Raw genomic sequence first — 144,179 nt, forward strand, 5'->3', positions numbered from 1 at the left:
ACATAGTCAGTAAATAGCAGAAGCAGGATTTGAACATAGGTCCTTTGGCTTCTAATTCAGTGGTCTTTCTACCACTTCATTCATAACTCTGGATTCCTGGAGGCTAAGTCAGTATACTGAGCTGTCGGGTCAGATCGAGATGCAGGGATTTCAAGAACAGATAGTATCTCTGTTGTTGAAGTTTGTCATCAGAAGGCTGACTGCAGAGAATAACCGTGGTCACTGCAATTTATCAATCTGTCCTCTAAGGCACAGTGTGATCTGCATTGATGGAAGGAGCTAGCCACCACAGGGGAAGTTCTATTCTCAGCTCTTACCACAATGCCTGGCACTTAACACAGGTATCCTTTCCACATCATGATTTTCCCCAATACTGTTTTGATAAATGGTGGGGTCAGCATAAGAAATTAAATGGGAATTTAGAGGCAATTTTGCAGAAGCCACAGATGACACAGAGAGAGTTTAGAAACTCAGAAATGCATAAAATATACATATAAATAGAATTATGTAATTTCAACATATTTCATTTTTAATACCATAAATATGCATAATTTCTTTTACTGTAAACATTCCATAAAAGGAAAAGAAAAAAATTCAAGTTTCTTCTCTGATATGAAGAGAGGGCTAAATAATTTTATGCAGATTTTCCAGATTGCTGGTGTTCTGTGCTCCTAACCCCCTCTGTGTGGAGAGGATACATGTAATCACCTAGTAAATACTTTTGTTCAGTTGTTTCAGCTGTGTCTGACTCTCTAGAACCCCATTTGGAATTTTCCTGTCAAAGATACTGGAGTGGTTTGCCATTTCCTTCTTCAGCTCATTTTAAAGATGGGGAAACTGAGGCAAACAGGTTAAGTGACTTGCCCAGGATCACAGAGCTAGGGAAGGTCTGAGACAAGATTTGAACCCAAGAAGATGAGTATTCCTGATTCCAGGCCAGTCTATCTTCTGTGCTACTCAGCTGCTGATGTTTGTTGATTGATCCTTAAAGTAGTTATTGTATTACATGATATATAATTAGTATCAAAAATATTGACAAGTAAGGTTATAAATGAGATTGGGGAATGATAGTGACTTTTAAAATTTTTATGTTGTTCCTGGAAAGAACACTTGATCTGTGATCAGAAAATCAGTATTCCATTCTTAGCTCTGCCAACAGTGTCTATGTGATTGTGGATAAGTCACTGAATTTCTGGGACTCAAATTTCCTTATTTGTAAAATAAAGGGTGTTGGAACTAAATGGACTTTGAGATCTTTTTCGATTCTAAACCAATTTTAAGTCAACAAATATTGAAAGTCTCTACAATCCTGGGTAGATTAGATAATATTCCTAGATGCAAAGCACTGTGAAAGAATATGGGTTTGCAAAGATGAAACATAGCATAATATCTTCTATTAAGGAATTCACAATGAAGTTAGGAGATTAGACAAACCCATAAGTAACTATCTTACAGATCTGGACACAGGATAGATTACATCTAGTTTGGAGAATCAGGGAAGACTTGATGGAAGAGGCATCTAATCTGGGCCTTTAAGGAAGGCAAGGATATCAAAAGGGAAAGATGAGCAGGGATTAAGAATGGGTAGCAACCTTTTAAAGTACTGGACAAAGTGCCCATCAGAGAATGAAAGAAGGGGCAATAGGGTTACTTCTGGAAGAAACTTGGAGTGAATGACTTTCATGCAGAGAAAGTGAACAGCTATATTATACCTTACTTTCACTGAGTACCATTCTAACCTTTGGGGGGGGGGGGGTAGACCCTAGATATGAACTAAAGTAAGCTTTATTTTTTTTAAACCTTTACCTCTGTCTTAGAATCAGTACTGTGTATTTTTTCCAAAGCAAGGGCTAGGCAATGGGGGTTAAGTGACTTGCCCAAGGCCACACAACTAGTAAATGTCTAAGGACAGATATAAACCTAGATATAAATATAGATATAAATCTATAAAATCTTCGACTTCCAGGCCTGGCTCTCAATTCACTAAGCCAACTCATTGACACCCCAAATCTAAGCTTTAAAGATGATTTTCCTAAGAACTCCAGGGTGAGTTATAGAGAATCAGAGAATGTGAGAAAAAGAACGCTCTCTTCAGGTGGCAGACTCCCTAGGACTAAATCTAGCTCTTGGACGAACCTAGACCTATAGGACCTTTTAGAGGGAGTAGATGAAGTCTCTATGATGCAACCAGGTAGCTTATACATAAAACCCTGAACCCCAAGTCAAGAAGTCCTGAATTCAAATGTGGTCTTAAGACATTTATTAACGGTGTGGCCTTTGGCAAGTCATTTAACCTCTGCCTCAGTTTTCTCAACTGTAAAATGGGGATCATAACAGCATCTACTTCACAGAGTTTTTGTGAGGTTCAAGTGAGATAATAATTGTAAATCACTTAGCACTTTGCCTGGAACATAGTAGGTGCTTAATAAATCCTTGTTTCTTGTCTCCCTGTCCTCAATGATGCCTCCTCTGGAAATTCTATTCCATTTCTATTCACTGTTTCCTTATCTAGGTTAGCAGCTTAATAGTCAACTAAACTTTTGTTAAGGCTACTTCTACCCACAGATATAGTTTAGCTTATTTATTTCTTGTCTTAACTATCACATAACTTACTTTTGACCTATATGGCTGGTAATGGTGGCTACCCTTGGGTCAGCCAAGAGATTATATTGTTCCTCTTTGACCCACTCAAGAGTCACTCACAGAATATTTTGTGTTGCTGGTAGAATGTTCTAGTCTAGACAGTCCATACACAGGTCCCAATAATGACAAGACAGAAGTAGGTGGAGGATCAAGTAAGACCAGAGGATTGATTTTCACTAGAAATCAAGTGAGTAGAAGAGATACATTTTGGAGCTTTGGATCTACATGTTCAAGTGATGGTACCTACAGAATGCAGGGATGGGTTTATTGGCAGTTTTGTATCCCTAGCACTCAGCACAGATTGGTAGATAGCTGGTATTAAATAAATGCTTTTTCATTGACTGATCTAAAGGGGGAAATGTGCAGGTATGGTCTAGTAGTCATTGTAGAGGTGCTGGCATCCAAAGGTGAAAGAGAAAAGCATTATATGAAGTCAAGTAAGAGTCCAAGGATTTGGGTATTCAAATAGCTTAGATACTGAATTTCCCAGTTTAAAACTCACTTGATGTAAAAGCTATCTTTCTTTCCTTCAGAGCCCTAGCACTGGGAGTCTACCTTGACCCTCTGGATCTTCTATGTGGCCCTCATTTTTTTTGTTTTTTTTTTAAAGATACAATCCCTTTAATTCACTTTTAGATATATGCACCAAAGACATTTATAAAAACTAATGGGAAGCACTTGGGATTAGTCCAGCCCAGGGTCTATAGGAATGGTGAAGATGGGAAATGATGGGGCTACAACTGGCCCTACCTCAGGAGAGGTCATCTGCTTCTCAGCAGAGGCCTAACCTCAATTAAACTCAAGACTGACACAGCCAATAAATCAACTGAGACATGAGAGTTGAGGAGAAGAATACAGGAAGAGGTATAGCTTGGGTATAGAAAGGCCCCGGGCTCCTTTAAAAGACCAAGAGAAGTATGATCATCTTCATTATTCTCTTTCCATTCTCCTCTTGGTTCCCAGGAGACTGGAGAACCTTCCTAAGTAGTGGGGTAAAACCAAACATCAATGGAGCATGAAAGATAAGAGGATCTCAGCAAGTGTGAGAAGACACAAATAATCTCCTTTCTGAAGGGCCCCTTGATCAATCCTTGGACTTCTCTTCTTCCAAGGCTCTAATATTTATCCATTTTCAAAATCCTAGACCTGCTGCTGGAGTTTACTGCATTGGAAACAACTGTGCTCAGTTGGTAGAAGGTAACCAGTGTAGGAAGTGGACCAGCTTTCTATTTCTATTTCAGATTTAGTGTCCCTTTTGTATACTTCAGCAAGTGTCTGTTTCTGGGCTTTTCTCTACTGAGACCAGACTTAGAAAAACTATAATGATAAGTGTGGATACATTCTGGGCTTATCATTATGCCTTTCTCCACTTTAAAAAATTGATTCCAGATATTCTCTTAGATAGAAGCATCTAGATAGTGATGTGGGGAGAGAGAGGCAGGAAGATGAGTTCAAATCTCTCTTTAGACACTTAATAATTGTGTGATCATGGGTAAGTCACTTAACCTCTGGCTGCCTGTTTCCTTATCACTAAAATAAGGATAATAATAACACCTACCTTTCTGGGATGTATTGATGATAAAATGAGATATTTGTAAAGCACTTATCACAGTGCCCAGTATAGAGTACTATAGTCGCTTAATTAAGACTTGTTGAAATTAAAAATAAATTTATCTGCAAGGATTTTGTGCTCAGAATAGTTCATGATTCTACTTTATAATTTTAAATATTGTGTGTACATAAAATGTACTCTAACAATATAGTTTGGCAAGGTAGAATTGGGGAAAGAGCATTGTTTTATCCTGGGGTCAGAAAGCTCCAGTTCAAGTCCTGGCTTCAATATTTCCTAGTTATGTGAACTTGGATGAATCATTTAATCCTACTGATCTTCTTTAAATGAAATATTAAATGAAATATAATTTAATAATTAAATGTATTAAAAGGATCATACAATCAAGGGAAATAATGAAAAAAATGTAAAGGAAGGTAGCCTAGCAGTACCAGATCTTAAACTCTACCATAAAGAAGTGATCATCAAAACAATATGATACTGACTAAGAGACAGAAGGGAGTATCAGTGGAATAGACTTGAGGCAAGTGACCTCAGCAAGACAGTCTATGATAGGCCCAAAGATCCCAGCTTTGGGGACAAAAATCTACTATTTCACAAAAACTGCTGGGAAAATTGGAAAACAGTATGGGAGGAATTAGGTCTAGATCAACATCTCACACCCTACACCAAGATAAACTCAGAATGGGTGAATGACCTGAATATAAAGAAGGAAACTATAAGCAAATTAGGTGAACACAGAATAGTATACATGTCAGATCTTTGGGAAAGGAAAGACTTTAAAATCAAGCAAGAGCTAGAAAAAAATCACAAAATGTAAAATCAATAATTTTGATTACATCAAATTAAAAAGGGTTTGTACAAAGAAAACCAATGCAATCAAAATTAGAAGGGAAGCAACAAATTGGGAAACAATCTTCAAAACAAAAACCTCTGACAAAGTTCTAATCACTCAAATTTATAAGGAACTAAATCAATTTTACAAAATCAAGCCATTCCCCAAATTGATAAATGAGAAAGGGACATGAACAGGCAATTTTCAGATAAAGAAATCAAAACTATTAATAAACACAAGGAAAAGTGTTCTAAATCTCTTATAATCAGAGAGATGCAAATCAAAGCAATTCTGAGGTACCACCTCATACCTAGCAGATTGACTAACATGACAGCAAAGGAAAATGATCAATGTTGGAGGGGATGTGGCAAAATTGGGACATTGATGCATTGTTGGTGAAGTTGTGAATTGATCCAACCATTCTGGAGAGCAATTTGGAACTATGCCCAAAGGGAGCTAAAAGACTGTTTGCCCTTTGACCCAGCCATAGCACTACTGGGTTTGTACCCCAGAGAAAATAAGGAAAAAGACATGTACAAAAATAGTCTGAGAGGAGAGAGCTCCTGGAGAGAGAGCTCCTGGAGAGGTCTGAGAGGAGGGCTTGCTCTGAAGGAGGCTGGAAGTGGAGGCCCCTGAGACTGTTTCTCCATTTTGGTCACCTGAGTGATAGGGACTGATCTCTTTTCTTTGCCTCAGCTATCTAAGGGCTTGGGCCTTTTGGCCCAGCCTAAACAGAGGGAGTATTTAAGCCCTATTCCCTTCTCTCCTTTTTGTTTGTACAAAAACTTTTTAATTTGATGTATTCCAGATTATTTATTTTGCATTTTGTGACTCTTTCTAAGTCTTGCTTGGTTTTAAAGCTTCTCCCTTCCCAAAGGTCTGACATGTATACTATTCTGTGTTCACCTAATTTACTTATAGTTTCCTTCTTTATGTTCAAGTCATTCACCCATTCTGAATTTATCTTGGTGTAGGGTGTGAGGTGTTGATCCAAACCTAATCTCTCCCACACTGTCTTCCAATTTTCCCAGCAGTTTTTATCAAATAATGGATTTTTGTTCCAAAAGCTGGAGTCTTTTTGGGTTTGTCATAAACTGTCTTGCTGAGATCATTTACGCCAAGTCTATTCCACTGATCCTCCTTTCTGTCTCTTAGCCAGTACCAAATTGTTTTGATAACCACTGCTTTATAGTATAGTTTGAGATCTGGGACTGCAAGGCCTCCTTCCTTTGCATTTTTTTTTCATGCTTTCCCTGGATATCCTTGATGTTTTGTTCTTCCTAATGAACTTTGTTATGGTTTTTTCTAATTCAGTAATAAAAAAGTTTTTTGGTAGTTCAATGGGTATGGCACTAAATAAGTAAGTTAATTTGGGTAGGATTGTCATTTTTATAATGTTAGGTCATCTTACTCATGAGTAGTCGATGTTTTTCTGATTGTTTGGATTTGGTTTTAATTGTGTGGAGAGTTGTGTTCATATAGTCCCTATGTTTGTCTCGGCAGATAGATTCCTAGGTATTTTATATTGTCTAGGGTGATTTTAAATGGAATTTCTCTTTCTAATTCTTGCTGCTGAGAAGGGTTGGAGATATATAGAAATGCTGGTGACTTATGTGGGTTTATTTTGTATCCTGCAACTTTGCTAAAGTTGGTGATTATTTTCACTAGCTTTTTGGTTGATCCTCTGGGATTCTTTAAGTAGACCATCATATCATCTGCAAAGCTTAGTCCCTCATTGCCTATTTTAATACCTTGAACTTCTTTTTCTTCTCTAATTGCTACAGGTAGTGTTTCTAGTACAATGTTAAATAATAGAGGTAATAATGGGCATCCTTGTTTCACTCCTGATCTTATTGGGAAGGCGTCTAGTTTATCCCCATTGCAAATGATGTTTGCTGATGGTTTTAGATATATACTGGTTATTATTTTTAGGAAAGACCCTTCTATTCCTATGCTTTCTAGTGTTTTCAATAGGAATGAGCATTGTATTTTGTCAAAGGCTTTTCTGCATCTATTGAGATAATCATGTGATTTTTGTCAGTTTGCTTGTTAATATGGTCAATTATGTGGATGGTTTTCCTAATATTGAACCATCCTTGCATTCTTGGTATGAATCCTACCTGGTCATAGTGAATAGCCCTTGTGATCACTTTCTGGAGTCTTTTTTCTAGTATCCTATTTAAGATTTTTTACATCTATATTCATTAGGGAGATTGGCCTATTGTTTTCTTTCTCTGTTTTTGACCTGCCTGGCTTTGGAATCAGTACCATATTTGTGTCGTAAAAGAATTTGGTAAACTCCTTCTTTGCTTATTCTGTCAAATAGTTTGTATAATGTTGGGATTAGTTCTTCTTTGAATGTTTGATAGAATTCTTTTGTGAACCCATCTGGACCTGGGGATTTTTTCTTAGGGAGTTCTTTGATGCCTTGCTCAATTTCTTTTTCTGATATGGGGTTTTTAAGTAGTCTATTTCTTCCTCTGTTAGTCTAGGCAATTTATATTTTTGTAAATATTCATCCATATCACTTAGATTGCCATATTTAATGCCATATAATTGGGCATAATAATTTTTAATGATTGCCTTATTTTCCTCTTCATTAGAGGTGAGGTCTCCCTTTTTATCTTGGATACTATCAATTTGGTTTTCTTATTTCTTTTTTTTTAATTAGATTTACCAGTACTTTGCTTATTTTATTTGTTTTTTCAAAGTACCAGATTCTAGTACTATTTATTAAATCAATAGTTCTTTGACTTTCAATTTTATTAATTTCTCCTTTGTTTTTTAGGAACTCTAATTTAGTCTTCATCTGGGGATTTTTAATTTTTTCAATTTCTAGTTTTTTAATTTGCATTCCCAATTCATTGACCTCTGCCCTCTCTAATTTGTTAATATACGAAGTCAAGGATATGAATTTCCCCCTGAGTACTGCTTTGGCTGCATCCCATAGATCTTGAAAAGATGTCTCATCACTGTCATTTCCTTCAATGAAGTTATTAATTGTTTCTATGATTTGTTCTTTAACTAATTGATTTTAGAGAATTGTATTGTTTAATTTCCAATTAATTTTTATTTGCCTCTCCATGTACCCTTACTAATTATTATTTTCATTGCATTGTGATCTGAGAAGGTTGAATTTACTATTTCTGCTCTTTTGCTCTTGTTTGCAATGTTTTCATGCCCTCATACATGGTCAATCTTTGTGAATGTAGCATGTTTTGCTGAAAAGAAGGTATATTCCTTTTTGTCCCTATTTTTTCCCCTCCACATATCTACTAACTCTAATTTTTCTAAGATTTCATTAACTTCTCTTACTTCTTTCTTATTTATTTTTTGTTTGATTTATCTAGTTCTATAGAGGAAGGTTCAGGTCTCCCACTAGTATAGTTTTTCTGTCTATTTCATCCTTGAGCTCCACTAGTTTCTACTTTAGAAATTTGTATGCTATGCTATTTGGTGCATACATGTTGAATAATGAAATTTCCTCATTGTCTATACTGCCTTTTATCAGGATGTAATTACCTTCCCTATCTCTTTTAACTAGATCTATTTTTACTTTGGCTTTGTCAGATATCATGATTGTGACTCCTGCCTTCTTTTTCTCAGTTGATGCCCAATATATTTGGCTCCATCCTCTTACTTTTACCATATACGTGTCTACCTTCCTCATGTGTCCTTCTTATAGCCAGCATCTGGTAGGGTTTTGGATTCTAATCCACTCTGCTATTCGCTTGGTTTTGTTTTTTTAAACCCTTACCTTCCGTCTTGGAGTCAATACTGTGTATTGGCTCCAAGGCAGAAGAGTGGTAAGGGCTAGGCAATGGGAGTCAAGTGACTTGCCCAGGGTCACACAGCTAGGAAGTGGCTGAGGCCGGATTTGAACCTAGGACCTCCCTTCTCTAGGCCTGGTTCTTAATCCACTGAGCTACCCAGCTGCCCCCTCGCTTGGGTTTTATGGATAATTTCATTCCATTCACATTCAGAATTATGATTACCAGCTGTGTATTTCCCAGCATTTTGATTTCTGCTCCTAGTCCTGCCTTTTCTTCTTTCACTATTTCCTTCTAAAACAATGTTTTGTTTTTAGTAAGTTCCCCTAATTCCCACCCTTATTTTACTTCCCTTTATACCCCCTCCCTTCTTATTCCCCCCCTTATTTTCTTTACAGTCTTTTTAAAGTACCTCCCACTCTCTCCCTCCCTTGTACTGCTTCTCTCCCCACCAATCCATTTATTACCCTTCTACTTCCCTATAGGGTGCACATCAATTCTCTGACCCAATGGATTGGATTGTTTTTCCCTCTTTGAGCCCATTTGAATGCATGAAAGAGTTGAGTATTTCCTATATCCAACCTCTTTACCCTTCTGGTGTATTGATGTTCTCCCCCTTCCATCCATGAACTTCTTTGTGACATATAAATTTACTTCCTTTTGTTTCTTTTCCCATTTCTTTTAGTATTAACCTCTTTTTTTAGCTCTTGTTGTACACACACACACATATGTATTCATGCATAGATATATCTATATACATCTTTATGTCTTGGCATTTCATGCTATACAGTTTGTCACTGTTCCCTCTAAGTGTAATTCTTCTAGCTGCTCGGGTGATAACAACAGTTTTTAAGAGTTACCAACAACCTCTTTTCTTATAGGGATATCTATCCTTTTAACTTATTGAGTCTCTTAAAAAAAGGTGTTTTTTTGTTGTTGTCATTGTTGTTTTGTTTTGTTTTTCTTTTTTACCTCTTTTTTAAATTACCTTTTGATTATTCTCTTGAGTTCTGTTCTTGGACATCAAAATTTCTGTTCAGGTCTGGTCTTTTCTTTACAAATTCTTGGAATTCTTCTATTTTGTTGAATGACCATACATTTCCCTGTAAGAATATAGTCAGTTTCGCTGGGTATTTGATTTTTGGTTGTAGACCTAGTTCCCTTGCTTTCCAGAATATCTTATTCCATGCCTGTCAGTCCTTCAGTGTAGATGCAGCCAGATCCTGTGTTATCCTCACTATGATTCCATGGTATCTGAATGACTTCTTCTTGGCAGCTTGTAATATTTTTTCTTTGGTCTGATAGTTCTTGAATTTGGCTATAACATTCCTGGGTGTTGTCAGTTGGGGATTAAGTACAAGAGGTGATCTGTGGATTCTTTCAATCTCTACTTTTCCCTCTTGTTCTAGAATATTAGGGCAGTTTTCTTGAATAATTTCCTGTAGTATGATGTCCAGGATTTTTCTTTTGTCATGGTCTTCTGATAGACCAATGATTCTTAAGTTGTCTCTCCTGGAATGATTTTCTAAATCTTCTGTTTTGTGAATAAGGTGCTTCATATTTTCCTCAATTTTTTCATTCTTTTGATTTTGTTTTATAGTGTCCTGCTGCCTTGTGAGGTCACTTGATTCTAGTTGTTGTAGTCTGGTTCTTAAAGACTGGATTTCATTTTTGGCTTTTTGGTCATCCTTCTCCTTCTGGTCTGATTTTCTTTGGAGGTCTTCTTTCATCCTCTTTGCCTCATATTTCATCTCCTTTGCCTCATTTTCAGGCTTTTTGATTTTGGCTTTCAAGACACTGCTTTCTTGTTTTAGTTAAAGAGCCTCTCTTTCCAGATGACTTATCTTAGTTTTTAAGTTCTTTTCCCAGTTGTCTTCAGCCTCTCTTAATTGTGTTTTGAATTGTATTTTGAGTTCTTCCAGAGCCTGTACCCAATTCACTGGGTTTTCTGTTTTTTTTTTTGGCTTGGTGTTCCCTCATCCTTCTCTGTTCCATTTGTTCTTTGTTCATTGCCTATATAGAAGCTGTCAATTGTAAATTCTTTTTCTTTTTCTGTTTTTTTTTATCATATTTACCCCTTCTTTACTCCCTGCAGTTGCCTGAGCTCTTGCTCCTCTCATTTTTTTTGTGTGTGGTTTTGGGCTTTTATTTCCACCTCCACCCTTGGAGTTTTGTCAGTAAATCTCTCAGTGCAGTCTATGGGGGAGGGGTATTGGAGTTTGAGCTTCCCTGACCTCTGGAGGCTTTGATGTGATTAAGTCTGACTGGGTTGTTGGATGTGCCCTGAGGCCAAACCCTTGGGAAGGGGGTGGGTGGGAAATATGGATTATTTCTACTGCTACAACTGCTACCCACTCTGCACTCTGCATTTCTTCTCTATCTGATTCCCCACTGCCTGAGCCTGGCACAACTTTACCCAAAAGGCACTCCTCCAGACCAGGGCCTTTGCCCACCCAAAGGTCCCAGTTGCCACTGGAGGCTTAGCACTCTAGGTGGGGGAGGGGTCCCAGGGCCTTCCTTCTTCCTTCCCCTTAAACCAGAATGTACCTTTCAAGTTGAATCCAGCAGGAGGGTTCCTTGGCTCTATCTTATTGTTAGGTCTGATTTTCAGTCTCTTAGGAGCATTTAGTTCGTAATCAGTAAGGAAGGATTTTCAGAAGTCTGAACATTTGCTGACTCTATGCCACCATCTTGACTCTGCTTCCCCATTTGAACAATGTATTTTAAAATATTTTCTATGAGTTAATATAATGACATCTCCCATTTTATAGTGCATTAGTATTATAAGACCTTTTTTCCTCAATGTTATTTTTCCAATTATAAATAAAAAACAATTTTTAAAAGTTGAGTCCCAAATAAGATCTTTTTCACAACCTTATCTCATTTGTACCTTCCAACAACTCTGTGTAGTATAAAGTACAAGTATTATGAAACCCATTTTATAGATGAGTGAGAAAACTGAGACCACAGAATTTAATTTATTTGTCTCAAATTCTCTAGTTAGCAAATAGTGGAGCTAAAGTTTTCACATTAGAGCCTCTTAACTCTAAAGATATTGACTTTTTCATTATATCACAGTTTCTAGAATGCTGTCTTTGGACTGTCCAGGCTTCAAGGTCACATCTTCGGTCTTTCTGAGTTTTCAATAGATGTTATTGCTGTGTTATATCAATTGTGTCCAGCTCCTTATGATAGCATTTGGGATTTTATTTTTTTTTAATTATTTTTTTCTTTAAAAATATTTTTCCTCACAGCCAAAGAAATCAAAACTATTAATAAATACATGAAAAAGTGCTCTACATCTCTTATAATCAGAGAGATGCAAATCAAAACAACTCTGAGGTATCACCTCACACCCAGCAGATTGGCTAATATGACAGCTATGGAAAGTAATGAATGCTGGAGGGGATGTGGCAAAGTGGGGACATTAATTCATTGCTGGTGGAGTTGTGAATTGATCCAACCATTCTGGAGGGCAATTTGGAACTATGCCCAAAGGGTGATAAAAGACTGTATGCCCTTTGATCCAGCCATAGCACTACTGGGCTTGTACCCCAAAGAGATAATAAGGAAAAAGACTTGTACAAGAATATTCATAGCTGCACTCTTTGTGGTGGCCAAAAATTGGAAAATGAGGGGATGCCCGTCAATTGGGGAATGGCTGAACAAATTGTGGTATATGTTGGTGATGGAATACTATTGTGCTCAAAGGAATAATAAAGTAGAGGAATTCCATGGAGACTGGAACAACCTCCAGGAAGTGATGCAGAGCGAAAGGAGCAGAACCAAAAAAACATTGTACACAGAGACTGATACATTGTGGTACAATCAAAGGTGATGGACTTCTCCATTAGTGGCAATGCAATGTCCCTGAACAATCTGCAGGGATCTAAAAAATACTATCCACAAGCAGAGGATAAACTGTGGGAGTAAAAACACCGATGAAAAGCAACTGCTTGACTACAGGGTTGGAGGGGATATGACTGAGGAGAGACTCTAAATGAACACTCTAATGCAAATTCCAACAACAGGGAAATGGGTTCGAGTCAAGAACACATGTGATAACCAGTGGAATCGTGCATCAGCTATGGGAGAGGGAAAGGTGGTGGGAGGGGGGGGGCGGGGAGGAAAAGAAAATGATCTTTGTTTCCAGAGAATAATGTATGGAAATGACCAAATAAAATAATGTTTAAAATTTAAAAAAAAGTATTTTTCCATGTTTACATATTTCATTTTCTTTCCCTTCTCCCTATCTCCCCACTCCTGGATCTAATAAGCACTTCCACTGGGTTATACGAATGTTATCACTTGTACCTATTTCCATATTATTCATTTTTGTAATCAAGGAATCTTTTAAAATCAAAACCCCAAATCATAGTCCATATAAACAAGTGACAAGTAATTTGTTTTTCTTCTGTGTTTCTCCTCCCATGGTTCTTCCTCTTGATGTCGACAGCATTCTTTCTTACGAGTCCCTTGGAATTGTCTTGTATTAGCAAAGTCCATTACATTGAATTGTTCCACAATGTTTCACTTTCTGTGTATAATGTTGTCTTGGTTCTTCTCATTTCACTGCATTTGGGATTTTCTTAGCAAATATACAGGATTGGCTTGCCATTTCCTTCTCCAGCTCCTTTGACAGATGAGGAACCTGAGGAAAACAGGGTTAAGTGACTTTCCTAGAGTCACACAGTCAGTAAGCCAGATTTAAGGAGAGGACTTTTCCTGACTCCAGGTCTGGCATATTATCAGCACCTAGCTTCCCCTTAGATAGAAAGCTGGTTTTAGACTCAGGAAGAACTCTATTCAAGTTCTGCCTCTCAGATATACTGTCTCATGTGACCCTGGTTAAATCACTTACCCCTCTCAGTGGCCTAGGCAATTCAATAAGATTATGTTAGTGAATACTTTTCAAGCTTCGTTACTGGAGAGCCAGTTGCTCACCAAGAGAGCTCTGATGAAAGCACAAGCCTCATAAAAATAGCAACAATTACAACAATAACAAAAACCTTAGCACAGAGTAATAGCACTCAGTCATTTTTCTGGTTGAGCTGGGTACCAACATCTGTTCGCAAACTAACACACTGTTTAAGTATAAGCGATAATTTCAACCAGTGACATTGCAACTCAATACCTTTTTAATTTCACTGTGATGCTCTGCAAATCAACCACCACTCAACAATACATTTTAATTTCTAGGGCATGCATGGCCAGGTGCCACATGATGATAATTCCAATTCACAACTCATGCCCTATCTCTGTATCTCAGCAATGAACATTGGGCTATTACAACCTCTGGCTATTCCTTCCTCTTTCTGGGGAGGAGGTTAACTGTATTACACAATATTACTTCCACTCCTCCTTCCAGGGCTTAAGAACTTAATTACTTAAATGTGCCAAGCATTGAATTTCAAAAGCAAAAGCTCATGTGAAGAAGTCAACATGCTGGACTGAATAGAGTATAGTCTATCCTCCCAAATCTGGCATGAATAAAATGTAAGTACAATTGTATTTTTTAAAAAGCAGCATTTCCCAATGAATACCCATGAATATACACATTCCCCAGTTATGCCCAGGTACATCCTAATGTTTCCCTCAAATTGGCATTTTGCATCTAATTTTTCTATTTGTTTTTTTTTTTTGTATTTTGTAATTTGTATTTTTTCTGGGGACTGCTTTCCCCCCTATGTTCATATCTTGATCTTGCCAATAGTAAATCTGAAGGGGCTAGGTGGGATCTGAGCTAAGCATGGAAAGGTCTGTAGAATGCCTAATGGTGAAATGGAAAAGGTTGAGTATGAAAGGAGAGCTTGATCAGTCTCTTCCAATGGCAACTGTGCTATGTGAAAACAACCAAAATGTGGAAATGTGCCATCCCCTCAGCCCATCCTGAGTTACCGCACATAAACAATACTATCCTCATATTCCCTCTCTCTCTCCTAGAACTGTCTTCCTTCAGCATCATGCCATGGTAACATGGAGAGAACTGTCCATGCAGCCTCAGGACAGGGGGTGGAGTCAGGATTGGAGGCAAGATGGAGCCTCTCCTACTGACTCCTTCCCAGTTGCTATAATTGCAACTTTCAGTGTCACCGGTCCATTTAGGAAGCTGTTCCTCTGCTGCCTCATCACTCACTCTTCAGCTGGAGAAATCCTTTTCTCCCCCTGAGCATAGACTCTTTAAATCCTTTCAGTTAACCATCCCCTGTAATTTGTATTTTTAAGTACAATTTTGTTACATTTTTCAAAATTAAATTTAATTAGGTTTTGATTCCTTTGATTTGAATGAAAATAATGTCTTTCATGATTGAACTTTCAATAGATTTCAATTTCACCTTTAAAAAATTCCCTGGGGGTGCAGCTGGGTGGCTCAGTGGGTTGAGAGCCAGATCTAGAGATGGGAGGTCCTAGATTCAAATCTGACCTCAGACACTTCCTAGCTGTGTGACCCTGGGCAAGTCACTTAACCCCCATTGCCTAACTTTTACCAATATACAGTATTGATTCTAAGATGGAAGATAAAGATTTTTAAAAATTCCCTGGTTGAGCATCCCAGTGAAATGTTATGTTCATCTAAATGTGTGCCTGGAATTTGCATTGTTTTGCCTTGTTTTTTTTTCCATTTTAGATGAATCCATAATTGAAGAAAACTCTATATTTGGATCAACATAGTATATCAATGGCTTTGGACATTAACTTGAAAATTAGCAAAATCTTCACAAGTAATGGTAAATTGGCATTTCTATCAGATAGTAAAAACTATGAAGTACTTTGCATGTATTATTTTATTTGAAACTCTCAACTATCCTATGAGTTAGGTCATTCAGGTATGTTATCAATTCCATTATTTAGATGAAGAAACAGCTTCAGAGAGATTGACTTGCCTGTTTTTATATAGCTGGGATGAACAAAAATTTAAACAGCTCTTCCTTAATCCATGACTTGTATTCTATCTCCCATGTCATGTTTTCTCTTGGGACACAAAAGATTCCTTTGTTAATTGTTTTCAATCATATCTGACTCTTCATGACCTCGTTTGGCATTTTCTTGGTAGATACTGGAATGATCTGCTATTTATTTCTCCAGTTCATTTTACAGATAAGGAAATCAAGGCAAAGAGAGTGACTTGCTCAGAGTCACACAATTAGTAAATGTCTGAGGCTGGATTTGAATTCTCAAAGTTGAGTCTTCCTGATTCCCAGCCCAGCACACTATCCACTATGGCACCTAGCTGCCTGGCAGATAAAATAACCTTAGTTCAAATCTCTAGAATGTTATCCATTTAGTCTGCCAGGGGAGAAACTCTTCATGCAGGTAAGCTGTTCATAAATGCTCTGAGATGAAGAGATTCCTTCAAAAATAGTTTTTCTGACTCCTTGCATTGTGCCTTGCTGGTCATCTGTTGCACTTGTCTCAATTCTGAGTGAACAGCTGTTTTTGCCTATGTAGACCAATCCACGGAGGCACTTAAGGATATAGAGAACATTAGTGATAATACACCTGATAAATCCTTTCAGGTTATATGGTTAGGGTTTGGGGTTTTGTTTTTTCTTTTTTCTGCAGAGGGATAGGGGAAATACCTGAGTTCAGATGATATCATAGTCTTTTGGGCACATCTGTCATAGATTAAATGACCATTTCTAGGGCTCATTTCAAAAAATGATTTCTTTTCATTTTGGGAAGAACACTAAAGAAGCATATCCCCTCTAGGTTAGCTTTCCAAGTCAGGCCATGCAAACTTAAGAGCTGGTGAAAATTGGGGATCACTCTCAATGATGTGCCAAGATTTGATGAAGTTGCATCTAGCAGATGACATCATTGTCTGTGTTTTGGGGTTCTTTTCCTTTTTTTAAAAGGAGTTCATCTAGGTTATTCTATTGAGTTTTAACTCATCATAAATCTTGTCCCAGGGCTGAGAGAATCCTATTAAATGCAAAACCCAAGCTGGAACTTCATAAACTTCTTTGCAAAGCATTTAGAGGTGAGGATCGAAACTAAGTTTTAAAGCCATGGAATGTGAATATGGGGTGAAGTCAAAAGCACTCCATTGGGTGCTGGTGCCATGACTAGAGGTAAATATTTTTTCTGATTGAATTAATCAAAACTGAGTGTGAATAGGGCCCATTCTTTCCTTTAATCAATAAATGCAAATGTAACTCTCTCTTTATGAGATTTTTCCTGTTCTCATCCAACTACTAGTGAGATCATATTTGTAAAGTTCTTTGTATAGTACATGGTACACAGTAGGCATATAATGAATGCTTGTTCCCCCAGATTCAAATACTCATATATATATATATGTATATGTATATATACATATATGTATACATATACACATATATATGCTTTTGGTGGTATAATGGATAGAGTTTTGGGCTTGAAGTCAGGAGGACATCTTCCTGACTTCAAATTTGGCCTCAGATACTAGCTGTGTGACCCTGGGCAAATCACTTAACCTCTTTTGCCTCAGTTTCCTCATCTGTAAAATGAACTGGAGGACAATATGGCAAAGTACTCTAGAATCTTTGCCAATAAAACATCAAATGAAGTCACAAAGAGTCAGGTATAACTAAAATAACTCAACAATAAGAAATAGATGCTATATGTACACATAATCTCTTCCTCCTTTGGGGATGAGATGCTTGAGGGCTGGGACTTTGATTTTTTTATCTTTTTTTTCTCTAATACTTAGGATCAAGTCTGGCTCATAGTAAGTGCTTAATAAATGTTTATTGATTAATTATATCTGATTGGTGATAATTATAATTAAAACAGGATTTTAGATTTATTTGTATTTATTTGTTTTTAAAACCTTACCTTCCATCTTAGAATCAATACAGTATTGGTTCTAAGGCAGAAGAGTGGCAAGGGCTAGGCAATGGGGCTTAAGTGACTTGCCCAGGGTCACACAACTAGGAAGTGTTTGAAGCCATATTTGAAGCCCAGGACTACCCATCTCTGGACCTGACTCTCAGTCCACTGTGCCACCTAGCTGCTTCCAGGATTTTAGATTTAGAGTCTTCTTGTTTTACAGATGAGGAAATTGAGGCTCTGGAATGTTAAGTGACTTGTTCAAGGTCATACACATTAGTATCAGAGGTGAGATTTGAACTCTTGGCTCTGTATTTCTGTTAATTTGCACTGTTGGAAACTTTCTTCTAGACATTTTTTACATTTCATGGTACTCAGGTACACACAGGTTATTCAGGAGTTATCTTTTGTTCCCATTTAATCTTTTGTCATCTACTTTCACGCTACTTTTATGTATAAAACATTTTTAGTCTTTTTTTCTAATGCTCCCTTTACTTCCCTGCTGTGCTTTTGCTATAATGTTCTATAATCTGTTCATGCTCACTGGGAGCCTCCCCTTTGTCTTTTGGGTCTTTAAGATGAACTCTGGTGTTTCATTGTGGCACAGAAGTGATCCTGTGTTCTCAAAGGATATGTCAATAGAACATAATATCAATCAGATTCTACCATGTCAGAAAAGTAAGGTCCAGCCATAGACCATGTGGCAATAGTAAGCTGAATATCAAACTTTGGGAGAAGACATCCCATGAAACAAATGAGAATGCAAAATATTCCCAAGTTCCATGTGACCCCATCTTTCTGGTTGAGGACAAAGAGGATTTTAAAGAATGAGAAACTAGTTTTTGTGGATTTTGAAACTATGTAATTAACCTTGGTACATCTAGAATTTGAAGAATATTTAGATATGTATAACAACACATGTAGCCATCTCATTTCCTCTCCTTTAGGCACACCCCAAATTGTGTGACAAAACCATTACTGATAACTTCGGGTATGAGGAATTTGCCCTGAAAGACACCAGATAAATTTAGACGAAATCTGTAAAGTATATTTAAAATGAACATTTCAATCTTGATAAAAATTAATTGCTAGGAAAAAACCCTACAAGTATTTTCCTTAAACTTTTTTTAAAACCTTACCTTCCATCATAGAATCAATACTGTATATTGGTTGCAAGGTAGCAAAGTGGTCAGGGCTAGGCGATGGGGATTAAATATCTTGCTCAGGGTCACATAGCTAGGAGGTGTCAGAGTTCAGATTTGAATCCAGGATCTTGGTCTCTAGGGCTGACTCGCAAACCAATACTACATCTACTTGCCTGTTCTCCTCCAACTATTGCTATATGCCAGGACCAGAACATTTTTGATCAGGTATAGTATATAATAGGAAGAGTTCACAGATGGTCCAGTGGCTTTATGGGTAGAGCTTCCTGCTTCCATCTCTGAGACCCAAGTTTGAATCTTGGCTCAATCTGGGATAGGAAAACAGGTAAAACATTATGTCATTCTTTAGGATAGCTCTTCACTTTGTAATGGTGATAGAGATGGGTCATGTGGTCAGCTCTCCTTTAGTTTTCCAAGAGGAAAGAGGCTGATATGATCCAGGACTTTGAGGGGATGGGGTATAAACCTTCAGGGAGACCTCCTTCCAATACACTTCTTTCTGCCCACTCCTCTTCCTTTGGAGTACTCTAGCAATAACATCCAGGTGACATGAAGCCTTTGAAGACTCTTTCCTCACCTGCATTTTCAGGGAGAGCCTCACTCGGCCCTGGTGCATACCATTGAGATGACCACAAACTGCTCTGCCAGCACTGTCCACTCAGTCCTGTTGTCAGGTGTGAGTTACTGCAGGCTTGCTGGTCTATATCTGAGTGTGATGACAGTCTCCTCTGGGAAGGTCATGCAAATCATTTCTCTCTGAAGAATTCACTCTAATCAACTTCAGACATTGCTTTAAATGTTCCTTAAGCTTCCCAGGTATCACCTGAAGTCTGGTTTTCCATGAGGCTCTGGTTCAGGAGTTCCTGTCTACTCAGGAAGAAAATTGTTTGATAAGTTCTGATAAAATAATGGTCATTGTTCTGCTACATATTTAAAGTCCAATCTAATTTTTTTGTGGAATGAGAAATTCTGCTCATTTGCTATGGTGAATGGCAGAAAAACCCACAAAGAGTTTTTAAAAAACAAATGTGAAATACTTTATGGTCTTAAAAAAAAAAAGGAAAGAAATCAGAGTCCCAATTTGTTCTTGCCATATGGAATACCGTGTGAGAAAAATTTACCAGCCTGCAACCCTCAATTTTTGGTCTTAAATCTTGTTTATGAAGTTGACTTTTCTTCTTGCAAGTGGATACCCCTGAACATTTAAATTTGGGAATCTTTTATTCCTGGAATTAAGACTCAACTCATAGACTTTGGCCAAAATTTGGATCCTACCAACTCTGAAATGCTGTTTCACTAAATTTCCTCCTGGAAAGGTCAAGGAGTACCAAATACCATCCAAAGTCACTTGACTGCTCAGACTTCCAACAGGCTATACTTATGTATAATATCAAAGTAAAACCCATCCTTTTAGTTCAACCAATAGCATGAGGACTTTATTTCTTGTGCCACATTCTCAATTAGAGGGCACCCTGTTTTGGGGAGAATTCTGGGGATGTTTCTAGGGATCCTTCAGACCTTGAAAACATTCTTAACTACCATTCTACTGGCATCCTTTTCAATTAGGTCTGGCTTCTTCACTGTCATAGTGTCCTATCTATACGCCATATATATTTTAAAAAGGTAGTGAAAAAGAGGAGCGTGTGTTTATGGGCTCAAGGGGGTACCTTCTTTTAGCAAATCAATGGTTGATTTACAATCGGCAAATACTGAGGCACACTCCAAAGGAAAATGATCAGAACTTTCTTGGTATATCACTTTTAAAAAGATTGCTTGGAGTCTTAAAGACCTGAGTTCAAAACTGTCCTAGACACTAACTGTGTAATCCTGGGCAATTTTTCACTCTGCTTCAGTTTCCTAATCTGTAAAATGAGTTGGAGAAGCCAATGCTGACCTATTTCAGTCTTTTCACCAAGAAAACCACAGATAGGTTCACAGAGAGTCAGACACCACTGAAAAGACTGAGAGAGTCCCCTGAAAATCCAAAAAGTCTATATACGTGTGCATGTAGAGGCAGTATGATATATAGTAGAGAAAACTGAGAGCCTATGTTCAAATCTAGCTTTGCTACATGCAGAGTGAAACTGAGCAAGTTACTTTACATCTCTGCACCAATGTTTCCTCATCTGGAAAATGAGAGGATTCAAATAGATGACCTCAAAGGTGCTATCCAACTAGAAATCTCATGATTCTATGACAGTGGATATGAGGAATTTTAAATGTACAATTCATATGTATACATATGCTCATAATATATATATCTACAATATATATTCATAGGAAATTGAAATCAAAATGCATAGGAAATTAGAAATCAATTACATTGAAATGTACTTATCAGAATATTAAGACAAAAACATTTACAGAAATCAGATTAATTAATCCAACTCCCTCAATTTTTACAGATGAGGAAACTGAAGCCCAGGAAGATTGTCTTGTCCAATGTGACCTGCATAGTTAGCATCAGACTTGTGATTTGAATCAGGTTCTCTGACTCCAAGGCCAGTGCTCTTTCCACTGTAGCTACAGTTGGTCCATGGCCTGTGATTAATGCAGACTCTTTCATAGGACTTTCTCTGTGGTATTGGGTCCCATGCCAACAAATTGCTTTGTGAATACCAATAGAATTCCTTAAATACCTCCTCGGGAGGTAAAAGCCAAGAAGTGTACAATTGATCAGCTGCATCTAGGTTCACCGGTGTCCAAGTCCTAAATCATGAGTCCCAATTCACATACCCTGCATTTGTTTCCACAACCATTAACTAACTCTACTTCCAGCTGAATGCCAGTCCAGGGGAATCCTTTCCAGGGAAACCTGGTTTCTCCTCCTTTATGGTACACCCTCCTTATGCTATACACTCTTTATCGCTTCCATGGTGATCAGAACTGACTAGTGCCCAAACTAGAGCCCACGATTTCCTTAAGCTCATCAGTCCTGGAAAATGACTATGGCTTAGGACAGCCACAACTATGAAAGCCTGCTCTCAGCTATCCTGTTAAAAAGGAATGCTTTACACTGCTGTTACTGCTAAGAAATATTATCCCTTCCTAGAGTAATTGCGGTATTTGTATTTTCTCAAGGAATGAGACCCTGACTTACAGGCACAGGTTTTGAATGAAAAAACTTTAGACTTTAGAGATGAGTTAGTGGAGGATATATTGGGAGGGGAGAGAGAACTGTTTCCTTAACCAAGGGCTAGAACTGATTTTCAAATCAGATTATGTTTTCCTTTTCTAGATCTGGGAACTCTTTAAGAGTGGCCAGCTCTTTGTGGAAGTGTAGAATAGGAAGGGTACTTCCTCTGGGACAAATGAGAACTCTTGAAGAAAAAAAAGTATGCCAGGAGAAGATATAAAATTCACTTATTTTTAATATCCTTTCCCCCTCCCTCTTCAGACATGTGTTCTGGATGGGGAGTTATCCCCTTTGACTGACTGTTGATTAACAGTTATTTAAGTGGACTAGGGAGCCCTGATTGGATGAACAACTGCCCTCTTCTGTCTTCTGTGGGAGGCAAAGCCAAACAAAAAAATAATGGCTAGCACAGGAAAAGGGCAAGGTGGTCTAGTAGAGGGGAACAAGGAGATATTGTATTATCTTGATATTTCCCTATCTGATAGGACTCAGGTGTATGTGTTCTTTACCTTGGTTTATTGTGACATGGATTTTTGACTGAAAATGATAATTAATGATATCTATATATAATCTGATAAGTCACAATAGGCTATTGACAGAAGTTTTAGATTTGTCTTGTTTGACGGATTAAACAATAATAGGAACAAAGCTGCTCAGTTAATTTTTTAGGGCACAGTAGTATTTCATCACAATCATATGCCACCACTTGTCTAGCCATTCCCCAATTAGTGGGCATCCCCTCAATTTCCATTTCTTTGTGACCACCAAGAGAGCCGTTATAAATCCTTTAGAATGTATAGAATCTTTTCCTTTTTCCTGATCACCTTGGGAAAATGAGTAGAACCAAGAGAACATTACATACAGCAAGAGAAATATTGTTTGAAGAATGACTTGTGTATGTCTAACTCTAGAGAAAGAGCCAATAAACAGAAATAAGCAAGACATAGGTTTATATATACAAGTGTCTTTTTGTCTAATGATGCTTTCTCTAATAAGGAGAGGTTAAGGAGTTACTGAGATAACTTAATGTAACAAATAAATTTAGATTTTAAAAAGAGCAATAGGAATTAAAATTTTTTTTGCTTAAAATTAGATGCAGTGTGCATTTTGGATAGAGAGCTGGCCTCAAAACCAGGAAGTCCTGGGTTCAAATTCCACCTCTGATACACATTGGCAGTGTGTTGTTCTTGGGTAAATTTCTTAATCTCTCATTGATCCAGGCAACTCTTTAAAATTTTTTTTATATTAACCCTTACCTTCTATCTTAAATCAACACTGTACATTGGTTCTCAAGCAGAAGAGTGGTAAGGGCTAGGCAATGGAGGTTGTGACTTGTCTAGGGTCACATAGCTAGGAAGTATCTGAGGTCAGTTTGAACCCAAGACCCTTCCCCTCTCTGGGCCTGGCTCTCAATCCACTGAGCCACCTAACTTCCCCCTGGTAATTCTCTTTAAGACTGTAAGTTGTAAAAAAGATACTGACTGCTTTGATGGGAGGAGCTTCCTTACCTGGTATAGGGTGATATAGGGATTTGCTCATACTACCAATAGAGTCATAGGTCCAGTTTCTATCCTGCCTGAAATGTTTGGATATAGTCCTATCCTAACAAAGAAGGGACAGGTTAAATGATCTCTTAGAACTCTAAGATTCTATATTCCCACAATTATGTTACAATTTATAATTATAAACTCAGTAGGCCATCAGCTTCTTGAGAGTGGAAAATTTGCCTCATCTTCATTCCTCAGGACCAGGGATAGAGTTTTGCACAGAACATATTAGCAACTTAATTAATAAATCAACATTGAATTAAGCTAGAATTGTGGAACTTCAGCTTTAGTTAGTCTTGCACCTTCTGAATCCAGGTATTTGAAACTTAATTATCATCCAAATTATTGTATCTCCAATGTTTTGCAAATGAAATGTAGGAATTGTTTTTCCTAATTTTTTTTCAAGCCACCTATTCTGTGTTTAAATGGAGAATAGCAATAATGTGATACAGGGAGTGGAAAGAATGCTGACTCTTCAGGAAAGAGCAGGAAGAAAATAGTCCAGGCTGGGGGGGGGGGTGGGTAGAACTTTTAAATGGAGTCACAAAACCCTTGGCATAAGAGGGCATTTTGTTCTGAACTTCAATGGATCTATCATCTCATTTATGTGGCTATATCTTCCAACTGTGCTGACCATAACCCGTCCACATCAATTATTCTAGTGTAGTTCATGTCTGTGTTCTTCCATAAATCTCCCTGAGAAGATCTACCCAGTATTCAGAGGGGCCTTCTTCCAGGTCTCTTAGTATTTATTCTGTGGTTACCAGGGCAGCACACAAGCTCTCCATCTGTTAGCCTGCACTCTTGCACTGAGACTAGCCCACATCCTTTTTTGATCACATTTCCTGGTTGAAATCTTTTATACTACTTATGCATGGTTGGCCACCAATTTCTATCCACCAGATATAAATGTGGCCTAGACCACACACACACACACACACACACACACACACACACACACACACACACACACACACACAGATGCACATGCATACGCACATGCACAAACACAAACACACTTTGGGTAATCTACTATTCTGGATCTTCAGATATTGTGGTGCTGTATGATTCCTCATAGGCACATAGCATCCTTAGAAAAAACACTGATAATACCAAAGAGGAGAATTTGTGAAAAGAAAAACTTGGACCTGTTGAAAGTACTGAGAAGTTTTGCAAGTGCAATCTTGCCAGCTCTTTTCTCTTCTTTAATGCTTGGCCAGTTCACTGCCCATCAGCAATCAGTCAGTCAAATATATTATGTTAAGTATCTACAATGTGTCAGGCACTGTGTTAAGCCCTAAGAATACAAAAGAAGACAAAGGCCAATGCTTGATCTCAAGGAGTTTATATTTAGTAAGGGAGATAACATGCAAACAGCAAGTACAAACAAGATATATGTGTGTGTGTGTGTGTGTATATATATATATATATATATATATATATATATATATATATATAGAGAGAGAGAGAGAGAGAGAGAGAGAGAGAGAGAGGGAGAGAGAGAGAGAGAGAGAGAGAGAGAGAGAGAGAGATGAGACAAATTGAGGATAATCAACAAAAAGAAGACAATCACATTAAGAGGGATTAGGAAAGACTTCTTGTAGGAAGTAAGCCTTTAGCTGATAATTTGAAGAAAGCTAGGGAAACCTGGCAGCTGAGATGAAGGAAAATGTTCTAGATTTCAAAGACAGCAAGTAAAAATGCCTTGGGTCAGGAGATAAAGTGTTCTGTGTGAAAAAAGAGCAAAGAGACAAGTGTTAATAGACTGAATAGTACTTGGCTGGGGGTGGAGTGGGGTAAGTCATAAGAAGATGAGAAAGATGGGAAGGATTCAGGTTATAAAGGGCTTTATAAGTCAAACAGAGGATTTTATATTTTACCTTGGAGGCTTATAGGAAGCCATTGGAGCTAATTGAATGAGAGATGGTGGTGGTGGCATGGTCAGACCGGGCTTTTGGAAGATTGATTTGATAGCTGAGTAGAGGATGGATTGAAGTGGGGAGAGACTTGAAGCAGAGACTCAAAAGCAGGGTGTTGCCATAGCCCCAATCATAAAATGATGAGTGTTTCCAGCAGTGTAGTTACAGTAATCAGGGTTAAGTGACTTTCCTAGGGTCATACAGCTAGGAAGTGTCTTAGGCTAGATTTGAATGGAGGTCCTCCAAATTCCAACCCTGATGTTCTATCCACTGTGCAACCTATCTGCTGTAATAGAGAAAATCAGATCCAGTATGGAAAAGAGCAACCCAAACAGGGGAAGGGAAAGAAGACGGAGAATTCCAGGAACATTGAAGAGCTGAGGAGAAACTTCCAGGTCACCTCACTTCTCTTTAGGAGCTCTCCTGGAGTGGTTGGTCTGAGAAACCTCTGAGAAAGAGGACCTTTTTGAGCATTGACCACCTCTCAGACAACCCAAAATCCCCTTGAATCCAGCTGAAGATAAAGGAGTGAATGGAACTTTGTTAGGAAGCCATTCACCCAAAGAAGAATTCTCTCTATTCCCTAAAAATTTTCCTTTGAACATCAAACCACAATTAGGTTAGATAGAAGAAAGGACAAAAATCTCACAACGGATCAAGAAGGGTCATGTAGATAGCCTGAACCCACAGGATTTGGGGAGGGGGTCAGTTGTTAGCTCATAGGTATTTCCCATTCCCACTTTCCTTCCCCAACAACCCCACTCTTCCTGTCTTGTGTGTCCCTTAGAATAAAAGAGTTATTCCTCTTAGATTCAGTCTGCTTGTCTCATAACATCAAGGAAGGGAACTGAAGCTTGGTGGAGAGCTATACCTTTCTCCTCAAGGAGGGAGAGCCAGCTCCAATCTTTAACTTCTATATTCAACCCAGTCTCTAAAGGAACACATTCTGTCCTTCTAAAAGACAACTTGTGTCATCTTCTCTAGGGGTAGATAGGACCAATCTCTCTCCTCTCTTTCCATCTCTTTGACTCTTTCATGCTTCTCTCTCTAGTCCCCAAAGTAAATGTAGATGACCCCATTCTGGTCATCTAATATACTGCCCAACATAAAGGTATTAAGTTGAGTGGCTGGAAGCAAAGTGGAACCCTTGAAAATAATAGGGAATTTAGGAAGAGGGGAGGATTTTTGAGGGGAGAGATGATGAATTCAGTTTTGGATGTATTGAGCTTAAGATGTCTATCAGATATCTGGGCTGCAATGGTTAGAGATGTGATATGAGATCAGGAAGGAAGTTAGGGCTGGGTAAATAAACCTGCATAGAGATGGTAGTTGAATCCATGGGAGCTGATGAGATCACCAAGTGAAATAAGTATAGAGGGGGAAAAGAAACGGACCAAGGAAAGAGTTATGGAAACTCTAATGGTTAATGAGTGTGACCTGGATGAAGATCCAACAAAGGAGGCTGAGAAGGAGCAGTCAGAAAGGTTGGAGGAGAACCAGGAGAAAGCAGTGTTGGAAAATCAAGAGAGAAAAGAATGTCTAGGAGAAGAAGGTGATTGGCACAGAGTCAAAAGTCTGTAAAGAGGTCAAGAAGGATGAGATTGAGAAAGATATACAATGAGTAAGAAGATGATTGATAACTTTAGAAAGAGAAGTTTCTCTTGAATGATGAAGTCAGAAACCTGGATGCTGAGATTTAAGAAGAGAGTAAGAGAAAACGAAGTGAAAAAATTGCTTATAGACAAGTCTTCTCAAGGAAGATTTTGTTTAATTACAAAAATGAGACAAGCTAGACATAGGATTATGGCTAAAAGAGATGGCTGGATAGAATTGTGGTTTTAAGGACAGAGAAAATGGGGGCATGTTTGTAGACAGTAAGGAAGCACTCAGTAAAACTGAAGATAGATGAGAGAGTGGGGTGATAAGGGGAAACAATAAGCTAGATGATGGAATGGAATGGAACCACTTGGATTTATAGAGGGGTTTGCCTTAGTAATAAGGCTCACCTTTTGATGTGACACAAGGATGATTGAGGAGAAAGTTATGGAGGTCATCTTAGTGAGGTGAGTTCAGAAGGAGAGTAAAAGAAAGACATCTTGGTGAATGATCTCATAGCTTTGGAAAGAACTAAAACATTGAGGAATTAAAGGCCACCATGATGATAAAGAATAGATTTTTAGGGTTATAAGGCATAATGAAAGGCAGAAAGACAGAATATACTGATCAGATAAAAGAATTTCAGAGTTCATAAATAATGGAAATGGTGCATTTGTGGGTGGGTTATGACCATTTCCATACAGAGCTGAGATGGAGTCAGGAGTGGGTTTTGGGGAATGAGTAAGTTGAGAAACTTAGATGGGTAGGATATTTGAATGAGAATCACTAAGAAGTCCTTTAATATAAGGTCAGGATTTGGGTAGGAAATACTATGAAGCAGCCATTGAACTCATTGAGGAAAGGAGTATCCTGAAGATCAGTAGATAATAGTCACCAGAATCAGGATTGGGTGATAAATAGGTATTCTTCAAAGGAACAAAGGTTACTGACTGATGGCGGCAGAAGGAGAATCTAGAAACCTGGAAGTGGAAATGAAGAGTAAGGAGTATTTTAACTTAAGGATATTGGAAAGTACAACTAGTACTGGAAAGGGTGGCCTGGTAAGCCTTGTCATTAGGAGGGACCCAGGTCTCAATGCATGCAAAAATATGGAAAGAGAGGAAAGAAAAATTAAGATGAAAGATTATTTACAGTGGAGCAGGTAATCCAGAGAGCACAATGAAAAGGGCAGGTAGATTTAGGGGTTTTAGTGAGAATAACGATAAGGGAGCTATCAGTAGTAGGCCATAAAAAGGGTTTAACGGTGACCATTGGGAGTTCAGAATCAATAGGCTGGGAATGAGAATGTGGGTATTTATTCATCATTGAAGATTGAATTCAGATAGTTTATTATTGTCCATAGAGGTTTAACCCGGGGTGGAGTAGTCCCAAGGAATCAGGCAGCAATGTGTACTGGAAAAGGAATTGGTGGAAATGGTAGCCATGTGGGATTGTAGAATGGTGGTTGGAGAGAGTACCTGGAACCTGATGCAAAGTATCATAGATTTCTACATACATATATGAAATGAATGGAAAAACATTTATTAAATACTCTATATCAACCTCTGTGCCAAATGCTGGAGATACAATTAGAAAAGTGAAATTGTGATGGACTTGATGATGGACCAACTCAAAGGGTTGATTACCTAACTGTATATTATAGTATGGATAATAGACATTCTTTATCCCTTTGGTTGGTCTTGTATTTATTGCTAGGTCAATCTTTTTGAGGGAACATGATCGATCTCACTGAGCCTTTTCATTGAGAAGGATCTGTTAAATTTGGGACTTGATGCTGCAATAAGCATAGAATCATTTGCCAAAATAACAAACAAAAACAAAAAACACACATCAGGAGAAATTCACAATGTCAGGAATTTCTTTTGCTTAGAGATTATATAGGACATTCCTCCATAATAGAACCAGACACATTTGTCAGAACTGTCTCCTTTATTCCTCACTTGATTCTATTCAGAGGATTGCTGAAGAGTTATTTGTCAGTCAACAAGCATATACTATGCACCCACTGGGCACTAGACACTCACGAAACACTGAGATTTGAGAGAAAGGGAAAAGGCTGTTCTTGTTCTCAAAGAGCTCCCATATTACTGGTAATCAGAGACAACATGAAAACAACTATATAGAAGCAAGCTATATGCAGGAAAAAACGGAGAGAATCAACAAAGAGGAAGCACAAGCACTAAAGGAGATTGATAAAAGCTTCTTATAGAAGGTGGGATTTTAGCTGAGATCTAAAGGAAGCCTAGGAAGCCAGGGAAGCCAGAAGGTAGAGATGAAGAGGAAGAGAATTCCAGAGGAATTTCAGTGAAATAGCCTAAAGCTATAGGCAATACCCTCTTGGAAGAAAACCTTTAAGCCATCAAACTAGTGGAATAACCTCACCAATTGGACTGTGTTCAGAGGGAGTGAATAGAATTGGTCTCAGAATGAAAAAAACTCCTTAAGTCTTATCTATTAATCTTCAATCATTGCAATCTTTTTTAGAAGAGAGAGTTTTCACATTGGAAGTTCTCTACAGTTACAAGATTGGAGATCCTTCTTTCATTCACATTCTATACAAGATGGGTGACAGACTTTTCTTAATCATTATTACATCATTGTCATCAATAACCTTAACATCTACCACCATAATTTGCCAGAACCAGGGGTTTTCTGGGTGCTACTGGATACATTTGCGCTTAAGCTAGTCCTAACTCAGGATAGAGGGGATAATAAGAGAGAAGAAAATAAGTAAAATCTTTTCTCTGTCAAGCTGAAGCTAACCCTAAATATAGGGGGAAATACGAGGGCAATGGGCAGAGATCATTTTATTTTTGATTTTGTTTCTGAAGTGCCTAATACAATACTTACAGAGAGTGGGCACTTTAAAAAAATTGTTGCTGATGCAATGATCCAGGACAATTCTGAGGGACTTATGAGAAAGAACACTATCCACATCCAGAGAAAGAACTGTGGGAGTAGAAACACAGAAGAAAAAACACCTTCTTGATCACATGGTACGATGGGGATATGACTGAGGATGTAGACTCTAAATGATCGCCTTGGTGCAAATATCAATAATATGGAAATGGGTCATGATCAATGACACATGTAAAACCCAGTGAAATTGCATGTTGGCTATGGGAGGGGGTGGGAAGAGGGGGAGAGAAAGAACATGATTTATGTAACCATGGAAAAATATCCTTAATTAATTAATTAAACTTTTAAAAAATTGTTCCTGAATTAAATTGTCAAAAGGTCTCCCCCCCCCATTATTCACTGAAGAGTGTTTTGCTCAAAGGAAGAATCTTCATTGCTTCATTGCCTTCATTTTTTTTTAAACCCTTACCTTCCATCTTGGAGTCAATACTGTGTATTGCTCCAAGGCAGAAGAGTGGTAAGAGCTAGGCAATGGGGCAATGGGGCTAAATGACTTGCCCAGGGTCACACAGCTGGGAAGTGTCTGAGATCAGATTTGAACCTAGGACCTCTCGTCTCTAGGTCTGGCTCTCAATCCACTGAGATACCCAGCTGCCCCCATTGTTGCCCTCCTTTTACATCACTCCCCACCCAGGAACTTCATCATCCTAAAATATCACATTAACCTAAATACTCATATCTCCTCAATACTCTCTTCCTCTCTAATTGGAGGATGGAATGTTGAGCTTCCACCCAAACTTTCATTTAAGGAGGGAAGCCATGCCAGCCATCTTTTTGCTTCCCTCGTGGTTATACTCCTTTGATCCATCATGCCCCTGTGCCAGGTGTCTTCTCTCTTCTTTTCCTTCTATGCCTTTTAGCTTTTTGTGTGTGTCATCTTCTCCTGTTAGATTATAAGCTCCTGGAGGGTAGATATTGTCTTTCTTTTGTGCATTTGTATCCACAGTACTTAGCACTGTGCCTGGCACATAGTACTTACATAATTAATGTTTATCGACTGCTTGACAGACAGAATGAATGAATCTGGGCTGGACAACTTTTATAGACCAAATCAAGCCAACCTTCATGACATCAGGCAAGATTTTCTTTCTTTTTTTTTCTTTAACTTCTGTCTTAGAGTCAATGCTGTATATTGGCCCCAAGTCAGAAGAGTGGTAAGGGCTGGGCAATGGGAGTAAGTGACTTGCCCAGGGTCACACAGCTGGGGAGTGTCTGAGGTCAGATTTGAACCTAGTACCTCCTGTGTCGAGATCTGACTCAATCCACTGAGCCACCCAGCTGCCCACTCAGGCAAGATTTTCAAGGGAGACAGGCTATAATTCCTCTATCCTATGCTCTGGAAAAGTGAATTAAGTATAGATAATCTTTCATGCATACCACCACTATGTACTGCTGAGAAACTATCTGACATATAGAAGAATCATTTTTAATTATTCATATGTCTTTTAACAAGTTCTCTGCTCTGGAAATTATAGTAACCCAAGTTGCATTTTGTACACAAGATGGCACTCTTAACCTTTCTACTTCATGACTTCTGCTGCTGCTTTGGGCAGAAATGGAGATTTGACAGAACAAATGAAAGAAAACCCAATTATTTATCCAGGTAGAAAGTCTTGTCTTTAAGTTTGAGTTACTAATAGCAAAATGGTTCAAAGTTTCCTTTATTCCTCCCTGGCTATCTTAAAATTCAGAAATTATCTTGAGGCAAGTTGAAACTATATTTCAAGAAATTTAGTAATTAAATAGGAATGGGCAGCTAGGTGGCTCAGTGAACTGAGAACCAGGCGCAGGGATGGAAGTTCCTAGGTTCAGATCTGTCCTCAGACATTTCTTAGCTGTCTGACTCTGGGCAAATCACTTACCCCAAATTGTCTAGCCCTTACTGCTCTTCTGCATTGGAACCAATACATAGTGTTGATTCTAAGAAGGAAAGTAAGAGTTTAAAAAAAAAAAGAAACTTGTAATTCAATGCAGTAGAAGTCAATTAAAAGGCATAAATCCAGATACAAGGAAAAAAACAAGTGATTTAATTTTCTATTCATATTGAAATGCTTTTAATCAAGCTGAGTTCAAGGCTCTGTTACTGAAGCATCTGCATGTTCAGCCACTCTAACTGGGACTTGGAGTAAAGCAGGCATTGGAGCATAGTCTTGTTTCTTGATTCAAGCCCTGACTTTCAAAAAGGCTATATCATTCAAAACATTTTTTAAAACTGTAGAGTTAGTTTCTTAGTACGTATAGTCAAAATAGCCATGCACATTAATTAGACTCTACTTAAATGGTAGGAAAGAAGTCCTAACTGAAAAAAAAGAAATCTTTGTCACAAGTTTCTGTGTTAAAGACCTTATTTCTAAGCTACAAAGGGAATTGATTTAAATCATAAGAACAGGAGACATGCCCTGATGGACAAAGGCAAAAGGATATGAAGAAGCAGTTTTCAAAGGAAGAAATCCAAGCTACCAATGGCCATGAGAAAATGCTTCAAATCGGTAATGGGGAAATGTAAATTAAAACAACTGTGAGTCAGCTTATCCCCATGTTTAGCAAAGCGGACAAAAGAATAAAAAGACAAATGTTGGAAGGACTCAGTGAAAATGTTTAATAATACCAATAGTTTAATTAAAGTTTGTAAGTAGCTAATATTTAATAGTTAGTTACGGTTTTCAAAGTGCTATATAAATATACTCTCATTTAGGGGGTTTGTCCCTTGATTGAGGAATGGCTGAACAAATTGTGGTATATGATGATGGTGGAATACTATTGAGCTCTAAGGAATGATGAACTGCTTGATTTCTATAAGACCTGGAAAGAAGTACATGACCTGATGTGGAGTGAAATGAACAAAACCAGGAGAGCATTATACACAGTTACTGAAACACTGTGGGATGATCAAATGTAATAGACTTTGCTACTAACAGCAATGCAATGATCCAGGACAATTCTGAGGGACTGATGAGAAAGAATGTTATCCATATCTGGAGAAAGAACTATGGGAGTAGACATGCAGAAAAAAAAACATATGATTTATCACTTATTTATATGGGTATATGACTTGGGGGGTGTTTTAAAAGATTACTTTATTACAAAAATAAATAATATGGAAATAGGATTTGAGTAATAATATATGTATAACCCAGGGGAATTGCTTGTCAGTTCCGGGAGGGGGGGGCAGAGGGAAGAAAGGAGGCAGACAAGAAGAATCATAAAACCATGGAAAATTAAAAAAAAACTAAAACTAAAATAAAATAAATATATTTGTATTTAATCTGCACAACAACCCTGGGAAGTAGGTACTATTATTATCCTCATTTTACATATGAGGAAACTGAGCCTGAGAGGGTAAATGAATTTACCCAAGACTGCACAGTCAATAAGTAAATGAGGCATATTTGAGTTCAGGTTTTCCTTTATCGAGTTTAACATTCTTTCTACTTCTCTATCTAGCTACTTAGATGACCTAAAACTGGGTACTTCTTAGCAGCCTTTTCTACCACTTTTCAATTGCATTCCACAAGCAGGAATGGAGCATTAAAGACATTAATGGTTGTGCTCACTTTAGCAGCATGTACTGTATATTAAAATTGGGATGATACAGAGATTAGTGTGACCCCTGTGCAAGGATGACATGCAAATTTGTGAAACATTCCATGTTTTCTATTGCAGCTCTTTTTGTGGTGGCAAAGAATTGGAAATAGAGGGGATATCCAACAATTGGGGAACAGCTGAACAAATTGTGGTATGACGATGGTAATGGAATATTATTGTGTTATAAGAAATGATGAGCAGAATGATTTCAGGAAAAAGCTGGAAAGACCTATGTGAACTGATACAGAGTGAAATAAGTAGAACCAGGTGAACATTGTACACTGCAATAGCAATATTGTACAATGATCAACTGTAAAAGACTTAGCTATTCTCAGCAATACAATGATCCAGGACAAGGACGTAGGACAAAGAATGCTATCCACCTCCAGAGAAAAAAATTGTCAGTCAGAAGGCAGATCAAAATGTATGATTTTCCACTTTAGTTTATTTGTGTTTTTATTTTGTAGTTTTGGTTTTATATGAGTATTCTCTTATAACAATGACCAATATAAAAATGTGTTTTACATGATTATACATATATAATATATACATAATATAATATATAGATATGTAACCCAGATCAAATTGATTACCATCTCTTTGGGGGGGGGATGGAGACATTTTGGATTTTACAATTTTGAAAACATATTAAAAATTATTATAATATATAATTGGGAAAATAAAAAATATTTTTAAACCCTTACATTCTATCTTAGAATCAATACTGCATATTGGTTCCAGGGCAGAAGAATGTTAAGGGCTAGGCAATGGGGGTCAAGTGACTTGCACAGGGTCACCCAGGTAGAAAGTGTCCTTGAACCCAGGACCTCCCGTCTCTAGGCCTGACTCTCAATCACTGAGCCACCCAGCTGCCCCCCAAAATTAAATATTTTTAAGAGACTAATGGTCATTTCACATTTTTATCTCTTTTGTGGGTTTCCAAGACTATAGAATTCATCAGCTACTAGCCAAAATATTAGCCAAAAAATCACTCAACATTTAGTTGCCTCCAATCTACAGAGGCATTCTGTTGCAAGTATCAAAATCTGTGTTCTTCTGTCGTAACTATCTAGAAATCTGAGTCACCTTCACGCCATTATGAGGGATTGGAGTAGAATCACAATGAAGGAAAATTTTACAGTTAGCTCTATTGCATATTATGTGAACAGATATTTTTCTTGGTCCTTTTGTATCCTAATTCTGTCTACCAGCATGTAGCTATGCTCCTAACTGTCTCCCACAAATTTGACAAGTGTATCATCAATGCTTTCTTAAAAAAAACAACAAACTTACTTTCTGCCCAAGAATCAATACTGTGTATTGGTTCCAAGGTTGAAGAATGGTAAGGGCCAGGCAATGGGGGTTAAGTGACTTGCCCAGGGTCACACAGCTAGGAATTATTTGATGCCATTGAACCTAGGACTTCCCATCTCTAGGCCTGACTACCCACTGAGGCATCTAGCTGCCCCTCATCAATGCTTTTTTTGAAGTGACTAATAAAAATGTTGAACGGGCCACAGCAAATGGTTGAACACTATATATATATATATATCACAGGAAATATCCTGCTAGATTAACACCAGGGCTTTTACTCAGTTCTCTTTGGAATCAGTCATTTAACCAATTTCAAATAAACATGCCTGTACTTTTATTCAGTTCTCATCACTTCATCTTATCTACATGGATATCCTGAGAAACAGTGTTAAATGCCTTGCTGAAATATATGTAGGCTCTATTTACAGCATTCCTTGGATCTGCTACTTAAGCAACCTTTTAAAAAGAGAAGATAAAGTTTGGCATAACACCTTTCCTCTATAATCATCTCCAATTTATCCTGTCTCTATCTTAACATGCAGTATTAATATGTAGTAATTTACATGTTGTCTCCACCATTAAACTGTCAGCTCCTTGAAAGCGGGGACTTTTTGTTTTGTTTTGTGTTGCCTTTCTTCATAATCTCAGTACTTAGCATAGAGCCTGGTATAGATGATAGGTGCTTAACAAATATATTGACTGATTTGTACGTAGTTTTTGATGAGCACATTTTAGCTTGTAGTGACCATTACTTAACTTCTTAAGCCTTATAAGCCAGTCTTGTAGAACCCTACTAAGAATTTAAGACAAGCTCAGTGGTAACTCTCATTTGAAGTATATATTACTTTCTTTGCAAAATCTATACATTTGCTCATCCCTGGCCCCATATTTATTCATTCTTTCATCATCCATCCATTCATTCTTTCAATAAATATTTATTAAGTTCCAAATGTATGCAGAGTACTGTTCTAAACACTGTGAGAACTTTGATGGTCAGGGAGAACCCTGAACTTACAGTCTTGTAACAGGACTTGACCTCATTAAGATACACCTAGCTTTTCTTTTACCATCTTTTCATTTATCTTAGGTTTCAATTTCATTTTAATGATTTCTATGCTGGACTTCCCAAGTTAGAGAATATTCTTATAGGTAGAATAAGTACAAGAAGATAAGAATGTGCTCTGTCCTCTCTCTTCCTCTGACATCCATTATTACCATTCTATCCCCCCAATCAGTGACCCTTTTCATGTTTGCCTTTCATCTCTAATACAGTCTTTTAAAAAAGTCTTTGTATTTCTTAGCATTCATGGCAAGCCTCAGCTCTTTCTGGGTTTTAGAGACTTACCATCACCCTTACACAAATATGCCATTCATTCAAATTCAATCTCAGTCCATCTCCTCTATATGATGATTGAAAATCTCAGGTAATCAATGAATTGCATGGGTATCAATGCATCAGCCTCTTCAGACACCTTTCATTTTTCATAGTCTTTGGAATCCTTTACGTTTATGTCATAACTTAAAAGCTTCCCACCTGCACTTGATCCTGCTTCCCTAAAGAATCATAGGTCGGTAACATTGCACAGGCATTCTATCTCATGGTGGTTGGTGTAATAAGGTAGTTATGCCCATGACCGTGATTTATTTATGTTTTTGCCATGTGAAAGAACCTTGAAATACCACTTGCACTGTTTGCCTCTAACAAATTAGACATGCTAAATGTTTCAGTTTCAGTTTAGATGTAGCCAATTCTATAAGTTTAAGTGGCTTTCTATCTCCCAGGATAATAAGTGGAGAAAGAAGTAAGCGGCTTTGTGGCTGAAACAATTTTCAGAAGTAGATACAGAAATAAGGACGGGTACAAGGCAAATAGAATATTATAAACAGTTTTTGAATGAATGGATGAAATACAGAAATACCCTAAAAATCAAATGTGTTTTTAATCATTATTATTAGAGATGTTAGTATATCCTGAGAGTATATTCTCTGAGATTTGGTTATTCATTTGTTAAGTTACAAAGTTTAAAAATGTAATTATTTTTTCATAATTCATTTTATTTTTCTGAATTTCTAAATTAATAAAGGATTCTTTGGATTTGTTTTTCTTTTGAGACCCTTTCCCAGTCTAACATTTTTGATTCTATGAGGCCAAGGATATAAAAGTAATAATAACTAAGCATTCTATTTTTTGAATTTTTGTTCAGTGAAAATGAATCTTAGTTCAAAATAATCAGAAGGAAAAGTATATGAAAATCTGAGCTTCTGGGTAGCTGGAGGCTGGAATTAAGTGGCTATGAACTATTGGCTTTATTTAATCTCCAGCCATATAGAAAGATAACCACATTACTTTGGTAATTATAGAGCAATCAGAGTGATTAGCTTGAGGTAAACCTATCTGGCTGGGTAATAGGAATACTGTAAACATTTTGTCAGCTTGCACATTTTGCAGACAAGCTGTAAGGAAACATTAGCTTGTTAAGGCTCTTCCTTGAAGCTTTGCCTTATGGGGGCACTGACTACATTTTTTTTAGTGTCTCTGGCTTAATCTGCTCTCTTTAATATCTATTCAGCCAAGTCAACCTGTCAGAAGGGGAACTCGGGAGGAAGCAGACTGGGGGTACATTTCTGGGATACTGGTACAATGATGTTCCAGGTACAAAAGGCAAGCCATCAGTCTTTATTATTTCTGATGCTTCCTTCTTTACTCTCCCCTCTGTTTCTAATCCTTTGCAAAGTGAAATGATTGTAATAGGTGAGCATTAGGAAAAAATGTCTTTTGTTTTTTTCTCCTGGGTGAATTCAAGACTCCCCCCCACCCCACCCCATATTACTATTATATTCTAGGCTCATAACATCATAGAATCTGAATTGGAAAGAACCTTAAAAGTCATTGGGCTGAACTCTTTAATTTCAGAGATAAATCATAATAGAAATAGATAGCATTTATACATCACTTTGAGGTTTGCAAAATTCTTTACAAACTTGTTCTCATTTTATCCTTGCAACAACTCTGAGAGGTAGATGTTGTTATTATGCCCATTTTACAGATGAAGAAAACCAGGTTCAGAGAAGTCAAGTGACTTACTTAGGGTAACACAGGCAGGAAGTGACAGTCAAGATGTGAACCTAAATATTCCTGACTAAACTCTGTTATTTCTGCTCCATGCTGCCTCTATTTCACTTTAGAATATCAATAGTTTAATTGGTGTGCATTCTCCTTTTATTGCTGTGAATCACAATGACCTTATAGATGATCTTTTCAAGTTTTTGTGGACAAAAGTACCCTGCTCTAGTTTTCCCTAATGCTAGTCATGGGAAAGATTTAGATTTAGATCCTCTGACTCCCAATTTTCTGATTTGTAAAATGGAGCAGATGCAAATACTTAAATTAACTAACTGTCTAATGGAGCTATTGTGAAGATCAAAGGAGATAGTGTGTGCAAGGAATAGGGATAGAGATGGGACTATTTATTTCATTGATTTAGGGAACTCCTGGATGAAGTAAGTCCATGTACCTATGCAGACAGGTATAGTTTCTACAATTTATAGTCCCAGAGTTTAGAGTACTGATAGATTAAATGATTGATCTAGAATTACATAGCTAATATAAACAAAAGGTGAGATTTGAACCCAGGTCTACCTACCTCTAAGGCCAGCTCTCTAATTACTATGCAAGACTCCTCTCACTTCATGAGCCACTCCATTGCTAGGCCAGGATAGGCTGGCTCTCCATAGAGGACTGGAAAATTTGACCTACTTCATGGATATGGGGCAGTAAGTAGGGTCACTTTCAGGCATCTGAGTTGAGTAAGTCACCCACGGGCTGGGCTGGTTTTGTTTTCAAGCTGTGGGATAAAAGGTAGGTAGAGGAATGATTGAGCTGGCACTCAATAAATATTGATTGATTAGTTCAAGTCTACACATTTTCATTTCCCATATAAAGCCCCAGCTCATCACAATATCCCCTAATCAACATTTTTCACTCCTTTGCTTAGAAAAACCCACATCTAAGTTTTTCAGCTTCTTTTGAGAAGTTGTAAAATTGCAACTCAATAATTCTCTTGTTCATTCTGCCAAAATATGCCCTTGTACTCTCTCTCTCTCTCTGTGTCTCTCTCTGTCTCTATCTGTCTCTCTGTCTGTCTGTCTGTCTCTCTCACACTCTCGCCTCTCTCTCTCCCCTCGTTCTCCTTCTCTCTGTCCCTGTCTTTTTCTGCCTCTGTGTCTCTCATATTTTCCTTAATGTCTTTCTCTCTCTCTCTTGAATTTAAATAATAAACCACATTTATCAATGGTTTAATGATCAGCCACATTTTTAAACATGAAAAAAGCACATTTAAAAGGAAGAGAGAACATTTGAGAACAGATGGATGTTCTCCTAGGAAGAGAGAGGTGGAGGAAGGAAGGTGGGGAATGAGGACTTTTCAGGCTTGGGTTTGTCTCTCTGGGTAGGCTTAGCATCAGATGGTCTTATAGCTCTGAAGTCCACACTGGTTGATGCCTCAGTTTTCTTACCTGTAAGATGAGGATGATAATGATACCTTCCAGGGTTGTTGTGAAGATCAAATGAGATAATATTTGTGAAGCACTTAGCACAGTGTAGCACATAGTAGGTGCTGTATAAAAATGGTTATTTTTATTAAGTCTACTGATTAACCACTTCCCTAAAAAAGCAGATCTTAGATAATGCCTTCAAATGTGCAGAGATAACCATAAAATATATAAAAATAATCCCTGGAAGAGGGTACCTCCAACTAGCTTTTAACAGCATGGAATCAGGAAAGGTCTTGTATAGGAGATTGTACTAACCCTGAACCTTGAAGGAAGCTATAGTTCTAAGCTAAAAATTGAAGATTTGGGTAGTAGTAAGGAATACATTTTAAACAAAGAGGAGAACATATGCAAAGACTTGTAGTGCGGCACCATAATTATCCCATCCCATATTAGTCTTGATGCCTTAACTAGGTGAAAATATCTCTCAAGCAATCAGTCACCAAACATAAAATTGTGTGTGCTAGAAGGCCACTGAACTGTAATCAAATTTCACAAGAATGGTTTTGGGGTAGATATAGGAGATTTTATCTTGCCACAAGGATGATCTAAAAATTACCAACTGAGTTGAGAAGGGATAGATTTCTAAAAACTGATTCAGTTCTTACTTTCTAGTATGCCCTTGAGACAGATCATTTGAGGGGAGAGAGGCACTGGTTTTGGCCTTGACTTGCCAGGTCTTCTCTCTTCCTAACCCACTGAGCTTTGACTGGAGAAAGACCTTGCAAGTTTTAAAGGGTTAAAAGGATTTTGGACTTCCCATTCTTTTGAATTTTAATACCATCCACCAGCTCTGGAAAAGCAGCTTCTGGTGATGTGTCTGCATTGGGAGCAAAGGAAAATCTGGAATTGTATCTTTACAAGCTGCCTCACCAAGAAAGTACACCATGCCTAAGGGCAACTTTTGAACAACTCATAAATGGGAGAAAAAGACTTTCAGTAACTAAAAGCTGGAAGTCAACCCTTTGCCACATGTGATTGCTAAACTTTAGCCCACTTCCTTCTGGACTTTGTATTTACTTGTAGGATGTATCAAAGATATTGGGGATGGGAGTCAGATTTTTGTACCATCTCAGTAAACATTCTTTTAGAGCTATTTAAAACTGCTAATTAAATTGATTCTCAAGTGATAATCTTGAGGAGAATCATACTTGTAGAGGTTCAAGCCAATGGCATTAGAGAACCGCCCTCTACCCTTCAAGAGCACCCCTAGGATCCTGATGGGAAATGTAGATGTCTAGATATGTGAATCCCATTCGTCTTCTGATCTTAAATGAGCTATGCAAAGAATTACAAGTAGCCTAGTTTGACTGGGCTGTAGAGGGTGTGAAGAAACAATAAACCAAGAATAAACAGTATTAAGGAAGTTTGCAATAAATCAGAAAAGGCGAGTTGAAACTAGATTGTGAGTGACTTTGACTGAAAAAAGGAAGAGTTTATATCTTAGAGAGATTGAGAACATTTTTGAGCAGAGGAATAATATGGGTAGATCTATATTTTAGTCATCTCAATTTGGAGGGCATTTGGAAAATGGACTAGAGAGAAGAATAGAAGACCAAAATAGTGAAGTTATTACAAAGGTCCAAGAGAGGGCCTCAAGTAGGATGTCAGCTGTCTTGAGTAGAAAGAAAAGTATTGTAATTAAGAGATGGTGTCAGGGTTGCCCAACTTGATGGCTATTTAGATATGAAGAATAAGGGAAAGTGAAGCATCAAGGATGACTTCAATGTTGTGAAATGACTGGAAGAATCATGCTGCCTTTAGTAGGAATAGGAAAGTTGGGAGGGAGGATGGGGTTAAGGGAAAAACTCTTAGTTCTATTTTGGATATGTTGAATTTGAGATTCCTGCATTCATTTGGGGAAGTCTAATAGGTGCTTGAAGATGTGGAATTGGAATTCAGTAGAACTAGATATGTCGATGAACTCTTCTGCATAGAGATACCAAGTGAGTCGGTAAGAGTTAATATCATCATCAAAGAGAATGTATATAGAAAAGAAAGGTTGTGGGGTATGAACAATTACTCAAATCACTGATTCATTCTTCTAACGCACAGATTTGTTCACATCACCCTGTTTGCAAAATCTTCTCTGGTTTTCCAAGACTGATTAATAAAGCAAAATCTCCACTTTAAATTCTAGTTACCTCTTCCTCCTCAGTTTTTGCTCTACTCAGTTTTCCCAATCTTTTATCCCATTACTCTTCACTTGCATACCTTGTTTTCATTTCCTGAAAACATTCCATATTTCTCTTCCTATGTATCTTTATTAAATCACCTGTATTTTTTTCTCTGCTTGGAATGCATCCCCCCCCCACATAACTGCCAGTTGAAACTTTACCAATCATTTAAAGTTCAATTGAAATATTCTCCTTTTCATGAAATCTCTCAGCTAAAAATGCTGTCTTCTTCCTATACATTCATACAGAATTTCATGCCTCATAGATTTTCACATTCAAGTCTGTATTATAATTATTATATACTATTTTCCCTTTCTTGAGTGTAAGTTCCTTACCTTCTCAGCAAATATAAGGCTGGTATACAGTAGTTGCTCAATAGACACTTGATAAATTGAAATATCTGTTGTTGATTTGGATAGATTTTGAGAATTAAGAGGAAATGTACTTTTATGTCAATAATACTATGAATGGGAATCAGTAAGACCTGGATTCAAGGCATACATCTGACACTCAACAGCAGTGTGATAATGGTCAAGTTATTCATCCTATTTAAATTTCAGTTTTGTCATCTGCAAAATGGATATAATGATAACTGTATTATCTAGCAGCATTGTTCTGAGACTCAAATAAGATAATGTTTATAAAGTCCTTTTCAGTTTTTAAAACATTGTATAAATGTTTTTGTTTTTATTCTTATAGATTTGTTTTTGGAAACAGATAAAAAGTATTTTAAATACATTTAGGGTCTCCATATTTAAATAAAGGTTAATATGAATTCTGTTGAAGACCCATTTTGGCATAAAAAAGATCTAATTTAATTCAGATCAATATTTTCTTCTTTCAAGATCTTTTTGGATCCTGGCTTTTTCATTCAGTAGGTTAGAAAACAATTCTAGTTCTGACATACCTTCTATGCCTTCATTATTGATAAGAAAGACCACAGAACCAAGCAGAAATTCACTAGAGACCTTCTTCCAAGATTACATTCAACCTGATCATGATGGAATACTACTGCACCATCAGAAATGATAAACAGGCTAATTAAAAAAACACAGTGAAAGACCTATATGAAGTTATGAAGAGAAATTTGAACAGAACCAAGATTATATACAGCAACAGAAATAGTATTTGAAGAATGACATGCATGTCCACCACCAAAGAAAGAACTGATAATTAGAAGTAAGCAAGACAGTTTCATATATACACAAATCTTTTTGTAAAATGATGCTTTCTCCAATGGAGGGAGGGAAGGAGAGGGAAGAAGCTACCTAGGTATTTTAATGTAACAAATGAACAAATAAATAATTTTTAAAGGATGATATAGAACCATTAATTATGGCTCTTTTGGTCCAATCATTCAACTAGTTCCAAATCACTTAATTTCACTAACATCTGGTTCCCACCATTCTCCATCTTATCCACAAGAATTAAATGAGAAATTTTGCAAGATGTTTTGCTAAAATTATGGTAAACTCTATCTCCAGATTCCCAAAAATGCAATAAGTGATATCCTTAATTTCTGAAAGAGCAGTGGAATTGGATTTGAACTTGATTTGAAAAGTGAAAATCTACTTCTCATGAGCATCATTCAATGTCAATTCTTTAATGAGAAATATTATCATTCAGCCATTACAACTACATGGAGTTAGGAAGCAGAAATTGAAGACTAGTCAATAGGAAATGCCTATATTCTCTGTGAGTGAAAATAAACACCGAATTTGAGAGCCTCTGTTTTCCCGAAGCACTAGTAAATACTCAGAACAGAGACTTCATGTAAAGTGCCCATGTGCTTATAATTATCCAAACATTGTAGATCCCCAGTGTGGAATTTCATATATTTATTGAGTCCATTTTAATGTTTACAAAGTTGGAAGAATTTTTTCAAAACCCAATCTGGCCCTAAATAGAAAAGGGAGCTTCCTATCTCCCTGATTTGCCGTATTGGATTTGGTAAAAAAAGTTCTATCAGTTCTGTAGTGCAGTGCTGTTCAAATTCTCTGGCCATGAGGTGCTTTGGAGTTTGAAAGATACTGACAGAGCTATACATGTGACTCTTGGGATTGGGACAGGGACTCAGGGTACAGCATTTCCTGAGGATAGAGGGTAATTAGGGAAATTGTGGAGCAAAATAGAAGCATTAAGTTGATTTCCACATCAAAAAGTGATGCAAATAAGAAGTATTTTTGACAGTTACCTGTAGGAGAGGCACTGGCCCCATGATTTCATTGCTATATGGAATTCCCAAATGAAAACACTTCCTCAAGCAATAATACACATCCTCATCTTCTCTGCAACTTAATCTTAATCTTGAAGAATTGCCTGCAGCACTGAGATGTTAAACACTAAGATGATTTTCTCAGGGCCACACAGGCAGTAAATATCCAAGGTAGAACTTGAATCTAATTCTTCCTTCTGAAGCCAATAGGGTATCATTATCAATATGTCATCCTCTCTCCACTACTGACAGATACATGATTTGATATTTAACATTTTAGAGAGGAATAATGTTTAAGAAATTTTCTCACAGAGCCCATTTTAAAATCCATTTTGAGGAGTAGAACCATAATAGAATCATCTTTCCTTTCACATCCCTGTCTTGTACTTCAATTCACAATGCCTTTTTTTTTTTAATTCCCTTACTTCTGTGTTAGTATCAGTTTTTAGACAGAATAGCAAGGGTTATGCAATTGGGGTTAAGTGACTTGCCCAGGGTCACACACCTAGGCATTATCTGAGGCCAGATTTGACCCCAGGTCCTCTTGACTCTAGGCTTGGTTCTCTATCTACTGGGTACCTAATTTCCCCCATGATACCTTTTGCTTGTTTATTTTAAGTATCTGGATACCTATTAGCAAACTCCAATATGGTTCTAATCAAGGCTATTGGGGTGAGGGACAGGACATGAAATGCACTGAATCATTAAGGAAGAAAAATGTTGATCTTAATTCACAATAAAGTACTTAAAAAGATCTTGCTGTCAAAAGAGTTTAGACCATTCTTTCCTTAAGGTTTCGGTGTGGTTTTGTTTTGTTCTAAATGAAATCAGGCAATGTAAATAGGGAGATATCAGTGTAAGGGAGTAATCACTGTACTGAGAACCGGAGGGAAGCTGGGATCTCCTCACAGGTTTGGATTGCACTATTTATGTGGCCAAATAACAGACCTGGAATTTGAACTCAATCTTCAGATTCCAGATCCAAAATTTTCATCCTACATAGATCTGGTCCATGTCTTCACAAACGTTTTCCATAAAGAATCTACCCAGTGCATGAAAATCTCTCCCTAGGTTTTTTATTTACTAATTTTTATTCCAAATTTTCAAAAACCAAACCAGAATTTCCATATACAAAGAAAGGATTGTACATGAAATCACAAATCTCTTATATGTTTTAACTTATTTTTCAACTAATTAACATAATAAATTCCACCCACAATTGTCCCAGTTCTGTATCACTGAATTTATCATCCAGGAGTACAACATGTTCATATTAATTAAGTCTAAGCTAGTGGAAATGGCTTCAGTACATGCACGGCTCCATCACTTTTGCTAAATGAGAGAAAATTAACAAATTAATATAGGAACTTTAAAGTTTTACCGAGTTGACACAAAATTCAGACTTTTGGATAAAGTTAGGCATATGGCTGGAGTAAAAACCAAAATTCAAATTTTTTGACCAAGTCAGGAATATGGCTGTAGTCACTGAAACCAGGAAAAACCTGGGCACATCTGTCCCATACTTCATGCATGCTTACATGTATGGACTTACTATATATGAAAGACATGATGTTGGAGGAATATTTTGATGGATGCAATTTAAGATTCCTAATCAAATAAATTTTAGTTATGAACAAAGAATAGAGCAAGATGTTATGTTCTTCACACTTCTCAGCCAATTGTGTAGCTATAAGTTTAGAAAGCCAGACTTCTTCATATTTCAAGTCAATTCAAGTCAAAAGGCACTTTTAAGTACTTTTTATATACTAGAGACCATTTGAAGTATTGGAAATAGAAAAAAAAACCTACTCTCAAGGATTTCACAAGGATTTCAATTGGGGAGAAAATGTGTAAATGGACTAACAAGATATATACATATATATATGTATATATATATATATGATAAATTGGAAATAACTAACTGAGAGACATTAGCATTGTTACCTTTGGTAATGGTAATGATAAGCCATTCTCATCAGTAAAAGAAAGGGAGGGGCAGCTTGGTGGCTTAATATATAGTAGTGATGGCAATGTGCCAAAAAGATATTCAGAGTCCTCTCTGTGGGCATGCCTCCAGTTGCCCACCAGAATTTGTTACTAGAAAGCCAGAGGGACTCAGGGTGGTGCTATTCCCCTCCCCATCTCCATGTACCTGAGGACATTCCTCACTTCACCCACCCCTCTGCCCAGAAGCCCAATGGTAATACTTCCTTTCTCCCCAGCCTGGGGTAAGATGCTAGGGGGCACACATGCTTCATGAGAGCATAGCACAAACAGAAAACTGTTGAGTCTATGGCAAAGGTGATTGCTGTGATGGGGTTGGAGAGGAGCTAGGTTTGAGGGGAGCATAGTTCACAGTGTGGCACATAGCTGGAGGGGAGCAGAGCTGGAGGGGAGTGGAATGCTCAGGCCACTCTCCTCCCCCTCTCCACACATGCCTCTCATTACCCACCCCTCTGCCCAGCAGCCCAATGGGAACACTCCCTCTCTCCCCTGTCTGAGGTGAGGGAGGGGGGCTATGGGGTGAAGTGAGGGGCAAAGCATGGCAGTCAGTCTCTAGGGGGGATGGACATAGCAGTCAGTCTGGGGGGGGGGTTAGGTGGAGGCAGGGCCCAGCATTCCATCTCTAAAAGGCTCACCATCACTGGTACCTAGAGAGCCAAATCTGAAGATGAGAGATTCTGGCCTCAAATCTGACTTCTGGATGTATGACCCTAGGCAAGTCACTTAAATCCTATTACCTAGTCCTTAGCACTCTTCTGCCTTGAAACCAATATTTTGTATCAGTTCTAAGAGAGAAGGTAAGGGTTAATTTTTTTTTTTAATTGCAAGGGATAAGAAAGTTATTTGGGTTAGTTGATGTCTTCTTGGGGTCTTTATGGAAATATTTTCCTATTTAAGATATCTTAAAAACCCATCCATGAGTGCATTTAAAATTGTATTGTCTCCAGTTCACATTTTCCATGTGTATTTGATTAGGTTCAGTCATTTTCTCCAATTTAATTTTCTTAAGTGCCATTTATATTTCCTTATATAGCACATCAAGTTTAAATCCAATGTGGGGATTATCCTGATAATGATAATGAGAGCAGATGGCCTAAGGAGTGTCATTATATCTTTTCAATTTCATATCTATTTGTTGTCTTTCTACTGTCATCTATAAATGCTCTTGAGATTGCTAGGTCTCACATCATGCTCCCTTCAGTTTTTTGTTTTTGTTTTTTACCCTCTATTAATTATTGCTTTGTTTTGTGAGTTGATTGTTGTTGTTGAGTCATTTCAGTACTGTCTGACTCTTTGTGACTCCATTTGGAGTTTTCTTGGCAAAGATATTGGGAATAGCTTGCCATTTTTTTCTCCCATTCATTTTACAGAAGAGGAAACTGGGACATCAGGGTCAAGTGACTTACCTAGGGTCACATAGCTAATAAACCTCTAGTAATCTAGTAAGCGAACTCAGGTGTTCCTGCCTCCAAGCTCTATACCAGTGATAGTGAACCTTTTAGAAATGTGTGCCCTACCCTGCCCCCCCCCCCCCCCACAAATGCCAGGTGTGCTCCAGCCCAGCCCCCCCTTACCCCAGACAGGGGAGGGAGAATTTGGCTGCTGGGCAGAGGGGCAGGTAAAGTGAGGAATATTCTCAGGTTCATGGAGAGGGGGAAGGGAGCAGCTCCACCAGAGGCCCTCTGCCTTTCTAGTAACAAACTCTGGAGTGGGGATCGTGTGCCCATAGAAAGTACTCTGTGTGCCATCTTTGGCACCTGTGCTATAGGTTAACCCATTCCTGCTCTATATACTCTATATGCTGCCCCACCTAGCTGCCAGTGAGTTGATATTGCTGATAATCTTCTGCCTTATTCTCCCTTAATGTTTTATAAATAAGGATGTGTTTGAAACAAGATTTGTCCTTGTCAAAACAAATAAATAAATAAATTATAGAGTAAAAAAAGTGACCAGAAACTCCCCATACTTTCTCCTTTCTAATTTAGAAAGTCAATCTGGAGTTGAGAGGACCTGAGTTCCAATCTCAGCTTTGTTATTTAAAAAACAGATTTAGACCTAGAAAGGACCTTGGTAGTTAATAGGTACCTCTTCTTTATTTTAGATGGGGAAACAAGTCCAGAAATGTTGAGAATTGTAATTTGTCCAAAGTCCCATAAGAAGTAGTAATAGTAACATGGTCTATTCCTGTCTTCCAACATCAGATTCAATGTTTCTCTTGAACGAACTGTTTAACCATATTTATCTCTTCTGACCTTCCATTCTTCTTCTGTAAAATGACAGAATTGGTCATCACTTTTTTAAGGTCTTGAACTCCTTCAGCAGTCTAGTGAAACTGTGAATCCTTTCTCAGAATCTTATTTTTAAGTACATAAAATAATATATCTGAGATGACAAAGGAACTCCACTACATTAAGATGCAGTGATCAGGATAGTTTAAAATTCATGGATACCAAGTTAAGAACCCCTGCAACCAACCAATCATTTAAAAAAACCTTTACCTTCTGTCTTACTATCAATTCTAAGACAGAGAAGTGGCAAGGGCATTCATTTGAGATTAAGTGACTTGCCCAGGGTCACATAGCTAGGCAGTATCTGTGACTAGATTTGAACGTAGGATAGTCAATTTCAGGTCTGGCACCCTATCTACTATGCTAGTGAGCTGCCCAACCACATGATTTTTGAGGACATGTTCAGCTCAAATTCCTAAAATCTTGTTACTCTTTTCCATGGTCCTCATCTAATGAAAATTCTTTGACTGAAGAGGATTGAGAATCATAAAGTTAGGAATGGGGGGCAGCATGGAGTAGTGGAAAGAAGTGTAGACTTCTAATATGAAAAGGCCTGGGGTTTAGGTTTGGTTCTATGAGTATTCTGTGACTTTAGACAAGTTACTTAGCTTCCTTATTCTCAATTTCCTCCTCTGTAAATAGGAATAGTAAGCTTGTGCCACCTAAGTCATCAAGTTTTTTTCCTGAGAATCAAATGAGACAAGATACATAAAGTGCTTTATAAACTATAAAATGCCATATTCCTAAGGTGGAGCAGTGAATAAGATATTGAGCTTGCAGTTAGGAGGACCAGAGTTCAAATTTGGCCTCAGACATTTACTAGCTGTGTGATCCTGGACAAATCACTTAATTTCTGTCTGCTTCAGTTTCCCTATCTATAAAATGAGAATAATAACTACCTATTTCTCACAGTAGTAGTGAGGAGAAAATATTTGTAAAGGACTTTGTAAGTTCTAAAGCAATCCAGGAGTGCAAGTTATTGTTATTATTAGTGAGAGAAGTTGATCAAGACATCCCTTATCAATTGATTGCCCCCAGCCCAATTGATGAAATCAAAGGAGATAAGAGACAAGCAACAACAGAGACAATCAGGTCTTAAACAAAGAGCGAAAATGTCCATTTTTTGTTAGCCCATTTCCAGATATAAAATTCTTCTACCCAAATTGATGAAGCTATAGGACAGTGAACCATTAAAAAGTTGACCAAAGTCTCTATTTTGTAGTTATTATGATATGTTACAACAGCATACACACATATATATTTACATATGTGTGAGTGAGCTATTATTATCATTCTAAGATATCAGGTTTTTTTTGTAAAAAAAAAATGTCACTGTAAAACTCAAAGCTTCCCTTCTAGAAATGCTATTTTAACTAGAGAGTAGGTTGTTGTGGTTTTTTTTTAACCAGATGCCATGGCTATGGATATTAGGCATTATCTGGAATCATAATAACAATATCTTAATGTATATAACATTTAAAATAATCACACACTACTCTCGTGAGTATACTACCCAATAAAGTAGGTAGTATAAATATATTATTATCTCCAATTCAGAGGCAAAGAAATTGAAATTCATTTTTTTTTTAAACCCTCACCTTCCGTCTTGGAGTCAATACTGTGTATTGGCTCCAAGGCAGAAGAGTGGTAAGGGCTAGGCAATGGGGGTCAAGTGACTTGCCCAGGGTCACACAGCTGGGAAGTGGCTGAGGCCGGATTTGAACCTAGGACCTCCCGTCTCTAGGCCTGGTTCTCAATCCATTGAGCTACCCAGCTGCCCCCTTGAAATTCAGAGGCTTCTCCGAGGTAAAAGTGGCATAGCCAGGATTTAAATTCTAGTTTCTGGGGACATCTAGATGGCTTAGTGGATAGAGAGAACCAGGCCTGGATATAGGAGGTCCTGGGTTTAAATCTGGCCTTAGATACTTAGATTAAAAACAACAACAACAACAAATTCGGGTTTGGGGAACTCTTCCTCCTGAGCATAGAAGTTGTCTCTGAGCTTTATATACAATTTGGCAAAGCCAGGGATTCCAAATGTTTTGATCAATTTGCTTTGCTGCAACCAATTTTTCTGGTCCTGTTTATGCCATGAAGTAGAACTCCAGCTCACAAGAGCAAAGAGGATGATGAAGGGAATCAGGAATATTTGGCCTGAAAAAAGAGAAGACTATAGGGAGAACACCTTGGCGATTTTCTCCATGAAAGAGACTTTATCTGTGCTCCCCAAAGAGACATTGTGGTACAGTGGATAGTGATCTAGCTTCCAATTCAGCAAGATCTGGGCTTAAGTCCTGCCTCTGACTATTTGATTATGAACAAGTTGGTCAACCACAATGTCTTGCTCTAGGCAAGATGCTAAAGCTAAAATTATAGAGAGTATACCAAAGGAGACGTTTTCTAACCTGGGAATTCCCTCTATAAGATGACAGGCTCAGCCTCTACTGCTGCTTGATCTCACAAGTAAAATCCTATTTATATGAAAAGTGTAAGTTGGAGAGAGTATGATAAGTTTAGACTAAATATAAGAAAAATCTTGGTCACCATGAGAATGATCTCAAAGTGGAATAACTTACCTTGGGAGTGGGTGAATCTGCCTTCACTGAGGGCTTTAGGTCAAGGCTGGTTCTATACACCATTAGAGGAGAAGTAGCTTGCCATAATAGATAGGGATTCAGCCTTAGAGTCCAGAAGACCAAGATGGTACATGTTAGCTGTATACTGTTTGTTATCCGGTATGGCTTGGATATGAGGCTCAACTTCTCAGGGAATTACATAATACTCTAAGACTATCAAGTTACAGGCAAGTCTACCTGGGTGGAGAATTTCCACCCTAGGAATTTCCATATACAGATGAAATCATCGCTTTGAACTAAAACTCTTTACTGCAGCCATTATGACGAAAGTTTGTTTACAATGCCTGATTCAGATGTAGCAAAATCTCCTAGAATCATTGATCTAGTCCAGGGGTTTTGTAACCTTGTTGAAGCCTCTGGATCTCTTCTCAGAATCACTTTGTTTTTCTTATCTAAACTAGAATTCCTTTAATTTTTTTTTAATTTGGAAAATTTTATTTAATTAATTTAGCGTACTTTTCCATGGTTACAAGATTCATGTTCTTTCCCTCCCTTGCCCCACCCCCTCCCATAGCCAACATGCAATTCCACTGGGTTTTACATGTGTCATTGATCCAGACCTATTTCCATATTATTAATATTTGCACTAGGGTGATCATTTAGAGTCTACATCCCCAATCATACATATCCCCATCGACCCATGTGATCAAGCAGTTATTTTTCTTCTGTGTTTTTACTCCCACAGTTCTTCCTCTGAATGTGGACAACATCCCTTCTCATAAGTCTCTCAGAATTGTCCGGGATCATTGCATTGCTGCTAGTTGAGAAGTGTAATGGTGAAGGGAATTGAAGTGTATTGAAGAGGTACAGGGGCTACTGAAGCATCTGTAACAGGGAATGAAGGAGTTGAAGGGGTAGAGGGAATATGGATACTGGTGAGGTAAAAGGAGAGAGATACCCCCTGAGGCTATCTTTGAAAAATGGGGTTCCTGAGAACTGGGCCAACTATAATAGCCTGAGGGGATGTCTTCTCTATTGATTGATGTTGAGGATATCCCAGGGAAGGTAAGCACAGATCCTCCTGAGAGACAAGCCTTCCCCAGACCAAGGTCACCTGGCAGGGGTCTGATGAGGACCATGTATGGTTGAATGCCTGTCCTTAGGTTCTGCTCCCTCTGTTCCCCTGAAATGATAGTCCTCCTCTTATCTGACTGAGGGTTAAATATGGTTTAATAATTTGCATAAATCAAGAAAGGGGATAGGTAAATGGGTATAGGAGACCCTTGCTGCTTCTTCAGCTGAGCCAAGCTGGATCAGCATCAGCTTAACTATCTTCTTCTTAACTAGTCACTATCTCTATCCTACTAAACAAAAGGCAAGTGTCTTTCTTGAGAAGGTCAGAGGGATAGAAAGGATCTTCAGGGTGACCCCTTGAAGTTAAGGGACCAATCCTTTCAGCAGCTTACTTTGACTTGTTCTGCCTTTAATGGATGATCTCACACCTCCAGGAACCTTCTTTTTTTTTTCTGGGTAGGGGAAATGGAGGCAAGGTAGTCCACAGGTTGGGATACAGAGCTCCTGGTCTTTGTTCCACACTCAGCTGAGTTCAGAGGGCAAAGACCTTTCCAATACCAATTTTTCCCACAATCCTCTTCTGTCACTCCAACTGTCACTCCCTCTCATGATCACATTCCAACTGCTGTCTGCTCCACCTCAGTGGGCAGAAATGCCAAAAGTTGATTCCGTTTTCTTTTCCACAGAAGTCCATTATGTTCAATTGTACCACAGTGTATAATGTCTCTCTGTGTATAATGTACTCCTGGTTTCACTCCTTTCACTCTTCATCAATTCCTGGAAGTCATTTTAATTCACATGGAGTTCCTCCAGTTCATTACAGAATTACCTTTTTAAATGCATAAAATAAAATACATCAGAATACAAATCAATTATATTGAAATTTTTGTTGCTCAGTCATTTTTTCAGTCATATCTGACTCCTCATTGACCCCATATTTCCCATCACAATGAGAACCATCTCAAAAGTAGAATAACTTATCTTGGGAGTGGTAGATTTGCTCCAACTGAAGGCTTCAAGTCAAGGCTGATTCTTTATAACAGTACATGAGAAGTAGCTTGTCAAAATAGGTAGAGGGTCAGCCTTGAAGCTGACCCCATTTGGAGGGTTTTCTTGGCACAGACTACTGAAGTAGTTTGCCATTTCCTTTTCCAGGTCATTTTATAGATAAGGAACTGAGACAAATAGGGGTAAGTGACTTATCCAGTGACATATAACTAATAAGTGTCTGAGCCTGGGTTTTGACCTTATGAAGATGAGTCTTCCTGATTCCAAACCCAGTATTGTAATCACAATACCACTTGGCTTCTATGCATATGTCTTAAATCATAACGGGACTATTTGGGGAAACTTTATTGTCTATGGGGCTTCTAGCCTACCTTTTGTCTGCTGTGATTCTGCCCTTAGGCTTTTCCTCAAATATACCGCAACAGGCTTAATTTCCCAGCTTCCAAATTCACCTTCACACACTCTTCTTGCCTTTGTGCCAACTTCCACCAAATGTTCCACATGTCAGCACACATTTACCACTCTTATGTGGAAAGTCACACCCAGGCACACTCACCACAACCACTGCCTCCCTTTTTGTTCTCTAGCAATCACAGCTTCCAGGCTGGCTTCCAACCACTTCAAATCCATATACCAACCTCCCTCTCATCTCTTGTCCCACCCTCCATTACTTCCTGATGGCCCCAAATCCCCTCAGGATTTGGATATATTGCTTCCTGTGAAACCCCACATTTCAATAGCAAAGAGGTAGAAATTATTTCTGTCCAAGTGGCAATATTAGGACCCACATTTTCCAGACACATCTGTATAGTACAACTATCATATATTTAATATATAGCATGTGCAAGGCCTTAGGAGAGATGCAAAGATAAGTAAGATGCAGTCCTTGCCTTAAGAGACTTTACAGCCTAGTATTTTCAATAATGCAAATGTATTCTACTGTAGGATATCATCTAGCAAAAGACTCCAATGTTTTCTCTTTATTTATCATATCATTCTTTTAAAGATTTTTTCTACTTTTCATTTTTTAAAATTATTAATAGAATTTATCCACAAGTGTCCAAGCCCCTTCCTACCCTCCCCACCTCACAGAAGGTACCATCTGGGAGACAGACATGTTCATACAAATTAAGTCTTTCAGTTTTCCTCCTTTCAGTTCATTCTCTGGAGGTAACATCCACAATTTATTACCCTAGTATTAATTCTATAGCTGTGTATGATGTTTTCTTGGTTCTATTCATTTTGCTGTTTGTTGTCCTGTATCTGTGATGGTGAACCTATGACATAGGTGACAAAGATGGCACACAGAAACCTCTCTGAGGGTATGCTGGCCATTGCCCATCAGTTAGTTACTAGAAAGGCTGAGGTACTTGGGCAGAGCTACTCCTTTCCCCTCTCCAAAGGGACCTCTCATCACCTGCCCCTCTTCCCAGCAGCCCAATGGGAGTGATGGAGACGCTCCCCTCCTTTTCTCCTTCCCTTGTCTGGGGTAAGGAGGGGCAGACACAGCATGCAGTCTCTAGAAGTTTTGCCATCATTGTCCTATATTTTTGCTTGTTTAGAACTAAATTTATTTATTTATTTTATCATGTAAAGTATATTTCCATATTGTTCATTTTTGTAAGTAAATAATCATGTAAAACCCCAAAAGGGTGCTTTTTTTCTCTATACATTATCTTAAAAAAACAACTTGTGAAATTATATGAGGTTTTTTTCAATATAAGTACTTTATTTCTAGAGAAAGGAATATTTCATTTATTTAGTGCAAGCAAATATAATATTGTCCAATCCTTCATTGAAAACTGTACGAATTTACTGGCAGATGTCCAGTGACTGATATGAATTAGGAAATACAAATATTCCTTATACACCTTAGACATCTCTATTCAGAACATACATAGAGACAGCACTGCTTTTTTCCACCTGTGACTCCCATCGGCATCCACCGGGGGGCAGAACATACCACACTGCACTGTTGCCTCTATCAGCCTGTTGAAAACGGCAACATAGGAGCGATACCATGATACTCCAGATCTGTCTTTACCCCGTCCATATCTTTTCTGTTTGTGAATCTTGCTAGAGGAAAGCCAAAACATTCATTCACTTTGTGCTCTTTCTGGGTGAGAGGATTCTGAGGGAACAAATGAACAAAGGCAGGACTTGAACTGGTCCCTCTGACATTATTTCAAACATATAGTGGAGATGTGAGAGCAAATCTTGACTTTTGGTTTTTTTTTTTTTAATTCTTCTGAATTGAACAAAAAGAAAAGGAAAAGAAGGGTACAGAAAGAAGAAGGGAAAGAAGAAAGTAGACATTTTTAAGGGCACACATCCAAATTAAAAGTAATGCCATAGATATATCCAAATTAAGGGAAACACTACAAACCCTTTATCATTGTTGAGGATTCCTACTTGGAATACCATCCATGAACTGAAAAAAACATTCTGTCTACAGTTGTATAAGTGATTATCATAAAGGCATTTGGAGGAAAGAGGGGAATTTTTATATTTAATGCAGGAAAGACATTGTAAAAAGCGCTCTCAATTAGAAGTCAAGTGACTTTCCTTCTTTGGTGTTGACTATATGAATTCAGATAAGTCACTTATCCTCTCTAGGCCTCAGTTTTCTCATCTGTGAAAGGGAGAGTGGCATGAGTCAGATACTTTTTTCTGTTCTGGCTCTAAGGTTTTATGATTTTCCTAAAATGAGAACTAGTGAAGTAGGTAGAATTCTTTTTAAATGGTTCATCTTTAAAAACACACACACACACACAAAAAAAAACCAACTTTTTTTTTTTTTACAAAGACAATGCTGAAGCAAGCAGGAGAGACTATATCCATTGTGATTTTAGGCCAAGAATCATTTAATGCTCAACAGAAATCTATCACATGTGAGGAAAGATCTTGAGCCACAGCAAATATGTTCATTACTTTGTTTCCTGTTTACCGATAACTTGTAACAGATAATAATTGCTTTGGGCAAAGAGAAGACAGAACAGGCTGGTGCAGATGCTAGTGGGCAGCTCTGCTATTGGATAGGAGGGTAAAACTCATGAACCATCATTAATAAGACTCCATATTGTAACCCTGATAGAAATTAAAACGCTGATAATACAGACCACAAGTTTTCATTTCCCTAAGGGAAGGGATGAAAACAAAATAAGAGAAGCCCTTCACTTGATACACTTGATAGCCAGATGTGCACAGGAAGATGTAAAATGAGTCAAATAATATCTATGTTTGTTTTATCTCTAACAGGTAAGAAGAAGACAAAAGTCATTTCCTCTCCAGCCCTACCCTTTGGAGGGAATGTGTGGTTTTGCGTCTTTGGCTTTGGGGAAGTGACTGAGCAGTGGCAGTAAAATGGGTTGAGAGAGGGGCACTGGGGTGTGTGTGTGTGTGTGTGTGTAGGAAAAGAGCCCCAGGAGCAAAAGTAAGGTCACAGCTTTGAATGAAAAGGATTGGTTGTGGGTCAGAAAAGGGGGAGAAGCAAAGAGAAGAGTACAAAAAGCACAAGGAGAAAAGTAACAGTAGGAGAATGAGGCCCAAAAGTGATAGGGACCAGAAAACAGCCAGTGAGAGGAAGGGGAATGGGGGTGGCAAGACAGTGGAATCAGTGCAAAAAGAGCCTCAATAATCAAGGTCTTTCATAAGAGAATAGGTCCAGGATTAGGGAAATATACCTAGAAAATATTTTTTTAAAAGGTCAATGAAAACAACAGGACAGGAAACTGAAGTGGAAGCAAGAGAGAAGGGGGAAAGAAAGCCAAGGGTCTGAAAACTAAGGCACATTTGTGAGGCTGAATGACAAAGAGAATCAAGAAGAATTAGAAGCCAAGCAAGTTAGAGGTTACCTGGAAGGGAGAGAGGAGACAGGGAAGAAACATAAAAAGGGAAAGAGATTTTTCACCAGGAATCTACCTCCTGGCACTCATAGTGTCTTACCTCTACTCCTCCTGCCCCATGTTGTACTAGCTATAAACAAGAGTATGAGATGATATCTTTTGTTGGGTTTTTTTCTCCCTGCATTAAGCTAAAAACTGTGTGCAATTTATTCTAACACGAAGGAAGAATGAGTGGGAAAATATGAGATATTAGGGGTAGTATAAATAGTATCCACTGAAAAATGGGAACCAGAAGGCCTGGGATCAAATGATGCTAACACGTGTTAACCTTGGGCAAGTCATAGGATTTTAGGTTTCTAATCAATGAAGGGGTGCAGCTATGTCCCTTTCAGGTGGGGGAGTCTTTCAGAGGGTATGGGGTAAGATGGTTAAAAGAGAACCAAACTACCAAAAGGTAGGAAAGCAAAGGGGAGGAGAGATGGGGGAGGGAAGGGAGTGAGAGGTAAAGAAATGGACTGGAAGAATGTTAGAACAGACCCAGAACGGGAAAGGGAAACAGTAGGGGAGATAGAAAAGGAGGAAGTTCTGAGGGTGGGAGGAAGAGACTAAGGGGAAAATGGTAATGGAACTGAGGATGGGAGTGAAGGTTGAGAAACAGAAACTAAAGACAAGCAAAAGAGAAAGAGGAGGAATGTTAGACTAGAGATAGCGAGGAAAGCTGAGAGCATAGCAATGTTGTGCCCTCAAACTCCTTGTCTCTAGAAGCTGAGTTGGGGGATTCTTAGGAGATACCTTTCCCCATTCCTGCAGCCTGAGGAGCAATAGGAAGCCAAAGTCTTCCAGGGGGAGTTTCGGTCTCAGGCCCTTACAGTGAAGTAGTTCTGAGGGGATTCAATGGCACTGAGTTGCCACCCTGAGGGAAGGGTGAAGAGGGGCAAACCCCAGTCTAGTACGCGGCCAGAAAGCTAACTAGGGCTTGCAGCCTGAGCGTTGAGACCAAAGGTGCGCCTTCTCGGAGCCGGCTCTTGGGGGCGCCGCCTTCGATTGCTTCCAACGGGTCAGCTCCAAGGGAGAGCTGGAGGTGGTTGAAGAGTTAGGAGGCGGGCAGGATGCAGCAAAGCACCCTTCGGCCCACCGAGGGGTCTCTGAGGCCGCCCCTACGTTCTGCCCTTCTCTACTTTTCTTTCCCAATCCCACAGCTGACTCCACATCCTCTCCCCCCACCCACCCCCGTCTCCGCTCTCCCTCTGCCCCTTCCTAGCGTTTTCCCAGATCCAGTGTCCAGCAACCTCGAGCCACGCGCAGCCCTGAGCAACCCAGTGCGCGTCCCGCGGGGGCGCTGCCTACCCCTCCCACACACTCTCCCGCCCCTTCGCCCCCACTCCACCTCCTCCTCTACTTTCTGCATCACCCTGGCCTCTTGTCCTAGCCCTCCCCTCCCGGCGAGGGGCGGGAGGGGGCGTGGCGGGGCCGGGGCTAGTGCAACTGGGACCGAGATCCTTGCACTCTGCTGCACGGAAAGTCCTGTCGGAGCCCGCGCCTTCAGCCGCTGTCCAGCCTGCTTGTTCCGCGCCCCGAAGCCACGCCGCGCTCTCCTCTCCTCCACTCTGCAGGAGGGGAAAGGGCTGCGAGGAGCATCAGCTGCTGCTCGCCATGGATGCTCACCGGGCCCTGCTCTCGGCAGTCTTTCTCATCAGTTTCCTGTGGGATTTACCCGGTTTCCAGCAGGCTTCTATCTCATCCTCCACCTCCACTTCGTCCTCTTCGTCCTCGTCTTCCTCCTCGTCCGCTGAGCTGGGCTCAGCCAAGGGCATGAGGAGCCGCAAGGAAGGGAAGATGTCCCGGGCGCCGCGAGAGAGCGCCGCGGGCCGCGGGCACCCGGAGCAGGCGGATGAGCCTCCGCGGCAGGAGCGCCCGCAGCCTGGACGCCAGGAACCGCAGTCCGAGCAGCCGGGTCCCCGGCGGCGGCAGCAGCCCCAGACTCATGAACAAACAATCAGAAGCCCTCGGGTGGTGCCCCACGAGTACATGCTGTCCATTTACAGGACCTATTCTATCGCAGAAAAATTGGGGATCAATGCCAGCTTCTTCCAATCTTCCAAGGCTGCCAATACTATCACTAGTTTTGTAGACAGGGGACGAGGTAAGTTAAAGCAACAAAAACAAAGAAGCCCGTTTCCCCTTGCAGTGGGGCGGCTGGCTGCTTTCCCCTCTCCTTGTCCGTCCCAATCTCAGAACAGTCATCAGGCTATGCAAGGCTGCAGTTAGCGTGTCTCCCCTACCCTTTTATATCTCCTTCTCTTTCCTAAGACACTCTAGACCTTGCTTGTTTTAGACACTAGAGACTTTGCTTGTTTAGTTTCTGAATCCGGTTTTCCAGGACACTGGCTACTTCAACCTGCGCTCTTCTTTCTTTTCTATCAAGAAAGGTTTGTTTTCTGCATTGTTTTTGCCGCCCGTGATAGAACGTGTCGAGGAAGTGGGCTAGCCGTTAGGGACTGGAAAATAGGTAAAAGCAATGGCTGGTGTAGGGACTTGGGGCGGGGGGGCGACACTGTCCTGCATTTCAACAAGGAAGGTCAGCAGCAAGGTTTAGGAAAAAGACCAGAGAAACATTCCTTTGGGGTCCTGGGGCTCCTGAGGATTATGGATGGATGTTAAAGCGAGTGTGTGTGCGCGCGCGCGGGCGCGCGGGAGCGTTTGTGTGCGTGAGTGAGAGAGACAGAGTCAGAGAAAGAGAGTATCCTCTATGGAAGGTCTCGTTTCTGTTGAAAGAGCTTTGAGACGGGTATAGCAAAGTTCTGACGGACTAGCGAGCTAGCGTTTAGAAGTGCCCGCTAGTCCTGTGAGGGAATACTCCAGAGTTCTTTTCTTTAGGCTTCCCAACTAAGTCTGAAACTCGTCTGCAGACTGAGGAGCCAGTTCCTCTGAGGTTCGATTTGCTACTCTCTAGCACGCGAGAGGGCTCTGCATAGGTTCTAGCCCAGGTAAATGTTTTAAGTAGCAGAAGCTAGTTAACTTGAACTAAGATAAAAAGAAAGAGGATGCAGGGGGAACACTGAGGAAAGGGCGTGGGACTGCCATATTTTTCATTTTAAAAATTAAAAACAAACCAAAAAATCCTAGTTTTTCAGGTCCAGCAACAGAATCTTTTTGACTGCTTTCATCAGGTCCCCCTCTCCGGTGGTTTCTTCTGTGTGGTACGCCCCCCATTATTCTCACCTCACCACCCACGATCGTTTTCCTGGCTACGATTCCAGAAAGAAACGGTCCCATGTCTCAAGAGTTCTACAAGTTCAGGAAGTCAAAATCTCTAAAGTGGCTGAGTAGAAAAGGAAAAGAAAAGAGGAATAAGGAGAGAAGAAAGGAGGGGAAAGAGGGAGGCTTGTAGTCTACTTTCCCCTCTTTTTCAAAATCCTTGTAATTCCTAGTCTGATTCCTCTACCCCACCCGCACTTCCAGCTCTGGGTCTATGTATCCAAGATCTGCGAAAACTGAGGTTCCAAGGAGTACCAAGACAGTTACAAGGTGAGGAATATCCTTAAAGAAGCCAGTAACTCTAAAGGGAAATAGCAACCCACCCCCGACCCCAGATACCTTTGCCTTATCTCTTTGCAGAGCCACTAATGGCAGACTAATTAACTGACCCTTAATGAGGGTCGTAAATTCTTCCCCCGCCCCCTCGGCCCTCTCGGCCCTCCTCCTATCCTCAGCCTCTACAACCTGCCCACTAGCCTTCCTGGCAGCGCGCAGAACCTGCTCCTCACAACCTGCCCCCATTCAGTTTCCTACGGTGGAGCTTGGCCGAGGGGTCAGCGGGGTTCATTAGCTGTTGAAAGCCCCAGACAACAAATTAACTTCATGATTTTTATGTTGGGTTCAGGACAAACGTCGACTTGGAAAAGCCACATGGCTTCTTTGTAGTTATATGAGCTGGCGATTTGGTTCTTGGCTTCCATAAAAGTTGCGACTCAATGTAGAGCCTCCGTCTCCCCCACGGGGTCTCTATCTCCCAGGGAGAGGACGCGGCTCCCTCGTTTGTGTTTAGTTCGGCCTTTTAGTCAGAGAGAAAGAGGGGGAGTGGGGAGAGAGACAGAGAGAGGGCGGGGTGCGGGGGAAAAGGGGAGAACAGAAACACCTAAGCAAGGAAGAACCTCCGCCTCCGAAGTTTTCGGAGCTCCGAAGAGTGCTTGCTCAAACTTTGAAATTACCACACCCCTCCATATCACTACTGACTGGACAAGGAGCGGTTTATTGGGAATCTTCCTGAGCTGAGTCCCAAGTGTGCTTTCCACAGAGGAGTCAGAGGGTGGTGGGCTCCCTGGCTTTTTAGGGACGTGAATTGCTTCCCGGAGGGGTCCCGGGCACGAATAGGTTTCGCTAGCGGGCTTCTCTTTCGCCTTGCTGGGTAGAGCGCAGTGCAGCCCTTGCTCTTCTAGCCTCTTCGTGCCCCCAAGTGACGCTCTGGCCAAGACCCTCGGGCGTACTCCTTCAGGCTTCGAGAAAGGGAGGTTGGCCAAAGACCCAGTCTGGTGGAGGGCAGCAAGAGTGGGAGTGGGATGCTGCTCCAGACCCACTGGCAAGGGACTAGCGGTGGTCCCCATGCAACTCCTAATTCAGGAGAAATTTTTCTCCAGGACTGCGGTTCTCACAAGTTGCGCTTCTGCCAGCAAGTGCAAAAACGTCACGGAGCTTGGCTGGAAGGGCATCCCTCAGGAAGAAAGAGAAGCGGGAGCTGCTGGGGAAAAAAAAAATCTAGGTTCTAGATTACCTCCTCTCTTCCCTACTACCATTCCGAGCACCAACATCCCCCATGCCGTGAAGAAAGTCCAAACATACACATATATGTATGTATGCCAATATGTGTGTATATGTATACATGCATATGTGTGTATATATATAAATATATACATATATATGAAAATTTTCTTCTATGGGTGGAGTGTGGGTTGGTGGGAAGGAAGGGGAGGGAGAGAGGACTTAGGGAGGGGGGGAAAGGAGGGAGAAGGGATGGAAGGGGTGGTAATGATTTGCCGACAGCAATCCTGGCTTGATGAAGGGAAAGCTTCACTTTCCCTTCACTGATTTTGATTTGAAGTGTCACAGGCTGTGACCTTGGATTGGACCTTCCGGGGGTTGCTTAGCATCAAGTCCCTGATTGGAGTATTTCAGCTCAGTGATCTAATTGAGTGTGCATGTCATAACATATCAAATATTGTCTAGTCTCCCATAATGAAGGGGTCTCAGCCAATGGCACATCCCCAGAAACTTCAAGAGAACTTCCGTTCCTCTGAAGTGGTAGCTTTTTTACTGCCCACCTCCCGGTGGGATTGTCGCCCAGTTAATTGCAGAGCCGAACTGGGGCTGGGCGTCGGCTGTTGGCTCTGCAGCCGCCGCCCAAGGCTCAGAACTCAGGAAAGCTTCTTCATCAGTCCCCTGGCCGACAGGCAGTGTGGTCCCTTAGCTCACTGGTTTAGATGGGTTTCTAAGTTGAAGATATAGTATCAGCCAGCCAGTCTTGCTCTGACTCGGGCTAGGTTGAGCTCGATCAATCTCATATCCGGTGTATTTCTCTATTTGTTTAAGTATGTTTACATTTGTGTACTATTCTCCAGGTCAAAATACTCAGTGAGAGAGAACAGGGAAAGAAACAGCCCTGTTTCCTTTTCTCTTCTTACCTTGACTGGTGCAATAAAGCACCTTGGTTGGATTTAACAGCAGACAAGGCTGATTCTTCACCCAGTTACAAAAACAAGCCAAAAAAGGTTCGAGGTTGTTCCGTTGTGGTCAAAGATCTTAATCAGAATGTCTATGCCCTTTAGGTTTGCAGGACAGATAGTTCGGAGGGCCAGAAATCTCTGAAAGAGGTTTTCTGAATTATTACAGTCAGAGTGAGAAGTCAAAGAAGATAGCAGTAATTTGTTCTATTCAATCTCTTGCTATTAACAAATCAGAGCCAACCAGGAAGGATAGGAAAGTAAATTGGGACTGAACATGGGGGAGTAGGGGAGATCTGGTGGGTGGGAGTTGAAGATAGTACAGTGAGTGCTGGGAGGATCAGAATTCTCCCGTCTTGCTGCTTCTTTCTTTCCTCCTAGTTTAGGAACATGAAAGTTAAGCAAGGGGCTCCTGATATTTCAAGAGAGGCCTATGGAAAAGGACTGTTTGGAAAATGAGTGAGAAATAAGAAGCTTGTGATTTCTCCACCCTACCCCTCATGCTTTGTTAAGGTCAAAATATCATAAAGGACTGGATGAATGTAGGAAAATTACAGTTGGCACGTGAAATAACTCATTAAAAAGCAGATGGTGCCTGAGGGCTTTGGGACCCCCAGCATTGGAACTCCACAGGAGAGCAGGAGTGGCTAGAATTCTCACAGATTTCGTGGAGTCTTGGAGAAGGCCTGAGAAAGAGAGAAGCTGTGAAAGAAGGAGAAAATGACAGAGGAGAGGAGAAGTGAGAAGAGGAGAGGGGGGAAAAGAGGAGAGAAGGAAGGGGAGGGGAGAAGAGGAAGGGAGATGCTCACAGCTTTTTACAACAGTTTAAAATCTAGAGAGAAGCAGACTAATTCCACTAGCAGGAAATTTTAAGTCTGAAGAGAAGAAAACTATTCCTTAGGAAATTAACTATGGTCATTAAATTGAGGGGGGGGGGGAGGAAAGCTCCTAGATTTTTTTTTTTTAATGGGATCTCATAGACAAACAAGTAGGCTGCAGAAAAAGCAGGAGGGACAGGAGACCTTAAACTCTTTGGGGGACAAATCCTAGACCAAACTCTCTTAGAATCTTTCTGTGCCTTGTTTTATTTTGCTTTTCTTCTTCAAGAAAATTAGAGACACTTAGGAATCCGATTATTACTTTCAATGTAAAAGAGGGGAAATAGGAAAAGCTGGGGGCTGGGGGAACTGGAGGAGCCTTGGACGTTGCTTAGCCATTAGTGTGGCAGGAGAGAAGAATTAGCCTCCCAATCCAGGTTCATCTTCTGTGGGATGTTTATGCTAAACAGCGGGTTTCTGGGTGGACCTGAAGCCTCGGTATAGTGTAATCAATGCAGCGCCTTTGCCCGGGCAGTGTTGTCGTTGGCAGAAGGAAAATGAAATATAAGCAGGGAAGTATTTTAATGGGGACGGAGGGAATTCACAACTGTTAATTATTTGGTGACCTTGTATTCGATTTGTTCGAGTCCCTTATAAAAACACTAATGCAGACCAGACGGCCAAAGTGAGGAAGCAGGGCAGAAGGTTCCAATCTAAGTTTTATTTCCCTGGTAAGAGGTAGCAGCCTTGGAAAAAGAGTGCAGGGAATTCAAGCGTGTGTGTTTGTGTGTGTGTCTGAAACACACATAACATGAGTATTTAAGGTGTCATCTAGAATTCAGGTCCCAAAGAGTGGCTCCTTTAATCGTAGAGAGCAGACAGGTCCTGGAAAGAGTCAGGGGGGAAGGGGAAGGAAGCCAGGTTTAGATGTCTAATCTGGTCTTCTGGGTGAGATGATCAAGACTTGAAAAAAAATCCATAATCTAACCTTTTATCCAGTTGACATTTCTTTAAAGATCAATGGATAGTTCTTCAGTCCAAGATCTTAAGGGGCGTTTGATTCCGAAGTCAAGAAGCTAAACCTGCTTGCAATCTACTGCGATGATGCCTACAGGCTACCTGGACAGCTTGTTTTTTTGTAATGCGTCCTAATTCTCTTGATGTTCTTGGCCAGTCCTTTGGTGCACTGAAAGACAGATCTGAGAAGAATGCCGCAGTCCTTTCTACTGACAGAGGAAATGAGGCAGCCTAGAGTTTGCAGGATTGAAATGGCGGTGGGGGACAGAGGTGGGAGTGGGGCTAGAAGTTTCTGAAACGCTCCCAAATAATTCGTCCTTCAGTTCTGTTCGTTCATCACCACCATCCCCACCAAAAATGCGGTCTCCACATGCACATATCCAAACCACCCTGAGTTTCATTGATTCCATCCTCTTTTAAATGGAATCAGGAAATGAGCAAAGGAATACCCTCCCTGCCCCGCCCCCCCCCCCCCCTTTGAGAAAGACCATAAGCGGCTGTTCTCTGGTTAGAATAGGAGTATGTGGATCTTATTCTGGCCAATCTCTGCGCCAGTGGCCCGAAAAATCAGTTTGGCTTTCCCAGAGTTTCAATAATAACAGTGAGAGCTCCAGAAGAGTTGGTGTGAATCAGGAATTAAATCAGCACTACATCAGCCATTACTTTTTTCCAGGAAGGGAAGGAAGAAAAGAAGGGAGAGAGGAAGGAAGGGAGGGAAGAAAAAAGGCAGAAGCGCAAGAAGGAAGAAAGGGGAAAAGTAATGAAGGGAGGGAAATGGAGGGGAAAAGAAGTGAAAAGGGGGGAAGGGTGAAAAGGAAGAAACGAAGAAAAAGAGATAGAAAGAAAGAAGGGGAGTTAGAAAGGACGAAAGAAAAGCAAGCTTGGGAAGACCCGGTGGGGAAGGAAACAGTTGTTTCCTCTCAGGGCCTGCTGTTGGTCTTCAGCCCTGGAGTCTTGAAAAAGCAAAGAAGAGAGTACAAGTGTATCTGAAGGTTACCAATGCCCTCGGGGTTATTTACTAACTATTGGTAAATAAAGCTCGTTGGTGTAGGGATGGGGCTGGAAAGCTGCTGGTTGCAGGGTACTAACTGCCATCACCACCGAGATATCGATATTTGGTTCTGAGGCTGCTGCTACACTCCTTAATGGCCCGGCTGTTTATTTTTAAGCTCAGTGCTTGCTAAGTGAAGTCTCTTGTTTGCTGGAATTAAATAGCTCTTCATTCGCATAATAGGTTCCAGAGTTTTTACTTTACTATTTTCTAGGGGAATCAATTAGCGCTGTTGGGGAATTGATATTTGGAGTATTCAGTGAAGGACCTGCTAATGTGTGTGTTGTAAAGTAGCTAATGCTGCTGGGACAGGAGGATTTTTCTGCTACAAAGCTCTTAATCAAATCGCCTCCTGACAGCTTTGAGACAATGAATGGCCAACACCAAGATAGTAGTTGGAAAGTGAGGAAGAAAATGGGAAGTTATTTACAGTTGTATCTTGGGAACACTTCATCCGAAGAAATGAATTCCGGACACTCAAACGGCTGCTTTTGTTTTGGAATTGTTGGCGGTATCAAGGAGAGGAGACCTAAAGAGAGGGGAAAGGAAAAAAGAAGAGACAAAGACAGAGGGAAAGACAGATAGAGACAGCCAACTAGGGAGAGGAGGTAAAGCGAAAGATGGAGACCGACAGAAAGAAGACAGAGAGGCTCAGAGAAAGAGACGCGGAAAGACAAAAAGAAAACTGAGGCAAATAGGCAGAGACAGAGAAGAGACTTTTTTTTTTCTGTTCTTTTTATCCCCAGCACTTAGCACAGTGCCTGGCACATAGTAGGCACTTAATAAGTGCTAATGATTTGATAGAAAAAGAAACACAGAACTCCTCCCCCCTGCCCTTCCATTTACTCAGATAGACTGAGATTTAGTTCTTAAGATTGATGGGGAGGATGTGTGTGGGCCATCGATGTAAAGGGAGATATTAGTAGGATTATAACTAAGATGCCAAGATTGAATCCGCGGTCGGAACACCCTAGGCGCTAAGAGTTTCGACTATGTAAAATGATAACCCCCGCCAGTTTGGTTCAGTTTGGAAGGCGGGAAGGGGGGGGGGGTGGAAATTGCATAGAATGAGGTCTTTTTTCCTGTCTTAGTTGAGAGAAGAGGGCCACAATCCCAGAAGCGAAGAGAAAGAAGAGAGAAGAAAGAGTGGGGCTGAGTTCAGACGCCTGGACTTCCCTGAGGAGGGCCACACACCAAGGCAACCGCTGGAAGGTCTAGCAGCCCCCTGAACCACTTCCGCTGCCTGTCCGAGGGGCGGCTGGTTCATAGCAGCTGGGAGATGCCTTTTGATATAGGTTTGGAGCTAAAATGGAAAAGAAATTAAATAAAAAGTCCAAATACACTAAATACTGTTTGTTTCCTCCTGCCAGCCCTCCTCCATCTCCCCGACCCCGACCCCAGAACTCTAATACAGCTTTTGGCACGAATTGGAGGGTTTAAAGTGAGTTAGGGGAAGGCAGAGCAGAGCAGGAATTGAAGAGGAGGTGGAGAGGAGATGGAAGGGGGGAGAGCTCTACAGGTTGTGGTTTGGGTGTAATTTGCAGGGATGTAAAGCTAAGATTTGAGTCCTGATGAATTGGCCAGGAGCCCAGTACCTGATCCACCGTGCGAAGGGGAAATGCTGGGAAACTTTCATTAACCCCAGTTTTTCTTCCCTCCCGCTGCACCTCCTGACATTCACGGGAAGCAGTGGAGCCAAGGGAAGAGTTTCTGGGAGGGAGGTCAGAGAGACATCCCATCTCCGGATTTCGTGTAACTGTAGAGGCGGTGAATTTGAACAGGTTGTGGAGCCTAGAAGATACTTGGTGAGGGATAAGGATGGATGCTTGGGGGTGGTGTTGGTGGGGATGGGAGGCTGCGGAGAGCTCCCTATTTCGGCAGTTTTTTCTTGTGAGGATAAAAGCTAGAAAGCCTTGCGTCTTGGTGCAGTTTTTCAGTCCGCCACAGAAAGTGCTAACTAAGCATCTACTATACTATAAGCGCACTAGAAATCCCCACCTCTCCAAGGCTTTCCCACGGTTCAATCTCCTCCCAACAGGCAAAGATTACAGGGCAGAAGCAGAAGAACACGCCTGGAGAACCGACTGGACTCTAGTAACAGCATCACCACCGCCTTCTCTGGGAAATGAACCAAGAGCCCAGTTTTTTAGTTCCGGAAGTTTTCCCGTTTGATTTTTCGCAAGATGCTGGGTTCCAGCCCCTCTGCCCCAGTAGCCTCTGTAGGACCCATATCCTAGAGGCTCACAGACGAAACCTGAAAACCTCAATTTTGTAAAAAAAGTAATGTAACCTAGAGAGAGAGAGAGAAAGAGAGAGAGAGAGGAGACAGAGAGACAGAGAGACAGAGAGACAGAGAGAGAGACAGAGACAGAGACAGAGAGAGACAGAGAGACAGAGACAGACAGAGACAGAGACAGAAAGAGAGAGAGATAGAGAGAGACAGAGACAGAGAGAGAGACAGAGAGACAGAGAGGCAGGGACGGAGGGAGGGAGAAAAGGGAGAGAGAGAGGGAGGAAGGGAGGAAGGGAGGAAGGAAAGAGGGCAGGTAAGAGAAGAAAGGAGAAAGAGACACATGTAGAAAGAAACACAGTAATACTTTGTGAGAACCTGTGTCTGTATAACCTCAGAGCACTTGTGTGCCTGCTATAAGGATAATCCGAAGCTGGTGTCTGGGCCTGGTGTACTGATGATGTGTGGGTATGTAGTGTTGAGTTATTGTGGTTGCTAGTTTTGTTAATTGATGAAAAATCTTTTGACTGAGCAGGCAGGGATATTAGCCAAGTATAGTAGGTTGATGACATTGCTTTCCATTGAATGGAGTTCTAAACTGGGAACTTTGCCTCCTCCTCTACTCTAAAAGGCCAGGTAGGGTCAACTGATGATGAAGGGATTGACTGTGTGGGTGGGGAAAGAATTTCTACTGATGGAGGGAGCACAGGAAGGATAGAAAGAGGAGAGGACAAGCCTTGGCTTTTCAGCAAGAATCTGAGCCTTAGAACCTTAAGATTCCTACTGTACCTTTCTAAATTTCCTCCTTTCCCTACCTCTCCTCCAAATTGTCACCAACATTTCAGAAGGTAAGAGAAGCTTGGTGGCCTCTGAAGTCATGTCAAAAACAACAGTCTAGAAATACATTAGGGCAGGGATGCAACTTTTTCTCCCCCCCCCCTTAGTTCCAAGAGCTAGAGCAGAAAATGAGGGGTGTCTTTTTGGGAGGAGTGGGGGTTCCTGTTGCATTATACTTTTACCCTCCAAATGAACCTTTGGAAATTTGTTCCCTGGGGCAACATTGGACTACTTCCTCAAAGCAATCTGGGAAAATTCCCAGGATGCCAGACCTCTGGCATGAAGGATTGTTGTTCCTTTTCCATCAGGAAAATGTAGTGTGTGTGTGTGTGTGTGTGTGTGTGTGTGTGTGTGTGTGTGAGAGAGAGAGAGAGAGAGAGAGAGAGAGAGAGAGAGAGAGAGAGAGAGAGAGACAGAGACAGAGACAGAGACAGAGAGAGAGAGAGACAGACAGACAGACAGAGACGGAGAGAGACAGAGAGAAAGAGACAGAGAAAGAAACAGAGACAGACAGACAGACACACACACACACACATGCACACACAGAGACAGACAGAGAGAGAGAGAGAGAGAGAGAGAGAGAGAGAGAGAGAGAGAGAGAGAGTCCATGCAAAAAGGAGATTTGAAAACTATCCTGAATGAGATCTCTGGCTCACTGTAAAAAAAAAAAACTAAGCTTGCCTGATCGTCTCCATTGTCCTTTGAAGCAGTTTAATTCTTCCGGGACTAAGTAGTTAGACTGAGCATGGAGATCAATAGTAGGCTTCAAAGCTGGAACTCTAGTGATTAGGCTACCTAAAGATTTCTAGTTCAGTCTTCACATTTTCCAGATTAGGAAACTGAGGCCAAGAGAAATGAAGGGATCTGCTTGAGATCACACAACTAGTAAACAGCAGAGCTGGGATTACACTCTTGGTTTTATGATGCTAAATCCATTGATCTTCCTAGAATACCAAATTGTCTCTTACTAGCCACTCTCACTTCAGCCTTCAGGAAGATAGAGATAAAAGAAGATAAAACCATCATCAGATTACTCAAGAAGGTACCAGCTGAAACTCACCCAGGCATATGCTCAAATTTGTCAGAAGCCTATCGTTTTAGGAAATAATCCCCACCAGATCAGCTAATTTCTATGTGTTCACAAATATGGTGAAGTATTTGCCTTTTTTTTTGTGAATTATTTTTATCTAGACTATACAATTTACCAAGTTAGTCACAATGTCCAACAGTGTGCTGACTGACACTTTAGAGCTTGGCTTTATTTTTTCAGAATACACCTGACTAGGCAGAAGACTCCTTCTAGCAGGGTGGGCTTTAAGTTGCATTATAGAGAAGGAAATGGGCATTCCAGGAATATCACAGGCTCAAGAGAAGCTTGGGGCCAAGATTCTTTCCAGTCCCTCACCCATCTCAAAAGCCTCAGGATACTTTATGGGAACTGTGGGGAGGAACTGTTTTTTCTCATCCTTGATCACCATTGTTGTTTGCCTCCTTGGTTTTGCCCAAATTGTTTGATCAGAAACAGGCTTGTTACATATCATTCCCTTAGCCAAACTGATATACTTGCTGTACTCATTCAAGAAATTCCATCTCCTGTCTCAGTGTCTTTGCACTGGCTATTCCCCATCCCTGGAATGCACTCCCTCCTCACCTCTGACTCTTTGAATTCCTAGTTTACTTCAAAGTTCATCTTAAGCACTACCACCTCCATAAGGCCTTTCTGTTCCCCTTGGTTGCTAATTCCTCTATCTAAATTACCTTGAATTTACTTTGTATATATTTTTGCATCATTTATTTTTTAACATAGTTTCTCTTGATAGAATATCATTCTCAGAGAGAAAGAACTATCTCACTGTTGTCTTTGTATCACATAAAAGGCACTTAATAAATAAATGGTTGTTTTCTTAGTGAATGAAAGCCAATTTAAGGTAGAGAATGAGTTTTGAGGGACTTGTCCAATAGGTTGCTATGAATAAACACATTCAAAATGTCTCCTTTTGGCCTTCCTTCTTAGATGCTGACCTTCCCTCACTAATTAAAAAAAAGTTCTGCTAAATTAAGGCAATTTGATTCAGCACTGAGCTAGAAATCCAGGATGGGTACTCGCCTCGGGCACAGTTTTGAATCTGCATCCCCCTAACCACCCCCCAACCTCTGCTATTGTCCACTGGAGGCTTTGAGCATTAATGGTCACACATGTGATTTAAGACTTGGAGTTGGAAGATGTCATCTAGTATAATCCATGTCTGAAAAAGGAACTCTTTAGACCACATGCTAACCAGAGATTATCTAACTTCCAATAGAAGACCTTCCAATGACAGAGAATTTACTAACCTAGGAAGCAGTCTATTTCATTTTTGTAAGACTGTAAACATTCCCTCTAATATTGAGTTGCAATCTATGCTCTGCTCCTTCTACATTTTGGCCCAAGTTCTTTCCTCTGGGTCCCAGCAGAAGGAATCCAGTGGTCTATACACTACTGGGGTCCAGCAGACATTGGCCTATAACCTATGACCTATTCATTGTCCTTTGTTGAGGTGAAGAGGTGACTTGAGCATCTGGAAATTTCTTCAAATATTTTAGCCAGGAAAAAAAAATCTGCCTTTTTGTGGAGGCCATCCCACCATTCCATAGGAGCAATTATGACCTCCTAGAATCTCAGAGTTGTTAAGGACCTTACACACCATCTGATAGTCAAAGTATCCATCATGATTGGAATGAACTCTTTCTTCTCACCTCTGCCTCCAATGTCAGCTCAAATACAACTTCCTGTATGAAACCTTTCTTGCTTTTTTCATTTTCTAATATCTACTCCACTGAAGTTGTCTTATGATGTGTGTGAGCACACATGTGCATGCATGTGTTATATACAAAAGAGACAATATAATTTAGAAAGAGGGGGTCTTGGAGCCAGAAGGACCTGGGTTCAAGGCCTGTATCTGACATATACTAGTTGTGTGACTCTGATGCTGTGAGTTGCAGAGAATTTCCCCATCTATTCTCATTTAGGGAGTTTCGCATATAGAAGTTCTCTATATCAATGAAATCACAGGTCAAATCTTTATCCCTTTTTCTTATATATGCATACATGCACATACACTACACACCCTCCAATATGATGTTATTTTCTTGAAGACAGAGACTATTTCATCCCCAGCTCCTAACACAATGAAGACACTAAATAAATGCTTATTGATTGGTCAATAATCTATAAGAGGCAAGCGATCACCTGCCCTTGGCTTAAAACCTTCCAGTGAGAGGCAATTCACTTTCTTTAGGGGCTATGCATTTCCTTTTTGGATAGCTGTAACTGTTGGGAAGTTTCTCCTAATATTATACCCAAATCTGCCTCTTTGCAACTTCCATTTGTTGTTCCTGATTCTATCTTATGGAGCTTAGCAGCACAAATGTAACCCCTTTTCTATATATCTGCTCTTCAAACACCTCTGTGGAATTTCATTAAAATGAATACCTATTGACATTTTTAGAGTTATAAAAATATCCATTATTCACTGTTCACATGTGAGTAAATGAGAAAGTTTTGCTGGATGATGTCGGGGCCACTCTCAATTCTGGAAACTCTATGAGAATTGTGTGGATAGAATTTTGCTCCCCAGGGACTGTCTCATCCAGGATCTCATTTATGTATCTATTTTATGTACTAACATAGGGAAGATATAAGTTTTGTGTAGCTCCACCCTCTCTCTGTGTTTTGGGGAAGGCAGCTGGTGGAGGTTGGGTGAGTACTAGGCAGGAGAATTTACTCACTGTGTTATTTACTTAGACTTTTACTTTGTTTCTCTTATTTCTTCTACTTCAAGTGATTATTAATAAATCTCAAAATATAATACTTGGAATTATTAGATATTAATTTAAAATTTACAGAATGCATCAGTAATCAGTGTAATTGTACAGCCTCCTTTACCTCCCCTACCCTACAAAGCAAAAGACTAATTAAGTTGACTATTGGAGAGGAGTGAAGATTTGAAATTCCTTTAGTAAAAGTACTTGTTAAAAGCTTGGGAGAGGTTTTGAAGTCTTGGTTTCTGACTATGTTTAAAGCATCTTTCTCTTTTCTTCCCCACCTCAGCCTCTCCTACATCCCTACACCTCTCCTTAGCCTACTAACTTGAAATATATCTAAAAAATGGGGCAGCCATAATTTTAATAGAAATGCTTCCTCTTATTGTACAGAAATGGAGAGTGGATCTAGTACAGCAGGAGAGATGGATCTGGAAGGTGGCGATTGGCTCATCTAAGCAAAGGTATACCTCCTAAGCATGGAGAGAGTTTCAGTCTGCAGTCTGTACTGCTTACATTTTAACAGGTCAGACTAGCAAGAGAGAAAATATGTAAATTCATAAAAGTAAATTTAGACTTTCCTGAAACCATATATCTCAGTCATGCCTTGGGAAAACAAAGCCTCTAGTTTTTGTTCCCTGCCTTTGCTCCCCACCCCCAATAACATCTCAAATGAAATTTTGGAAATGGGGATAGAGATGAGTTTGATGACATTCAAGCCAATTTTCTAGGCCTCCCCCCAAACCCTATCCAAAGGGATTGAGCTATGAATGGAGGGACAATTTTGCCTCTCTTTAACAGTCTAAGCCTTCCTAGAACAAACCAGATATGGACTAGGGGGGCAGATGAAGTTTTCCAATGGCTCTTTGTTGGCCCAGTGTTTTTGTTTTTGCCCTCTGATGGTTCCCTTCACCAGACAGGTATATAGAGATGCACTATAGGTTTATGGATTAACTTACTTTCTAGATGAGGAAACTGAGGCCCCAAAAGATTAAGTGTCTTGCCTAAGGTAATAAGTGGCAGAGTGGGGTTTTGAATCCAGGTTCCTATAACACCAAATCTCCAAACCCTGCTATCTTTGCACAGTTTAATACCATTTATGAATGGTGGCTCATTTCTGACTACAGGCTCAGTGGAGAAAAACTCAAATATTTAATTTTGTGCGCATAATAGATAATTAGTTGCAGTGGGAAATGCTAAGAACTTTCCCAGTCACATTGACATTCTGCATTGGTTTTTTTTTCCCTTTCTTTTCCCCTCTTTCTGTCCTTTCTTCTTTCAACTCTTTTCTTCCTCTTCCTCCATTCATATTTCCTTTTGCTGACTCTTTTCTCTAATCCAGCAGCATCGGTTCATCCTATTTGTTAAAATAATATACAAAGGGAATGGGGAAAGAGCAAGTTAGCTGGTGAAAAGGTGGAGAGGTCTGTGAGCATATCTGTGACTCTTCAGCAAAGTGATCAGAGCTGGGAATTGACTGGCAGGGGAGTCAACCTGAAAGGATGTTCTTGGATTGGGGGTGGGTAGGTGAGGGGGGTGTCTGATGAATTGAATGTGGTATACTTCTTGCTCCAAACCACAATTCGGTACAAGAGACCTGACTCCAATTCCCTTTTATCCAGAAGAGAATCATTCTATTTAATAATACTAGCCAGGATTTCTATATTTTTAAAAAGTTTACAAAGTGTGTTTATATCCCTTATCTCATGTGATTCTCACAATTCTCACAATCTTACTTGTAAGATAGATACTATTATCTCCGTTTATTCCATTTAGGAAAGGGAGATAGAGAGAGGGTGACTACCACAAAGTTACATAGCTAATAACAGGCAGGATTTGAAATTAAGTTTTCTTGAGCCCAGCGTATCTATCCATTATATCACCTGTCTTTTTAAAAATGAAAATTTTATTTTTTAAGAACTCCCCCCAGACATGTAGTACTAATTTGGTTTCTCTTCTTCCTCCCCCTCCTTCTTCTTGAAAGAGTCTTTGTTGAGGTCACCCCTCAACAATTAGTGTTAGGCAGATAATTCAATGTTTAAAACCATGTTAATGCTAAGTAAAAAGGAATTTAAAGCAGAAGATCCACTTCCTGACGAGTAATTAACCAAGAGTAAGGGAAAGGAAAGAAGAACCCCTGGGTAGTGATGCTTCAAGATACCAAGGATAATATTATAATCACAGCCCTAGCTTTTTTGTTTGCTTGTTTTTAAAGGGAGTTAAAGATATTGGAGTTCTTCTAGATCAATCTCTTTATATTGTAGATGAGGAAACTAGGGCCCAGAGGAGTTATGACTTTCTGATTGTTATTCAGCTAGCAAGTGATAAGAAGGGACTAGGATCCAGTTCTTCTTTCCACTATACTATATTTGTCCAATGGGCAGCTAAATGTTGCAATGGATAGAGCCTGGGCCTTGAGTCAGGAGTTCAAAATCTGTCTCAGACACTAGTTGTATAAGCCTGGGTAAGTCACTTAACCCCTACTTGTATCAGGTCCTCATCTATAAAATGGTGACACACTGCAGGAGGAAATGGTAAACTACTGCAGTATCTTTGCTAAGAAAACCCTATGGATTTTTTCAGTCAGACATGACTGAACAACAGTACTGCCTAAGAAATCACTATGGTTCCAAGTCACAATGTCAGAGTTTGGTGGGAATCAAGGTGAGTTGTCTGAGAAGTGCTGCCCTTTGACAAGGATACAAGGGACTAAAAATTCTGTAGATCCCAGACTAAAAAATGTCTTTTGTAGGCTAGTCTCACTATGCCTGCCTGTAAAAGAATTGTAAGCAGATAGAATTCAAACTGTTGTCCTTCAAGACCCTAAATTTTCTGGAAGACCCACAAAGGACATGGTCAGTGTCACTCATCACCTGACAATGACAAAAACTGAAGGGGAAAGAGTCAGAACAGTAAGGAGAATACTGTGCCCTGGTCTACCATTTACCCAAAAGTTTTTTGCTCCAAAGCAGAGTTTTGCTTTTGGTGATCCAAACCATGAGGATCTCATTCTGTGCTGCAGATGATTTACCAATTTACGAAAGAAAGGAAGGAAGGAAGGAAGAAAGGAAGGGGGGAGGGAGCTTTCTTTTCAATCCATGATGCCATGTGGGCAAAATAAACAAAAATCAAGGTCTTGATCTATTGCAAACAGGGCCAAAACCCAGTTGTTTTTTTTTTTGAAGGTTTACAAAAATTGAAGTGGAAATGATTTCCTAAGGGAAAACCAACTATACTACTATTAAATTTTAATATTTTTTGGTAATGTCCATTACTATGAAATATGGAGGGAGGACTTAAACCATCTTAAGGATACTTTTCATTATCTGTCATTTATATACCTCTTAATATAAGAAGCCAGGAATTGATTTGGTTTCTGACGCAGGAAAAAGAAGCCTCCAGGTGAGAAGTCCTGTGACTTGACTACATCAGTGGCTGAATCCAGGGCCAAACTCAGGACTCTTTAAAGTCGGTAGAAAGGAGAGAATGTTGAATTCCTCTTGAATTTGATGTGACCCTGGTTGGTCCGAAGGTCTTGACTCCTATAAATCAACTGGCTGTCCTCTCCAGCAGGCCTCCCTCTCCCCCCTCACCCCCCAAACACTTTCTGCTCCTCCATTTCAGGTTGAGGCATGTGCCTATTAGAGAGCAACAAATTCTGAAAAGTATAAAGAGCCAGCATAGAGTGTTTCTTTAGTCTCTATTTCTAGTTCTGGTGCTAGCTGGGCAGTAAGGGTTGAACACAGGCTCCAGTGACACTTTTACTATTGAAATCTACCTAAAGTTTACTAGCTTCTGGGGAAAGCCCGGGGCTTTGGGGATTTTTGTATTTGCTGGGTTGTAAACATTTTATGAGAAGGCAGTTTGGGGGAAATCTGGTTAGCTTTCCGCCTTGCACATTGGATTGGTGTTGGGCTTCATGCACAAACGTGTCAAAAAAGAAGTCCAGGTTTACCTAGGTCCCAGAGTATTTTCCTTGGATTGTAAAAGCCATCTTCTCCTATGTTACCCTAAACATCTTCCCCCCCCACACACACACACACTTGTGAGTACTGAAAGTCCATCTCCAGAACCAATTGGAGGTTAAAAACCAGAGGATTCTTGTTGGATGTTGTAAAGGCCACTGTTTTTGTGGATTTGTGCAACTCTTTCTCAATGTCTTACACAAACACCTCTGCTATTCTGTGTACTTCTAAGAATCCCAATGCATAGCTGATATGCCCATCGTGTGCTTTCTCTTTGGATGTAGTTCTAGGCTGCTTACTCATGAATTAGTGGAGAACTGAGCAAAAAGCCAAGGAATCGGGTTCCTGCAAACTGCCAATCTATATTATTAAAACTCTAGTTGTGATATACCCATACTTTTTTTTTTTAATGAGAGCCCAATTACTTGAGGAAAGTTCCCTGCCTCTCTATTTCGATTCGTGTTTCTCTAATCTGAAGATCCAGGTAGCAGAGAGGGGGAAAAAAACAACAACCTCAGTCTTTTGGTCAACCAATAAACTTTAGTTAAGCACTTACTCTGCAGAGTGCTGGAGATACAAGTACAAAGGAAGAAACAATCCTTTCTCTCAAGAAGCTTACAATGTAACAAAAAACAAATTGTTGGTTTTTCTACCTTCTGCGAGAAGGACGGTGAAGATGTTGCGGGCCTCCTGCCCAAAGCAAACTGGGAGGGAGGATTATCTCTGGCCACCGCTTCTCCCCTAGACCTCAGTGTTCTCCCAGGCTTGGGCCTGGTAAACTCTGGGGGTGGTAAGGCCCCAAGGCTGCCCAACTACCTGGGTCGGCCTCGTTCACCTCCCCCACCTCTATCCTCCTCCATCCCCTCCCCCAGCCTCTGCTTTTCCTCCCAGGGGGCTGCCAGAGAGAACTGGGAAGATTTCCCCCTTAAGTGAAACTGACTGTAATTATTTTTTATCTCGCAGACGATCTCTCGCACACTCCTCTCAGGAGACAGAAGTATTTGTTTGATGTGTCGACGCTCTCAGACAAAGAAGAGCTGGTGGGCGCGGAGCTGCGACTGTTTCGCCAGGCGCCCCCGACTTCCCTGGGGCCTCCGGGCGGCCCGCTCCACGTGCAGCTATTCTCCTGCCTGTCCCCCCGAATGCTGGACGCTCGGACCCTGGACCCGCAGGGGGCGCCCGAAGCCGGCTGGGAGGTCTTCGACGTGTGGCAGGTTCTGCGTCGCCACCAGCCCTGGAAGCAACTCTGCCTGGAGTTGCGGGTCGCCTGGGGGGAGCCCGGCGGGGAAACCCCACCTTCGTCCCCACCGCCTCCCGCTGAGCCGCCCCTAGACCTGCGGAGTCTGGGCTTTGGCCGGAGGGTGCGGCCGCCGCAGGAGCAGGCCCTGCTCGTGGTGTTCACCAAATCCAAGCGCAAGAACCTGTTCGCTGAGATGCGCGAGCAGCTGGGAGCCTCCACGGTCACGGCCACGGCCGCGGCGGGGGGCGAGGGCGCGTGGCTGCCACCCCAGCCCCTGCTGCCTCCCGACAGCGCCCAAGACTCGGGTTGGGGGCTGGCCTCGCAGGGCCGCCGGCGGCGACGCACCGCCTTCGCCAGCCGCCATGGCAAGCGGCACGGGAAGAAGTCCCGGCTCCGTTGCAGCAAGAAGCCCCTGCACGTGAACTTCAAGGAGCTGGGCTGGGACGACTGGATTATCGCGCCCCTGGAGTACGAAGCGTATCACTGCGAGGGGGTGTGTGACTTTCCCCTCCGCTCCCACCTGGAGCCCACCAACCACGCCATCATCCAGACTCTCATGAACTCCATGGATCCCGGCTCCACCCCGCCCAGCTGCTGTGTGCCCACCAAATTGACTCCCATTAGCATTCTCTACATCGACGCGGGCAACAACGTGGTCTATAAGCAGTACGAGGACATGGTAGTGGAGTCCTGCGGCTGTAGGTAGCGGCGCCTTTCCCGCCGTCTCGGCCCGGGGACGGGAGGGGAGGACTGCAAAAGGGAGGAAAGTTGCCAGATGGGAGTGGGGGGAGGGGGAGAACACTCCGGAAAATGGACCTGGGAGACTGCAGTAGGCAAGAATAAGGAGGAGGGGGAAGCCAAGGGAGGTGGTGGCCTAGGGGGCACTGACCGCTAAGGAGCCCGCCTTGAACACTTCCTTTCACCTAGAGAGAGGGATATGGACTTTCACACCCTGCCTGGGGACCCTGGAAAACAAGTCAAGGATTTGCTTCGTGCTTGTTGTCTTTGCTTTTTCAATTTCCTTGAAGCACCTGTGTGTCTCACGGGTTTTTAATAGGAGAGGGGAAAGGAAACAGCCCTATGTTTCACAGCTGTCTCATGGATTGAAAATTATTATTTACAAAGAAAACGGGGTTGGGGGGAGGAGGAGATCACTTCTAACCACACCCCAACCTTTTCTGCCTTTGGACCATGCTGAGTTTTGTATTTCCTTTCTGGGTGAAGTCAACTTTCCCAGTGGCCATCCAAACAGAACATCCTAAAACAGCAAAATCTTTCCCCCTCCTAGCCACACCCTCCCCCTTCTCTTCAAGAGACCTGGAAGTCTTGTTCAGACCTTTCTTCTCTTAAAAGCATCACCCCCATACGACACTTTTAGCTTAAGTGAGCCAAGTTACTCACGTGGCTTGATTTTCTTACGCAACCTGACCCCCCCTCCCACCCACCCCCACTCACCCTTCAGCTTCCCACGACTGCCCACGGTCCTTTTCTCAGTACTATTGGAATCCTATTGCAGGGGCTCCAGTTCTGAGGAGATATGGGTTATTTTTGCAAACTTTTTTTTTCTTTTTGGTTGAGGGAACCTGACAGTGACAAGAATCAGTTCAAGCTAGGGGTAGTTTAGGATAATGGATAGAGCCAGGAGAAAAAGGAGGCAAAGGCCCCCACTGAAGTTGTTCTCCCTCCTCCTTTCCCCCCTCCCCCCTTAGCTGCCTCTTTCTTTTCAGGATTATCTGATGATCCAGGTCTCCTTCTAAGGTGAAGGCAATTTCCCAAGTACAAAAAACAATCAAGTGAAAGGAGAGGGGAGGAGGGGTAGGGTAGGAGAGGAAGGGAGGGAAAGAGAATTCGATGAGAGGGTAGAATAGAGGGAGGAGGGGAGCCAAAGGATTTATTTTGAGGAGAGGTGGTGGTCACTAACCCACTCGACTCAGAGCAAGATGAGAGAGTCTAGACTCTAGAAGGGGAAAACGAGTGAAAGGAAGATAGACACACTGTAAGAAACAGGAGTATAGAAGTGCTTGTCTCTGAAGTTTATCTGAAAAGTTTCTCCCTTTTTCTCCCTGACATTCCTGAAAGATTACCAGCCAGAAATCGCCTAGGGCACCCCCAAAAGAATTGTTTCGGATTGTAATTACCAGTTAGGCTATGTTTTTAAAACTTAGTCATGAAAAACTGTGAAAAGAGCAAAGTGTTACATTGAACATGGGGAGGGGGATGGGGGTAGTGGGTGATGGTGGTGGAAATCAACCTTCTTAATGTGAGGAATTGTGTATGGTACTGTTTAATTCCTCAGTTCCAAACCCAAAAAAATGAACCCCCCCCCCAACCTGCACCAGTATTATTTGTAAACATTATCCTAGAAGTCCTCAAAAGGGTCCATTTGCTCCCCACCTTTGGCTTGTGAAATTTCCTCAACCAAGAGAACAGGTAAGGAAAAACAAGGTCTGGGTTTTTCCCACCTGTGTAGTTTTGCTCTCTCTCAGTTTAACCCTGTTAGCTTGTCTGGTTCACAGAACTATAAACTGGCGAAGAAAAGATGGGAATAATAATAATAAAAATAATAATATAAAATACTAACTAAAAAAAGGACTTGGCCAGGAGCAATAATTTAAAATGCACATTTGCTTTGATGCACTGTTGTTCATGTTAAGACTGTATATATTTGTTTATTTAAGCAGCCTGAAAGTGCAAAAAGGAAATGAACAGCATACATTTCATTTTAATGTACAAAACATTATATGCACTCAAAATGTTATAATTTCTAATATTTTTAAAGTTTATATTTGAGTTGTACAAAGTTACGCATTAATCAGATATTTCATTCTTACATAATGTTATCATTTCCTTAAATAATATTACAAAATTTAAATTCTGTCTAATGGAGATTTTTGTTTTTGTCTACCTCACTATAATGCAAGTATTTACAACTCTAAAGTGACCTGAGGTAAATTAATATTCAAAACATTTTTACAGTACACTTTTCCTGGATGATACTCCAACTATTACTGTATTATTAAACTTCTTTCTCAAAATCCCAGCCTGGTTTCATATGTTCTGTGCAGAGAAAGAACTTCATCAAAAAAAAATATTGGTCATGGTATAAACATAATGTAGGTATAGGGAGATATGGAAGTTTGGAAGTTTGAAAACTCATTGGATTGGTTTGTTTTAATCTCATACAGTAGCTCTTTCAACTCAAGATGGTTTTGTATTTTCGTGAAACTTTGTGACATTTACTCTTCCCTGGGCTAAATCCCCATTTTGTGTTGGCCTGTGAAAAATCCTCGTGAGAATATGACCTGTTCTAGCATCTCAGGACCTAAGGATAGGTTGGCTTCCTTTTCTTCCCCATTAATGTTAGAGGGAGAAAGAAGGCAAGAGTCTGCCAATATGTCTGTAGTTATTGTTGGTGCCTGTAATCATTTATATTCTTGGTAACACAAGAAGCAAAATGATACTAAATGCTCATTATTTATTTTTTATGGAATGGCTCTGAAAACTCTTCTGTATCCAATACTAGTAATATCAGGAGCAGCTAATTGCTAGGGTGAGTGTAGGGAAGGGTTATCACTCTTACCAGTGCTAAAACTGCTGGGTTTGTGCCTATCAGGCTAGAAACTACAAACCTCTGTGGACTTACCACCTATTTCCAGGAGAGCTGGTCCTGGTACACTCCTCTTTAAACATATTGAGTGCTTATTTGAGGGCCTCTTCCTGATACTCCTCACCTGGAGACTACTACTAATGAGGATATGTTTTAGAATCACAGGTCTAAAGCTGGAAGAGGCCTTAAAAGCCATTTGATCCATCCCCTTCATTTTACAGAAGAGGAAATTGTAGTGCAAAATGGTTGAGTCCTTTGTCAAGGGTCACACAAAGACTAAGTATTAGAAGCAGGGTTTGAATTCAGCTCCTCTGACTCTAGAGACAACTCTTATTTCCACTGCTGAATAACTTTCTTTCTTTCTTCAAACTCTTACCATCTCTCTTAGTATACTAGACCAGAAGAATGGCAAGGGCTAGGCAATTGGGGCTAAATGATTTGCCTAAAGTTACAACTAGGAAGTGTCTGAGGCCAGATTTGAAACCAGCGCCCTCCCCCTCATCTACCACTCCAAAACTCTATCCACTGTGATACCTTCTTGCCCTGAATAATTTTCAATAGCTAAAAGATAATTGTAGAGGGGCCAATAGCAGTTTCAGGATACTCTTTCAAGGTAATTTCTATTTATTTTGTGGTTTTATTTCACAAAAACCCAGGGAAATGGGTAGGCAGCAAGTCAAAATGAAAAAAAAAAAGTTGAGACATGGAGAGGTGAAATTTATTTCTCAACACTATTGAAAATATACTATTCAATTATACAAAAGAGGTATGGTCCTAAGCCACTTAGGGATGAATTTGATGTATATTTAAATAAAAGAATGGGGAATATATTGCTTTTTAGATATATTGTATTAGAAAGACATGGATGACTAGTGCAAATATCAATAATATGGAAATAGGTCTTGATCGATGACACATGTAAAATCCAGAGTAATTGTGCATCGGCTATGGGAGGGGGGTTGAGGGAAGGCAGGGAAAGAACATGAATCTTATAACCTTGGAAAAATATTCTAAATTAATTAAATAAAATTGTCCAAAACTTAAAAAAAAAGAAGAGATGGATGAGAATCAACAGGATGAAGAGTTGTTATACCAATGAAGGGAATATCTACACTGATGAGATGCCATAAAAATATGTATACTACAAAACATACAGATGTAAAATATACTTTTTCCTAGTAAATTCTTACATGAGGAATTAATTCACTGAGGATTTTTTGGTTGGTTCAGACCTATGATTTCATCAGTGTAGGGTATTTCCAGTGTGGAAGCTTCTCCTACTGAGACACATTGGCACCTCATTTGTAATTTCACGTTTATAAGAGTTGCCTGGTATGTTGAGATTAAGTGATTTGCACATAGTCCCATTACCAGAAAGTAGAATCAGAGATGTAGAGCTGGAAGGGACCTAAAGAGGTTATCTATCTCTACCCCTTCTGACAGCTGAGGAAACAGGTCCAGAGGAGTTAAAGGGCTTACATAAGGTCACAAAGATGGTAGGTGACATCCATGTGTTTTGGGTGCAGGTATGCTGAAGTTTTTGTGACTCCAAATGGCATTCTGTTTGATATTAGATTTGTCCAACATGGGACCCAAGGTCCTCATTTATCTAATATTCCCAAGATAAGCCAGATTTAAAATATTAACAATAAAATAGTTAACAAAATAAAAATATAACAAAACACAGATATTACTAGCATTTCATTTTCTAAGTCAATATGAAGCCTGAAGAGTTCCTTATGAATCCCATTTCTACTTGAATTTGACATATGCTATATTAGTAAATGGACCTAAATGAGGAATTTCAGAAATTCTTGTTAATGGAGACACTAGAGCATTCATACTCTTAACTGTTGTTTAAATAATTTATGTTCATTTGGTTCATCTGTGTTTTTGAAAATTCTTGGTTATTTTAGATAGAACCAGACAGGTGGTTTTCTGCTATAATGACAGTATAGTAATAAGTGGTAAGAAACTAATCCATTATGGTGAATGCTTTCATTTTCTTGAAATAATTAAGAAATGAACCATATGTTATGGTGATTTTAAAAGAGTAAAATGTTCTTATTGATTTAGGGCCATTGATGGAATGGGATACTGCCAGTGAAAGTATTGTGGCAGCTAAAACCTGCTATCCTGATTGTTTAGAGGCTTGAATGTTGGTCTGGAATAATCACATATTTAGAGTTGAAAGGGACCTTAAAGATCACTGAGTCCAACGTCATTTTATAGATGAGTAAGCTTAGACCTAAGTTTTTCAGCACTGACAACTTATTTCAGAATATTGAGCTATAGAGGACACCTGGGTGGGTCAGTGGATTGAGAGCCAGGCCTAGAGATTGAAGGTCCTGGGTTCAAATATGACTTCAGACATTCCCTAGCTGTGTGACCCTGGGCAAATCACTTAAGCCCCATTGCCTAGTCATTGCCACTGTTTTGCTTTCGAAGCAATACACAGTATTTATTTTAAGATGGAATTCTAAGATTTAATGGTTTAAAAAAAAAGACTGTTGAGCCACACAAAATTCACTTCTCAGTGCATCAGCTTAAAAAAAAATTTTTTTTTACTTGCTATGTACCCTTCTCTTTGTGAAATATGTTAGATCTATTAATCTCCAAAATGTTAGGAAAGATGTACCATAAATGCCATTATCCGTTTGCCTTAAAAACAATTCCATTATTCAAATCCTTGCATGCTTCCTTCTCCTTTGTTTAAAGAGTACAGCATCAGTTTAAGTTCTGGACCTTCTTTTGTCCCTGTTCTTAGATATAAATGGGAGAGATCTGTCAGTATTTATTTAGTAGTTCATCAGTTGAGAGCTATAAGGAATATCAGAAATCATTTAGTCTAATCCTTTATGTTTACAGATGAGGAAACTGAGGTCTAGAGAAAAGTAAGTAATTTAAATAATAAAGTCACATAGGTTGCAAGTATCAGAGCTGGCATTCAAATTTTGGAGAATGTCTGACTCCAAGTTCATCCTTATTTACTCTGTACCATTGCAGAAAAAAAAAAAGAACTGATAAATTGTTGCAACTGTCATCATTTGTGGTAAATGTTTACTGAACACATTCTCCTAACTGCATAAGGATCCTAGGTTAGAGGGAATGAGTTCAGTCTCTTATACATAGTTGTGCAAACCAAGAAGAGTTTTTTTCTTTATAAGCTTTTAGATGGCTATCCAGAACAAATGGGCTGTGTTTATCTTAAAAGATTGTTTGGTTTAGGCTTAAACAAAATTTTCTGCATTCATATTATAAAAATCCAGCCTTCATTAAAGATCAGAGACTACTGTAGTTACAACTACAAAGGACACCAGAACTAAGAATGGCTGGCATTGCATGGTATAAAAGTGCTTTTTCTTTTTACCAGATGAACATTCTTTGGGAAAGAATTGTACTTCCCACCTCCCACTTCAAGGTTTCTTTGGAGTATTTAGAAAGTGACTTCTGGGCACCTTTTAAAATGTTTTGTGAATATCTCTCCAACCAAATCTTTTTAAATAATTAATTCACCAACTCTTTTTATTCCTTATACCTAATGATGCAATGAAAATTCAGCATACACTCTGCATTATTATCTGTATTATTAACATTTTCTCTATCATATTTTATCATATTTTAAAATTCTGCCTGATCAAACAACAATCAAGCTCTGATTTATGGCATGTGCCAAGTTCTGAGGTATAGATGCTCACATTGAAAATTTAAGAAACAGGTCCTGGGACCCATTTTGAGCTGGCTCCAGGATACCCTCTTCCTTTTTAGATTGGATCTTCTCTAGTGTCAAAGAAAAAAGCAATAGCCAAAAATAGCTAACAGTGAATGATTCTGAGAAATGTATACAATATTTTGTCCTAGAAGTCAGAGGATTATAGGATCATAGAATTGGGCATAGGATAAACTGCAGAACCATTTAATCCAAAATTTTATCTATCTGCTGAGTCCTGCCTCCAAAGTTTGGGATGCTTCTGCACCTATGAACTTTTGATTTATATCAAGAATAGATGGTATTGTTTGTTGAGAATTACAGTTATGTACATTCTACAGTGTGGATCTTGAGTTCCCGTGGGGCTATAGTCTGACAGAATCAGTGCTAAGTAAAGTGCCTAGAATATAGTAAGTGCTTAATGTTCTTGACTTGAGCCTAGAATTATTTCCCCTAAGATTAGAAGGTTCTCTGATCTCCCAGAGCCTGGAGAGCAAATAACACTCAGCAGGATCATTCTACTGGAGACTACCTTAATACAAACTCGAAATCAGAAATCCTTGTAGGACCTTGTAGCCTCTCTAGTAGAGCAATAGAAGGGAACAGGATTGCTCTTTGACCACATACATAAAGGGTACTCATTTGATTGGAGTGTAACTTGAGAGGTTGGGTATCCCATAGAGGTGTGGTGAGGATGGCTCACCTCATAGTAACAAAATTGTTATATTATAAACACTAGAGGTAGGGCAAAACATGTTTTATTGGGCTTTAATTGTGTAGTATAGAGGGCATAGAGGAGTAAAGAGTCCTCATTGGACTAGGGGTCAAGATACTCTAATTCCAGCCCAAACTTTGCTACTAAATAGATATATGAGAATTAGCAAGTCGCTTTACTTACAAGTCTTCAGTTTCTTCAAATGTGAAATAGAAAAGATCAGGAATTCTTAATGTTTTGTGTGTTTGTGTGTGTGTATACATGTGTATCACCAGATTCCCCTTTTGACAGTCAATGAAGTCTAAGGACCTTTCCACAGAATTATGGTTTTAAATAATAAAATGCTAGATTTTAATGAGAGGTTGTTGAAAATGGTGTAATTTCCCCCTCCATCCAAATTCACTGTTTGCCTGAGCATTCATGAACCCCAAGTAATAAACCCCTGGATTAGGTGAGATTTCCCATTTCATGGATTTTTGTTGGTAGTGTTGAGTATTGGTTCGGAAGAGTCATGATATTAATAATGCTGCTCTTCTGCTTATAGAGCTGTTGGCATTAGGCAAATTAGGATTTGAACAGAGTTGTGGTGCTATTAGATGCATGGACATAGGGAAGACATTAATCAGATGACTCAATGTGGATGAAAATTAGCTTGATTCCAATCTAAAACAACGTTCCTACCCCAAGGGACTCGTGTTAAAAAAAAAAATACTATCCTCAGCCAAAGAAGGAACTGTTGTAATCTGATTGCAGATCAAAGCACACCATCCTTCACTTTATTTTCTTCGTGAGTTTTTTTTTTATCATGTATATGATAATGTGTCTTCAATCAGGATATGGGGAATGTGGATATATACATATATCTTGCATGAAAGCACTGGTATAATGAATATTGGACTATTTACTGCCTTGGGAAGGGGGGAAGAGGGAGGAAGGAGAGAATCTGAATTACAAAATGTCAGATAACAATTGTCAAAAATTGTTTCTCTGTGTAATAAAGATAAGGTCCCAGAAGGAGGTAGCCATGTGAGTAACACCTCTTAATTATTAATCCAGGAACTTGTGGATTTCCTTGGAGAGGTCATTCCTCCCCCTGTTAATATGTCAAATTCCTAAAATCATAGATTTAGATTTGAAAAGAACCTTAGAGGATTTTTATTTCAGATCTTTCAAAATAAGGATTTTATATATGAAGAAACTAAAACCAGAGAGGTGATTCGTCTAAGGTAAACAGGAGAGCCAACACTTAAACTCGTGGTCCCCCGACTCCAGACTCCAAATCTAGCCCTCATTCCCTTGTTCTACACTGCTATTTTTTTTTCTGGGGTGATGTTGGGCCACTCACACAGTATCTGACACATAGTCATGCTTAATAGATGTTGAAATGTTGATTGAATTGAAGTCACTTCACTACTACTCTAGTCCTTAGTTTTCTGATGTGAAAAATGAGGGGGATGAATCAAGGGACCTCCAATTTCCCTTTTAGCTTTAAATCTGTGATTGTATCATTTTCCTCCATGTTGCCTTGACTATCCATATAATTTGGGAAGAGGTAGCATTTAAAATCTTTTTTTTTCCCCTTGAATTTTGCAGATGATTGTGAAGGAGAACTGAGCCTCAGATAGCATAAAGACGTTAATGAGGGATGGTGATATCTAGACTTGGAATTTTAGTTTATTTTCACCAAAACAAATCATGTACAAACAATAGTTGGGAAACTTATCAACTTTTCCCCACAGTTCTGGAAGAGTTAAAGTAGTTAGTGCTTCCCCAAGGCTTGAAGAAGAAAACCAGTAAGTTGTGAAATTATTTTTATGATGTTGACACAGATGCATTTTCTTAAAACATTTATAAGAAGCAATTTAAAAAAAAATAGCATGCCTCTTGGTTTTCAAATTCCATTTTCCTTATGTATGTGTCATCTACAGCCTCACGGGGTGGGGGGGGGAGATCGGCAACAAAAAATATTCCTCTTTTCTTCCAGTTTTCACATTCACATGGAGCATTTTAATGAGTCAGTGAACTATTGCTTACCAGTGAACCATCTCCAAGGGCTCCAATTTTCATGATTCTCTCTGAAGTCTGGGCAAACATTTAAGCATCCAGGATTAAAACAAAATTCCAGAGGAGACAAAATGTATTGTGAACTTCAGTATAGCTTTGAAATATTTTCAATTCAAATGTAATCTCCTCAATTGCAAGGACACTACTTTATATACATTTTATATCTCTTCCAGTACCAAGCATAGTATTCCACATGGTCAATATGTACTGAATTTGAAATGATCTCAGAAACATGAACAAAAATGTTGCCTACTTTATATTATAGAAACTAAGTATACTATATATATTTCATACTGTGATGAACAATTTTCAAATTATTTTCTATCTACAGTTTTGTTTGATTCTCACCGCAATCTTAAGAGGTAGGTAATATGAATATTATGATATCTATTTTTCATATGAAGACATTGAGATTCAGGAGGTTAAATGACTTACCCACAGCTCTACAAACAGAGAAAGAACAGGAATCAGGGGACTGGGGTTTAAATCTTGGCAGTATTTCTTACTGAGTGATCTTGAGGCCACTCATTTTACATCTCTAGGTTTTAGTTTCCTCTGTAATATGAGAGAATTAGATTGAACACTCAAAATTCTTCATCTTGAATCTGAAGATGACCCAGGATTATTGTGTTGGAACCTGAATTTGCATGGAAGTTTTCTAATTCTGCCTTCAGCATTCTTTCTTCTACTTGTTAATGAGGGTATGTAGCCATGCATGCTTGATAGACAACTAATGCCTATGAGAATGAAAAGTCACCTTATTTACTGACTTCCTCTCCCTGTATCTGCTAAATTCCAAGAGAAGCAGGAGGTTTCTGTAGTATAATCGCAAGCATTCTTAGAATTTGCTTCATCTTTTATCGAGGACAAAGCCTTGGGTATGTTGGACTGGAGAAAGGCTGGAAATCGAACTGGCCTCCTTTAGGATCTTGTTTTGACAGCCGTAATGAATTCTTCATTTTCTGAGCACTTTTTGGCAGCTCTTTCTGATGACCTGAACTGCCGTCTTCTTCCTTTTCAAATTGGCTATGCTTCTTTATGTGGAACTGACAAGGAGCAGGGCCTGAAGTTCTGAAGAGAAGAGAGAGGTACAGAGATATCAGGAGCCTGGCAGACCTTCAACAATTTTTAAAAAAGGAAACCATTGCTTACCATTAAGGGAAAGATCTGGAAAAGGGAGGGGTGTGTCTGTGTGTCTGTCTGTGTTTGAAGAGGCCTCTTTAGCAGAAACTCTTGCTTCTAGAGCTGATTAATCCAAATGTGATAATTGAGTTAAAGGGCGGGAGGGGGAGCTGTCTTACATCCTTCTGTTTCATTTGCCATATCTATATAAATTTTCTCACACTCCATCCCTGCGTGCTCAAAGAAAGGGGAAATATTTTTTTTCCTTTTTCTTTTCCACTTCCCCTCCCCAGAAGAGACTAAAAGAGAGAAAAAAATCTGCCGAATCTCAGGTTCAGAACAGATGCAGGCAAATGCTAGGTTAGGTACCTACTTCCACAGAAACCCTGAATTGTGTGACATCATTGCAGAGAATGACAATATCTTCCTGTTCAATAAAGCTGCTAGGCAGCATTTGACATAGAGACTATAAAAAGCATAAGGAGCATCAGAACATTAATGCCCTTAGAATATTCTTTTATCCTGGCCTATTGCTATTACTATAGTTTGCTGTTACTCTTGAGATTATTACAGTGTATTCATCCTCTGTAGCAGCCATTCCATGCTAGTGTTTAAAATATCCAAGGGATGTGAATTCTGTTTTCTAAGAGTTCACATGTTAAATGATTTAAAAGACAGGATCTACAAACATTCATCAACTTCTACCTCTTCTATTTACATGTTTTCTCTCCCTTTTTAATAATTCAGAGGGTGAAGTAGACTGTAAAATAGATTTCTTTGGAAGCATGAATAATCTCACTGCTCCTTATTCAGCGTAGCCTGCCTTCCTTCCTCCCTCCCTCCCTCCTTCCCTTCTTTCCTTCCTTCCTTCCTTCCTTCCTTCCTTCCTTCCTTCCTTCCTTCCTTCCTTCCTTCCTTCCTTCCTTCCTTCCTTCCTTCCTTCCTTCCTTCCTTCCTTCCTTCCTTCCTTCCTTCCTTCCTTCCTTCCTCCCTCCCTCCCTCCCTCCCTCCCTCCCTCCCTCCCTCCCTCCCTCCCTCCCTCCCTCCCTCCCTCCCTCCCTCCCTCCCTCCCTCCCTCCCTTCCTCCCTCCCTTCCTTCCTTCCTTCCTTCCTTCCTTCCTTCCTTCCTTCCTTCCTTCCTTCCTTCCTTCCTTCCTTCCTTCCTTCCTTCCTTCCTTCCTTCCTTCCTTCCCCCCCCCTCTCTCTCTTACCTTCTGTCTCTGTCTTAGAATCAATACTAAGTGTTGTTCAAAGGCAGAAGAGTGGCTAGGCAATGGGGATTAAGTGACTTGTCCAAGGTCACATAACTAGGAAATTTCTGAGGCCAGATGTGAGCCCAGAACCTCCTGTCTCTAGGCCCAGCTCTCAATCCACTGAGCCACCTAGCTGCCCCCTTCAGCATAGGATTCTCTGGGCAGTGGAATTCTGAAATGAGCTTAGAATAGGAAGACCATAGGGAATGAGCTCTGAAGTGAGAGTTGTAAGGATGGATAAAGAGCTATAACTAGTAATATTGGTGCTTAGAGCAAGCAGATGAGGTGGAGAGGAGAGATTAAAAACAGGTCTTGTTGGGTCTTGGAACAGAGACACTTGCCTTTATGTATAAAGAACCTAGGGCACTGTCAGGTTACTCTTGGAGCTAGAGGAAATGATGGGCTAGAGGGAAAATTCAACTGGAAAATAGCTATGAGGTGGGTAGGGAAATGAAGTAATCTGGTATCTTCCTATTTAAAATAATTATTCTTGCTAACTAGGTGCTAATTGCAGTTGCTTTTAATTGTCCAGGGTGTTCAAATGCTATTGTAATCTTCCAAAATTCATTGCCCTCAGGAAAAGCCCATGGCATCTCACTATATGGCTCTGGATAGAACAAGATAAAGTGATAGATGGGAGCAAAATTATTTAGATTGGACATATTTGTGAAGAATTATGAGTTTAATACAGAAAACACTTAAAATGTATGGAAATTTTTAAAGATTTAAATCTAGATATATGCAAAAGAGATATTGTTGGCAGTGGCATTTTGGAATGAATTAAAATGAGGCAATCCTGAAAACAGAATGGGCATAAAAGATATCATTGTTCATATACAAAATGATAAAAAAAAAGAGGATAGGTACTTAACTTAAAGGCAATATATATATATATATATATATATGACTATGAAGAAATAAAAACAAACTGAGCATGATGTAAGAGAAGAAAAGAAGAAACAGGTGATTTCAAAGAGATGTGGAAAGATTTTGTACCAACAGATGCAAAGTGAAGCCGACCCAGAAGAACAAATTATACTATAGTATCAGTATTATTAAAAAATATTAAAAAACAGTTTTGGAGACTTTTGTAAACTGATGGGGAATGAACAAAAGATAGAGGACACTGGGAGAAGATATCAGAGAATGCTCTGATGTGTCAAAGATGGCAGAAGGCCAAGCAGATTGAAAATTGGATTTGTGAATTGTCTGTAAACAAGTGTGGACAGAAAACGTGAGGAAGAGGACAAGCTTATTTGAGGGAACTACAGGAAGGAATTAGATGAGAGGAAGAAGAAATAGATTCAGAGAGCTCAGGACTGTAGAGGAGGATGAAGATGGAGAAGTAGTTTGGTTAATGGGGTAAGAGGGTGAGGGAAAATGTTACTAGCATTATTTTATAGTTGAAGAAGCTTTTGAAACAATATTTTACACATGATTGAGATGCCTACAGGTAATTCAGGTAGAGATATCCAGCAAGCAGGTGGAAATGAGGTGGAGCTCAGTAGAGAAGTGAGGGCTAGATAGAATGGATTTGGAGTTTACTTGCATAGAGGAGATAAATTGAGAAAAGAGAAGAGACCCTAAGGCATAGCCTGAGGGTTCACCAAGACACAGGGAAAGTACCTAGGTGATGATCCTGCAGAGAAAATGGAAAAGAGTCAGTCTGGTTGGTAAGAAGACAGCTACAATAGAGAAATGCCACGAAAATCTAAGAAGGAGAGAGCATTCAGAAAGAAGTCAGTTGTGTTGAAAAGAGGTCAAGAAGGAAGAGGACTGAGACAAAACCATCAAATTTTTTAAAAGACATACCAATGGCAGTGTAGGAGAAAAAAGTTTCAATCAAATCATGAGCAAAGAAGCCAGAGTGTCAGTGGCTGAATAGGAGATGTGACAATGGAGGCATCAAATATAGAGAACTTTTCCTAGGAATTTAGCTGTGAAAAGGGAAAAAATATTGAGGATGATGGCTTTAGAGGACGATATAGTCAAGTAGAGATTTTTTTTTTTAAGAAGGGAAGAGATCTGTGAGTGCTTGAAGGAAGCAGAGAAGGTACCTTCTCTGGAAATAGAGGATAGGAATTTAGATTTAAGAATGTGGTTGAAGGAGCAATCTGTCAGAGGAGAAGGGACAGCATGTGATGAAGGAGACAAGGGGTTGGTTTTGGCAAGGAGAAGACCAAAACTACAGCAAAGGAAGAGGGGATAAGGAAAGCCACTAACTAAATTGAAGTATGGAAATAGGGAGGAGAGGGAAATGGAAACAGATGTCCTCAATATTTTTTCAATACATTATGAGGTGACTGAGAAGGTTGGGGGAAAATAGTGAGATAAGCAGAGAATATGATGGAGAATTGATTAGGGAATAGTAAAATGATTGGCCTGCAAAATGAAGAGCCTATTTAAGATGGGATTGCTTACATTTTTAATGGATTTAAGCATCAAGGTTATACAACTTCTTCCAGCAGTGTTCAGCAGCAAAAATATGCAAGTAGTAGTGGAGAAGGTAGATGGTAGAAGTAATTCAGGAGTCAAAGATGGAAGGTGATAAGCGGAGATAGGACAATTTAAGAAAAGAAAGAAAAAAGTACTTATTAAGCCTCAGTTATGTGTCAGGTACCATGCTTAGTGCTTTACAAATACTTGATTTGATCTTCACAACCCTGAGAAATAGGTGCTATGATTATCCTTTATCTACAGTGGAGGAAACTGAAGGAGACAAAGGCTAAGTGACTTATTCAGAATTACAACAGTTAATAAATATCTTAGGACAGATTTGAACTTAAGTATTTCTGGTTCTAGGCCTAGTGCTCTATCTGCTATGGCACCTAGCCTAGAGCCTTTCTGTCCAAGACAGCAAAAGACATAGTATATTGGTTTTGGTTCCTTTGCTGCTTCTAGCTCATGGTGGAATAGATTCTGTGACGTGTGGATGAAAATGAAGCATTAAATTACTCTGATTTCTATAGACTAGACTACATTTGAATAAAATAGAAGTAGAATAGCACCCCTTCTTGAGCTACTGCTACTGATTTGTGGGGAAGGTAACTACTGCATCCTTGGGTTCAAGGAAAGTATTGTTGGTATTATTGGTCTGTTCTTCAGCTTTGGAGTCCCCATGGAGGGACTTAATTTTAACAGTCAATGGGTAGACACAATTAACTCAAAACAATGACATTTATTAAGATGGTATAGTAAGAATGGTAGCTATCATACATTCTTCCCACATACCAAATAAGTATATTTTCCCACAGATTCAGGCAGTGCTCATGGAAAGAATGGAAACAAACAATACAATAGTAATGCACTTGTGTAGCCAAGTAATTTACATCTCTGCTACAAAAGTATCTATTATATCCTTTCTTGTGGAATTCTCTCTTTTGGCACAAATTTCTTTGCTAAGTGGATCATTAAACTGGGCTCCTTGGGTTTGTTCTTTTCTTAGCTTAACTCTTGATTATCAGGGCTAGTCTCCTTTTGAATTCCAATAAATTCTCTTTTGTACTGCTAGAGAACTTGTTCCTTGAAAATGATTCTTGCCTTAAACTGCTTGACTTTCTGAAGTGATTTTTGTTCTGTCTTACTGGGTGGGTAGGACATTGCAAGAAGACATGATAGGTGGGGGTAGGATGAGGAGAAGAGAAAATCCCCTCCCTACTGAAGTCACATTCTATATAGCTACTACCTGCCTTGAACTCTCAAACCATCTTAGAGTTCAAAGGCTTGTCTCTTAAAGGTCCCTCTTAAGAGAAATTAGAAAGGAGGGGAATGACTGGAGATGAAGCTAAGGTTTTGATGAAACAAAGCTCAGGAAAAGCCAGAAGATATAGTTGGCTGAATTTTGGAGTCAAAAGAAAAAGAAGAAAAAAAGTGATAGTTTTTCTCTATGGATCACTATAAAGTAGGGCACCTAAGAAGGAGAGTCCTAGATAGGACATTTCTCCAGAATTTGTTGGAAAACCATGTCTCTTGAATGAAGTTCCCATAGTGTGGTATCTATTCTGGGTTACACAATCGAATTTTACTCAAATTGAAAGACCATAGGATGGGACCCCAAGTGGGTTACTATCTCAGGTTCAAGTAACAGTCTTATGGGACTATACTCCTGAGACTATACATTATAGCTCATATATTCCCACTAGTAGTTTTTCAGTAGAAGCAATTAGCTCAAAGCAAAGGTGCTTGATAAGATGGTAGAATAGGAATAGTAACTATGGGTTCAAATCCTAATTCCTGAGACCATTTCTTTGCCTACTATGCCACCCTGACTCTCCTAATAGTACCAAAATGACTTTTTGTTATTAGTGATATTAAACATTGGTTGCTTTATGAGACATTTTGTCCATTTAGGTAGCCAGAAGTGGCTTTTAGGGAAGTTCTAGTTCCTTTTCTGTTGACAGTGAAATCCAATTGTCCTTTGTTAATTGCTTATGTACATGGACTGAAGCTGGCTGTTACCCTGCCTTATTTAAAGTACAGCTGTGGTGCCTGCTTGCTGCAGTGGGAGAGCAATTTTAAACTTTAAAATAAAAACTAACTTTTCTTCTGTTAGCCTGTCCAAATGATCACAAGCTAGATACCCCCCCCCCCAAACAAAAACCTCTGTTGCCATTTACCATGTGGAGAGCTCCTTGATTTTTAACAAACCCATCCCCCTTTTATTAATGCAATAGTATAGCTCTTATCTTGCTGGATTTGAAACTGCTTCTTCAAGGCCAACATCAGAGAGTATGAGGAAGAGAGAAGAATGGGGCCTTGAACAAACAAAACCCTGAGAGGATATCTCTGAAGTTTTCCATATCTCAATCCAAATCTGTACAAATCAAGATTTTATAATCATAACCAGGCTATCTGAGAGAAAGCAGGAGAGGTATCTTTTTGGATTGTGAGAATTGATAGGGTTCAAAAAGGGCAAAATGACAGATGTTGGAGGGGATATAGAAAAATGGGAACATTAATACACTGTTGGTGGAATTGTGAACTGATCCAACTATTTTAGAGGGCAATCTGGACTTGTGCTCCAAGAGTTACAAATCTCTGACCCATCAATAACACAATTAAGCTTATTTCCTAAAGTGATCAGGAAAAAAGGAAATGAACCCATATGTTCTAAAATATTTATAGCAGCTCTCTTTGTGGTGGCAAAGAACTGGAAATTGAAGGGATGGCCATCAATTGGGGAGTGGCTAAACAAGTTGTGCTATATGGTTGTGATGGAATGCTTCTGTCATAAGAAACAATGAACAGGTTAATTCTGGGAAGCCATGGAAAGACCTATATGAAATTATGGAGAGTGAATTGAGCAGAACCAAGAGAACATTATATATAGCAACAGAAATATTGTTTGAAGAATGACTTGTGTATGCTCAACTCCAGAGAAAGACCTGATAAATAGAAATAAATAAGACATAGTTTTATATATACATATGACTCTTTGTTAAATGATGACTTCTCTAATAGGAGAGAAGGAAGAGAGGGATAGAGGGAGCTAACTGGGTATTTTAATATAACAAACAAATATATTTTTAAAAATTGATAACATTCTCCAAGTTTTTTTACAATTAAAACTACAGGATATTAGAGTTGGAAAAGACCTCCACAGTTATCTTGTCTAACTGGTCCTAAGCATGAATCTTCTACAATATCCCCAACATGTGGGCCCTAGGCTCATAGCACAGGGTCTGGAACATAGGAGGCACTTAATAAATTGATTGTGACTCATCTGACTATCATCAGATTTCTTCTTGGTAAATTTGAGGAATGGGAAAACCATTTGGGGGTGGGGCATGCTACTTTACAGAAATCTTAAACTGCTCTTATTTTCAGGGTTTTATTCCTTGATATTAAAGTCAAAATCTGGTTTTGTGACTTCTATCTACTGCCCCTAGTTCTTCCTTCTGAGGTCAAGTAGAACAAATTTATTCTTTTTCCCACAGGACAGCCGATAAAATCCTTGAAGACAGCTATGGTGTCCTCCCTAAATCTTTTCTTTATTTTCAACAACCCAAACTCCTTCAGATAATTCTCATATAAGATGATCTAAAATCCCTTCACTGTTTCATACAAATATAAGTTCATTAACTATGTCACAAGGACATTACTTGTGTAATACCTGGAATCACAAGTTTCCTGATATCATCTAAGCTCTATATTAGCTTTTGGGAGCCCAGTTTTATCATGTTGCTTATTCATTTTAATCTTCTAGTTCATTATGACCTTCAGGTTGTTTTTCATACAAATTGTTGTTTAGTAATTGTTTTATCCTGTAGTTGTACAGTTCATATTTTAAAAACCTGTTAGGAATTTACATTTATCTTTATTAAACTTAATCTTTACTAGATTTGACCCTGTGTTCTAACCTCATTTTCCTAATTATTTAGGATTCGTATTTTCTAAGGAACTCTCATTTTTATTCTGTTTTCATCTCTCATTCATTCCCCCAACTTTGGCCCTTACTTCTCTAAGATTATTTCTGAAATATATGTGTTTGTTGTTACCTTCATCCAAAACTGTCTAGTAGGACAACCTGCCCACCACTTCCCACCAGGTTCTACTAGTATACTTCAAATTCAACTTGCCTCCGTGGTTGAAAGTTGCAAAAATGTAAATTTAGGCTAGATATATAAAAAAAAAATTTCTTAACATTCAGAGCTGACCAGGAGTGGAATGAACTTCCTGGTGACAGAGTGGATTTCCCTATTTTGGAGATCTTTAAGCAGAGACTGAATGATTATTTGTAATATTGGGGCTCATTTCAGGTGTGAGTTAACTGGGCATCCCTTTCAACACTAAAATTCCATAATTATGATATTATACATTTAAAAAATCTTTTAAACCAGGCCCATTCTTCCTGACTCTGCCACCACTGAGGTCCAGAAAGGTTGAACCTGTTGCCATATAATCTTAGGCAAATCTTAAATTCTTCTGGGCTTCAATTCTTCATCTGTTAAATGAAGGGTTTGGTCTAAAGTGTTTTATAGTTCTGTGATCCTCTGATGATATAACGTGTTTGTACCCCAATCTTGGTGGAATATTTTTGTTGGACCCTTTCTCCAATGTCCCACATTGCAGAGGATTTAATAAATCCTGTGAGTCTTACACAGTTGCAGCCTCACCTAGAGACATTTGGTAAGAGCTGAGAAGTTCCCTGTCTAGCCTTATTGCATATTACTGCTCTTCTCAATTTCTCTGTGCTCTAAACCAGAGGTTATTAAACTTTTGGGGCTCTGAGATCCCTATATACTCTTAAAAATTGTTGATGAGATGACCTCAGTGAGCTTTTGTTTATATTGGTTATATCTATTGTTATTTATCATATTAGAAATTAACACATATATTTAAAAATTATTAATTCATTAAAAACAAACTCATTACATGTTAACAAACATTTTTATGAGAAATAGCTATATTTTCCTAAACAAAAAGTATCAAGAAGAGTGGCACTGTTTTATAGATTTTTGCAAATGATTCTCTTATCTGTTTCTACATTCAATCTCTTGCAATATATTGTTTTTAGTAAAAATCAGACCTCATCCATATTTGTAATTAGAAAATGGAGGAGTATTTCCATAGGCAGATACTGTCTTAGCATTATTAAGAAAATGATTTTTTAATTTGTGGACCTTCTGAAGGGGGTGTTGTAATATACTTGAGAACTTCTGGGCTAGAGAACTTATCTCTTGAACCAATATCCAATGCTTTCCTTCCACTAAGTTTATCTTGTTCTCTCTACCTGAAGGATCCTACTTCTAATTCACTTGTTGAATTCCAATGCTTTTTAAAATCCAAATTCAAATGCTACTTCTATGAAGAATTTTTTGCTTCTCCCAGTTTACAATGGCATTTTCTTCCCATGGGCCTCACATACTATTTAATTTCACTCTTCTCAGTTGTTTTTAATTGAGATTAGATTATAAAATCCTTAAAGTCAGGGTTTGGTTTTGCCTTGATTCATATGTTGTATCCCCAGCATTAAGCACATTGGTTGGCATATTGTATGTACTTAATAAATTTTTTGTATTACCATTACATGTATATCACAGATATCAAACTATAAGGTCCACAAGGAGAGTTAACATATCTTCTAAAACCTTTGGGGCTCCCCTAATTTCTAACCCAGTGTATTGCACAGAAGTTGTTTGACAAACATTTGTCAAACGGGATAGAATATTTTGTAGGCATAGAGGGAGATAATCTAGTGGATTTCAGAGGACAGGACAACTTGTATGAGCAAAGACTTTTAGTTTAAGGTGAATTCATTATAAGCAAGGGATGCTAGAAAGGTTCTAGGGTGCTCTGAGTCAAAGATGAGCATTTTAAGATATAAAAGCAGATTGAAATGATAAGTTAATAAAAAATAAAAAATAAGGTAATAAAATCTATTTAGAATAATAGATTTAAAGATGAGAGGGACCTAAGGATCTACTGATTCCACCTTTCTCATTTTACAGGTGAGGAAACTGAAGCACACAGTTAAAGTGACTGACCCAGGGTTAAACATGTAGCAAATAGCTGAGTCAGAATTTGAACTCAGGTTTTCCTGACTTGAAGCTCAACACTCTTATCTGCTGTTACTACATTACTGGACTCTTGCAATTGCTCTCTTTATTGAGGCACTGGGAAACTGATTAAAGACCATGATTAGCTGTTTTAAAGAGACAATTGGGAATTATTGTAAGCTTCTGAAGGGCATGGGGTGAGTTCATCAAGGTGGTGCTTAAAGATACAGCATAATATATTATTTAGTACCTTTTATCTTAGAATTTTAGAGTTCTTTGACACAATCAAGTATTTACTAAGCACTTCCAAAGGGTTGCTATTGAACCTTGCTTCAATTGCTAGTGAGATTAAAAAAGTCCTTCCCCTTGAACTCTTATTCTTTTCTTATCCTCTCAAAACCCCTTGATTTCCTAATTCTCTTTCTCTTCCTTTACTCCAGTCTCTGAGAATGAGGTAGCCCTTCACCTTGACAAGGCCTGCTTCTCTTTATCATCCCTTCTCATCATCTCATTCACCAGATTCCTCCCTGAGTCATTCCTCTCTCTAATCTTCAACCCTTTCCAAATATACAAAAATCATCATTTTCCCTTTCAATTTTGTTTTAAGCTGATTCATATAGTTTGTTTTCTGACAGATTCCTTTATGAATCAGACAAGTTTATTTGAGATAACTTTTGCTTGTTAAAATGTGCATTGCTAATATTTGTTCCATTACCATATCCAAGTATTGTAGCATTTATGAGAAGCTCATAAATGTTCTTCCTCCAACTCCCTTTTTCTTTTAAGGAGACATGTATTTCTTTACTTTTATGTAATATAAGTCCAGACAGCTTGCCTGAGATCTTTATGGACTGTAGTTCCATAGCATAAGATTTGCCTGTTGACTGAAAAGCTGAGTGATCAACTTTAATTACTTAATCCCTTTTGGGGAACTTTGGAATTTTTCTGAAATTGTTTCCTTTTGATAATTTTTTTGTCCTAGTGAGAATTGAGCTAGGAACTCCATTTGGATTGTCTTAAGGTATTGACAGGAAGATTTTGGGGAAATATGTGATGCCAGAGAAAACTTGTATCAACTTCAGGTTGAATTGCTTTATGTGGTAAATAAGAAAGCCAAAGAAGAGTTTTCAACCAGAACAACTTGGTTTCTCACCTGTAAGGTGTGACATGACTTTCAGTTACTCTGAGCCCTTATTCCTTTGGGGAGAGCTCCATGTACCCTGGAAGCTTTATAGAGACAAAGTTTTCCTTCTGAGAATGGAAGGTTGGTTTTCTTTTCCTTTTTATTTAGATGGGTATGACCTTTTGCAAAATAACTAAGCAAGTAGTAAATTTTGTAAAATGCCCTTTGTTGGTTGAATCTGGATAATTCTGTGTTTGGAACAATTATTATTTCTGCCTGTATATTTTGGGGGTAGTGTAAAATTTGTGACACATGGAATTTCTCAAAAATCTTTAGCATAAGATGCAGAGATTTGATATTGGCTGAGAAAAAGAAAGGTAGATTAGTGGAAAGAACAGACAAACTGTAGTAAAATATTTTGGTAACCTTGTATTTGACAAAATCATAGACCAAGGTTTTTAGAATAAGAAATCACTATATGGTAAAAATTAATGGGACAACTGTAAAGTAGAGTGGCAGAAACTAGGTATATAACAATATTATGCCATTCACTGAGATAAGATAAAAATGAATACATAGTCTAGATATATAAAGGAGACATAAGTAAATTAGGATAGGGAACATATTACCTATTAGATTTATGGAAAGGAGAGGAATTTATGAATAAATAAGAGATAACCATTGTGAGATATAAATTGGATAATTTTGAGTACAATAAATTAAAAAGGTTTTGTACGAATAAAATAAGTGTTGCCAAGATAGAAGGAAAGCAGAAAATTAGGAAAAACATTACTATAGCTAGCCTCTTAGACACAAGTTTCTATCTAAACTGTATAGAGAATCTTGTCAAATTTGTAAGAATAAGAGCCATCCCCCAATTGTTAAAAGGACAAAAGATGTGAACAGACAACTTTTAAGTAAAGAAACCAGTCATATATAGATATATGAAAAAATTCTCTAAATCACTGCTGATTAGAGAAATGCAAACCAAAACAATTCTGAGATAGAATCTCATACTCATCAGTTTGGTTAAAATGACAAAAAGGAAAATTGACAAATGTTGGAGGGGACATGAAAAAATGAGGACATTAATAAACTGTTGATGGAACCATATATGAGTTGATCCAAGCATTTTTGAGAATAATTCAGAATTATATCCATAGAGTTATAAAATTGTGTATACCCTTAGATCCAGCAATATTATTGCTGGGTCTCTTTCCAAAGGAGACAAGGGAAAAAGGAAAAGGTCCTATATGTTCTGAAATATTTATAGTAGCTCTCTTTGTGGTGGCAAAGAACTGGAAATTGAAAGAATGTCCATCACTTGGGAAATTCCTAAACAAATTGTGGTATACAACTGTAATATAATACTACTGTGCTATAAGAAATGATGAGAAGGCTAATTAAAAAAAAACTTGGAAAGAACTACATGGGATAATAAACAGTGAAATGGGTGTAACTAAGAGAACATTATATACAGCTACAGATTTTAACACTTACTTATGAATGTTACCTCCAGAGAATGAACTGAAAAATGGAAACATGAAATATATCATATATATATGTATATGTATATATATACATATTTGTTTGCTGGATGATGCCTCCTGTGATGTGGGGAGGTAAGGAAGGGGCTGAGATACTTGTAAATAAATTCTGTTAATAATAATTTAAAAGACCTCAACTGATTAGAAAGGCTCTTGATAAACATCTCCAAGTCACTAGAGAACTGTCCAGATTTTAGATCTAAGGATTTTGCCCCAAACACTGCAGCTTAGTTATTGGGGACAGCAAATTAAAAAAAGGGGGGGGGATCCAATAAATAAAAAATATGAAGTGTGAACTTGTTCTTAAACAATTTGAAAGGGCTGAAATACTGTGATCATTGGTTGAAGCAGATGACGCCACCCACACAAGAAATAGTTCATGATTAGTTGGAGTGAATCAGTTATGCCCTGTAAGGCTATGTATTATACTCCAAGCCACCTTTAGTGAATTTGTAGATTCAAGAGCACCTTGAGGAAAGTTTCCCCTACAGCAGAAGTGAGCAGTGGAAGGGAGTATGATTCCAACCCCTTCCCCCAACACTATGGATCATGTCAGTCATCATAGTCTGGACCAGTAACTAACAGTAGGGGGGGGGGGAGAGAGAGAGAGAGAGAGAGAGAGAGAGAGAGAGAGAGAGAGAGAGAGAGAGAGAGAGAGAGAGAGAGAGAGAGAGAGAGAGAGAGAGAGAGAAACTAATCTACACTAAGGGTGTCAAATGCATTGTATGGCAAAACTCTCTAGCATAGCAGAACCAGATTAAAATGTAATTGGGAATTGTGGAGCAAAATAAAAAAAAATGCATAGACATTATATTTCAAAATTAAGACAAGATATGTTCCTCAGGGATTCTTATGTATGGTTTAGTGGCTACCATTTCTATGAATTTGATACTACTTTTCTGTAATATATGCCCTCCTGAGACCTGTATATTTTTCTATCTCATTTATTGGTAGGGTCTTTGAAAGATGCCTTTAGTAGTGAGCCTTTGTCAGAAGTTTTTCCTTCCTTAAAATTTTTGCTGGTCTATGACAACACATACACACACATTTTAGAATAAGTAACTTGGATACTTCTCAAATAGGAAAAGGTTCATACAGAGCAGGTAAACAGAATAAAGTCAACTTAAGGGTTAAGATTGAATGTAATGTCTTGCCCAGAAAGAAAGAAAAGAAAGGAAGGAAGGAAGGAAGAAAAATAGGTCAGGATAACTTAAAATTTTTGTTTACTAAGCATCTCTTGGACACTTACTATATCTTTGGACTAGATGTTATGAATCTAGGCTCTATGTTATGGGTGAAATGGTTTATATGCATTAGAGAAAGACATTTAACCTATGTATACAAAAAGTCCTCAAGGTTTTGTCTTCACAGAAGCTCAAAATGGAGGTGATGCTTTGATAAAGTTATTTTTTCTTTTAATAAGCTTTATCAATGTTTTTTATTTTATTTATAGTCATATCTTGACACAGTGAGCCCTCTAATTTTTCCCCAACCTTCCCATGAAGTGGGACCCCTTCTTATAAAAAAAGAAACACAATTCTAAAGAACTAAAGAAAAACATAGCTAACGTGGTAATCACATCTGTAGAAGCACTCTTCTCTAGTAGTGTCCCACCTATCTGCTAGTTGGAGAAAAATATGTTCCATTATCTGTCCCCCTAGACAATTATTGTTTTCCCATTTACCCAATGGAATATAAGCTTTTTGATTATAGACTATTTTCTTTCTTGTCTTTATATGCCCAGCACCTAGCATAATGCAAAGCAGTTAGTAGCTGCTTAATAAATGCTTGCTGAATAAGTAAATACTCAGAGTTCAGTTTTCAGTGCTTTTAAAAGGAACTCCTCACAACTCCATGAACCTCAAGAATATAAAGACTTCCAAATTTCCTTGACTTAAACATATCAGGACTCATTCAATAGGATCTGGGTACAAAGAAGCATCTTTGTAAGGGATATGCTATTCATTTTACCACTTGTTCTAAAACAAGGGTTCTTTTAAAAAATTTATATTTTTTTCAGTTCCAAATTCTCTCTTTCACTTCACACTCTCCTTCTATGAAGAAGGTGAGAAATATAATACCCATTATGCAGATGAAGTCATGCAAAACATGTTTTCTCATCAGCCATATTATGAAAAAAGAAGCAAGAAAAATAAAGTTTATCAGTTCACTGTCTAGATGTAGATGGCAACATCAGGAGTCTCTTGGAATTGTTATGGATCATTAATTAATTACAGATACATAATTAATCAATAATTAAACTTATGCTCCCTTCCACTGATTGCTTCTGCTATAGGTGAAACTTTCCTCAAGGTGCTTTTGAACCTACAAACTCACTAAAGTGGTTTGGAATGTAATACATAGCCTCACAGGGTATGACTGATTCTCTCCAACCAACCAATCAACAATAATTGCTAAGCCTTTTGTAGTTGATTAAAGTTAAAATATTGCTGTTATTGTGCACATTGTTCTCTTGGTTCTGCTCACTTCACTTTGCATCAATTCATAAAAATCTTTGTAAGTTCTTTTGAAATCATGCTCTTCATTATTTCTTCCAACACATATACTTGCATATACAATAATTTGTTCACCTATCTTCATGGACATCTTCTCAGTTTCCAACTCTTTGCTACCATAAACAGAGCTACAATGAATTTTTTGTACATGTGTATCTTTTTATTTCCTTGGGATATAGACCTGGTAGTGACTTTGCTGGATCAAAGAGTATGCACAGCAAAAAAGGTTTTTTTTTTTTTTTAACATAGGGTTTATTAACTTGTTTTAAAATACCTTAGTACCTGCATTTCAATATAGTTTCTTTGTAAACCTATGCCTTTTATTTTATGCATTAAAAAAAAAGATCTTTAGGCATCACCAGACTGCCAAAAGTTGAAACAAAAATGGTTAAGACCCATATTCTAGAAAAAAGACTCTTTGGTCCTTCATCCTCTGTATAGCTAAAGGAATCAGCTGACTGATGGAGTCTCCATTTTGCTGGTGCAGAAATGTCTTTGCTGCATTACTTTTTTTGGACAGGGTAGAGTGGGGGAAATGTAGCAAAGTGGGGGAGAGGGAGAAACCAATAACTTTCCTCTGTCATAGGAATAAAGTTCCTTTATTTTCCTCCAAAAAAGCTGCCACCCTGAAAGCAACTCCAGAGTAGGTAATAGCGAGCATTAACGCGTCTATGTTCACAGACCCACCTGACCAGACAGGACAAGCTTTAATAACAGGGAACACTGTGTCAAGTATGCCATTGCCTCCAAAGGCTCCACGCCCTGTTCAGCTACAGCCCCCAGAGTGTGTTACCATCATTTGCCAGCACTGGGGCTCTGCAAATAGCATGTTCCGACTTCCTGGCAACGTTTTAACAATGGAAACCATAAGCAGATTCTAAATTATCATTATCATTAATCGAGGTTGACATTTAACTGCCCCCTCCTAAGTCCTGTTCAATCACTGTCCTTTTCATTCCTTTCTGGGAGATTCCCACAGGCCTCCTTGATGTGAGGAGAGGTACCTGAGCCCTGCCCAAGTGTGTGGTCCTGTCTGGAAACAATGGGAGCAAAGTAACTGGTGATTGTGGGCCTGAGCAATATGAAGGCTAGGCAGGCTAGGACTCTGCAATCTGAGAGAAGCTGGGTACTGGAGAGAAAGGAAGAAAAAAAATAGTCTATGGGAACAGAAGCATAAGAGGAGAAGACAGTAGGGAAATAAAGGGGAAAGAGAGGGAGAGAGACACTATTTCTTTTAATTGCTTGCTTGTTCTATCATTTTGGATGAATTTAAAGGTGAAAGCAGAGAAAATATTCAGCTTGTGAAACTAACTGCCTAAGAAAATCATCTTGGTCAAGAGGAGAGATTTGGACATGTTGCTTTGTACCTACATATACCTCTATTCATACTCTGAGAAGCATCGTGGTTAATAAGTGGATAAGGTGTCAGCTTTGGAACAAGGAGACCTTAGTCACTCAGCAATTCTGTGATCCTGGTTCATCCCCTAGCCTCACTGGGCTTCAGTTTCCCTTTCTGTAAAATGCAAGTTATAAAATGTAAGTAATCATAAGAATATACATCTTTGGCTTTTCATAAAATGACAAATCTATAGGAAAAAGGAACTTCAGGGGCCATTTGGTCTGAACTGCTAATTTTACAGATGAGAACACAAAGGACAATGATTTTTCCAAGGTTCTATAGGTAGTGTTAGAGGTAGAATTTGGACCTAGGTCCTCTGACTCCAAGGCTAGGGTTAATAATAACACCAACCTCACAGACTTGTTATTGGGATTACATATCTAAAAATGGAAGAAACCATTTAGTCCAGAGATCATTTAGTCCATTTTACAGATGAGGAAACTGAGGTCCAGGGACATTATGTGACTTTCTCAGTATTGCACAATATACAAAGAGGGATTTAAGCCTAGGTTTTCTAACTCCAAATCCAGAATTCTTGGTGAAGATCAAGGAGATAACATATGTAAAATGCTTTCCAAATCTTAGAGGGATACCATTATTTTGGAAGGTCAAATGAGATTATACATATAAAGTACTTATGCAAATCTTAGAACCACAAAGAAATATTATTCTCTTCAACAATCATAGATTATTATTCTAGTTTTATCCACTTATTATGTGAACAAAAAATATCTGGTAAACCCCTTTCTCCTACTACAACCCAGAATTTATAAACCAATAGTCTTGCTGGAAAGTCAACACATGTTCTCATAGAAACTCACTAGCCAGAGAATACTTAATTTCCATTGTTTTTTTTTTAAGAGCAGAGCTCCAGTAAATTAGGAAACTCCTTCCTTTGAAGACAGTCTTGTTCAGCATATAATTAAATTGCAGTATATTACCCATGCTATAAACCTGACAATATAGAAAGCAAAAAAAAAAAAAAGTTGAAAGTATAGCTGGGTCTGAGGGAACATCACTGGGGTGAGCCTTTAACAGGCCAGTAGTACTTAGCATGACTATAAATTTTATTTTTCAGTTGTGATGGACTCTTCCACACACATTATCTACTCTATGGTGCCTGATTCCAAGTTTTTCATTTTTTCTTGAAATCTTGCTGCAAGGCTTAGTCCTCTTCCCATGTGAAGAATGCCTGTAAGCTGGGGGTAGACACTTATAGGTGTGTCTGGAAGGGAATTTTTCAGAATGTGGTACTTTTGATTTCATTAGGTCAATGAAACATTGCTTCACATCTCCTATCCACCTTGCCAAAGAAAGAATTGAAGGATATGAATTGAACCAGCAAGAGAGAGGTGCCAAAAGAATCTATCTGAAGCTTTAAAATTCTTGTATTGTCATTAAATAGCCTTTATAAAATTGTCATTATCCCCCCCCCCACTTGCATAGTATGCCATTCAAATATTTAAAAATAATACTATGACATTTTGTGATGACTGCTTTTGTGCAAATTACTTAACCTGTTTCCACATCTGTAAAATGGGGATGAGGATACTTATGCTATCCATGAGCTAGGACTGTTCTTTTTTTTTTTAAACATTATTTTATTAGGACTGTTCTTAGAAAAGAACTTTATAAACTGTAAAGCCATATAGAAATGTGAGCTCAATTTTTAAATCATTTTCTCTGTCTGTCTGTCTGTCTCTCTCAATCTCTTTCTTTCTCTGTCTCTGCCTCTGTCTCTCTGTCTCTGACTCTATATATTCTTTTTTTATTAATGGTATCAACTTTTCTTTCCACTTATAGTTTATATCTAGTAAATTATCCTTAGTCACACATATTCAACAAATCCTGTTATTTATACCAGGGTTTGAGATTTTTCTTCCTCATCATTATATTTATGGATGCTACCATCACCTGACCCTAAAGCTGTCCCATGCCTGTACTTAGAAGAATGAAGGAGGGCTTTGGGATGATAAAGGGAGAAGGAGTGGTCAAGGTTGTAGTGAAAGGAACACATGGTGCTGTTGGCTCCTTGCTGGGGCTGGCTACTGATTACACTCACCCTACCCAGTGATGGGTTAGCTGTGATTGGATGAGGTCAAAGGTCCCAGCTGACAAGACAGATGAGAAGAGGAATTATAAACCCTCCCAGGTCCCATCTCACACAAGATCCTGTGTTCTGTGCCACCTTGTTAAGAGTGAACCATGTCCCTGCCCCTAGAGTTTCTCTTTCTTTGGTGACTAATTCTAAGAGAAGCATGAAGTTGACATATCCTATGAATTTTGTTTTTGTGCTTTTTTTGTCTGCTCAAGGGAGGACTAAAACTGTGTGTATTCTTGAACTCCTGATCAAATAAATCCTATTCCTTGGAGCACTTTTAGGATCTAGGACAGTGACAGCTTAGAACTTCCTGGTTGATGCTTATTGTTTATTTTTGTACTTTTCTTCATTGTTATTAAATACTATTTATTTACTTATTGATTCTGTGCAAAAAGAATATTGTCAATAGCATTCCAGCACATGTGTCTGCTTCCAAAGAGAATGAATTCCATTATGTCAACCTCATGTGACTGGTACAAAGACAGCTTAGTCAAAAGGAGACGGGGCTACCTAGAGGGTAGGGACTTAGAGATAAATTCAAGCTAGTATATCAGGAAGTCCATATAATTCTATATAACTAGGGAGGCAGACATGAAGGATGGAAGACCACTAACTCTGGTAATCTTGGAGAATATATTCAATTGTTGTTGTTTTTAAAAAAACATTTCCATACCAGTAGGGCATGTATAAACCACTAGGGTGAGTGTTGGACTCCATAGTGAGTGGCTATCAGTGCCACCTGGTGGCTAAATTTGAAAAATTTCCCCCTTTGAATCTGGACAGCTTTGGTGTTGACACACTATACAACCCCCAACAGAATTATGCTCTGCAAAATAGACACCCAAAATGGTTAAGTAAAGCACAAAAGAGTGATTTTTGACTGATAATTCAGCCGTTCACTTTAGTAATCTACTAAGTTATATATTTTGGGCATTTTGTTTTTCTTTATTGCTTGTTGAGATAAATATTTACTTATCTCTTTTACTACTTTTGTTTCAGAAAGTTTGTAAGAGTCCTGTATTTCTTTATTTTTGAATACAGTTTATGTAACCAAGGTATTTTAAAAAACTTAAATGATAGAGTTGACTTGCAAATCCTTCTGGAGCTGGATTTTTTTCATGATATTTTATTCATTATATGTTCAAGTTTGATTTATTTGTTCTTTTTGATCAAATTAGCTAATGACTCATTGAGTTTATTCTCTTTTAACATAGCTCTTTATTTTATGATTTTAACTTTTAAAAATTTCAACTCTCTATCTCACCTTTAATTTAAAAGATCTTTTCTGTGAATGTTGGGATTCTTAATTTGTTGGTTTCCTAGATTTAAAAATATTTCATATTCAATTCAACAGTTCCTTCTTGATCCCCATTTGTTAATATAAATGTTTAAGAATACACATTTTTCTTTAAGTACTTCTTTAGTTGCAACTTACCTACTTTGGAATGTTTCTTTATTACCATCCTTTTTGCTATAATTCATTATCATTTCTGTGATTTGTTTTTTGACTCTTTTAGAGTTTAGGTTGTCATTTTAAAGTCTCCCTTTATATTTTGTTTATTGATTATAATCATGTTGTATGGTCTGTGTGAATGTTATGCTATGACCTATAAGTTCTGGGTTTGTGTGAGCACTATTCTATGATCTGTATAAATGCTGGGTTTATACTTTATGCCTTTCTGCATTTATGTGTCCTAATATATGATGAAACTTTGTATAAGTTTCACAAGAGCCGAAGAGGTATGTGTGTGTAAATAGAGATTTAGGAAGTGTATGAGGCCAGATTTAAAACTAGGACTTCCCATCTCTGAGCCTGGTTCTAAGTCTACTGAGCCACCCAGCTGCCCCTGTATTTTTAAAAGATTACCATTAAGAAGTCTTCATAAGTCTATTAAGTTCAGTCTAACCCCCTCCCCCAACAAGCAAACAAACAAATATCTTATTCAAATATGTACTTTGTCTGTTTTTCTTTCTTTGGTATCTAGATGATGTAGTTGATAAAGTGCTGGATTTAGTCAGGAAGATGCGAGTTCAGATTCAGCCTCAGACACTAACTATATGACCCTGTTTACCTTCATTTATATTAATTTTTTAAAAAGAAATTGGTTGTTATGTTACTTGGTACATTATATTTTTAAAAAATAAGTGTCTATCAATACAGTTTTTACATCATCCTGTTTCCCCAGCATTCTTTTCCCACCCCATCTCAGAGAATCATCCCATATAACAAATAGAATTTTTAAAAGATTTCTCCAAAAAAAGAAAAGAAAAAGAAGATGAAGTCAGCATAGACAATCAGTATATCAAAAAAAGTCTGAAACTATGTGTGCAATGTAAAATATTCCTACCTCTGCAAAATGATGTAGTATCTCTTCATGTCTCTTCTTTTGATCCACACTTCTTCATTATAATTTTGCAATATTCACTTTAATTTTTTTGAGGGGAGATTTGCTCTGTTTACATTGTTATGGTCATAGTGTGTACTGTTTTATTGGTTCTGCTTACTTTATTCTACATCATTTCATTCAGAGAACTGTGCTTCTCTGTCTTCATCACATTTTTTATTTCTTATAATACAATAATATTCCATTATACTCATGCACCATAATTTGTTTAGGTATCCGTCAATCAAATGGCATCTACTTTGTTTCTAATTCTTCACTATCACAAAGAAGTGCAGCTATAAATATTTTGATGCATATGTGAACATTCTTCTTATCATTATCCTCTGAGTGGTATAAACCTAGTAATGAAATCTCTGGAGCAAATGGTTCTGACAATTAACCATTTTATTTACTAAATTCCAAATAGCTTTCTAAAATGGTTACACTGATTTAAAACTCCACTAACAATGTACCAGTGCTCCTATCTTTCCACAATTTCTTCAACAATAACTATTCCCATCTTTTGTGATCTTTGCCAAATTTCAGGATATGGGATAAAACTTTTTTAAAAAATTAATTCAATTAATACCTCTTCTGATTCCCTAGAAGTTTCTAAGTAAACCATTGTATTATCAGCAAATAGGGATAGTTTTATCACTTCTTTGCCAATATGCATACCTTTGATTGCTTTCTCTTATGTCATCATTATTGCAGCTATTTCCAGAACTATAAGAAATAAAACTGGGGAGAGTGGGCATCTTGATTTAATCTTGTATTTATTAGAAAAAACTTTTAAAATTGTATCTTTATTACAGGTGATGCTACTTTTTGGTTTTAGATAGATTTCTTTTTATATTAAAAAAAGGTCCCTCTGTGCCTACACTTTGTGGAATTTTAGCAAAGATAAGTATTGTACTTTGTCAAAGGTTTTCCTTGCATTTATTTGGATAATTACATGGTTTGGGGTGTCTGTTTTTAAAATGATTAATTATGCTGATTGTTTCACAATGCTGAATCAACCTTGAATCCTTTGTATAAATCCAATTTGGTCATGATGAGTGATTTCTTAGATTAATCACTATAGTCTATTTGGAATGATTTTATTTAATATTTTAAATAAATATTCATGATTGACATTGGCCTATTGTTCTCTATATGAGCTTTATTTATTTTATTTATCCTTTCCTAGTTTAGATATGGACTATATTTGTCTTAAAAATTAATATCATATTGTGTATTTCTTCTCAATTTTTCTGAATAATTTGTTTAGTATTGACACAAATTGTTTTTCATAAGTGTGATAGAATTCTCTTGTGAATCCATCAGAATGAGGGTCCTTCCTCCCCTCCCTTTACAGTTAGTTCTTTTTCTTTTCTGAGATTAGTTCATTTAAGATTTCTATCTGGCTTTCAGACAGTTTTTCTCTCTATTCTAGATCATATTACATCAACATCATCATCATCATTACAAGCACAAGGCACCTGTTTTGTTTTTGACTGCTTAGTCAGTTAAGGAGTCAGGAAGTTAACTTCCTGGGCTCATAAACTCTGCCCCCACCTGCTTCCCACAAACCAAACACAAGTAAAGGTTATTGTACTTTCTAATAATCTAACTTACTTTTCCTGTTCTCTTTCACCAATAGACAGGTGAACTTTTACTAATAGAATACACATACACACATATTTGTCCCAATCTGTTTATCCCACATAAGTGTATGGTTTAGAAATTACCTGCTTTTCCCAATTTATCACATCTTATTTTTGGATGGATCTTTATTTGTAGTGCCCGATTTCTAGAAATATTTCACTTCTCTCCTTCATTCCCCCAAATGATCTGGTTCTGTCTACTCCTTTCAGAGAATTTCCCATCAAATTTCTGTCCTTTATATTTCCTTCCTCCCTTCCTTCTTCCCTCTTTTCCTTCCTTCCCTCCCTCCCTCAGACAGCAAGGCAAAGGCTAGGCAATTGAGGTTAAGGGACTTGTCCAGAGTCACATGATTAGGAAGTGTCTGAGGCCAGATTTGAGCCCAGGTCCTCCTGACTCCAGGTCTGGTGCTGTATCCATGGAACTACCTAACTGCCCCTTGCCCTTTGTATTTTCAATGAGCTTTGTACCAAGTGTGACTTAAAAGCTGTAATAGATTCTTTACCTTCCTTAAGCATGTAACCATTGGACCATTCTTTGTTCATTCCTTGCATTTAAATCTACTTTAACTTATTAAGATAATTTGATTTTCATTTATTTATTACCATCTATAATTGTAATTTATTCGTTAATTTTTACTTATAGAGAATTAACATGGTATAGTGGATAGCAGGTTTCTGAATTAGAAAGAACTGGATTCAAGTCTCATCTTTGACACATAAAGACTGAGACCCTTAGTAAATTACTTAATTTGACAATGCTCCAGGCAATCCTTTAAGACTGTAATTTGCAGAGAAGGTGCTGCATTTCACTGACAAAAGCAGGTCCTCACCAGGAGCTCTCTACACAGGTGAAATCAGAGTTCTGGTAAAAAGAAAGGAAAAGAAAACAAAGCCTTACTTGCTTGGTCAATTTTCATGTCAAAAGCCCTTCCAATGACTGAATTTTTCAGAAGGGAAGAATCACATCTTGTGACCTTTTTCTTTTTTTCCTTAAAATTTTAAACCCTTACTTTCTGTCTTAGTAACAACTCTTAAGACAAAAGGGCAAGAGCTACGCAGATGGGGTTAATAAGTAGCTTCCTCAGGGTCATATAATTAGGAAGTGTATGAGTCCAGATTTGAACCCAGGTTCTTCTGACTCCAGGACTGGTACTCTATCCATTGTGCTACATAGATGCCTTGATCTTTTTGCTTGAGATGCTATATTTAATTTTGTAAGACTGTTAATTTTACATTCCTGACTGATTTCTCTTTTCAGGATGCCACATTCTAGTCTTTTATTTAATTTGTTGTTATCATTTAGTATTGTTATTTATTGCTTCTATCATATCTGAATCCTAATGACCCCATTTGGGGTTTTCTTGGCAAAGATTCTGGAGTGCCTTGTCATTTCCTTATCCAGCTTATTTTACAAATGAGGAAACTGAGGCAAACAGAGTTTTGTGACTTCACTAGGTTCAAAAAACTAGATATCTGAGGCCAGACTTCAAGTCAGGGTGATGAGTCTTCCTGAAGTCAAAACAGTTCCTCCTTAATGCTAATTCATTCCTTCTCTAGTTTATCCCCAGTTTATTGTGTAGATATTTTGTTTGTACATAGTTGGTTTCAGGTAATCATATGATGATTTCATCTGTCTTAACAGGAATAAAAACTTAAGTGGGGGCAAGAAAAAATTCACTACTTCCAGGAAGCCTGTCCTGAGCTAACTCTGTTCCACTCTGATCATTCCTTTGCTTTTGAACTTTATATCTATATTTTTATACTCTGTTAATTTGTTTTCAGTTTTATTTCATTAAAAAAATTTTAAGAATTGGGGGTTTGAAATGGGTATTTTGTTTCTGTTCTTTTCTAGTTTTCACACTTTCACTATTTTTTTACTCTAAGGCCAATTGAATTGGGTGCTCAATTGAAGTTTTTGGCCAATATATTAAAGGAACTAAATGAAAAAGTATAGAAAAGTTAAGACCAGACCTATAAATCAACAATAGCAACCTGAATGACAAAATGAAGATTTAAAGAAAAAATCCAAACCTTTGATGACAAAAACATTCTCTTCATCAATTATCAGTAATTGTCATTTATCAATATATCATTCTCTTTATCAGTAATCTAATTCTTTGCTTTTCTTTTATTGCATAGATTTGACCTAGGAAATTTCCTACCCAGAGACAGCTAGGTGGTATAATGGATAGAGTGCTGGGCCTGGAGTCAAGAAGTTCAAATCCTATCTCAAATACTTAACCAACTGCCTGACTCTGGGCAAGTTACTTAAGCTCATCTTCCACAGCTATAAAATGGTGACAATAACAGCACCAACTTCCCAAGGTTGTTGTAAGGATCAAATGAGATGTTTGTTGAAAGGTACTTAGAAAAGCACCTGGCACATCCTAGGCATTAAATAATCGCTTATTCCATTCCAACTTTGGCTAAAACTTTCCTTTAATAGACCTCACCAGACCAGAGAATTTTCCTGTTGTTAGCTGGCAGAAAAATCAGTGGATTTGGGTTGTTAAAGATGTTAGACTTCTCTTTTGTTTAGGGGCATCTGTTTTGGCTCTTGCTAGAGAGACTGCTGGAGAATTTTTGAGGAAATTAACTCATCAATGCTATCATCCAGGACCTTTGCCCTGTGAGAATTGTCTTTGTAAATGAGGTCTTGGTTTTTTTTTTTTAATACCCTTAGATTCAACACTAAGTATTGGTTCCAAGGCAGAAGAGCAGTAAGAGTTAGGCAATAGAGGTTAAGTGATTCCATGGTCACACAGCTAGGAAGTGTCTGATACTAAATTTGAACCAAGGACTTCCTGTCTCTAGGCTTGGTTCTCTATCCACTGAGCCACCTAGCTGTCTGTAAACTAAACTTTTTACAGTTTATTATGTTCACTTATCTGTTTCTTATCATCTTTCTAGGCTATAAGCTCCATGAGGGCATCCAGGAGAATGCTGGTAAATGTTTAACAACCAGCTCTCTGGGAAAAAAAAAGTATAATCAAAGTTTAAACTGTACTATCTCTCTCACTTTCTTAAGCCTAGATAATCAACAAAATAATAAATCAAATCCTGATTCATAGCATCTGGATGTAAGTACATTAAAAAAAACTGAAAATGAAATTATTTCTTTTAACCCTTACCTTCTGTCTTAGAATCAATACTAAATATTGATCCCAAAGTAAAAGAGAGGAAGGACTAGGCAATTGGGGTGAAATGATTTGCCCAGGGTCATACAGCTAGGAAGTGTCTGAGTCCAGACTTGAACTCAGGCAGATGAGTCTTCCTGACTTCAAGCTTGGCACTCTATCTGCTATGCCCTCAAGCTGGATGTGGATGGGAGAACCCCAAATACCTGCCCCAAGCCTCAAATCTACTCTTTAAAATTGAATGCACAAGGTTTCATTTTATCAGGTCATTGCTGGTCAGTGACATGCTGTTCCTTGGATTTCTTCCATTGGCCCAGACAGTGCTAAAATTGTTCACTCTGGTCCTGGCGGTGATTGCCATTTCCCTTTACTTTTCTATAGGAGAGCCAAATGAGAAAGCTACTCCATTAAACAGATCTGCTTCTGAATGAGCCTGGGCAAAGCACTGGTGGCCAGCTCTCTTCAGGTATGCAGAGTTGTGTGTGGCCTCATTCAGCTTTGAAATGTGCAGAACTGAAGTTGTGTTGTCTGATCTAACTTGACATGACTCTCATGGTACATTGAATCCTCTTCCTCAAAGAGATTCTCCTTTAAGGTATCAGGTCCTGAAGTATGTACATGACCTGACGGGGAGAGACAGGATGCTGCCCTCCTTCAGATACACCTCAGGTAACAGTTGGGGGGCTAAACTATCACACTGACTTAACAGTATTTTCATGGCAGAAGCAATAGAGAAGTGAGATTATGTATCTTTTATTAGAAGGGAGCACTGCTAAATCATGAACAAACTTATTGGAATCTGTTGATAACATGCTAGGATAAATAACAATGGCAAAATGACAAAGTTAATTTGCTTCTGTAAACTTTTAAATATTTCTGTAGATTAGTGAAAAGAACAATGAGTTGTAGAAACTCTGATATTGATTCTAAATTAAAGGAAATCACTTAACCTGTCTGTCCCAGAGCTTTTCCATTGGCAAAATGTATTAAGTGGTCATTCACTCCCTGCCTGAAGACAACAAGTGATGGTGAGCTCACTACTACCTGGGGCTGTTTATTCTACTTTTGGCAAGTTCTAATTGTTAGAATTGGGACATCTCTGCTTAGGAAACTCTGAGTACTCACTACTATTGTGGTAAACACTATGTTTCTAGGACATGATAACAGAATTAATAGCATTTATATGGTATACATACTTATACACATATAAATATATGTATTTACACACATGCATATGTATGCACACAATACACATTATATGTTTGAATATATGTATGTATATGTATGTATAATTTATACATATGTACTATATACACACTATTTGTGACCCTGGGCAAGTCACTTAACCCTGTTGTCTCAGTTTCCTTATTTGTAAAATGAGCTGAAGCAGGACTGCCAAACCATTTCAATATCCTTGCCAAGAAAACACCACATGGGATTGTTCGACACAATTGGACACAATTGAAACAATAGAACAATAAAAAATACAGTGCAGTAAGGTTTACAGAATGCTTTGTATACATTATTTTACTTGGTCCTCACAATAACCCCCATCGCCATGAGGTATGAGTTACTATTATTGGGATTATAATAATAATTTGTAGCTGCTATTATTAGGACAATAATAACAATACCTATAGCTCTCTCTTTACTGTGCTACTTAGCTACCATCATAAGAGGGAATCTTGGGTTTCTCTATAGTCCCTTCATACATTCAAAGTGTATATTACTTGGGTTGTTGAGTTTAATTCTCTATGTAATAACAGTTTGCAGTAGAATTCTTCCTGTCTAACTTAGAATCACAGAACCTCAGAGCCGGAAAGGATCTCTGAATTCATGAAGTTCAACCTGTATATTTAACCAAGAATGATCTCTCATACTCAGAGAGGAGTCATCCAATTTCATCTTGAATCCAGTTGGTAATAGGGAACTTCATTCTTTGAGAGCTGGATTCTTTAACCTTGGTTCTATGCACTTATTTGTTTGATATATTGATAATTGTATTTTGATAGAATTGGTTTCCTTTGTAATCACATCTATTTTATTGTGTACATTTAAAAACATCAGTCCAAGAAAAAGTCACTGGCCATTGTTAGACCACCATGGGGTTCCATGCCACACAAAAGGTTAAGAACACTTTTACAGTTAGTCTATTCCACTTATGGACAAGTCCAAATGCTAGAACATTTTTCTTTATTTTGAGCCCAAATCTGCTTCTCTGGAATTTCAATAAATTACTCAATATTGTCTATTATATTTTGAGCATTGTGCTAAACAAACAAAAAAACAAAAGGCAAAAGATAGACTAAAATCAAAGAGCTTACAGTCTAATTTCTACATTCTACACTTGTTCCTAGTCCTGCCCTCTGGTGTCAAGCTATACAAGTTCAATCTCTACTTCATGTGTTAGTCCCCATAAGTATGAAGAAAAAAAAGATCATGGATTCTCCACAGCTTCACTAAAAAAGGTAAAAATCAAGTTTTTTTTTTTTTTTTACTGATCCTTCTAGGGCATGTTTTCCAGTTCTCTTCCCATTGTCTGGACAAACCCAACTTGTCAATGTTCTTTGTACAAGATGGCCCACAGAAATGACTATAAGATTTAAGATGTGGCCTGAGAAGAACAAATTAGAGAAGAAAGACCACCTTCTTCATTCTGGACCCAGGTCCTTTTTTCAATAAAGTCTAAGGTTACATTAATACTTTTGGCCTTCATCATATTCTTGACCCTTGCCAACCTTGATACTCCTTAAAACCTCCCATATCCCACTGTCATATCTCCTATATATTGTGCAAAACTTAATATTTATCCCCATTAAATTTCACCTGATATATCTTTAGTCCATTCCATTCCATTCAATTCAAGTAATAGGTACCCATTCTAGTTTCATTCCTTTTACAGATTTGGTGGGTGTGCCATCTATGCCTTCATCAAATTTATGGATTTAAATGTTGGCTAAAATAGTGTCAAGCTCTAAGCGATCACCCTAATGCAAATATTAATAATATGGAAATAGGTTGTGATCAATGACACATAAAACCCAGTGGAATTGCACATTGGCTATGGGAGCGGGTGGGGCAAGGGAGGGAAAGAACATGAATCTTGTAACCATAGAAAAGTACTCTAAATTAATTAAATAAAAATTTTCCAAAAAAAAAGTACTGTCAAGGATGGAGTTAAATTAGCACTTCATTAAAGACCTCCCACCCCTTTCAGGCCAACAGTTATTACCTACTGAATCCACCAAGTAGTCCTGCCAACCAGTTCTCTTTTCTTCATCCTGTTTTGTGATATTGTAAGGATAAATGGAAGGGGGTCTGGAGGAATTCCATGTCTCTTTTGACTTTAGGGATCTATTCTTTTATTTCACTTACATGGCTGTGCTTCAATGAAGCTGTCAGTCCTAGTACATTATAGTTTATGGTCTCTATTTCCTGGGGCCAAAAAACCAAATCAGTGCCCTTTGGACAACTTTCTGGTAATTAGTGTATTTGGATAGGTTTTTCCTCAGGTGACAATGTTCCTCACTGGGACTATACTTGAAGACATCCCATCTTGGTAAATCTTGTCTGAATTTGTATTGCACTGGCAAAGTCTTGAAGAGTCCATGGTTACTTCTCCTCCGTGATGAACCATTGGAATTGAACTTTAGTAAGATTTCCAAACTGTAGAAAACGTGCATTGAGTATTAGCAGAACTGTTTTCATGGACACAGATTACTAGGATTTAATTTCCTACTGTATACTCTCAATTCAATTCATTTTATTAAAGACCTACTATGAGCCAGACACTATATTAGATGCTGATGTTACCAAACAAACCAAGAAAAAAACATTTTTACTCTTAAGGAATTATATTCCAAGAGGGCATGGGGTGGGAAATGTGTACATAGATAAGAAATGTAAAATATATGCAAAGAAATTACAAAGTAATTTCAAATAGAGATTCCCCCCCCCATATTTAGTTTGAAGTCACAATAAAAACAAATGGTAGGTATTCCATAAATAAAGAGCTTACAGGCTATTTTTCTGGTTTATTGGTTACACTCATTACCCCCACCTCCTTTCCTTTCACTAGAAGCTAAAGTATCTGTTCACTAAGTCAGGGAAATATGGGATGGGATGAGGTAAGGGCATGCAGGTGGGTGATGTCCTACTGGTGAGAACAGAGTCAATTGCTCATTTTTGGAAGGTGTATTACCTTTTTCAGACCCCTAGGGTATCATTGAATTCACTGGAGCAGTAATTTACTAAATAGTACCTTAGGGGCCTGAAGAAGTTAATGCATCTCCAAAAGTTTCCAATTTACACCAGGGAGTAGTTCATTTGCCCAGCGGGATTTGACCTAATAGGTCTTAACTCTAGTTAAGAGGAGTCATAAGGACTTTATCACTTTCCCCTCCCCCCCCTCCACTTTTCCTATTTTTAGCTTTCAAATGTTTTAGGAACACTGTGACCAGTTGTCACAGAGGGTGTTTAGCCACATACTCATGTGCATGCATACACATTCACAAAAAACTCATAGCATTGGCAAAAAGGCTTTTCTGCATGTTCTGATGTGAATATATTTTTAAAAAGCCTCATGGCATCAATCCATACCTCATATCTATACATAATGTGCTTCTTTCCATCTGTATATCAAATGTTGCTTTTGAGTTAATAATTGGATCAGAGCCATTAAGGACTAAAAAAAAAAATCCTACAACCCAAACCACCTAATTAGGTGACCTCGCCCTTCTTGTCAATTCTGAATTGTTCCATACTTACTTTGTGTCATAGAATTGTACTTTCTTTTTTTTTTAACCCTGATGTTTCAAATGACAAGGCTACTGCCAGTCCTAGTATTAAGCAGGCTTTCTTGTCAAGAGGTTTTCCTGGAATTTAGGTTAATCTTTCCTTTTAAAAATTGTACTTTGCTACTGCCAGTTCTTGCAACGTGTCAAAAAAAATGCCTTTCTTTTCCTAGTTCTGGTATGATTCTTAGAGTGGCAGGTTTTTGTCCTGCCTTTTCTTCCTTTTCTTTTCATACAGGTTCCCTCAAGATGCTACAGAATTTGGTCAGTCTTTCATTCATCTTTGAGACTGCATTAAGTATGACTGAGATAAACACACACAGATAGCCTTTCTATATTGTGACTTCTGCTGTTGCTGCTTCCATCTATCCCCTGTCAGCATAAGAAATTAAATGGGAAATCTTGGGGAGTTTTGAGGAAACCACAGAGGACACATGGAGGCCAGCAGATGACACAGAAAAAGCTTAGAAACTCAGAAATGCATAAAATATATTTATAGTATTATATAATAATATCAACATATTTTATCTTAATATCTTAAATATACATAAAAGAAAGAGAAAAAATTCAGATTTCTTCTCTGGTATGGAGGGCCAAATAATTTTATGCAGGTTTTTCCAGATCCTGCCCCTAACTCCTATGTTATGGAAAGGATACCTGTGTGTGTGTGTGTATGTATATCTCACATATAATGCCTTTACATATGTATATGTACATACAGAAATATACACATACATATTTATTATGTATGTGTATATATCCTGAGATAAAGATATATATCAAGAAAACCAAATATATATTTATGTACATTTATTGCCTAGATTAGATCTTGCTGTAGTCATTCCCTCTCCCCAAAAGAATGTAAACTTCTTGAAGCCAAAGAATGTTTGCTTTTTGTTTGTTTTTTTGTTTTTATACCCCCAGCATCTCTAACACCACTGGCACTTAGTAGGTACTTAGCAAATGCTTAGTAAAATTGAATTTTAAAAGTAACAATAAAACCCAGGAAACTTGGAATTTTAAAATATTCACACTGAGCAGATGCAATTTGCTTTGAAATAGCAAAAAAAGTTCACTTTTATACTTTCTATGAAGAATGAGGTTTCTAAGAAAATTATTTAACTAATGAACAAATGAATTTAATTAATGAATGAAACAAAATTGTGGAGAGTATATTTAGTTCAGGCAACTGAGTGAAGAAGTGGAGAAAATGAAGCACCTGAAGTCAGGAAGACTCATTTTCCTGAATTCAAATATGGCCACAGATACTTACTAGTTCCCTAGTTCCCTGGCTCTGGGTAAGTCACTTAACCCTGTTTGCCTCAGTTCTTCATCTGAAAAGTGATACAGAGAAGGAAATGGCAAACATTTTAGTATCTTTGCCAAGAAAATACCAAATAGGGTCATGAGGAGTCAGACACAACTGAACAAAATCTTTAGCCTACTTCAGAGAACAAATTGCTTTCGAGGACTTGAATATATTGTGGAACAAAGTACAATGTACTCTGATTAATTTAACTTTCCAATCAATCAAGGTCTCAAAACCTCCATTTGTTTTAATCGCTTTTGTTTTTTTTTTTTGAAAAAAAATATTTCAAAAATGTATTATTCACTTTCCCAACACTGCCAATACTAGTAGATTACATTGTACATAAGTGCATATCATTCTTGTTCAGAAAAGTCATGGCCCTTGTCCATTCCCGGAGAATGTAAGTTCCTTGAGGTCAGGGATTTTGTTTGAATTTCCAGTGTCTGGCATAGTCTTTTACACATAGTAGGTGCTTAACAAATAACTGCTTATTAGATAGGATTGGGCTGCAGCTGTGCATACAGAAGGTATTCTAGTGCATAAACTGGACATCTTTTCTCTGAACAAATCAAGGTTATAAAGCTTGTTTTTGTTGTGATTCCCCTTTCTCTTAAGAGTGGAATATGGGGAGAGAGAAGCTTACTAGAGGGCTCAGAGTCATAATAGGTTTTTACATATAGCCAAATAGATCCTACTAATTGAGTCATTTTTTTAAAGCCTTTACCTTCTGTCTTATAATTGATACTAAGTATCAGTTCCCAGGCAGAAAAGCAGTCAGGGCTAGGCATTTGGAGTTAAGTGACTTGCCCAGGGTCACACAGCTAGGATGTAACTGAGGTCAAATTTGAACCCAGGACCTACTGTCTCTAGGATTGACTATCCACGGAGCTGCCCAGTGAGTTATTTATTCTCAAGCAGATAGCACCTCTGCTTTCAAACATTGTCAATATTGACTTGCTTGAAAGAAAATATTTCTTTAAAAAGTCTCTAATTTAGTTTTTAAAAACAAATCAATTCAGGATCTTTTCTCCTTCAGTTTAGATTGGTAAGTATTGGTTCTACGGTAAAAACCTTAACTCAGAAACAAGAGTTGCATGTGTGCTTTGTTTGCCTAACATTTAAATAAAGCTTTATTAAAAATTCTGGCTATAAAAGTAAGTGGAAAGAACAAATCAAGTAAAGTTAAGAAACTTTTATTAAGCAGCTTCTCTTATGTCAAGCCCTGTGCTAAGTGCCAGGGTTTAAAAAAAAAAGGCAAAAGACAGTCCTTGTTTTCAAGAAACTCTGCTGGGGGAGACAACATGCAAACAGTAGTACAAACAAGCTGTATACAGCATAGATGGTAGGCAATCATAGAGGAAATGTCCTAGTGTTAAGGGGGATTGGGAAAGGCAGAAGGTGGGATTTTAGCTGGCACTTGAACTAAGCCACGGAGACCAAGAGACTGGGATGAGAACAAAAACTAAACCTGAATTTTGAGTAATTACGATGCTCAAGTTTAGACCTAGAGAACAGAGAGGAAAATTCCTCCCTCTCCCTTCTATGTAGAGGTGGGAGACTAGAGATATACAATATTGCTTATACTGTCAGACTCATTTGATATATTGGTTAGTTTTACTGAATTGCTTCCCCCTCAGCCCCATTAAAAAGGGGCTTCCTGGGATGGTTTGCTGTGTGGAGAAGGGAGGAGAGATAGGCTTCGAAATGGTATGTTTAAAAAAATTAAAAATGAAAGAAATCCTCCAGAAAATGAGACTTTGTAACAGGAGTACAAAGGGTTTAGCAGAATAATTCAGGTGAATTCTCTTATGCCAGTGACCTTTGTTTAGTGCCATCACCCTGAGCTTTTCCTACTTGTGTGTTATCTACAGGTGGTAACAATATTTAAAAGATCAAGGGTCTTACTTTAGTAACTTGACCCTGGCATTCTAAGGAACTACCCCTTAAATTCCTTGCTACTTAATGGGCCATACTTTGCTGTCAAAATGGGGCTGTAGCTGCTGTCCTGACGTTTTGTGTGATTCCCTTTCATTTCTTTGGTTTGAAGGCTGTACCTAAGTGCTGCATTTTCCTACAAGTCATACAGCATGCGACTGAGCTTTCATCTGACAACTGGGGATGAAAAACTATCTCCCGAAAATGGCCTCATCTTACAAAAAGCAAAGTCTGAGCTGGGTCATCACTGACTGACAATTGAAGGTGCTTTTAAAAGTGGAGTTCATGTCTTTGTCATCTTCCTAGCATTCACTTTGGCTTCCTGAGGATGAAAGATGTGAAGAATGACTCAAACTTACACGACAGACTCAATCTTAGAGGACAGGAGATCTGCTAAGCTGGGGAAGTTGCAAACTGGGTATTTTCAAGTTAAATGAAACTATTTTTTGGAGTCAGATTGTCTTTAATGTTATTCATGAGAGAGATTCTTGAAATTCCCTGGTGACACAGTTTTGCGATATTCCTGCAAATGTACTTTGTTGTCCAGTTGGTAACTTTTCCCATTATTCCCATTTTTGGGGGTAATTTTTAAAAATTACAGTTTTTTGTCTTTACAGAGTTAAATGTGAAATTCTCCAATAAAACTAATAAGACCTAAGGTATTGTTGACATCCCGCCCCCCAAAAAAGTATTTAATAAAAAGTGATATTGGAGTCAGAAAAAACTCACATGGAAAAGCAATTGTTTTGGCACGCCTTTGTTTGGAGGAGTAGGAATTTATTTTTACTTTTTGTTTTGTACCTTAGGGGAACTGATCACAATTTTTTTGTTCATTTTTTTCATGCGTTTATTTTAATAAAGAAATGGTGGTCCAAAAAAAGTTAGAAAGCTACAGTTAGCCTCAAGTAACAAATAACAGGGGTATTTCAATCTTATATTTCAATTAGCCTTAATCTTTTGTTTGCATAGCCAAGAGAAGCTGTAAAAATCAGTCATTATAGTTTAATTACCAACCATTATCCCCTGTGGCTAACACCACTTCCTTCTAAACAGCTCTCCAGCTTTCATTTGTTCTTTAAATACCATTATTGATGCAATTCAACAATAATATTAAACCCCTTTCACCAGATTTTGTATGACACTGTGGAATACTGTACATCTTGTTTTGTTGGTTCCTTTTGCAAACAAGGAGTTAAAAAAAGTTGTACAATTCCTTCCCTCTTTCCTCCTTCCCTCCCTCCCTCCCTCCCTCCCTCCCTCCCTCCCTCCCTCCCTCCCTTCCTTCCTTCCTTCCTTCCTTCCTTCCTTCCTTCCTTCCTTCCTTCCTTCCTTCCTTCCTTCCTTCCTTCCTTCCTTCCTTCCTTCCTTCCTTCCTTCCTTCCTTCCTTCCTTCCTTCCTTCCTTCCTTCCTTCCTTCCTTCCTTCCTTCCTTCCTTCCTTCCTTCCTTCCTTCCTTCCTTTTCTTTCTCTTCAGGAAAGAATCACAATTACTTTTTACATAATGACAAAAATGACATAAGTTGAATGTTTCCTGCTCTAGTGTTTATTTAGTAAAACATTTTACATTCCTAGAGAGATACCAGCCTATCATTAATGGATTCTTGGCTTTGAGCCAACAGCTAATAGTTTTATTGGTCCTCATAGCATAGCTATGTGATTTTTGTAAGTAAGATGGAACCCCTTTTTCTGGGGAACATGGGGGGGGAGCGGGGTACAAGTAGTTATATATTTTCTTAAAAAACTAACATAAACAAGCAAAAGGTACAGATTTGGCAATGGGATCTGGCAATCAAAAGTTTGTATTGATAACATGAAATCCACCAGCAATCTAGTCATCAGTTCTATTCTTGACAAATATCATCATAGTTTGATGGAACAGGGGATCATAACAATTGGATCCATCCCTAGCTCTGCCAGTGAATTTCTGAATGACTTTGGCAAAGTAATTTTCTATACTTTGCATTTTTAGTTTTTATACTCATGAAATGGGGGAAACAAGTTATTTATATTGTGGGTCTTTGCCTGATTTTAATAATTTATACTTTGATTAAAATTAGTCTCAGACATATTTAATAAGTACCTACTGAAAAAATGAGATAGTCCTTGCCCTCAAGTACCTTGCATTTTAAGTGAAAAAATGTGAAAGGACATTGGAAGGACATTTTGAGGAAGGAGATTTTAGATAAGAGATATATTTTTACAATTGATTATGAATGAAGTCTTTGAGTTTGCCTGCTGTAATTTTGTCTGATTTTCAGTCAGATAGCATTAATTAATTTGTTTTTAAAATTTTTATTGCCCAAAGGCACTTGGATGTAGAGCTGGAAGGGGGTTTTAGTAGAGATGAGGGAGACCAGATAGTCAGGTAAGTCAGAACAGGGGCTGGGGTTATTATTCATTGGCACAGAAGACTCCAAGTTGAGAAAACTTTCTCAAGAATGTATCCAAGTATCTTTTCTGTAACTTAAGGTTTTAGAAAGTTGCATAGAGTACAGAATGGCTTAACATTTTGCTCTCAATCCCCCAGGCAATATATGTCAAAGGTTGTACTTGAACCCTAGACTAAGGTTTACACTGTCCTCTATATCATGGTGCCTTTTAAGTCATATTATAATCATAAAAGTAGCCTCAATTTAGAAAGTTTTCCTTTCTATCCCTTAAAGAATAGACTACCACCATTGCCTGTGATTTCCTTCTTATTGTCTCCCTCCTTGTGCTTCCAGCTATTTATTTGTTTCAAAGTCTTGTGTGACTTCCAGGCAAAGTGCTAATAAGCCATCTGTGCATCCTAGACAATGTTTCAAATTTGCCTCCTTTTGTGATCATTCATTAGAGCTTTTTAGCTTTCACTTTGACACATGAGACTGGATATTACAAAATAAATGCCAATGTGTCATGGAGAATGGAATTTTCTATGATCAAGATATAGTCCTTTATCTAAAACAAGTTAAAAGTATAGAGTGTTCTTTAATTTCACCTCCAAGGAGGCTGCCTACTTTTCCTATCCTTCATATTAGCTTTTCCTCTATGTCTCTGTGACTTTCTTCCTTCCTTCCTTCCTTCCTTCCTTCCTTCCTTCCTTCCTTCCTTCCTTCCTTCCTTCCTTCCTTCCTTCCTTCCTTCCTTCCTTCCTTCCTTCCTTCCTTCCTTCCTTCCTTCCTTCCTTCCTTCCTTCCTTCCTTCCTTCCTTCCTTCCTTCCTTCCTTCCTTCCACCTTCTGTTTTAAAATCAATATTAAAGGGCTAAGCAATTGAGCATAAGTCACTTGCCCAGGGTCACACAGCTAGGCTACATCTGAGGCCACTTGAACCTAGGTCTTCTAGTCCCCAGGTCTGGCTCTCTACCTACTGAACCACCTATCTGCCCCTCTCCTTTCTTTCTCAGGCCATCCCAGAGATGGTCTATTCCCTCAAAACAAATCCTCATGGTGTCCTATGATATATGCCACAAGGAAGGCTCTCTTAAGTATTATTTTGTTATTCTTTTTTTCCCTATTTAAAAAATAAAAATGTTGTATATGAGTATATTCAAGCATAATCACACTCTACTCCCCCTACTTTCCCTATGGTATTGACCTTAGAGTTTCTCCTAACCATTATCTAGCTCTGCCTAGCCTCCAGCTTACCTCTGCTTCAGACCTCATTGCTCCTCTTCCTTCAAGAGTTGGCACAGGGCCTAGGTGTGTTTGCACCTGTGAGTGTTTGTGGGTGAGAATTCCCAGTGTTTGTCATCTCCCGTCATTCCCATCCCTCTGACCTTCTGTACCCCCCACAAAGTTTTTATGAAGACATGGAGGCCACAAACTCACCACAAGAATTGAAAGTACCTTTATTTTGGTGTTTCTTACACATGTCATTGGCCTCTGTGGGAGTTAAGGCTTTATAAAGAGGCCCAGATTGGGCTCTTGGTAGGTGAGGGTACTATCCTCATTATTTTTAAGAGAGGTTGACTTTGGTCTTTCAGCTGGAGGAGTTATGGTGGGGACGACGTATGTGCAAATGCATTTCAATGGTATGACATCGCTGGGGAAGAATGAAGGCTTTGGTACCATAGGTCAAGTTTACTTAACACTGTAATGTTTTAAAACAGGATGATGCCAGTGCAATTAAATGTCCCAGAATAACAGAATATTTTGCAAGGTAATTGTTTAAAAAAAAAGGGGGACCACTTTTCAGAACAAGACTTGCAAATAAAACAAGTTCTATATAACACACACCAGCTGTAAAATACTATGTGTTAGAGGGAGAGAGGGAGAGGGGGAGGTGGGGGACAGGATAGAGAGAGAGAGAGAGAGAGAGAGAGAGAGAGAGAGAGAGAGAGAGAGCTTACTTTAATTGAGGGGGGCAGTAATAATCTTTTCAAGTGAGGTATAGCCTGTTATCCCCTGAGTCAGCAGGAATAGTGTAATTCAAATGTTGGATGAAATTAATACATCTTCCTGATGTGTTTAAGATGTTTGTATCAATACATGTAAAATAGAGGAAAGAGCAAGTAAAAAAAAAGCCTAAGAGATATTCAGAATTTCAGTGTATAATTGTTAGCCCCTCTTATTTGGCCTTTTCTATTTTGAAATTTGTTTATCTTTTCTGGGATCTTAAGAGAAGACTAGAGGAAAAAAGTGGAATGTATACCTTAGGGGTTAAGGCTATTGGAAGGGGCAAAAATGGGGATGGGGGTGGGGCAAGATCTCTTTTCTAGATCTGAGATTCTAGGCTGATTAAACCGTTTCTAGAAGAAAACACATTCTTAGAATGGGTCATACAAATGTAAGGGGCTGAGGGAGAAATGGGGGTAGGGTAAGGGAAAGGGGAGTCAGCAACGAGTGGAATCCTAGTGGTTTTGATAACCTCTTTAACCTAAGGTTTGTGCTGTCTGTTACTAATTGTGCCAGAGATGCAAAGGATTCACTTTGCCTGGTTTGGGTCTAAAACTACTCTGCCTTCCCTCCCTCCTCTCCTCTCCTCTCTTTTCCTGCCTTCTCCTCCTCTTCTCTCTTTTCTCTTTCCTTTCCTTCTCTTCCCCTCCTTCCTTCCTTCCTTCCTTCCTTCCTTCCTTCCTTCCTTCCTTCCTTCCTTCCTTCCTTCCTTCCTTCCTTCCTTCCTTCCTTCCTTCCTTCCTTCCTTCCTTCCTTCCTTCCTTCCTTCCTTCCTTCCTTCCTTCCATTTTTTCCATATTGTCATCAAAGATTTTATAGTTAGATTCTATACTAGTATTTTGTTTTTTCTCAACTAATGTCTTTAAATGTGCTAAAGCTTATTCTTATTATTGATTCCCAGGTTACTCTCCCTTCTTGCTAATATCAGAGCCAGATGTGTTTGGAACCTGAGTGGAGGAGGAGATGCTAATTATTGAAAATGTTGTATATGCTGATTGAATTAAGGCTACCAATTATCAAATTCTTACAAAGAGCATTTTCCTCACTCTAAACCTCATAAACCTCCTTTTGTGTAAGTTTTGTCCAGGCTGCCAAAGCCTGGTTATGAACTTTGTCGACTTACTCAGCTGACAGTTGAATAAGCCAGGTCCTGTCAACTTGATCCAGCCTGACAGACTCTGGAGAGCTCATTCGAGCTTTGAGTGGAAAATCTGAGGTGCCCAAATAGCCTTCCCAGCCCACTGGAATGGTCAGCAATGGCCAGGTGTTTGGGCAACCTCATATCAGGCATAGCTCTCTGGCTGAAAGACAAAACAGTGAACCAGATCATGTTGAAAATACTGGTTCTTTCCTTGAAAGGAAAATGAGGCAAAAGGCAACAGTCCTTAAATGAGGGACACAGCACTGGGGCAATTAGGAACTCTTAGGAAAGGACTTACCTAGTCTTGGAATCAGGAAGATTTTAAAAATCCTACCTCATGCACTTACTATTTGTATGACCCTGGATAAATCACAGAGCCTGCTTGACTCAGTTTCTTCAACTATAAAATGAGGATAATAAAGGAAATTACGTTGCAGGGTTGTTGTGAAGATCAAATGAGATGATATTTACAAAACACTTAGCACAGCTCCTGGGTCATAAAAATGCTTATACCCCACCCTTCCTAAACAGTAATCCTGTGTAAACGCTGGTCCTAACCAGGCACCAGATGGAAGATAATGTCAACACTGATATAAAAAATACATAGGGATTGACACAAATGTATAAAACCATTAAATGACCAATGGATTTGAGAAGTAGTTCTCAAAAGAAGACTGGTGAACTCCTAACCATGACCAAGATTGCTTGTCTCTCTCACATAGGAAAGAATATATAGATATTCCAGAAATATACAGAAATGTTCTAGAAAGAATATGGAGAACAAAAGATGGAAATAATAGCTCTTAAGAAATGTAGTTATGCTGATACAATGCAAATGGAACTATTAACTGTTCTAACCATTTAGACTGACTAAAATGTTCATACCTCAGACATGCCTATTGCTGGGTGTCTTGGCCTGTGCTCTGTATATGCCACACCTTGTGTATGATCCACACTCTGATCCAGAGATCCCTCTGTTAACCATATAGCTCATGAAGGTCAAAGTTAGAAAGAAATGTTCCACATATAAAAAAATATTCATAGCATCACTTTTTGTTTTATCCAAGAACTTGAAACAGAGTAGATGACTACTGATTTGGGTATTGCCAAACAAGTTGTATATGTATCATGGATCATCCTAAGTCACTTAACCCCATTTGCCTCAGTTTCCTCATCTGTAAAATGGTGGGGAAAAGGAAATGGCAAACCACTCCAGTATGTTTGCCAAGTATGGTGTCATAAAGAATTAGACATGGATGAATGAAAAAACAAGTAATTAATGGAATTTCATTGTTCAGTAAAAAATGATGACTGTGAGGAATTCACAGAAACATACAGAGTGAAGTAAATAGAGCTAGGAAAACAATAAATGATGTAAATAATAAAAGGAAATACACAAATGTCAAAAGAAAGTCAATTTCTAGTAACTAATCATTAAATGTAGTCCCCCAAAACATAATGAAACACCTTTTTCTTCCCCAAATAGAAATGGAGGGGTTGGGATAGGGGCCATGGATATGCAACATATCAAACACCTTCTGGTGTGCTTAGGCAGTGCAGGGGGTAGAGTGCTAGACTTGGAATCAAGAAAACTTCAATTCAAATCCTGCCTCGGATACTTGCTAGTCAGAGCAAGTCACTTGCTCTCTCTCAACATCAGTTTCCTCATTTGTAAAATGAGGGAATGAGGGACAGCCAGGTAGCACAATTAGATAGTGCCAGGCCTGGAGTCAGGAAGACCTGGGTCCAGTCTGGCTTCAGGCACTTCCTAACCATGTGACCCTGGGCCAACCATTTAACCTCATTTGCCTAGCCCTTGCTTTTTTCTTGAAGTTGTTACTAAAACAGAAAATAAGGTAAAAAAAATAAAATAAAATGAGGGAGTGAAACCCAATATCTTCCAAAGTCCTTTCTAGCACTAATTCTTACATAGTCAATTTATCTGCTGGTTTTGCTGGATTGCTTTTGTCTTTTGCAAGAGAGGACTGTTCAGTGTTAGGGGAGGACAGTGGGGCAATACTATAACCGGATATGACTCTATACACAAAACAAAGGCATCAGTAAACTTAGAAAAATGCTAGAGCTATTCCATGGTAAAATACTGTAGGGTCATTGAATACTGTATCTTGTAATGGGGTAAGCGGTAATTAAAATGATTGACCTCGGCAAAGGCATTAGGAAGATGGAGGGGGGAAGAGGATTTTGCCCTTGTTTGTTTGCTTTGCTTTGGACCTATGATTTCACCATTATTGGTGATATAGATGGGGGACTCTCCAACTTACAGTTTTGGAGACATTAGGTAACTTGCCTATGGTCACACAGAATGTTTTAGAGACAGACTGAGCCCAAGCCTACCAGATACTAAGGGTGAGTCTCTCTCCACCATGTCAAGCTGCAACTGAAAGAGAGCAATAAAGGCACAAATAGGGAAGGCTCTGCAAAAAGTGATCACTTTGTCTAAACTGAACATTTATTGTGCACAACCCGTTATAAATGGAGATGATCTGACAATAGCAAGATGATAAATTGAGAGATTCCACAAATGAGCTCCACTCCCCCTCCTCAAATGGTTTATGAAGTAATGTTCACATTTACTGATCTTCCTTTCATTTAAAGCTCCCGATCTCAGTTTGAGCAAGAACCCAGTGAGCTTTGATACATGTCAACGTAAAATAAGCTTTAAGACAGCTTGAAAAATGTTAGATTCATAATGGGTTCCACTAAAAATACGGCTTCTTAAAAAAACAAACCAGAGCCGATCTTCCTCCCTTGGAAAAACAATCACACAGAACTGGAGCCATCACCATCCTTTTTTCTTTCTTCTTCTTTTTTTTTTTGGAGTTGGACTTGACCAAAAGTCAAGTATTTCCCAGTTAGAGCAAGAATTTCAGGGAAGTTTCTCTCAATCTCATTCTAGTCAACTAGGTGGCGCAGTGGACAAAATCCTGGACCTGGAGACAGGAAAACGAGTTTAAATCTGCCCTCAGATAGTAGCTTTGTGATCCTGGGCAAGTCATTTAGCCTTTGTCTGCCTTAGTTTTCTCATCTGTAAAATGAGCACAATAATAGCACCTATCTTTCAGGACTATTGTGAGGATAAAATATGATAATATTTGTTATATGCCATTGTGCCCATAAACACTAAATAAAAAGTTATGATGTCACCATCCATAGTCACCTACTTATTATAGAATTATAGTATGCTAGAGGAGGAAAAGACCACATTGAATAACATATTTACAGTTGGAAGGGGCCTTAGAAGTCATCTAGTACTACTCCCCTCATTTTAAAGATGGGAAACTGAGGTTCAGAAGGTTAAGTGATTTGTCCAAAATCATCCTGGGAAGTAAATTGGAAAGCCAAGATTTAAACCCATCCCCTTTGCTCTCAGTTCAGGATTCTTTCCACTTTGCTTCCTTGATCATTAACTCCAAACACCTGGATTTCCTTGACACTATTAGGGATCATCACCCACCTCTGCTCGATCTGCTTCACTAATGGAGAATTCATTACCTCTGGTGGCAATCATTGTTGGACAAGTCACTTAACCCTATGTGCCACAGTTTCCTCATTTGTAAAACGATCTGGAGAAGGCAATGGCAAACCACTCCAGTATTTATGCCAAGGAAATCCAAAATGGGATTGTGGAAAGTTGGACATGACTGAAATGATTCCACAACAACAAATTTTCTTTCCTTTAACTTCTACTGCCTTAGTAGAATCAATCTAATCCTTTGCCCAAAGGGCAGCCCTTTAGATATTTGAAGATGATTACATGTGCCCTTACAGTACTCTTTTCTCCATACTAAACATCTCTGGTTCTTTTTCCTGATTTACAGAGGCTAGTTTTAATCCCTTCATCATTCTAGTTTCTTTCCTCTGGACATACTCCCACTTGTCAAATGTCCTTTTTAGAATATGACATCCAGAATGAAATATATATCAGCTGTGGCCTGACTATATCTATATAGTACAGTAGGATCATTAGAATCACCTTCTTGTACTCTATACATGCATTATTCTAGCTGAAGATGATATTGACCTTTAGGGAAGCTCTATTCCATTGTTTGTTCCTATTGAGGATGAAGCCAACTAAAACTCCCCCATATTTTTATGTGAACTACTGTGAGGTCAGGTAATATTAGTGCATTGTGTTTTTTGGGGGGAAGAATCCAAATATAGAACTTTAGATCAATCTGTATTAAGTTAAATCTCATTTCTTCCTTTGTTCCAGCCCATTGAGATCTTTTTGGACACTGGTTCTGAAAATGTTTCCCCTTCAGCTTTATGTGAGGCATATGCATGCTGTTTATGTCCACATAGAAGCCACTGATTAAAACATTGACTAGAACAAGTCTAAGAATAGAGCCACAAGGCATTCCACTAAAGGCTTCCTTCCAGTCTGATGACCAAGCATAAATCAGCCACCTTTGGTTGTGGTCAATCAATTAGTTACTATTCTAACCACACATTATGTGGGCACACATATGGTTACAATAGTCTGGAAGTATGGAACAGGTGCAAATCCAGGAGGGAGTATGGTTTGGATGTTCATCTATTTTCACCTCATTCATTTCTCATGCCACACTATTTTTGCTTCATTTATTTTCATTGCTTATTGGATTATGTTTTTATTTCTTTTAGGGAGAATTTTATTTCCAGGTATTTACCCTCTATTATTGAATCTCCTATCCCCTTTTCAGAGGTAGCTAGGTGGCACAGTGGATAGAGCATGGGTTTTGGAGTCAGGGAGATCTGAATTCAGATTTGATCTTAGGTTCTTGTTGGCCTATGCAAATCTGGGCAAGTCATTTAATCTCAGTTTCCTCACCTACAAACAAATAATAATAGCATATATAAGAATATAATAATAGTAATACTATAAGAATAATGATATAAGAATAGCAGGTGGTTGGGAAGTTCAAATTATTTACTATTTATAGAATGTTTTGAACAGTTCCTAGAACTCAGTGGGCACTATATAAATATTTATTCTTGTATCTTCATACTTCTCTTTACTAGGATATTCTGAGCCTCTAAGACCTATGTAGATAGATCTACCCTTCACCAAATCCATCCTTTAAATAAGCATTTCCAACCTTCATGAACCAAATACATCTCTAAATATTATTATATTAAACTGACTACCAGTGATATCCTAGGATTATAGGGAGGGAAAGAGAGAATAAGCATTTATCAGTGACTACTACTATGTACTAGGTACTATGCTAAGAATTTTACAAATACTATCTCATAGACTCATTGATTTAAGGTTAAGGGGACCTCAGAGATTACTGAGTTAAATATATTCATTTTACGGTTGAGACAATATCTAGTAAAGTGATCACTCGGAAATCTGAGCCTAGGACCCTTGATTCCAATGACTTCTCTCTAACCTATCATACTGTAAATCATCATTTTTATATTATTAAGAGAAATAGTGTGGTCAGTCATTCGACAAAGATTTACTAATTAGCTACTTTGGGCCAGGCACTGTTTGCATTGGAAATGCAAAGAAAAGAAAAAGACAGTCCCTGCCCTCAAGGAGCTCAGTCTAATGGGGGAGCCCATATGAAAACAGTTGTGTACAAACAAGATGTATAAAGAATAAATTGGAGAAAGATTGATATTAGTGAGGAGAAGAACCTTCCAATCTTATGTAAATCATTTAACCCCTTCATCTATAAAATGGGAATAACAATACCTTTAACATTTACCTCTGTCGATTATTGTTCCTTGTACTCAAAGAAGACCAAAATGACATCAATGGGTGATGTATTTTGATTCAGGCATAAATTGGATTTAAGTGACCCAGAGTTGCGTAAAGTTATTGGCCTCACTCTGTTCCAGAATCAATGAAGTCTAGTAGCAAGACAAAAGCCAAGCCAACTGGTGATGACTCAAGAAATAGTGGATGACTTTGGCCTCTTCGATGTCTAACCAAACTTTAAGTACTATATAGTGCCTGCTTTATCTCTTTATACAATTGTTGTAAGAAACAAATGATATAATGTATATAAAGACTATTATATATATATATATATATATATATATATATTTGCTGTGTCATTTCTCAGTTGTATCTGACTTTTCATGATCCAAATTTTGGAGTTTTCTTGGCAAAGATAATAGAATAGTTTGCTTTCTTCAATTCATTTTACAGATGAGGAAACTGAGGGAAATTGAGCTAAGTGATTTGTCCAGGACCACATAGCAAATAAGTGTTTGAGGCTGGATTTGAACTCAGGAAGATGAACCTTCCTGATTTTAAACCAAGTGCTCTAGCCATTATACCACATAGCTGCCTTGCAAATTTTAAAGTCTTATATAAATTCAATTCATTAAGTGTGCATTTATATGGCAAATCATATGTATTTGGGGCAGGAAGGTAGACAATACATTAGGAAACAAGGAGTTTCAGAAGTCCAGAGGGAACCTGGGGAGTACTAAAGAGAAGAAGTTGGAAGGTAGGGGCAGGGCATGTGGTGGAGGGCCCTAAATGTTAGAGTGAGGGCTCCCACGAGCCACTTGTTAGCTTTTGAGCTGGGGTTAACAATAAAAACAGTGTTTGAAGGAAGACTATTTTGGCAGAAGGGCACAAAATGATTAGAGTAGGGAGAAACTCCAGGAGCAGCTGGAAGCTTGCTTCAGTAATCCAGGTGTGAGGAAGGTCCAGAGAGGCTGGCAGCAGTGGGAATGGAAGGAAAAAAAAGAGGGGCCTGGGAATGGTTATAGAGAAAGGCCTTCTGATTTAAGTACTGCTAAGTTTTGGGAGAAGGGACTGGTTCCATCTCCTATTGCAGGAGGAGATCTGCCTCATTGAGTGGAGAGTGTGAGAGAAATCCCTCAGGTGCTTAGGTAGGCTGCTGGCTTTGTTTGCAGTTACTCTGGTGAAAAGTAGGCAGCTGAGGATATTCAGTTCCAGTCAGAACTTCTTTCCCATTTTATTGTCTTTGGTGAAGACATCACACAGTAGAATACAGTGTTCTAGCAGTGAGGGGACAAAGTAATAAGACCTAGCAGCTAGCATGGCTCCCGTGGGTCCATGGAGACCAAGGAGGAAGATTCTGAAGCAATCACATGTGCCAAGTGTCACTCTAAAATAATGAGACTTCTTCTGGGTAAACATGGCTGCAATCTAGACGAGAATCACTTCCTCTCCCCAGCACTGAACGAAATAGACTACCTCAAAAGAGCATAAAAATCATCCTTGGAAGAATGGAGGGACTCTCCAGTATGCTACAGTAATGAAGGTACATGGGGAGTGAACATTTCCACACTATAAGTAGGAGGAAAAGCTTGCACAAAAACATTCACTGAGCTGCCCTTCCCCCTTCCCCTCTCCCACGGAACCAGAGTAGGGGCTCAGAGCACTCACCAGGGACAGCGAGTGAGGAACGTCTCTGTCGGGGGGGTGGGTGGGGCTAAGGAGGACTGCTAGGAAAATACCTCTCAGGGTGGTTTCACTGGAGAACCCTGCACACCAGAGAGTGTGCAGACTGCAGGGGCTCTTGCAAACTGAACAGCGTGGAGTCTCCAGAAACTGTAAAACTGGCCTGAGACCAAAGCTCCACTCCTCACTGTAGTGGGGGGGGGGCACACCAGGGTCCTTGGAAACTGATAGGGACTACCAGAGATCTACCCCTCAGAGCAGTTTTACAGGAGATTCCTGAATATCGGAGAGAAGAGCACGGGGGTGGGCGTGCTAACAAATGATGGAGGCTGGCAAGAACTAGTCTGAGGCAACTTAAATCTATAGAAAACCCGCCCATATCACCCAGACCTCTGACCAAAAAGGAAAGGGATGGCTCACACTGCCCAAAAGCAACTCTTTAAGAAGAAAGGGAAAAAAGTGACTATTGAAAACTTTTATGGAGGTAAAACTCAGGGGACAGAAGAGAACGAGGATGAAATTCAAACAAAATCAAAACATGCCCCCCAGAATGGAAATTATCCACAAGCTCTGGAAGAACTCAAATTGGAGCTTATCCAAAAGATGGAAACCTTCTAGCAAGAAAAATGAGGAAAATTCAGAAAGAGGTCAACAGCCTGACAGACAAGACCTCACAATTGGAGAAAGAGCTGGAAGCCTCTAACAGAAGGGTGGACCAATCTGAAAAGCAAAACCAGTCCCTAAAGACCAGAATTAAGCAACTGGAAGACAGTGATCTTGCAAAACAGCAAGAATTAATGAAGCAAAGTCAAAATATTAAGGAATTAGAAGAAAACATAAAATATCTCACTGACAAGGTGACAGACCAGGAAAACAGAGGAAAGAGAGACAACTTGGGAATCATTGGTCTACCTGAAAAACCAGAGATAAACAAAAATCTCGATGCCATACTACAAGAGATTGTCGAAGAAAATTGCCCTAATGTTCTAGAGCAAGGGGGAAAAATAGAAATAGAAAGGGTTCATAGAACACCCTCTATACTTAATCCCCAAAAGACAACCCCCAGGAATGTAATCGCCAAATTCAAGAGTTTCCAAGCTAAGGAGAAAATCTTACAAGAAGCCAAGAAGAGGAACTTCAGATATAGAGGAGCCCCCATAAGGATCACACATGACTTAGTGGTGAACACGCTAAGAGACCGCAAAGCATGGAACATGATATTCAGAAAGGCAAGAGAAAAGGGTCTCCAACCCTAATCAACTACCCATCAAAACTGACTATATACTTCCAGGGGAAAGTATGGGCATTCAACAAAATAGAAGAATTCTAATTATTTGCAAAGAAAAGACCAAAACTCAGTGAAAAGTTTGACATCCAAACACAAAGAGCAAGAGAAATATGAAAAGGTAAATATCAAAGAAAGGGAAAAGGAGAAAAATGTTATCTTTTTCTTTAAGTCAAATTTTCTTCTATAAGGACTACATTTATATCAAATTATATATACTAATATGTGGGGAAAATGTAATGTGTAACTCTTAAAAATTGTATGCATCATAAGAGTAGTTAGAAGAACCACACATAGGGAAAGATCAAGGCATCAAGATGATATGGAGAAAGGGGGGGAAGAAAAAAGGGAGGGGGGAATCATTGATGGTACTAAGATATATTTCAAGAAATAAAAAAAAACTAAATAGAATAATCTTTCTCACACAAAGATACACATGGGAAGGGGAGAGGAAGAATTCTCTTATAAGAAGGAGAGGAAGAGAGTTTTTACTGAAACCTTACTCTCAGTGAAATCAGCTCTGAGAGGAAAGAACATCTAGATCCATTGGGGTCTTGAATTCTATCTCATCCAACAGGGTAAGAGAGAAGGGGAAATTAAAGATGGGGAGGGGGAGGGAGTATAAAAAGGGAGGGAAGGAGAGGAGGGAGGGGAAGGGAACAAAAAGGGAGGGGCTAGAAAGGGAAGCATATCAAAGGAGGAGACTAGGGGGACTGCCCTAATGTAAATCACTGGTTTAAAAGGTTATAGCTAAAGAAGAAAGGTCAGAATTAGGGAAGGATATCAAAATGCCAGAGAATCCACAAGTGACAATCATATCTTTGAATGTCAATGGGATGAACTCACCCATAAAATGTAGAGGAATAGGAGAATGGATTAGAATCCCAAACCCTAACATATGTTGTCTTCAAGAAACACACATGAGGCAGGTTGATACTAACAAGGTCAGAATTAAAGGATGGAGTAAGACGTTTTGGGCCTCAACTGATAGAAAGAAGGCAGGAGTTGCAATCATGATATCTGACAAAGCCAAAGCAAAAATAGACCTGATTCAAAGGGATAGGGAAGGTAAATATATTTCGTTAAAAGGGAGTATAGATAATGAGGAAATATCACTAATCAACATGTATGCACCAAATGGTATAGCATCCAAATTTTTAATGGAGAAACTAGGAGAATTGAAGGAGGAAATAGACAGTAAAACCATATTAGTGGGAGACCTAAACCAACCACTATAAAATTCAGATAAATCAAATAAAAAATAAATAAGAAAGAGGTAAAAGATGTGAATGAAATCTTAGAAAAATTAGAGTTATTAGACATATGGAGAAAAATAAATAGGGACAAAAAGGAATACACATTCTTCTCAGCACCACATGGCACATTCACAAAGATTGATCACACAGTAGGTCACAGAAACATGGCATACAAATGTAGAAAAGCAGAAATAATAAATACAACCTTTTCAGATCATAAGGCAATAAAAATAATGATCAGTAAAGGTACAGGGAGACCCAAATCAAAAATTAATTGGAAATTAAATAATATGATACTCCAAAATTGGTTAGTCAGAGAACAAATCATAGAAACAATTAATAATTTCATTGAAGAAAATGACAATGGTGAGACATCCTTTCAAACCTTATGGGATGCAGCCAAAGCAGTACTCAGAGTAAAATTCATATCCCTGAGTGCATATACCAAATTAGGGAGGGCAGAGATCAATGAATTGGAAATGCAAATAAAAAAATTGAAAGTGAACAAATTAAAATCCCCCAGAAGAAAACCAAACTAGAGATCCTAAAAATTAAGGGAGAAATTAATAAAATCGAAAGTGATAGAACTATTGAACTAATAACTAAGACTATAAGCTGGTAGTTTGAAAAAAAAACAAACAAAATATACAAAGTACTGGTCAATCTAATTAAAAAAGGAAAGAAGAAAAGCAAATCAACAGCATCAAAGATGAAAAGGGTGTCCTTACCTCCAATGAAGAGGAAATTAAGGCAATCATTAAAAACTACTTTGCCCAATTATATGGCAATAAATATACCAACCTAGATGATATGGATGAATATTTACAAAAATATAAACTGCCTAGACTAACAGAAGAAGAAATAAAATTCTTAAATAATCCCATATCAGAAAATGAAATCCAACAGGCCATCAAAGAACTGCCTAAGAAAAAATCCCCAGGTCCTGATGAATTCACAAGTGAATTCTATTCAAACATTCAAAATTCAAACATTCAAAGAACAGCTAATCCCAATACTATACAAACTATTTGACATAATAAGCAAAGAGGGAGTTCTACCAGATTCCTTTTATGACACAAACATGGTAATGATTCCAAAGCCAGGCAGGTAAAAAACAGAGAAAAAAAAACTATAGACCAATCTCCCTAATGAATATAGATGCAAAAATCTTAAATAGGATACTAGCAAAAATACTCCAGCAATTGATCAGGAGGGTCATTCACCATGATCAAGTACGATTTATACCAGGAATGCAGGGCTGGTTCAATATTAGGAAAACAAAACACATAATTGACCATATCAACAAGCAAACCAACAGAAATCACATGATTATCTCAATAGATGCAGAAAAAGCCTTTGATAAAAAACAACACCCATTCCTATTAAAAACACCAGAAAGCATAGGAATCGAAGGGTCATTCCTAAAAATAATAAACAGTATATATCTAAAACCGTCAACTAATATCATCTGCAATGGGGATAAACTAGATGCATTCCCATTAAGATCAGGAGTGAAACAAGGATGCCCATTATTGCCTCTATTATCTAACATTGCACTAGAAATACTAGCAGTAGCAATTAGAGAGGAAAAAGAAATTGAAGGCATTAAAATTGGCATTGAGGAGACCAAGTTATCGCTCTTTGAGGATGACATGATGGTCTACTTAAAGAATCCTAGAGAATCAACCAAAAAGCTAGTCGAAATAATCAACAACTTTAGCAAAGTTCCAGGATATAAAATAAACCCGCATAAGTCATCAGCATTTCTATATATTTCCAACACAGCTTAGCAGCAAGAATTAGAAAGCGAAATCCCATTCAAAATCACCTTAGACAAAATAAAATACTTAGGAATCTATCTCCCGAGACAAACACAGGAACTATATGAACACAACTACAAAACACTCTCCACACAACTAAAACTAGATTTGAGCAATTGGAAAAACATTAACTGCTCATGGGTAGGATGAGCCAATATAATAAAAATGACCATCCTACCCAAACTTATTTGTCTATTTAGTGCCATGCCCATTGAACTTCCAAAAAAATTTTTTTTACTGATTTAGAAAAATCCATAACAAAGTTCATTTGGAAGAAGAAAGGATCAAGGATATCCAGGGAAATAATGAAAAAAATAAAAAGGAAGGTGGCCTTGCAGTCCTGGATCTCAAACTATATTATAAAGCAGCGGTCATCAAAATAATTTGGTACTAGCTAAGAGACAGATAGGAGCATCAGTGGAATAGACTTGGGGTAAATGACCTTAGCAAGACAGTATATGACAAACCCAAAGATCCCAGCTTTTGGGACAAAACCCACTATTTGACAAAAAGTGCTGGGAAAACTGGAAGACAGTGTGGGAGAGATTAGGTTTGGATCAACACCTCACACCCTACACCAAGATAAACTCAGAATGGGTGAATGACTTGAACTTAAAGAAGGAAACTATAAGTAAATTAGGTGAACACAGAATAGTATTAATGTCAGACCTTTGGGAAGGGAAAGACTTTAAAAGCAAGCAAGACATAGAGAGAGTCACAAAATGTAAAATAAACAACTTTGATTACATCAAATTAAAAAGTTTTTGTACAAACAAAACCAATGAAACCAAAATGAGAAGGGAAGCAACTAATTGGGAAACAATTTTCATAACAAAAACCTCTGACAAAGGTCTAATTACTCAAATTTGTAAAGAGCTAAATTAATTGTATCAAAAATCAAGCCATCCTTCAATTGATAAATGGGCAAGGGACATGAATAGGCAGTTTTCAGCCAAAGAAATAAAAACTATTAATAAGCACATGAAAAGGTGCTCTAAATCTCTTATAATCAGAGAGATGCATAAGGAAAAAGACTTGTACAAGAATATTCATAGCTGTGCTCTTTGTGGTGGCCAAAAATTGGAAAATGAGAGGATGCCCTTCAATTGGGGAATGGCTGAACAAATTGTGGTATATGTTGGTGATGGAATACTATTGTGCTAAAAGGAATAATAAAGTGGAGGAATTCCATGGAGTCTGGAACAACCTCCGGGAAGTGATGCAGAGCAAAAGGAGCAGACCCAGGAAATCATTATACACAGAGACTAATACACTGTGGTACAATTGAAAGTAATGGACTTCTCCATTAGTGTCAATGCAATGTCCCTGAACGATCTGCAGGGATCTAGGAGAAAAAACACTATCCACAAGCAGAAGACAAATTGTGGGAGTAAAAATACCAAAGATAAGCAACTGCTTGACTACTGGGGTGGAAAGGACATGACTGAGGAGAGACTCTAAATGAACACCCTAATGCAAAAACCAACAACATGGAAATGGGTTCGAATTAAGGACACATGTGATACCCAGTGGCATCGTGTGTCAGCTATGGGGGGGGGGGTAGGAAAAGAAAATGATCTTTGTTTCCAAGGAATAATGTTTGAAAATGACCAAATCAAATAATATCTAAAAGGAAAAAAAATGAGACTTTCATATCCAAATAGATGTATAATTCAAGTCAATAAGCATTTATTAAACCTCTACTCTATGTCAGTCTTTGTGCTTAGCATTACACATTCAAAGAAAGTCAAAACAAAACAAACAAGGGAAAAAATCTGTTACCCACTCTCAAGAGACTCAGTCTAGTGAGAGAGACAATATGCAAACAACTCTACTCAAAAGAGATATAGACAGTATAAATTATAGATAATCAGGAGACGGAAGACACACATGTTAAGGGGAGGTTAGGAAAGACATCTTGTAAAAGGTGGGTTTTATTTGGAACTCGAAGAAAGCTAGGGAAACCAGGAGAAAAATTCCAAGCATGGGAAACAGTATGTGAAATATTCAGTCTAGCGATGGAGTGTCATGTTTGACATATAGAGACCATTATCAATGGATCATAGGAGTGAGAAGGAAGGGAAGATAAGTACTTATTAAGTGCCTTTGATCCTAGGCTAAATACTTTATTGTTTCATTTGATTGTCACAACAGCCTTGGCCCATAGATGCTATTCTTATCTCCATATTACAGTTGGGGAAACTGAGGCAGATAGAAGTGACTTGACTTCCTCAGCATTACATAGTAAGTGAGGGAGGAGAGAGTAAGGTATAAGAACACTGGAAAGGTAGAAAGGGGTCTGGTTATGAAGGGTTTTTAACATGTAGCATTAATTTTGGTACCCTCCTAAGAGTTACTTGGAAAACTATGTATCTCTTTTATTCAGGCTTCCATTGGTGAAAATGTTTTTAGAATGTTTCCTTTTGAGTTTGGAGTTACTGAAACAACTGGACATACTTTTGAGTGTTCTCAATGGTCAGGAACCACCCCTTCCATTTTGAGAGCCAAGAGAGATGTTAGAGATTATATAATCCATTTTATACTGGAGGAAACGAAAGGCTAGAGAAATTAAGTGACGGGTATAGACACAAAGCTAGTTAGTGGCAAAACTGGGTCTTAAAAGGAAGACTAGTCTAATGGAAGAAATACTGACCTAGTAGTTTGAAAACTTGGGCCCTAGTGCCAATCTGCTTTATAGTTTTGGGATTTAGTGGTAATTCTGAGCATTCTGGCTTGTTTTTTCCCCCCTTCCTCTTCCCTTTCCCCTTCCCCTTCCTCTTCCCCTTCCCTTCCCTTGCCTTGCTTTTACTTGCCTTGCTTTTCCTTGCCTTCCCCTCCCTTCCCCTCTCTTTCCTCTTCCCCTTCCATTTCCTTACCTTAACTTGCCCTGCCTTTCCTTACCTTTCCCTTACTTTCTGTCTTAGCATCAGTTCTAAGACAGAATAGTGGCAACTGCTAAGCAATTGGAGTTAAATGGATGAGGTCAGATTTGAACTCAGGAAGATGAGTCTTCGTGACTCTAGACCCAGAGTTCTATTCATTGCCAGCTAATTCTATGAATTCTGTTCTGTCCTCTAAATTCTATTAGGCAAGACTTTTTTTTCAGGGCATAGACAAGATTCCTATTTTGTTAGCATATAAATCTTTTAAACTCTCATCTCTCCCTTACTTTCTGTAATTTTATTAGCTAGTTGGGGGGTATGAGGAGAAGGGGAACCAAAGCTCTCCATCTTCCTCCAACTACATTGAAAATAGGCCATTTAAACACTGATATTTTTACTTAGACCTCATGACCTTGATTTCTCAAGTTTATGTTTGTGTAGATCCATTCATTTAATAAAGAAAAATTTAAATGTGCACTCTATGAAAGTAATTGTGGTAGGTACAGGGGATACATGGTCAAAAATGTACTAGTTTCTTCCCCTCAAGGGGTTTACTTTATAAGGATAATATAACATGAGCAAGTAAATGCAAAATATATACAAAGTCAAAAATAATTTGGGGGTGTATAGGGAGAACACAAACAATGTGGAGTGGGGTTCAGGCTTCATGTAGGAGGTAAGATATGAACTTATTATTGATGGGAGCCTTACAAGGACTACAAGAATTGGAGGTAAGGAAGAAGAACATTCTATATGTTATATGTAGAGAATGGGTGAAAGACTATGCAAAACCATGAAGGAAATAGATGAGTTCCCATGTATGGGAAATAGCAAAAAAGTAATTTTTGGCTGGGACATAGAATATATGAAGGGGAAAATTTGAAATCAGTCTGGAAAGATAGGTGGAACCAGATCATGAATGGCTTTAAATGCCAATAGAGGAGTTTGTATTTTATCCTGATAACTGGGAGTTACAGAAGTTTCTTGAGTAAGGGAGTGATGTGGTTTGAATTATTCTTTAGGCCAGGAAATATCAATTTAGCAGGAGTATGAAGGATGAATTAGAGAATAGAAAGACTAGAAAACCAGGAGACTAATTTGGAAACTATTTCCAGGTGAGTGGGAGTGGAGGGATGAGGATGGATGAAGAATTGCTATTGAGGTATAATGGATCAGACTCATTAATTGATTGTGGTGAGAGAGAGAAAAAAGTTGATCGAGACTTCAAGGTTGAGAACCTAGGCAACTAGAAAGATGGTAATGCCCTTAACAGAAAAAAGGAAAATGAAGAAGAGGGGTGGGTTTCAGAGGAAAGATAATGAATTCCATCTTGGACATGTTGAGTTTGAGATGCCTATGGATCACTAAAAGAAATCCTTTCAAACTGTGGTCTAACCTTGGAAGGCCTCCAATCTGTAGACATCTAGCCAGTCCCAAAGCTTAGATTAATTATATAGGCATGCAAGGAGACGGTGCTGTACTAGCTGTTTTAAATAGTTGCACATCAGCTTGACTTTTGGTATCTCAGTTTTTCATAGATTATATCACGTGAAGGTTTCACATTATCATTTGGAAGAAATTCAGATATTTGGAGATGGAATGATATCCAAAGCTTTTCTCTATTTCTGGGAACTTTGGCTAATACACCCTGTGTTCGTTTGCAGGATGCATAAAGCCCTCTTCCCGGGGATCTGCTATACAGAACAGGAATGGCTCACAACCTCTAATTTAAAAATATCCAACCTGACAGGCAGGAAGGTCTGCTCACGTGTCCTTTTTTCTGCAGCCTGGGAAGGATCTGAGTTCATGAATGGTTCATTGATACTTCACTTTAACTTATCTGCCTTCTGAGTGCTCCTAGCCTGCTGAAATGTCCCATAAATCTACACTGAATACCTGCTGCTTAAATTGATTGTCAGTATCTGA

The 144,179-nt window shown here is 38.7% G+C and overlaps 1 protein-coding gene, 1 long non-coding RNA gene and 1 other non-coding gene across 5 annotated transcripts; all 3 read left to right on the top strand.

Annotated features, from left to right (window-relative positions):
• Positions 1-3,156: 3,156 nt before the first annotated feature.
• LOC103098759 (uncharacterized) lies at positions 3,157-57,406 on the top strand. Of its 3 annotated transcripts, none has more exons than XR_008917558.1 (3): positions 3,176-3,840; positions 15,447-15,546; positions 55,981-57,406. It is a non-coding gene; the product is annotated as an uncharacterized LOC103098759 (long non-coding RNA). The 3 variants fall into 3 exon arrangements; XR_008917557.1 differs by lacking the exon at positions 55,981-57,406 and adding an exon at positions 51,386-52,731; XR_465238.3 differs by lacking the exon at positions 55,981-57,406 and having other exon boundaries at positions 3,157-3,840; positions 15,447-15,587.
• Positions 33,476-33,585, top strand: LOC130458618 (U6 spliceosomal RNA). The gene has a single exon (XR_008918031.1). It is a non-coding gene; the product is annotated as a U6 spliceosomal RNA (small nuclear RNA).
• A 474-nt stretch (positions 57,407-57,880) lies between the features above and the next one.
• Positions 57,881-80,280, top strand: GDF6 (growth differentiation factor 6). The gene is made up of 2 exons (XM_001379679.5): positions 57,881-58,710; positions 76,967-80,280. Exons 1-2 carry the CDS (start codon positions 58,221-58,223, stop codon positions 77,947-77,949), a joined length of 1,473 nt encoding a protein of 490 aa, XP_001379716.3. The 5' UTR covers positions 57,881-58,220; the 3' UTR covers positions 77,950-80,280.
• Positions 80,281-144,179: the final 63,899 nt, after the last annotated feature.

The sequence above is a fragment of the Monodelphis domestica genome, chromosome 3 (genome assembly GCF_027887165.1).
Source record: "Monodelphis domestica isolate mMonDom1 chromosome 3, mMonDom1.pri, whole genome shotgun sequence".
Lineage (NCBI taxonomy): Eukaryota > Metazoa > Chordata > Mammalia > Didelphimorphia > Didelphidae > Monodelphis > Monodelphis domestica.

Bases quoted from the DNA above. Each gene is read 5' to 3' on its own strand.
- GDF6 (XM_001379679.5), top strand. From the start codon at position 58,221: ATGGATGCTCACCGGGCCCTGCTCTCGGCAGTCTTTCTCATCAGTTTC. The intron at 58,711-76,966 runs GTAAGTTAAAGC...TTTATCTCGCAG, and splicing joins TTTTGTAGACAGGGGACGAG to ACGATCTCTCGCACACTCCT.